This window comes from Amblyomma maculatum, chromosome 1 (genome assembly GCF_055883805.1).
Source record: "Amblyomma maculatum isolate TAMU_Amacu chromosome 1, ASM5588380v1, whole genome shotgun sequence".
In the NCBI taxonomy this organism is placed as follows: domain Eukaryota; kingdom Metazoa; phylum Arthropoda; class Arachnida; order Ixodida; family Ixodidae; genus Amblyomma; species Amblyomma maculatum.
Window position 1 is genome coordinate 349,847,933 of NC_139344.1, and position 144,179 is coordinate 349,992,111.

The window sequence follows — 144,179 nt, forward strand, 5'->3', positions numbered from 1 at the left end:
CTTTTGCGGCTTCCTGCGAAGCCAAATTTCATATCGGTGAATAGGTTAACAGCGGAGGGAAGTGGTAAATCACTGCACAGTGCTTGTTTTCAACTTTGATTTCAACTGCTATCCATGCTTGGGCCATGCTTGGGCTATGCTTGGGCCATGCTTGGAGACGAACGAAAATAAGTGCGGCCTACGTGGATGGTCTAAACGAAAAAAAAAAAAAATGCGTGTGCAGCTAAATGTTTGGTTACGGACTACACCGAATGAAAGTCGGGAGTGTTTCGCCACTGCAAACAATGACACCAATTAGCGCCGGAGAAATTCTCTCAAGCAGCTGAAGCTTTAATAAGTATACACATAACCTCAGTCATTCCTCAGCAATCTACGCACGTTCTTGTCGTTGGACTGTTGCGATCCACGGGTACTAAATTTAAGTCGCTTTCTCTGGACGTCCTGCAAGGCGTGGAAGAATGCCGCTGTCCGCCGAAATGCCTTCGTACTCCGCTGTGAAAGAGAATGAAACAACGTCGGGTACGCAACGGAAAAACCAGTTTCACGGGCGGCTCACTCAATGCAAACTTGAGGTAACACGCGAAGCGCTCGAACCGCGGAAGCCATGGTACCGTGAAATGTACAGGTCCCGGACGCGTTCATTCATGGAGGCACGGCGGAAGATGAAGCCATGCCGATGGAGAAAGTGGTTAATATTCGAAATGGCATGCGCGCGCCTGTTCGACCACACTACCCACTGCACGAATTCAGAGCTCGGTGGTCGCTTATATGGTCGGTGCGTTGCATCATACCAGACGCCGTACTTTAAGTAAATTACTTTCTGACTAAAACCTTCCTTGAAGGCTGGCAGTGTTGCCGAAATAAATAATCAATAAATTAATCATATCAGATCTGTGCGCGTCGGCAGGATTTTGTCTTGGAAGGGGGTGGGGAGGGTTGAACCCGGTGGAGGGAAAGTGCTGGTATGGCTAGGTGTGTGTGTGTGTGGGGGGGGGGGGGGGGGGGGGGGGGTTACCAGCCCCCTTTTCATCTCCTTGCCGACGCCTATGGATCCTTATACTACACAGTACTGCTGATTTAAAAAAAAAATGCTTGGTTTATATTGCTAACGTCCATTTTTTTCCAGGACGAAGCTCTGTTTAATAGAACTTTGAGGATCTTAATGTCTCAAAATTTCCTTTCCCATCTTAAGTTTGCCCCATTTTACATCTTACTTCCTTTCACTGAGGCGGGTTCGCTCCGTGCTCAGAAATTCAAGAAACAAAACCAAGCTTGTTTGTCGAGTAAAGAAAGGAGCACAATGAACGCACAGTTCGTCGTTGTATGGTCACTGCGTGTGCTACATAAGACAATCACAAATGGGAAGCTAAAGATTAAAAAAAAAGAGTATAAGTAGCGTTAATGATAAAGGGATTGATAACAGTTGATGCTGTACGATCCGGTCTCTGAGCAGGGGTTTCCTATCCTCAGGAAATGAAACTAGCGGAGGGGGGTGTATGGTTTTAAAGGCGGGGTAGAAGAGGGGGGGGGGGGGGGGGGGTCTTGTGTGGCAGAGGAGATGCGGTAACATTGTCAAAACTTTATTTCTGCCATTGATGTGCCGAGTAAGACTAGCAACGTATTTGAATCCGACATTCATGAGGAAGATTGCGAAGGATTACTGAACTCTATGCAAGGACAAAGGTCGTATTTTGAAAGAATAAATGAAAGATCAAGGACTACATAAAATGCAGTGGTGTAGTCAGAAATATTTTTCAAGGGCCGTTATACGCCGCCTGTCGAACTAAAAATTGCAAAAAAAAAAGAAAGGCCGGAATGAGGAGTATGCAGCACTCAAAACAGAACCCCCCCCCCCCCCCCCCCCCCCCCCTTCCCCTTCCCCTGGCTACGCCCTTGATGAAATATGTCGAGAAACTACGCGGCGCACATCCTATGAAAAGAAAAATAAACTTGCTCTTCATAACTACTCGCCTAACGCTAGCATGGAAAACGCTGTAAAATAGGTGCACCTTTGCATATGATATTCTGTCATAACAGATCAACACAAAATTTTTTGAGAGCACTGCAGAACCTGTACGGGAGGAATGCGCAAGGCTGAGCATTGCTGCAGCTGTTGTGACACAAATATTCTTTGCATTACATTTTCATCGTTTATGTTTATTTCTTATTCGTACTCTTATATTTTTATCGTAGTTTATTTTTTGTAATGAGAGACGACATTATCAATTACTAGTTACGACATTCTAATTACAAAAAATCATAAGATCAACAATCCTTGTTTTTTTTTTTTATTCATGAGGCTATGTCATAGGAATGGTCACCTTATCAATACTAGCACGGCATACAAGCTACTTAAACTTTCAAAATGAGCAAGCCTTTCTTTATTAACTTAATCAATTCTTCATCCTTCATCATATACCCCTCTGATTCCCTGAGGCGATAAATATCGCCAAGAAAAAAAAGTACGCACCTTGTTAACTTCATGCCTGTCCACGATCTTAAAGCGTTTGCGTTAATAACTGAACTAAGAATGTGAAACCATGTTCAACACTTCACGCACACAGGGAAAGTGTTCATCGGAGCTTTCGGATCAACTACGGCGATTTGCACGACACTGATATATCTAGATGTGAATTTACGGCTACACTCAAGAATTGGTTGAATATGTGCAAGCACAGACACTTTGCACGTCCCGACAATTCACTCAGCAAACAAACTAGTAAAAGAAATCTAAACCAAGACGTGGCCATCCGTGTACTTCCTGCTGATAAAAAAAAAAAGAAAAAAAAAAGCTTAATCCACAGGTATAAATGTGCGCATTCACAACATCATTCCTTGCAGTTTCTGGCTGAGTTGCTGCAATATTCCACCACTTCAGCGATCGATAAAATCCATAAAAACACATCGCTCATTGTCAGTGGTATCTCAGGCGTGTGGCAGTTCCGGGCTTTTAATGGTGATCCAGTGGTGAAGCCAGAGCAGCCGTCGTGTTGGCCTTCTTTTTTCTTTCATGTAGTAAGTCGTTAGATTCACCTGCCTATCCACATTTTGTAATTGTATAACTGCCATATTTAACTAATATTATGTTTATTTTGTATATAATGTTTATACGTGTATCCAACTGCTACTGCAATTAGCCATCAGAATTACCAAAACACGTTTTTTATGAGCCACAAATCAGTGAAGTCATGTGGAAAGTTGGGCGTGTTGGTACATAGTTCTCAGAAAAGCAGCGCAAAAAAAAAAAAAAAAAAAAAAAAAAAAACCGGATAAGGCCGAGATGACAAGAACGGGCGCTGAAGGCCCGTCCTTGTCATCTCGTCCTTGTCCGCGACTTTTTTGCGCTGCTTTTCTGAGAAGTGAAGTCATACTCCAAGGCGAACGTCCTTGATTATGCGCTCAAAAATCTACGTAACAAAGATGAAATAACTGCATTTGAAGGTGTTGTAAATACATTCTGGACACAAAACTTCGCTGACGAAACTGAAACCGAAACCGAAAATGAACGCAGCTGGTTAGCAGGGGGCGCTACAGTTTACCTGTGCGATCAACATCAGCTCGCGTTTCGCCAATGGCGGCGCCCTGCTTTCTACAACAACGGTTGTGATGGCCAAGGAAAACCAAGCGACGGTCAAGAATTCGAAATTCAAGAGCAAGCCCAAGAAGCCGAATAGGGATAAAGAACCATCATCCTCCGCATCATCAAATGAAAACAAGGTACGAGTATCCGCAACCCACTGGCCTGTTTTATTGCGTCAGTAACGTTCACACAGCGTTGATGCATCGTGTTTTGTGTACGGTTTCACAGCGTTAAGCTACTAGAACGCCATGAATATTGCATGCTGGCATCTGCAAGGTTACTCATTTCCACTCTAGTGTCAGGAAGGCAACACAAATGTTTATTTAAAGACTGAAGCTGAAGTGTGTGGGCATTGAACTGACGTTTGCCGTGACAGTCATGCGTTAGCAGCGTCGAATAACATGATAGTGGCGATCTATTACTAGCTACAACCATGTGTGGCGGCACTGCGCAGCTGTATTACTTTGTTACCGGTTTGGTTTGATTTGGTTTAGCTTGTGGGGTAGTTGGTACCGAAAGTACTCGCGAAGAGAACAGCACAGAGATAAAAGAAAAAATGAAATTGTTGATTTGGACAAATTCCTGTCCGCGCCAAACGCCTCATGTGTCTGCGTTTACTGCGTTCGCCCGTGTGTTCTGTGTTATATGAGTATGCAATGCTTCTCAAACTCCTAATGTTATTACAGATTAGTTAAGCTCCTGTCAGCCTGACAAAAAGATGCTTGCCACAATTAATGAAACATGCAACAAGTGGAATTTTTCAGGTAAACCAGTACTCTAACCCTATATAATGTCAGCTGGTTTGCATGTTATTTGTAGCCAATTAAATGGTGGAATTAGCATTTTTATTGAATGTCTGTTTTATGCATTTCGTCTGCAGCAAGTGGAAAAAACAACAATGGCAACTTGGTGACTAATGAAGGCAAGCATTAGAGCCCGTTTTATACACGTATAGTACACTGTTATGGGAGCTGGCTACATTTGATTTTCTTCTATGTGTTACTTTGGCATGATGGTTGCTCTTGCTTCCCTGCAGTGACTACACCCACACGTGGAAGCAGAGAATTGGGCATAATGTGGAGGAGGAAAAGCTACTGGGCTTGGGAAAATGTGGAGGGATTGCTTCAATGAGATTCAGTTGTTTCTGAGTGACATTTAGATTTCACTCCTATTCTTTTAATTTTGTGTGCAGTGGTGCATTGTTCACTTTCTACCATTGACCGTCTATACAGAATCACTTCAGCGTCTCTCATAGCTTGAGTCATATTGGGACGTTAAAACCCCATAAACCACTCAAAATCGCTTCTAAGTAAAAGCCCCGTTGCGGTGGGGCAGTGGCTAGGGCGCTGGACTGCTATGCTCAAGGATGAGAGATTGAATCCAGGCTGCTTTTCGATGGAGAAGAAAAGCGAGGTGCCCGTATGCTGTGCAATGTCAGCACATATTTGAGAAACTCCAGGCGGTCAAAATTTCCAGAGCCCTCCACTACAGCGTCTCATATAGCTTGATTTGCTTTGGGAAGATGTTAAACACCATAAACCAAACCAAACTATTAGGCAAAAATACATGGCATAACTTCAAGCGTTGATTTCAAGCCTTTACATTGCGTATTTAGTTCACGTGACGCTTGGAAAACAGCTGTGTTTGAATTCGTGGGGTAGACTGGATGCTTTCATTTTGATTCACAAAATTTAGCATGTCTCTTCCCCTGCCACATTAGGTGCATCCAGTGCGAACAGCTTCGGTTACTGCAGCTTCTCAGTACTGGTCTTGTCTACTAATGTGGAGAAAGTTGAAGTGGCTGTGTTGAAGACAAAGGCCTTTACATGTAATCTTATCTTAAATTGGCCCTAATCTGCAGTTGCAGCGGCACCTCGTTTTAGGGATATCTTAATCCAGGGGTCCGAAACGGGGCCCACGGGCGGCACCTGGCCCGCGGAGCTGTGTGATGCAGCCTGCTGGCTCCAAACAGTTCCAGCCATTGTTCCGAAGGCACGAGCCAGCTTCACAAGTCAGCCTCGCAACTGTACTCATTTTTCAACGAAAATCAGCTAATTGGCTTCACCCCCAAATAGCTTGCATTCCTTGTAAATATAAAAACAGACAGTGGCCTCTTAATCTACGTGAACTTCCTATGAATGTCAGCTGCATGATAGAGCGATTCAGCATACCGGAGACTGGCTTAGATGTATACAGGCTTTCCAGACGCGGGCTGCGCACACAAGGTGGCTATGCCTTTCTATACCTTTGCCAGCATGCGTGCACAGGAGGGGTCCAGTAGCCAGAGTCCATCTGACTAGTATGTCTACGCAATGCTGAAAGTCTCTATTAGTGCAGTGTCGGACAACCCTTCTTGCCTTTCATGTGCAAATGTGCAATTTTTCTTTTGAAGATAAGCGCCTGTGGCATTAACTGTTGGGCTCTTTCAGTAGCTTTCTCAGATCCATCCTGAAGCGGCCACTGTCTGATGTTTAAGTAGAAGGGAGCACACACCGCTGTCTTTGTTTTGTTCAAAGTTTTATTTTGTTATTTTGCTATTGTTATATTAATTCAATGTCTCTCACCTTATTTTTTATTAATTTCCGGCTCTTGGACTGCGAGGGATGATATGTACTTTGTGCGGCCTGTATTGCAGTATGACTTTGAGATTCGTGTCCTAATGCGTCCTGCCACCCGACTGTCTGCTACCTTTGCCTGCATTTTCTTTCTGTTAGAATTCACTTTGCTAGCCCAGTGACTCAATTGCTCACCTTTCCGGCACATTCAATCTCACACTAATTTTGATACCGTCTTTATTTCATAGCTGGGACATCATTAACTGAAGTTTGCTTCCTGATGCGGTCTGCCGTCGTCTTTCTGTGCATTGCCCATATTGTCTTCCTTTATGTAGCTCCCTGCACTATAACAGTGAACTAGAACAGACAGTGCTCCTTGTAATGCCTGTGGTGTCACCTGTAGCTGCCCGTTTTCAAGTGTTTTCGATCTCAGTGCCACCAAAAATATGTGCCGATAATGGCATTCGAGCATTTGCGAACAGTTGTATTTTCTCGCCTGAATCACTACTGACCCACTGGTTGTATAACCCAGGTTAAGTGTTTCGTTCGCCACGATTTTGTATGCTGAGTGGTTAGGATGCTCGATTGATGAGCTCGAGGACGCGGGTTTAATTCCAGCCATGGTCGTCTTTTTTTAGTCGAAATGAAATATGAGGTGCTGATATGCTGTGAGATGGTGGTGCACGTTAAAGATCCCCAGGGGGTCAAAATTATCTTTGAGCTGTTCTCTACAATACAGTTCGCAGCCCAGGTTGCTTTGGGGCATTAAACTTCGTACGCCACACCATACTGAAATATCTCATTGTTTATGCACGAGGCACATAGTAAAATGCAAATTGACAATTCTGTTTCAAAAGGTCGGAAAGGGGCTGACTACGGCACTGTCACTTGGTTCTCCAGGTTGAGCGCCCATAGTGCATAATCGTGAATGCTTGCGGCACTGGCTCTCTTAGTGCACTGTACTGCTATTTAATTTAGAGGCTTTCTTTAGCCCTCATTAGGCTGATTAGTGCTCAGTAAAAGAAAAAAGGAAGTTTAATTCACTGCTTCTCCTGGTTGCTTATCTCATAGGGGAGCAGTGGCAGCAAGGTATATTCAGAAGAGAGTACTCTGGATGCATGAGCAGCAGATGTAGGGGCTGGAGAAAGCTGCTCATCTGGAAAAACTCTTGTCTGATTTCTCATACTTGTGCAAGAAACAAAGATTGCTTGGGCACAAACTCATTTTAATGCACTTCTTCATGAGGTCTAACTGGCCCACTGTTCCCTGCGTTGCCAACTCCTGCCACGTGCTAATTATTTGCCAACTTAGTCTTTGCCATAGAAATGTAAGCGTGAGATCAGATTTCAGCCTTCCAGGACTCAGATATTAAGTCTGACACAGTGCCCCTAGGCCATGCGGGCATGTTTGTACAGCTTCGTTAAGGGGGGCTTATATCTGCATTGCTCCTGGCAACTTGGGCAGCATAGACCACAAGCGGGCCTTGGTCAAGTGATAGCTTGAAAATGATTTGGTCAGGCACTAATATATAGGCGCTTTCGTGGACATCACCTGTCTTCAAGTTACTTGTCTTAGCGTTTGCTTGCATTGAACATGTGCGACGTCAGCAGTGATATATGTGTCACATGGTTTAACTGTATAAACTCTTGTGATGAGCTGGGTGAATTCAGTCTGCTTTTAAACGAATAGCGAGGTTGTTCCTTTTTAGCAGTTGTAGGATGCTGGGATATGCTGCACCGAGCAGCGTGAATAATAGCAGGCGAGAAGACAGCAGCATCATCCATGTTTACCGTCTGCTAGAGAAAGCTACGCCAAACTAGTGCTTTCGCACGTTATACTGAGTTTAGCATCATTGAACCTCGACAACTTTTTATCATTGTTTCTGTCCTTGCTGTAAGAATCAATGTTGTTGAAATGTTCTACTCTGAGCAGTGACTCTTCTGATTATTTTGTGCGCTGAATAAGAATGAAACTAATTCACTTCAAGCCATAGGAGCCCCTACCCTCACTGTAGTTTTTGCCATATCTGTAGCAGCTAACAACAGCATATGTTCTTTGTGCAGTGTGTTTTTGGATGCTTTATGCTTGGGCAGTATGAACATTGTCTTGACCTCCTGGCAAGGAGTGCCGGGTGATGGTTTCTCATGCACTGCATGCAATTGATGCACTATTTAGCATCAAATGAAACAATTTTCAAATGGGAACAAATGAAGCAAGAATTTAGCTGGGGCATACTAAGCACTAGCACACTTGATTTTCACACTTTGATGGTATGAAGACTGTTGCATGGAAGTGGTAATCGACTATGCTTGTAGCTCCTCTCCAGCAACTATTATTAGTATTATGTTGTGCTTTTATTCTTGCATTTCAGTAATCAGGCTAGTGTGTCATTTGACGTTTATGGTGAACCTCACGGCCATTTTGCCTGTGCAATGTTTCATAATGGTTTGCAGGTATTGTGAAAAAATGCACGAGGATAGTCTAACTTCCTTGCTGTGAAAGAAAAGCTATCCTTAAGCTTCCAGAGGGCATTTTAAGTGGCTTAGTCTTGGGCAGGTTGGGCTGCAAAACATAGCCTCCTCTAGTGCAACCACATAGCAGCCTCTAGAAGGTTCAAGGTTGATAATAAAAAGTACCTTATGCAAACAACATTTGTTTATTATCATATAGCACTGATATACCAACTGCGCTTTTATATGGCAAATATTGCTCGTCTCAAATTATGTTAAATTCTCTAGTTTCACTGAGGTGTTAAGAGGATTGTTTATGGGATTGTAACGTCCCAAAGCGACTCAGGTTATGAGAGATACCAAATTGCAGTTTGCCGATAACAACTGATAACAGCATTCTAAAGAAACACTACTTTGACTGAATACAGAGCTTTTATAAGCTTGTAAATACCGAAAAAGAAAGTATAGGTTTCATTGTGAGAGGTCATTTTCTGAAGGAAACTTTGTTATATGAGCCTGTGTCAATAGCCATTCACTTTCAGGTAGTGATCAAAGAGCCTACAACTCTCTCAGCATCATCACTTTCAAAGTAATAATTAAGGGGAGGGAAAAATATTCCACTTGTAACTTCAAAGCTCTCACTAGTAATTTTTTTTTACCTATGAATGGATACTCAAAGAATGAAATCTTGCTAGAAAGAATTTTCTTTGAGCAGTCCTGAGTGTCACTTTAATTACTGCTAGCTTCGCAGCTTCTTTGTGAGTAGAGCTAGTTTTGTTGGTAATACGGCTTATCTCATTGTCATCTGGGCTATATTTTGTCTTGTTATATGTTATGGCTTCTCATGATGTGCACCGCCACATGCGAATGTACAACTGCATATTGCACTGATGCGTATAGATGTTCTCTTGCTTTAGTAGTTGCAGCCAAGTAAAATAGCAGGATGGTATTATTGAAGTTGTGTTGAGGGGTTGGTTGATGGTATTTTGTGTACATATCAAACTTGAGAAGTGTAACCATTTCTGTAGTTTCATCAGTACTGCTGTTTGTGCTCTACAACTGTGCTATTGACATTGGTTGGCTTCATCAAAAGCTTGAGATGTTACGTGGGTCTTCATGGGTACAGTATCTGGTTTCCCATTTTTCACTGTTCGAGAAGCATGGCAGACTGTAATGAGCGTGCTTGTGTTCTGACATTATTGCTGTAGTAATTTTACATCATATCTTGTGTGCACTTTGTCAGTCGACTGAGTAAGATGAACAAAGAAGGGCTTTAATTTTTTTTAAATGATTAGGTTTTGTATGGCACACCTCGAAGTTGCTTGTACAGTTAGCACATATTCAGATGTGTTGTAAATTTATAAATGATTATAAAGTTGCAATCAGAACGAAAAGCCTGTGTTAGTCTGAAAAAGTGGGTTCTCAAATATGTGACTGTCTTGAGAAGGGCATACAATTATTTAACATTTAATAATGTGAAAGGTTGTACAGGTTTGATGCCTGAAATATTACACATAAAACAGTAAAGAAATAAAATATGTGAACTTGACCTTAAACTTGGTGAAAACAAGTCTGTCTAATCGCATCCTTATTGACAATTTGATCAGTTATTGTGGCCTCTCAGAACAGACTTAACATGGCTTAATTAGGACTGTTTGCACCAGCGTTATTAGTTTTTTGTTTGTTTTTAGGCAGCTGTGTTGTGAAGCCATATGGTACTTTCAGCATATGATGCCTTGCACTTTGTTATAGATGAAAGTTGTTAACTTTGGTCAGCAGCAATTTTAATTTTTCGATTCCGTTCGTACTGTCTGGGAAAGGCACGAATAATCTTAATTTCTGCTCGCAGAGCTTCAGTAAGTTGAGCTGCACCACCCTGATAAAAATTGGGAAAGCTGCGGCAAACTCGTTCAAATTGGCTGCTTTCGAATTGGTCGCTGCCGAGCGCTAACGTTCATCCGCGACGGCAATTTCAGTTGTCGCCATTTCAAAGAGTAGATGTGTAATAAAACCTATTTTACTGTGATCGTGTCCGTGACGTGGCATTTGTTTCTCTTGTCGTAACGTTTTCATTGAATAGTGTATTGAAAACGAACTTCATAAAGCGGAGTTTTATGCCACATGGGCGAGCCACAGCGGGTATACGACGAGGCTTTGGCACGCGCTTTCGAGTCGCTGCTTTTCTCCCCCGGTTAGGTAACAGGACGAGTAGCAATTTTGTATTGAGCTGCGAGTGCTGGTAGGTGGCCTCATGCCTGCGTGTATTTAGAATCAACCTAGGCATGAATTCGACAGGGAGGCTGTTTGGGCCTCTTTCGCAGGACTTTGGCTGCTGTATTCGTGGTAAGCGAACAGGAGCATGAAGCTATGACCGCGCGCTTTATTCGAGCTGGACCGTCGCTGAGGCGCATGACAGCAATGTTGCGGCGACTGGCCGTACTGCATAGCATAGCGCTATAGCCAGGCTATCGAAGACTGCGTTCATTTAGGATGCAGGTGTCATTTGATCGCAGAATTGGGGTGTGCAGATATCTGCGTATGCAGCCCATCGCACCTGCCGAGGTATTGTCTCGGCTGAACGGTGACGGGCGATAGCCTGCAGGAAATATTGAAACGATGCTGCGTACGGGTACGGTTGCGACGTGCATACACGCCCGGTAATCTGACTATATATAGTGCAACCAAATATTTGTACTGAATAAGTGATAGGGTCTCCATGTGAAAAATCTCAGACAGCATAGCGGACGACGGAAATTTCTGACTACGGAAATAAAAATTTAGGGTGCGGGAGCGGAGTTTATAAGGACCCGAGCTTTGTCAAGAGTTGGAGAGCCACATATCGGTACATTTGACCTGCTATAGTTGCACGTAGTGTATGCAAATCATGTGCTCTTTGAGTCAGCTCTGTGTGACATGTTTCGCTAAATTTTCTGTTCATTTATACAGCATAATATTTAGTCGCCACAGGTCTTCAATTCTGCGCTATTAACGGCACTCAGCGCAGTGGCACAAATTTATCACGTTGAAACCTTTCCAGCACCATCTGTCGGTAGAAACATAAAGGTACAGAGCGCTTCGAAATAAACGTTTCATTGTTCTCAAGTGCTCCATAATGTAAACTTTAATCCTCCAGACTGCTCCGAAATAGACGTTTTTCTGCTGCAGAGTGCTGCAAATCGGAAGTTTGAGTGATGGAAAAATGGCTCCAAATTTCAATTTCATAGTAGCTTTACTGCATAAAGGCAAAACAGCGTAAAATTTATGTGGTTGTAATGATGCAGTGCAGGATCATATGCCCGGGCAGTTTTGAATTGTGTTCTTTATTTGGTGTATGCGCCTGCATGTTCGCGCGTAGCTTTAGTCTTGCGGTATTCAGAAGTCATCAATGCTAGCGAAATATAAAGGTTGCCGTATTCCTCTTGCTGAATCCCCTCGTTTGTTGCATTTGTACGGTGCGGTAACCGTTGTGGTGAAATCCTGCAAGTTCGCGCCTTTTACGCGTCAGTTTCATTTCCTGGGAATTAGAGTCAGCGCAAATTTATAGCAGGTTAGAATTCTAGCTCTTCGATTATTAAAGTGGCTGTATACTTTTTTTTTTCCACTTTTTCAGCCGAAGATGACGACTTCAGCCTCCTAGCTATTTCGCGATTGTGAATTCCGCGCGAGGTTGCCCTTCTCCTTAAATTTATTTGCTAAGAATTGAACAAAAATGCCAAGCGAAACATTACAGTTCAGCCTTGCAGATGAGTTTTAAACGCTTCTCGCGTATATCATAATATACGCTCGTGGAAATACGGTCTCTGTGCGCTAACGGCTCACTCATTTCACCTAGCTCAGTCGAGTGCTGACCCGTCAGCAGTCGGACGGGCCTTGAGTTAGTTAAGCCCTCCTTTGATGGGGCCTCGCGAGGAAGAGGCAAGAAAAAAAAGAGTGTAAAAGGCGGGGCGCTGTCACTCCTAGAAGCGAAAGAACGCAGGGAATGGGTGCGATACTTGCGAATGCAAATGTGATACGGGGATGTAAGTATCGGGCAATCAGGCCGAGACGTTACGCACATTTCTTCGTGGGCTGGAGGATGTGCACTTTTTGCCTTTTCAAGCGCAGAGCTGCAGGTTCGGCACCGTCGGCAAGCGATGTAGAGAGCAGCTAAGTAAGAATAAGGACCGGCGGAGCTTTGCTGAGAGGAATAAGGAGACTCAAAAGGGAGCCGGCACTATCATCCTGGATCGGAGGAGTAAGAAACAAAAAAAAAAAAAAAAGGAGCCTGAGAGAGAAAGCGAATGCGTATATACTCGGGATGTCATACGCACCGCATACCACCTTCCCGTATCCATGCACCTTCCTTTTTTGCGTTGCTCTTAGTGCTTCGTGCTCGTCAGCTTTCGTCGGGGACACGTGCAGCGTGCTCTCTCCCATTGCGGCGTGCATGCGTGAATTTGTAATAAGGGTGAGGGCGGCGCATCAATTAATCCTCTTCCTTCTCCGCGACGGCGGAGGGGGAAGGCAAGAAGCACGGTGCTGCTGAAGAAACAAAAGGGAAAACAACAGAGAGTGCCCTGGCGCGCTGCGTTTCCTTTTGCCGGCGCCTTCTTTCTCTCTCTCTCCCCCCCCCCCCCCGCCTTACTCCCCGCTTTGTTTTACATGGGATATGTCGCGTTTACATAGGTGTGCTTCTGGCTTCTTGACTTCTGGACTTGCGAGCTTTCCAGTGTATATAAAGCTGTAGTACTTTGTCGAGAGAAGACTAAAATAATGAGGCTGCGTTTCCGAAGTTTCTCCTGGAAACGAGTCGCACGTACAGATATTCCGTAACGTGGCAAGAAATTTGTAATAAACCTTTGTTTAGTAACGCGTCAGCCAAATTTAACCGATGGTCACGCAGCGAACAGTGGAAAGGAAAACGGTACAGGCCTGAGTTAGAATGTGGGTGTTGCGAGATTTATGTTTGCAAGCACTGTGCGACCAAAAATCCACCGCGCACAGTGTCGTCCGGCGATGCAAGTCTCCTCCGCCTCTACTTTTCGTTCCTTCTTGCTTAAATTTCCTCATTCGCTCTTCCGGTGATTACCGCGAAGTCATACTTTATGGCCCCGCCGGGGTGGCGCACTGGTTGCGGCGCTCGACTCTGTGCCCAGTTAAGGATGCGGTATCGAATCCCTGCCTCGGCGGCCGCTGTGTCATGTCAGTGCACGGTAAAGAACCCCAGGTGGTCGAAATTTCCGGAGTCTTCCACTACGGCGTCTCTCATAGCTTGAGTCGCTTTGGCACGTTAAACCCCACAAACCAAACCAAACCATACTTTGTCACATACACGTATTACCTGGCAAAAAAAAAAAAAAAAGGCCGCTAAGAATAACGAATTGTTCGGTTGCACTCAGCCAAGAGATGGATCCAAGCGGCGTGAAATTAGGCGTTGACATCTCGCGCAGATAAGAGAACAATAAAATCGAAACTAAACACCGCGCTCTAAATGTTTCAAAAGCCCGCCTCCGTTGCCCGCTATAAGCACAACTCCGGTATCCGCAGCAGTCGCGCACGCCATCTTCGTTATAGTTTTCCACGTCTGTCGCGCTTGCGTCTTCATTTTGCCTTGGCGTTCATCGTGGCACCGCGTGTGCCCCGGAGGCGCGGTGAAAGAAAGCGGCGATGGAACGAGGCGGAGGGGGTCGCGACCGAGGAGGGGATCGCTTCCGAAGTGTGGCAGGTCCGACTCCTGCTCCGGTGGCCTGCCTTCGTCCGGCGGCAACGGCAAACGCCGGCGGCGTCTGGGCCAAGCGATCTGCGGGCCGTCTCTCTGTCGGAATGTTCTTTCATGTGTAATTTGTCGCGATGCATCATTGATGAGCATCGATTGCCTTCCCATCGCTCTGCCACCGCCCTGCCTGACGTGGGTGCTGCTCTCTGCTCTGCGCGCTGTCCGTGCGTTTTTTCTCGCATTTGGGACTGTAACCGGGGTGTTTTCGTTTGCAGGGCTTTATTTCAGCTACTTCTGTTCTCCCGCTCACTGGTGCCATTTGAGCTTTTACTTCAAGAATTACTTCATACGGTCACGTCTTGTCTTTGCCGTGTCCGGTACCCCGCTGTACGGTTCCGCTCATTTTTGTCCGGTTTGTCAGTCCGCACAAGCGTGCCTATAATGCATGTTCAGTCTACTCCTGCTATGAACCTGCGTGGAGCGAAACGTCGTGAAACGAGCAAAATCTCGCGATACAGCTGGCGTTATTGAGGGATGCTCCAGTGGGAGCCGATACAGCTGTAAGCTCGCTTGGAGCGCTTGTGTATTTATAGAAGCGTAGACGACTGTCCGGAAGCGTATGTGGTCCTCTGCTCTGCCGCCTACCTTGGTGAGGTGCTCCATGAGTAGGGTTAGCCGGCAAGCATTTACAAATTGTGGCCAGCACACATGCGGTCTTCAGATCTCGAGGTTGCAATCTTATTGAAACTCTGAAGTGCTCATAAAGGAATTATGCACTGTGAATTTTGGATGGAAGTATAGAGGTAGACGCGGGCCACTGAACCAACCAACTCCGCACCCGTAGACGGCTGGTCTACCACTGCGCCACAGCGCCGGTGCCTTCGCGCCAGTTCGTCGGACGTGCAGTGTTTTAAGATATACAGCCCAAAGGGTTTGCTTCTAAGCTCTGTAACTGAGCTCGTTGCGCATCTCCAGCGTTTGCAATCTCGCAAGTGACGAGGAAAATTGTCACTACCCTTCCAAAGCTGAGGTATTCAAGGAGTGCTACCAGGAGCCTCGCTACAGGGCTTAAAAGCAAACTCCTTGACCTGCAGTTTTTTCTGACAAAGACTACGTAGTCTTGCGTGGTCGTTACGAGGTCGATGAGGTGCTGCAATTGCACTCTGTACCGATCATGATTTGCAAGTGGTAGTCACGTTTCTTGAGTGTGAGCCTGTGGGCTCGTATAGGCGTGGTTGATGTGAATTGGAGTAATTCACCAACAGCCAGTGTTCACGGGTAATGAATTCCACCACAAATTATGTTTATACTTCCAGCTTGCTTGGAAAACACTTTCAGTTGTGGGGCTACTGTGGAATATTGTAAGGCAATGCTATGAATATGTTGAAGGCAACCTTACGATTCGTAATTTTTGTTTTAATTATAGTGGCATAGAAGACCAGCGCGGTTCGTTTTTTACAACAGCAGGTAACTAGAAGTGTACAGAGGAAGGGCCTGCGAGTATATTGATTGTTGTGCTGCAAACATACAGAACGCTAAGAGAATTGCTTTCGTAAGAAACGGTTTGTCGAAGAAGTGGTCTTACCCGAAATTGCTCGGCATAATGTGATGTTGAGCGCTTTCCAAGCACACGCGGTACGTCTTTAACGTCGGCACTCACGACTTGCTTGAACTGTCAATGCTGTCAACACACTGTCAACAATAATTATTTGTTACTTCAGGAGGCCACCAAGACAAAAATGTTGCTTGCATGCAGGCAGCGCTTTTCTCCAGTTATGAACGGGAAATTCGCCTGAAGTTCAGAAACTTTCTTCTTGTAGAAGCATCAACTCATGATTCCTCTTGAGGTTCGATGACAAAGAAGGGGATGTATGGTTCCTGGGTGCGATTGAATGTCCACTCTTCATACTGTTTATATCTACACAGAAGTGAGCATCTACGCTTAGTGGCATCTCCTGGTATCTCTGATGTGATGGAAGAAGATCAGGTATGTCCTCCACGTGAGGTATGGCGCCTGGTATGGTACAGAGGCAGACCTTTATGAACGGTCGACCGCATAATGCGAATGGGACTTCAGCGCTGTTATAACTGTCCATCCACTCGCTGTGTCTTAACGCGGTTTTCTGGCTTCGGCGAACAACCTGATCGCTCCGGTGTGTTCTGTAGAGGCGCTGTTGCAGATTCGAGCTGGAATCAGCAAGCAGAACGACGAGGAGGAAGACGAGGTTTTGGACGGAGAGCGCGCGGGAGAGATTGAGCGCCGTGTTGGCATATCGGTAGCCGGGACAGCCGGGAATTAAACGCAGTGTAGAGGCGTCCTCGTGTCTGCCCTCTTTCTTCTATTAGCGCCTCACCAATCCTACCTGGGACCTGCCTATTTTATGTCGCTTTCGCCTATGCTGCACATTTTCTTCTGTTTATATCAGAACAGCGCATTTGTATGTTGTACGTGCAAAAGAAAGTGCGATATTTACTACATATGGCGAATGATTTCGCTGCGCAGAGCGGGGACCAATGAAACAGGTGACAGGTTTTCAAAGAGACATTGGTGTGCCTGAGGTTCACTCGGCAGAAATACGTGTGAAGGCGTGATTTTTTCCTAGTGTTGCCCAATGCCCATACACGTTTAGCTACCGCTTTATTGGATTGCTTCATTGCAGCACGAGCGCGCTGTGCGGTGAAGGCGACTTGCGGCATTACGCTGTCGCCGTGTTGAAATGCATCTATGCATAGATGATGATAAAGATGGAAGTGTCATGTAGGATGCATCGCTCCGTTCAAACCCTGTGGGAGTGATTCTATTGCCTCCGTCAATCGTGACGGTTATTTGGAAAATGTCCTTTTTTGTTGTGAAAATTTTGTTAAAACACTTGCTGACTGTTTGCGGGGATACGGATGTGTCGGCTGGCGTCAGGGATTGGGCCTTTTGCTGCTAAAAGGTGTGGTGGAGTCAATATTAAAAACGCATAGCTGAAATTTAATGACTATGGTTTCCAAAGCATTACACTTCAATTCCATCTTGCCGTGCTAGTTCTGTGGTTGGGGTCTTCGACAGCGTTTCGATGTAGGCGGAACGCAAGGCGCCCGTGTCCTGTGCGATGCCAGTGCATATGAAAGAACCGGAGGTGGTCGAAATTTCTTGATTCCGCCATTACGGATTCCCTCATGGTTGGTGTCGCTTCGAAACTCTAAACCCTATAAAGCTAAACAAAGCCAAATATTTTTTTTTGCATTTCTTCGGTTAAACGAGGTTCGCTGGTTGCCAGCTTGTGCGAATGACAACGTTTGACGTAATTACCATGCTTCGTGGTGCACTCTTTTGTCGCTTTGCGTGTTTGCTATAGTTTAACTCGTGCGTTGAGTTGGTTACTTTCTGATATCACGCTTCGGGCAGCGTGCTTTCGTGGCTCTATACGCACGCCCAAACTTGGCTCCGGTTCTGCTTCTCTCTTCCGTCACGTCAGATCCGACGGCGGGAATGAGATTGGCTTCGCTTCTCCTCCCAGCGAACGGAAAGAACAGCGTCGCAAGTTTGGCGGTGGAAGCAGCTTTCGGGGGTCGGGAGATTTGGGAAGAGAGAGAAAGGAGGGAGTTATGGAAGCTGCACACACACACGTGGCGCGGGGAGATGGATTTTTCGAGATGGAAGGAAAGACGCAGAAAGTGCGGTCTAGCGCGTGGTTGCAGGGATAGCGAGGAGGAAAAGAAACGGGAAAGAGGGAGGTGGTGCCCCTGCGTCCCCTCGGGGCAGATCACTGATTTCTTTCGGGGCCACGGCTTTCTCTCGCCTGTCGGAGGCAATCCGGAATCATCCGCCTGATCCTGATCCTCTGTCGCGACTCCTTTTTCTCTTCGGCGTCGCGTCCTCTCGCTTCTCTTGCTCCGGCTTCTCGGCAGCTCTTCTCTCTGGTTCATCCCTGGCGACGACGTCATCGTCGTTTTGAGGTCTCACTTCTTTCCTCCCTCGTGCGGCTGCCCGCGACGCTGCCCCTGGTGGTTCTCCTGGCGGCAGCGGAGGCTCCATGATACCGCTGTGTACCGCACCGGCTGATCAGGTATAAAGTGAAGAGGGGAAAGAAAAACGAAAAGCAGGGCGAAGTTCCTCTTCCCCCTGTCCTCCTTTTCTTATCATCTGTGGGCATGCTTATTTCGAGGTGCGACAGGCTGGGCTGCTGAGCTGCCCAGCCGCTGTGGCCGCGTTTCGATGGAGGCGGAACGCGAACGATGCCTGTACGGTGCGCGATAAAAGCGCACGTTAATGAACCACAGGTGATCGAAGTACCACAAAACTCACCACCACGGCAGCTCTTTCTGTATTCCTTCTTTCGCTTCTCTCACGACACTGTTGAAGCGCGCACTGAGGCTGGTGACACTTAACGAGCCCTTTCTCGAAAATCAATTTTGAGACAGTGACAGCCGTCAATGTGAAGGTGAAACACCTTCACTCTAATGACTTAAACCCTCATGTACAGCCCCGACCAAACGAATCGCTTCGGGAAGAAGATGCTTCGATTGCAGTGTAGGTCTGAAGGTTTGTCGTCATCATAGAGTGCTTCCGTTTGCAGAATGATGTGTTGACCCAATGTTTATGCGGTTTTTGGCGCGTGGTTATCAGGCTGTCGCATTTGTTTGGCTCTGGATCGGATAGCAACAACGCCCTGAACTGATTTTTCGGTCTAAAGAGGTTCTTGGGATAACCCCCTGTGTGGCTGTTGGAGCTGGTGGTACACTGTTCTGAGACGAAAGGCCGCAGCGATTTGGTTAATACCGCAAAAAGGACCCGCAGACGGGAGCTTGTAAGGCCATCGCGGCATATCCTTAAAGGCGGAGCTTACGTTTTGTCTCACCTGTCCTCCAGATTTTTTTTTTTTTTATTTATTCTGTGGAAGTGAAAAAGTACCTGTAGCTAAACGTTTAGTCTTCTTCATCAACGAGCATATCTCATGAGATGACCGAGTAAAATAGTACAACTTCAACGGCCGTCGACTGGCGTTTATGCATATTGTGTCGTGTCGAAAACGCCCCGAAAAAGAAAAGAAAAGGTGTTAAAATACTCTTTGGAAGTCCATTTGGTCTCATAAGCTATTATTTCGTCCTAACTTACCACATGTAGAGAAGCTCGCTTTCGTCTTGCCCAAGTCTTGTGGCGATTCGTTTCGCATTTCCGATTGCGCCTTGCTTTCAAAACGATTGACGCGTGTATATATGTTTTCGTTCGTATACGATCAGCATACACCGTCATAGTCGCGGTACCATTTTGCATCGTGCATCGTGCAAGTTTACATTTTCAGACACATCCGAAACGACGGAGGCCGTGACGCAAGGCATGGCGGGGAGTAAATTACAGTACTGGAGTTCGTCCGACTTGACACGAACGATTCCTTATCCTTATTGGAAGTAGCTCGTGCTTGACGCGAAAAAAGTGGGACACGCACGAAAAACATGTCGCATCAACCTGCCTAGGTTATAAAGTTATTGGAAGCCATTATCGTATACTGGTATACAATAGTAAGCACTGCGAGTTGGACGTCATTAGTGGAAGAAACAGGTCTGGCGGCAAGCATACTGATACCTCATGTGGTATGTCCTCGTGCCGACTAGCTGTAGCACTATGAATGTGCAAATACCAGGCGCAAGCGGATCGCATAAACGCAAGACACGATCGAGAGCTTTTGTACTCGGGGGCAGGGAGACTGCACCGAAGCACACAGTCGGTAATGTGCCAAACTAGACCAACAAATACCGTTGCCAGTGCACCGGCCGCTCACTCCGCTCACTTCTTTGTAAGATGGACAGCACAGAACGAAGGCAGTGAGAAGCTTACAGACAGACATGTTTTTCATCTTGTCCCGGAATTCAGTGGCGATGGAGCAGTTTAATGTATTCATGTTAAACCTGTTGCCATAACCTTCAAATCGCTTGTCATCACAGGGCACGACGGTTCTCCGCGTTGCGCAGCTGGCACTTGTCTTTACTCTTTTCTTAACTTGCGTCGTTCTCGTTCTCTGTCTTTATTTTTGCCTAAAAAAAAAAAAAAAGAATATGCGAAATCAATTTTGACGTCTACTTTGCATCACCCCGTTCATTCTTTCTGCTTTCATTCCCCTTTCCGAGAGTTGAGCAGTGGGCCTGCATGCGAGCCGGAGACCTGGTGAAGCGGTTTTGACGTAGTTGCGAGTGTCAGCCACGGGCAGGATTTCTCTCTTATCCTCTTGCTTTTTTGCTCACCTTTTCCTTAATATTTGCTCTTCCTCTTTTATCGCCGTCTTCTCACTGCTGTTATCTCTCTCCGGGCGCCCCCTTGCCACTGCGTAAGTGGTTGTGCGCGAACGTATAAGCCTTGCCTGCGGCATGTGGCGCCGATCTCGTTACGGGCAGCTATTGGATAGTACCTAAGAAGAAGAATAGGGAAGGGTTTTGTCTCGAAGGCGCGGGGGTATACGGTCATGCGTCGGACCCCCTTTGCTGCTGCTGCCGCCACAGCCTCTGCTTCATGGGATCAGAGTGCGCGTTTAGACGGCGGCGGTGGCCTCATATTTTCACACTACTCTCGGCTTCTCCCAAGCATCGTACTTTTTTTTTTTTCCCGCAATTTGTTTGTTATCGCTTCACCTTTTCGTTACGCAACTTCAGTAAGCTGTCATACTTCGCTGCGTTGCGCCCTCCTTTAGCCGTGGATTGCACCGGACGTTAAGAAATTGGGATGAATTTCGCCACGTATCGGCGTTGAAGCTCGGCCGTCCTGACGTCGTGCCGAAAGGTTGAAAATCTACCTAAGTGAGTGCAAGGTATGCAAAGAGTGAATTGGCGGTCTCGGCATTGAAAGGAGAGAGATAGGGGGGGGGGGGGGGGGGGGAGGGGTAATAAGCTAAGTGCAAGCATAGTCTCTGCTTACGTCAACGTAGATCGTCATGGAACCGATGTACGGGGATTTAGTGCTATGGAAGAACAAGTTTTGGAGCTTATAATATTGATCTACAGTCTTCACTGGATACTTGGAGCATATTAAAACGCTTCATTCACGTTACTAACGATCACCCAATTTGATAAGTATTAATTTTTAACCTTGCAATATGGCGTGCTCCGAGTCCAATATTATCTTGGTACGTAAAAACACGTTTAACATAGTTAAGCGTGCCCAGGAACTAAAGGGAATCTTGCCGATTGGCAGGACAGGTAAGGTATCTTTATGTTCGAGGGACCGCGAACCTCCAGGCCGCTTTCGGACGGTATTCGAGTGAAAGGGTGGTGAGTGTTTGTGCTAAGTACGCTAGTCGCAGTGCTTACCCGGGCATCAGCTCCGAATGTCTTGCTCTTGGTTGCTATGTCTTCTTGCTGATTGCCGATGTCTGTTTGAGAAACATCCTTTTAAGTTCGCCTCGCCGCGGTGGTGCAGTGGTTAGGGCGCTCGACTACTTTGGAAGCGGGATCCGGCCAATCTCGGCCGCGGCGGCCGCTTTTAGATGTAGGCGAAAAGCAAGGCGCCGATGCACTGTGCGATGTCAGTGCACGTTAAATAACCCCATGTGGTCGAAATTTTCGGATCCCTCCGCTAGCGCGTCTCTCATAACTTCAGTCGCTTTAGGACGTTAAACTTCACGAACCAAACAAAATCTGATATAGTTAGGCCTTCCATAGGAAGGATTGAGGCACATCGAAGTTTGCCTGTAAAGTGTATTCATACAGTATCGCAATGACGGAGAAGCTACTTTCGCTGAAAGCAGGTGTGTTATAGTGGATAAAAGCGAAAAGAAAAAGTTATTCAGCTGTCGCTGCCCCCAGCCCTCTTCAAAACAGTGGCTATACCAACCGTACTGTTGGTAGAGTACCCTACACGAAATTCGTATGTATTGTGTGCAGATCCCACGAGAGCAGCATGGGGTCATTTTTCTTCTCTCTATGCAGTTACCTTTTTTTGCATAATTGCACAATTAATTTATTATGAACGCTACAAACTAAAAAAAAAATCTTGTGTTATTATGAACGCTACAAACTAAAAAAAAAATCTTGTGCTCGTCTTGGTTTCACCCACTTTTGGCTTCCTTCATTTGTGTATGTAACGAGTCGCCGTCTCCTTACACTTGTCTGCTTTAAAGTTGTATGCAGCATCGTCCCTTTAAACAGGCATGAACAACTTTGGCGATAGTCCGCCTGGTTGTATTTGGAACATTGCCGCTTCTGATTTCGGTCGCGCCTGCTGACCGCAGCGCGCGACCCATTTAGTTGCTCCTAAATAAGGGACTGAGTTTTCCCTGAAACATTGCTATTGTGGGTCCAAGCATCGGTTTTCCTCGGGGTCTCTTTCACTTTGAATTTTAAAGGAGTGTGATGCTATTGTTCCATAACGGTATGTGTTATTATAGTGCATTAACGTTTACTAAGTACATTTCACTAGAAAGTGGCACGCAACAAGAGCTGCAAAGTGTAAAACTTTGGTACGCTGTGTATTGGAGTATGAAAACTTAAGTAAGCGCGTCGGATCGTTTCTGACTGTACCATTGGAAGCCTAAGGGTGTTTAGCATTATGTATTCTGAAATGATGTCTAGCTGGGCAAATAACGTCATTTATTGTTTCATATATTAGTTGTGTGAAGGCATTTCTCTGTGATAAACAGTGTCGCTGTCGTAGTGTGTTGCAGCCGAAAACCAAAAATGAGTCCGCCTGCTGTCCAAGGTTTGTTTTACTTTGTTGAGCGTGAGCCCCATGGCGCGTACCCCGGGCAGTTTTTTCTCCTTAATCACGTGATGTGATTGAGGAGTCCGAGGACGCTTGCAAGGCATCGATGTGCACTCGGGGTAGTGCGGAAAAGTCTCGGGGAACTTTCGTGCTTGGCAGTATAGTCTGCTTTTGCGCAGTGAACTTTAGCCTTGCTGTGCCGTTCAGCCACGAGCACGAACTTATCTCCTTGGTGAGGCCTCCTACACGGGCTCCGCTTGGGCTCAGGTGCTTGCAAAGCACCTACCCCTCCCCCTCTCAGTCTCCCTCTTTCATACCACACAGTCAAAAATCTTAAGCACATCGCCTTTCCCTTGCAGCAACTTTTGTTTAAGTTGGAGAGGACTAGCATTGGCAGTTGCCTATGTGTAGTTGTTACTGCGTCAGATCGCACTCAACACAAAATCGAGATAAATCATGCAGACAGCTTTCTCTTTGTCCGCAGGCACCCGCCGACTCCGGATCGTCCAAGTCGGCGGCCTCTTCGAGCGGCTCCGGTAGCGGTGCGTCTTCCGTGGCATCGTCGTCCGCGTCTCCGTCCGATCATTCCTGGGTGCTGGACGAAATCCTGGGCATGATGTGAGTGAACCGACCGCAAGGCGCGGCTGCCGTAGCTACGCGCGAGTCGCTTGATATGACACATTGCTGATTACGGTAATCGGTAGCCTCGTCTCACAAGCGCTTTCACAAGTGCTATTTAGTCTGGCGTTTCGATAATAGCTCTTAGTTTCGATAGTAGGTCGTTCCCAGAAGCTGCGGATCCTGTAGGCATATACACGGTTGCAGTGTTGAGGGGCTCGCGACTACGAAACGAAAAATAACTTCCTCATGCGGCCCTATGTTGGTACTCTTTTTGTACTATCCATAAGACACCTTGGAGCAGCGTCCCTAACGCTCCGACAAGCTTGTCCCCAATCGGCTGACATCTTACGTTTCATCTGGTCTGGTAATAATTGCGTCTTAATTTTCGAATATGGGAAACGTATACGAGCCCCTGATGTCAGCCTGCTTAATAAATAAGCGAATGGCTGAGTGCGCTGCGTTATCCTTGAATCCAGGGAAAAAAATTACGAGGGACTTTAACGACTAAAGTAGTGAAAGGCAAAAGTCTGAGTGCCGCATTCTGAAAAGCAACTGGCACTAATTAGTAATTGATTAATTAATTAGCCATTAAGCATTTAATTGAATAATATCAAATTAATAAGTAAATAATGAATTGCTAATTAGCCGATAATTTGTCAGTAATAAGTGATTGATCATTGACTGGCACATGGCCATATAAGGCACGCATTCGCCCATACTGTGGTAGTGCTCTGTGATTGGTCGAGGCCTTCATGACGTCATCCTGCCTCAGCCAATTAGAGCCGCCGCAAAAGCGCCACACATTTTGTCCACGACAGCTTGAGCCATTAAAGGCTTTCGCCTTAATACTGTAGAAGCTGTGGTTTTGTTAGACATGGTCTCTGAGAACACTTCTGAAGGATTTCTCTGTGTCTTCGTTTGTGGCGGCACTGGGGTGCCAAGTCGCGTCACATGCTCCTTGTAGACCGGCACAATTTGCGGCGTGAATTACACTGCTTCTAGCTGGAGAGACAAAAAGTTGTACCGCAGGCGTCTACTCGTAGTCTGCTGCTGCCTTCCGTTCATGCGGCAATATTTACCTAGGTGTCCATCTGTAGAACCGGCGATCTGGTTTGCACTCCTAGTTGCCACTCTAGTGGCTTTGGTGGCTACAGGGTAGGGCTATAGTTTAGTATATTATAGTGTAGTGTAGTATATTAGACTATTAGTATTAGTATATCCCACTGCAGTGGTTATGGCGCTCGACTGCTGTGCTCAAGGATGCGGGATCGAAAGCCGTCTGCGGCGGCCGCTTTTCGATGCGCCTGTAGGCTGTGCAACGTCAGAACAGGTTGAATAGCCCCAGGTGGTCGAGATTTTCGGAGCCATCTATTACGTTGTCTCTCATAGCCTGAGTCGCTTTGGGACGTTAAACCCCATAAAACCGTGCCCATTATCCAAACCAAGCCATTAGTGTTAGTATAGTGCTTTGCGCGCTGAGATTTAACGGTAAGTCGTTTCGGGGGCTTATGCATTTTGGAAAAAAAAAACAAACAAAAAGGCCAACCACAATGTTGCTTATGTGACAGCGTAACCAAGTTTGGTGTTTCAATCAAGTGATTATGATTGCTAATCACATAGTTTGCAAGATGCTTCATTACACTTCCATCCTGCATTAAGCTTAAGCGCTCATACTCGCGATGACCGTCCGTCGGTTACATCGAAATGCTAGAAGAAGAAGTCGTGGGAGGCGGTAGCTGGCAGCTGACATGGCCGAGCACTGAATAGACGTAGGGCTTCCTGACATTACGTTTGGCAGGAGCTGTCAACTCGGGCCTCTCCTCTCATATAGTAGGGTGATGTCAGGATCAGCCTGCCAAGACACTTGCATTCACGTTATCCCTAGGCCACGCAGGCACGTTCATACGGCTTAGTTAAAGCGGGGCTCTATATTTTGGCTGGTATAGCTCACGATATCGCGTCATCGAAAAGGTGGGAGTGAAAACAGAGAGAAAGAGGTGCCGTAGTGAAGGGCTTCGGAGCACCGAGCGATAGAGGCTTTCGCCTCATCGCAGTTTAGCTTCACTTCACTTCACTTTATTAACTTAAAGACCCCACATTGGGGGTATTACATAAGGGGTGGGAGTACAAACATTGATTGAATATGATTGCCTACATGATATTTATGAAGTGCATATTTAAACTGTTAACAAAACTTGAAAAGTGATCCAAAGTGCCTCCTAGAATTCTTTTTTTCTTTTAGGTCTGGTTATAGCGAGCGCAACTAACAACCGAAACTTTTCATTTTTTTTTTTGCGTCCGTAATCAATTTTTGCTGCGTAGAGTAAAGTTTTAGGTATTTCTAAGTTTTATTTCTTTCTTTTTCTTTCGTTTTTTTTTTTTTTTGCTGTGATCATGTCGCCACTGAGTAATCATTGGCAGTGAGAAATGTAGTTGCCTGCTTTAGCAGCGTTTTGATCTGTCATCGCAGCTTTGAAAGCTACGGAGAAGCGAGCCTGTTTTGTTTCCATTTCCTTCCCCTTCAAGGACGCACGAAGTTCGTGCGTGTTCGTTCCTTACTGCGCAAGCCCCATCAGATATAACCATGCCGCGTGCCGTGCATGCATTGTTCCAGCCGGCGCGCGCGAATGATGGCCTGGCCGAAAGTTTGCGATCTCTCAGAAAAAAAGAAAAAAAAAAGGGGGAAAAAAAAAACAAGACAGAGAGAAGAGTTTGCCGAACTTCTACCGACCGCCGGAGAGAGGTGAACCGGCGTGTCTTTCATCATGCTTCCTCATGGTTTTGCGCTTGCTGATATCGCCGTCCTCTCGACCGCTCATTCACTCTCTTTGTGACGGCGCGGGGTCCCCTACACCCGCGGCTAGGTGTGTAGGAATCCGACCGCTCAGCGCGTCGCGGGCAATATGGCCTCCGCGCGGCGGTCAATAAAGCCCACCGTGCTGACTAGGGGGGCACCTGATGAAAAACCCTTCGCGCCGAGCTCTACCCCGCGCCGCCTTTCCCGCAACTTCGCGTTTCTTTTCCTTTTGTTTTTCGTTTTATTCGTGGTAGAGCTGGGTTCCCGACATTCCTTGCTGCGGCGGCCAAGTTTTGCTGCTCATCATACACACACCGGCACGGCGCTTTTTAATCCTTTCTCCTCTGGCCCCCCGTGGCGGTGTGACCCCGACTCCTTCATTCTGTGCCTGCCTCTCCTTCTCGAGGCCGGTAGCGGGGAATGTGTGCATGCGGCTCAGTGCTTACGTTTTGCGCGTTTTGGTGTTTTTTTTTTCCTTCTTTTTCTGTCTACATATGCGTGCTCGAATTCTACTACCGATTTCTCCAGGCGCCGTCTTCGCACGCTTATAAATATATACGAATGCCTTATCCAGTGTTTTCCTGACGCAGCTTTATATTGGGTTAACGAGGTGGAGAACGGGGAGCATTAAAGCAGGTATGGTTAGGTACGTAGTTTCTATTTACTTCGGACATGCAGCACACCTTTGTCTTACCGTTGTGAAAAGTGGACCTGTATGTGTGTCAGAACTGCTGAGAGAGGATATACTTCCTTTCTCCTATGGAATGTGACACGTCTTAGTGACTAGTCTGATTCGAAATTATTCGTCATTGTGGGCTTCTGACGGATTCCTCGACCTACCTCCCGATCGTAGTTCAGTGTGATCAGTGTTGCTGCCGGGTTTCGCTCCCCTGGTTTCTGCGGCGGTGGTACCGAAATTTCCTCCCAGGTCTCTCGGTATTTATGTAGACGTGCCTACGCGACCGCGTTGGCTCTCACTTGCTCGAGCAGCCTGAATAGTCACCCGATTCCGCCGCAGCACGGCTGAGTGCGGCAATGGGTCACCCACCGTAGAAGTGACCAACATGGGAGTAGTAACCCGCAGGTGTCGGGGCCGTGGCAGTCCTTGGAGTGGATCTTTCCGCCGGTGACTTCTATGTCGCGTTGCATACGCTGGGAGCGTTCCTCAACTTCACGAGTAGCTTCATCACGCGGCTATGGGGGATTTTGTTTCCACGCATTCAACATTCACGATTGGCCTGGGCAGGCGCAAAGGCGTATAATTCACTTACGGGTCCAGTTGGACCCCAATGGGTGGATCAAGCATGCGGCTCATGCCACGGCACTGGATTTCGGTTTTCCCACGTGCTCCCCTCCTTAAGTGCCAGGTTTTTTTTTTTTTCTTGTCTTTTTTTCTTTTTAAGGGACTAGAAGATCGGTAATGGAGACACAGGTACTGAGGCCCAGGCAGTGCATGTACGTGTCTTCAGAGCTGTGATAGCCCTGATGTTTTGCCCCCTGCCTGGCACAGTTGGACTCGCATGCCGTCGTCGCCGCTGTGGGCAGTGCGGAATATGGCTCGCGGAGTTCATAGTTTCTTTTGGTGTACATGTGGCAAGAAGTTGATGTCGGAACGGGAAGACATTCTTTGTCCGTTTGCGTGGCGAAGCTGTGACCGTGGTGTGCGATCCCTTCTCCCCATCTACTAAATAGCCCCGGCTATTGTAAAGGGGGCACCTGTGCGACCCTTCAAAGAACGCTCGCATCACTCGCTGAATACCGCTGTTTCCGACGCAGTTTTCGCGCCAGTAGGATATGTTTAAAGCAAAAAACGCCTCCAAAAAGAATACCGGCACGTGCATTCATGGTTTAGGCGTCTACTCCGTTCGAAGCGGCGAGATGCTTGAGATGCAGTTCTTTTTTTTGTGTTGAATAACGTATGCAGATGTAACCGAGTCATGTCATTGGCTGAAAATAGCTGGGGGGGGGGGGGGGGGGGGAGGAAGAAAGAGAAGTATATTAATTCCAATAACGTCAAGTGTTTTCTGTAAATTCCACCATTAAATTCACTGATGATGCACTCCTTCAGCCCCATGGCTCAAGTCTCCTCAACTTATCACGCCAGACGCTCAATTCGTCCCGCAAAAAAATGCTCCTGCAATATTGCTGAACATTGCTGCTTTTGCAATGAAACGCAAATGGAAATTTGTCACTTGCCATTAGAATGCTCAGCACAGCGGCTGTGTCACAGTGTGTGTTTGATTGCAGTATCCACAGCCTGCTGAAAAAAACTGCTCTGCGAGACGCGTCCGGCCGTATGGCGAGCACGCTCAGAGTATGGCGGGACCACCATCGTTGCGATTCCTGCGGTATTCTTTTGGAACAGTCATGTATCGAATTCAGTTTAGTTTGTGCAATAGCTGTGAAAGGAGCACATGAACGGAACTACTAGCGCGTGACCTACACATCAGGATTTAGCCATCACAATTGCATGGACCCAGATAGAATGACGCAGAACACGGGGACATGGTCTAATCCTGTGATACCACTCCGCCAGTCACGTAACATTCCACGCATGTGGTCCCTCTCGGAAGGGGAAAAGAAATGTAACACTCCTTTCTTCCATCACCACGTGCCCGCCTTTGGTGGAATTCCTACAGCGCGCCTGGCCTGCTGACATACTCGTGTTCCACTGCGGCGTTTTTTTATTCATTGTAGTGACTTCGATATATCGAGAGGGATGTGCCAGTCATATCGTACGTATACTACTATTATTACTGATGTTATGGTTCTGGCCGAAATAGAGTGTACCTAGGGATACTCCAGCACCGTTTTTTGTATGCCGTTTGGATAGCCAACACGTCGTAGATGTTTGCCTACCCGCCATCTCCTTCTCCTTATTCTTTGCATATTGTACTAGTATTGTTCAGTGCGTATCGAGTTGGCTTGCGCCTTTCGCTTCTCCGTCCACTCATATTTCGAGATACTGTCATTGTCAAAAATGTAAATCCCAGGGAGTCAGGTTTTGAGCCACTTCACGCGTCTTGTAACGCAGTTCCAGTGTTCCGAATCTCTTGATGGTTAGGAGGTTCCTTTGTCCTATCCTCTAGAATGCAAAGGACCTCCGCTAATGCTAAATCAGCGCCACTACGCGGCTCAGAAGCACGCTCCCTGGGCTTTACACTTCTGACGAAGTCTGTACGTTGTTGACGAGATGGTAGCACATCAGTAATGACACGTGCTTCCCTCTGTACAAAATGAGGTACTTACTCCACTCAGAATTATCCTTTGCGTTTGTTGGACAGTGCGGCCGTAATCTCTTTCCGGTGGTCGGTGAGTTTTTTTTTTTTTTTTTTTTTTTTTCTTGTGGCAACATAGTGATAAGAGAGAAAAATGAGGTCTGATGCAACGCACAAATATCGCTCAGAAATGCACGCGCTGTCCTGAACGTTTTGCGCCTACGTGCTTGCCGCGTCTCCAAGCTCGAAGCGCTCCGTGCGAATCGGCTATCGGCGGCGCGTTGCTCGCAGCTGGCGACGGCTTAAGAGTCGCCGCCTGACGCCGCGATATATTCCCCGAGTCGTGACGCGCCACCGCCACCCAAAGCTGTGCCCCTTCTAGGCAGAGGGAGCGCCCGGGATAGATTCGCCAGGCGTGGCCCTGCTCTTATGGCGCTTTATGCGAGCCCTGCGCCAGCGGTCATCCGTCACCGCAGCCGAGCGGGGAGCGCCGGGAAAAGCCCCGGCATCCTACTGCGTGCTTTCATTTCGTTGCCTTATTATTTCTCTTTCAGTTCGAGCCATGCTGTTTTTTCATTATTGCTCATCCACCTCATTCGCTGTTGTTGTGCGACTTTAGTACGAATGATAGGTTTCACTTTTCTTTGTCGTCTTCATATCTTTTTTTCTCAAAAGGGGGAGGAGACCAGAGTTGAGGAGCCGCTTGGTCGTTTTTGTCGTGTCGAGAGGGGGGTCGCTGCGGCAAGTTTCGGCGACTACCGTGTAAATTCGGCTGATTGTTAGATGTTGCTGTTCGGGTGGCAAGTACGTCCGAAAGTTTTCGTCAACTGCTGCGTAGTTCGCTCTCATGCGGCACCTTCTTTACAGAGCGATTGCTCTAATTATTTCTGCTCGTGCTCACTGGCGCTGCTGTTGATGGGCCAAGAATATGTTGTGAAATGCTGAACGTTGCTGAAGAAGGTACCTAATAAGCGTCGTTGGGCGCCAGCAGCAATAATGATACAGCTATTCTTTCATAAGTGGACAGAAGTCGTTGTTAGTTTGGGGAGAAATTGCCGAAGTGAACACAACCGTGCTCAGCGAGCTCCAGGCCTACAGATTACGGGCGGAAGAGCGTGCCTTTCTGTCCATTACGCCTGAGTGTCAGGGCTTTCGAGGAAAGAACGTTCACTGACGAAGATGTCTCCGGCGGCACGCATGGTATTTCAGGCCGCATTCTGCAATAAACGAACAAAATGGGAAGTTGCTGCATGCGTTTTGGATTTTGAGTTTACAAAGTTTCAATGCATTCATGCTGTTAAAGCGGTCGTTGGAGGCAAAGTTCACTTTTATTTTTTTTTCCCAAATTCACCGTAATGACAGCAGTCAGACCATTGCGAGTCAGGAGGAGGTAGGACCTCATTGTAGCAGCATCGGCTTCTGACAAATAGGTTGCGGTGATGTAAGACAACTTCGAAAGGTCCATGACTGCGAGACCATAAGGCAACGCCCTCATCAGCAAAATATGCGTCGTGTCGTGCCACTGTGAATTTACGAAGGGCACTGACGTTCCTTCATATTGTTGTGACAATAGCGCGCCTTGGGCCGTGTTGTCGACTTGTAATTCTCGTCAGGAGCCACCTGGCAAGCCTGATTTGTTTTGTGCCCTCATTTTGTTAGCGCTCTTGAAAATTTCGCTTAAAAATGTGCCCTCTTTTATTTCTGCGTATGCCTGTTGTAACCACCGGAATCGCTGTACCCCCCCCCCCTCCCCCTCGCGCCCATGGGGAATGTCGGCAAGTAGGTTGTGCAGAAATAGCGTAGTTACTTGCTTAATGTAAGCGGGTACCCTTCTCTGAAAATTGCAGTGAGTTCTGGCCCATGCACGTCGAGTTCTGAAAGCGATGCAACATGTTCATTTTGGGAAAAGGGAAGTGTTGTTTTGCAGCGTAATCCAGTAGAACTAAATCTTGGCTAGCACAAAGCGGAGGAGACCGTGTGAGCTTGTCTGCAGTGCTGTAATAAAGGGTTGTAATAAAAAAAAAATGTTTTCTTATTGAGAGCAATAAGTGTTCGGCGTTCCTAGGTCGGCACAGTCGCTGTATGGTGTACTAGAAGCGATATATTTCCGCCACAAACTGCTCTTAGTGTGGTTACTGGATGCGCAGTGATCGTGTGCCTGCTTGTCTCACTGTATCATTGTTAGTGAAAATCGAAAACGCGTATTAAAACGGCACTTCAGGTTCCAGGTTTTTTTATTGTCAGTACTTAATAATCGTACTTCGAGCTATTGTCAAACTTTTCTTCCTGCTTAAAAGTTGAATATATGGCTCTTGCTGTGTATGGGGTGTTTGTTCGACAGGAAAATTTATTCTTTAGTGAATTGGCTTTTCATTATTTTCCCTCCACTTGATTGAAATTCGTGACGTGTACACCGAAGAGCACTCCGTGATCGCAGTTTATAAGTAAATGCCCTGTATTATTCTCTCTGGGTTCCGCGGCTTGGAACTGCCAACTGCACTGTGAGTTTACTTTCGCAATAAATAGGCCGAGGATTTCGGAACCTGCATTTCGCTTTTTAGCCATTTCTGTCTTACGAATGCTCTGTTTTCAGTAAAAACGGGGGCCTTTGCGGTTAGAGTGAAATAATCGATTAGTATAGGACATTTTTAGGTTTGCTTTGAAACGTTCTAGTTAATCATGTCCTCTGTCGATTCTTCCATGTCCCCAAGCTGTAAAGCGTTTTGCGCCTGCCATCTCCCAATTAATGAGCAGCCACTTATAAATGCCCCCCCCCCCCCCTCCCCCCTTCATCGTTTAATGAGTAAGTGCAGTTCCTAACGCTGGTTCAAAGAAGCAGGATGACAGTACAGTACACGGAATATTAATGAGCGATGCTTTTTATACGTTCGGTTTTTTTTTTTTTCTTTTTGTTAAACAGCTGTGGTTAACGTAGTAATAGGAATTGGCAGTTGGAATGCGCAGCAAGCAGGCGCTGTCTGCCCCCCCCCCCCCCCCCTCTCTCTCAGGCACAATTTGCTGAAACTCTGCTCGCCTAGTGTAAATGTTTCCCCTTTATCTCCTTTATCCCCTTTTATAAATGAGCAATAATGATTATACAAATTCGTTAATGCTCTGAGCAGTTGACTGAACTTTAGAACGCGTACCTCGAAAGGTGAAATGCCGGAACCGCGACTTGTGGATTTTTACTTCAACCATATTCACCGCATACGTAGTTAAATGTCCTATGAAAGTGCCATTGCTTATTCAAAATATCTCGTAATCATAGTCACTCCGTGTGGTGACAATTATTCGTAATTATTTTATACTCTGTTCTTTACCCCGCCGGGGTGGTGCAGTGGTAAGACGCCCGACTACTGTGCCGGAGTACCCGGGTTCGAACCCGACCTCGGTGGCTGCGTTTCGATGGAGGCGAAACGGAGTGGCGTCCGTGTGCTGTGCGATGTCAGTGCACGTTAAAGAACCCCAGGTGGTCGAAATTTCCGGAGTCCTCCACTACGGCGTCTCTCATAGCCTTAGTCGCTTTGGGACGTTAAACCCCACAAACCAACCAACCATACTCTGTTCTTTTTCTCTTGATTTTGTAGCGATCGTTGCACGAGAGGAAGAAATAGCTGGCGAATCAACTGGCGATGTGCTGTCTTTACGGTATTTTCTGCACAAACGAGAATCAACTATTCTACGCAACTTCTACGTAAACGAGCGGAGCACTAGTTGTGAACGAGTTCACTAAATATGTGCTGTTTGTGTGTTTATCTTAGTCTGATGCTGTTTGTACCTTACCGCGCTAACCTGACCTTGCATTTTTGTTGTTCGGCTTCACCTCACTTATGCCCTCTATGCGGCAGAGCACCCTTTACAGGGAAACATGAATTTTGGTGCGCTGCACACACGAATGCTGGCCTGATTATCATCTCTGAGTGGCGAAGCGTAGCTTTCCCTCTTTGACTATATTTATTTGCTAGTTTATTTGTTTATTTCAACACCCAAAGCTCTAACATAACATCGCAAGTGGGAAGGGATGGGAGATGGGCATGGTGATAAAACAAGCAAGACACTTAAATATTGCTTCATTCATGCAAAAACGCTTAAAACAAGTGGTCACTTTTCTGTGTGGCGCTTGACATTAAAATATACCTCAGCAGCTGACCGTCAGAAGTAAGCAATAATTCAAAACGAACCGTGGCTTATATGCCATAGCTACTGCAAAAGAAGCTAAATTGAATCGGGAGAACGTCGCCTTCCCGTTGTTATATAGCAAATGATGCGTATATTACAGCGTAAGGAAAAAAAAAATATCATCACTATCAGTGATGGCGGATATATTGTGGCACGTGCTTTGATTTATAAACTATCGTTGGCTGGATTGCGTTTGCTTACAAGTGAGTTTACTAGCTGTTATCAACTGTTACCGACTTGCCCAGCCACACATCCTTCTTCAGTTTTAGGCCCTGTGTTTCCTTGAAGGCTGCCGCCCTGGCGAGAACTGTTCCGTCTATATTACGGGCTCAAATAAGTGTTGTAGCTTTGCAAGGCGTCTGCTGTCGCAATTTGAATGTACTGCCGGTGTGCACTAATCGTGGTAGTGGCCGTGCTAACGTGGCTTTTGAAAGCAATGACTGACTTAGCTGCAGCTGTGTGCGTTGGGCGTCACACGCCCAACGCTGTTCCTCACGCCCAAGGGAAGTGAGGAACAGCCTTCATGAGAAGGCTGTTCCTCATAATACTTTATGCTTGGCACACAAATAATACGCTGTCGTAAAAACTAGCTCAGGAAGGAACAACATATTTTTTGCTTTCTTACAATGTCGCCAAATTATCCGTTGCTGTCTCTGGCGACCCTCATCCGACCGTTTGTGGGCGCTGTGTCGGTACTTGTTTATAATCTCCCCCCCCCCCCCCCCCCCTCCGCTCCTTTCCCGTTCTCGCTTATCGTCATTAAAACTGCGCCGTCCGCACGATCGGGGTCTTCGGCGTGGAGCTTTGCTCCCTGCCGTGGGCAACGGGTGGGACAACGGGTGGCAGTGCATGACCCGGGGACCGGAGGTTGAGTCATCTCATCGCTGAGTCTGCAATGGAGAGAGAGGAAGGGATAGAAGGCGGCGGCGGTTGCCTCGCCGGCACAGCGGAGCCCGCTATATACAGTATTACGACGCGGAGGTTACACTCTCCGCACTGTGTCTGCGGCGTCGGTGGCTGGCTCGGCCGCCTGCACCGCCGGAGCTGGGCCGAGGGAGCAGCGCGCCGGATGGGAGGAGGTCGTCGCCAGTCAAGCGGCTCGCGACCGCCTGGGCCCGCGCTGATAACAGGCCGCGGCGGAGGCCTTGTGGTTTGAAACCGCCAACGGGCGTCTCTCTCCAGCGCGCCGCCTCTTCCGCGGACGCCTGCGCTCTACGAAAGCATGGTAACTTGCGAGAGGAGAGAGCGAAGAGTGCAAGAACGGAAGAGGTTTTTCTGCCTGTTCTAGCTGCTTGATCCGGCATTTCGCATTTTCTTTTCATAGTCTTTTGAACAGGTTGAAGTGTCTAACCTCCCGCTCTCTGAAAGGGAAGACGCGATGTGGAGGAGCGTGCCAGAAAAAAAAAAAAAAAAAAAAAAAGAAAAGCTGGCGTGCTTAGTCAGGCTCGCCCTGATCTAAGATTTTTTTTTTCTTTTTTCTTTTCCCCCCAAGATTTGAAGCGTTGCTGCTGTGGTGTGGTTTTTCTGGGCCGATGCCGTGGAGCAGGAGGAGCTTAGTTGTTCCTTAGCTTGAATGCTTGAAGTGTGTACGTAGTTGGCGTGTGGGATATCCGTTGGGCGAGGGGGTAGTGAGGGAAGAGAGCGCCTATGCCTCGCATCAATCCTTCCTACCGCAGCTCCGTAAGAAGAATGAGAAACAAGAGTTTTTTTTTTTTTGCGCAGCATTCTCGTTCTTTTCTACTTGCTTGTTTCCAGGCGCCGAGAGAAAAAGAAACGGTGCGGAGAAGAGGTGGGCGGGAAGAAAAGAGGTAAACGAAAATAACAGAAATAAACAAAGGGCCGGGGAAAAGTCCCGCTCGGCAGCGCCTCGGGTTTCGTTGAGCTCGCGCGGCGTCGTCGCCGCTCGTACGCGTGCGTACACCGCTTCTTCCGCTGGTGGGGAAGGAAGACGCGGCGGACGTCAAAAATCCTTTATATCCTTCGGAGGGGAAATGGCCAGGGATAGAAGAGGCGAAGAAGAAAAGTAAGAAAAAGGGCACGCGCGCACCAACGCGTTTCTTTTTCTTCGTTGTTGTCCTGGCAGGAAGGAGATGGCGGGAAGCCGCCGTCGCCGCCGCAGCGCGCTGGCCGCTGACACCGCTCAGTGCCCTTGCCGGCTGCATCGTCGTCATTCTACTAATGCGCCTTGTCGGTGTTTGCCCCGCGGTCCTTTATAGATCCCCCGCCATCCCGGCCGGCGTTGAGCGCGCATCTTCCCCTTTTTATTTCTTCCCTAAAGTCGGCCTCCGGTTTACGCGCTTGCTTCGCCCTCGCGCCCTGACCCCCCCCCCCCCCCCCCCCCCTACACGCACAGACATACTCCCAATTTTTTTTTTTTTTTTTATTGCTAGCATCAAGGAGAAGGGGCCTTTGTGATACGGCCTCCTGACCCTTGTCTTTTTTTTTTTTTTCCCCTTCTGTCCCGCCTTTTCTTTTTCTTTTTGTCTTCAGGCCTGTGCGGTGTCACTTTTGGGATGCTTTGCCTTTGATCTTCGTGGCGAAGATGCCTCTTAGCTCTTTGATTTTCCAGCATTTTTTCTTTCTTTCTTTCTTTATTATTATTATTATTTTTTTTTTTTTTTGCCTGCTCAACTTTGACGTTGCCTCGGGAAGGAAGTCATGTCGTCCGCGCATCCTGGCCCTGCTGCTGGCTTTCGGGGATTCCTGCGTTGGGCTTTTCTCCCCCCTCCCTCTCCCATTCGCTCCCTCAGCTGCATCTTCAGCACGTCTGTTTTCCGGTCGCCGCTGTTTTGTACTTTGTTATATTGTGGTGACACTTTGTCGTCCGAGCGACAGGCGAATCGTAGCCTGGCTTTGTAGGGAAGAACGTAACGCGCGAGAAAGTTGGGCCGCTTGGGGAACGTTGTCGGCTTGGTCGCGACTAATCACCGGGCGCTTTTTCTAGCAAATAACATACGTACGTGCCCGGCGCGCGGAGACCACTGAGCACAGCGTTTAGATACGGAGCGTGGATTCAAATGACGAGGAGTCTTATAGGCCTGGCAATTTGAGATGGGAAAGTGCGCTTTTCTGTGGTCCTCATTGACAGAAAACTGAGGTTCCACCTATATCCGGTGGTCCGTCGGTGAGGATTGGCGCTTTCTCGGCAAGTCTTGGAGTTCCACGGAGGTTGGCGCTCAGGATAACGTGCGTAGTGAAAAACTCGTCTTTTATGAAGACTTCGTTTCAGTTGAAATGTGCGCATAGAACAGCTGCGTGCATTCGCTCATGCGCTCAGTGCAGTTTTCCTCTTTCCACTGTAGTGTAGCACGCATGTTTTCCACACAAACGAATGACCCAGTGACTCGTTTGCGACTTGTGAGATAGTAAGCTCAAGTTTCTCCTCGCAGTTGAAAAGGAATCCTAAATAGAGTGTTCCGTGACATTTAGACATTTACCTTCAGAGCCAGTGGGCTGGAGCTTGCTTTTGGGTAGTTATTAAGGGCATTTAGTATGGTTCGAATGAAGCCGAGATTTATAGTAGGGAGAAGAGAGTATCTCATTTCCTTGTTGTGCTTTCTGGCGCTATTTTTTCCCGCTAACTGCCTGGTATTCCTTTTTGTCGCCTATTTACGGTTGAGTGTACTGCTGTTGACAAAATGTCTTAGCGGCGAAATATACCGTGTAGATTATTGTTGGCCACTGTTGTTTTCGTGAAATCTCGTAACCATCGTTTCAATGTATTACACATACGGCCGTAATTTGTAGTCTTTGTTTGTTTATTGCTTGTCCGCGCGGCGCGGTTAAAGTTGGTGCGGTTACAACCCGGACTGCTGCGCTACTTGGCCGGCCCGCAGAAAACGCGCAGCAGCCGTCGAGTGCTCGCTGCGCCACAGTCACGGCTGCAGCCCGCAGGGACATGGCGAGCGTGAGTTAGCGCTCGTAAACGCGTTAACGACTTTGGTCGCGTAAAAACTGACCGTGTGGCCTACGCCGCGAGAAGCTGGCCCGCCGAAAACCTCACGAGGCCCTAAGGTCGAGTTTGGGGTTTTGGCCCGGCGTGCTGTCCGAGAGCGAGCGAAGAGAAAAACAATATAACAACGAGCTGACGGAACGACTCAGGCTTTTACGTGTGTTTTCCTCCCCGTCTACTATGGCCACAGTGATGCCAGTGCTGTGCTTACTGCAGTGTGTTGGTCTGCCCCCCCCCCCCCCCCCCCCCGCTTTTTTTTTTTTCCTGAGACAGTCTGGTGCTGTACTCAATGGTGACTAACGTTTTTGATTTTTCGAACGAATATATCGGGCCACAGTGGAATTATTCAGAAGCACCCATAACATTTTTCTTTTACTCGATCAACAGTCTTCGGACGAAACTCGCGAGGCCTGCGAGTTGCGGTAGCATAGCGCGTAATTTAGGGCTCCCGGGAGTAAGCACAACAGAACGCAGTTAATTGTGCGCTTATGGCGATTCAATGCTGCGCTATTCGTATTTTGCCGTGTGAGTAGAACAGAGGCCGAGCCTTGCTGTGGGAGAGCGAGAGATTAAATGAGATTTCGAAAAGAAAGTTGATTGGAGCACGTAACTGTTCAGTATAAGTTGAGTAATATTGTTACAGCGTTGGTGAATGGGGCTAGCTGAATAGAGCCGGAACAGCGCGTAATCCGCGGTCGCAGTTTAAAATACGTCCTGCGAGTGGGGAGCCAATCCACCGCAACGTCTTTCACTCCGAGCGCCCCTTGGCAATGTAACCTTAACTTGGGCATCATGCACTGATAAGCTGCATTGCACTTCTGTTGTGGTCTGTGGTCTAGTATAGATAAGGAGGTCGGCTCTCATGCCTATTAGCGTGAAACTCCATTCACCAGTGTTTCAACGAGATAATCACTTGGAGTGCAGTTCACAGCGCCCTTCCTCTTTCTCGCCTTTGCCGTACGTTTGAGAGAGAAACAGAGGGGAAAAAAAAAAAACACGAAACTTCACGGAGGCGCATAATTCATGAGTGCGTCGCGCGACACCCACTCTCTAAAATCTAAATCGAACTGGTGTGAACCGTCACGTGTGTCGCGGGTGCGCTGCTCAGAGGCGTCCGCATCTCGCCAACGTGTACAACTCCGTCGTTACCAGAGGCCGGAAATTGGGAGCTGCTGGTGGGACCCGGAGTCGGAAGGAAGTGAGGCGCGCACATCCGAAACCTTGGTTTTTCAACTCTGCTCCTCCTTCTCCCTTACCCGAGACTTCTTCCTCATATTACTGATTTGTTTTTGTTCCATTTTGCACTTCTTTCAACTTCTCTGCAGAAGGTCGCGGAACGTTCGTTCTTTCTTCGATTTTATTTGACCCAGAGGCCGGTGGGTGTACTTTGTGCACCCTATCGTCTTGTGTTTTCGTTTGCTTCCTTTTCTCGCAAATCCCAAAGCGGAGCGGAGCGTCTTTCGGTTTCGTTATATATATATATATATATATGTGTGTTTTTCGGTTCCTGCTCCCTTCGGCGTTCCGTGCCGTTCGGGACTGACCGGCGCGGCTCGGCGTACACGCGTAGATTCTTTATAAGGCAATTAATACTTGAACAGCGTCCGGTATGTTTCCAGTCCTGCCGACTCAATCTAAAGGGGATACCGACGTCTAGGGTGAATATAGCTCGAAGCAAGGGAGCAGAAAGGAATGAAACTGGGGAAATATAAGGAATCGGGATGTAGAAAGGGAATTGCTAGTAGGTTCGAAATGGGACTCGGTAGTTTCATAGGGAGCGAAATGGGAAAAAGGGAAAAACTTAGAGGAGCAGAAAAATTTGTGAGGAAAAGACATGAGTTCGAATAGATTGCGTCTTAATTGGAAGCCTCTCTGGTCTCGATTTCCGCTCTCTCGTCCTTGGTTTGCGATTGCGTCTGACTTTTGCTGCTCGGCATGACTGCCTCCTCTCGTTTCTCGTTGCTACTTCTTCGTGGAGAGTGGGGGAGGGAGTGAAAAGGAAATGACAGATTGGACGCTGCCCTGCTTGATTCGCTGCGAGTGTGCACGAGAAATTTGTATTTTTCCGGAACTGACCTGCAAAGAGAGGAGGAGAAGGGACCGGACGGTCTTACGATAATGCCCGTTTCTCATTACGCATTTCCTGTACTCTAGGCGATGGGAGAGATTGGGTTTAGGCGCGAGCAATTTTTGGAACATTTCTACATGTATAGGCATCTTAGCGAGGATGTCATTCTAGTATACTATGCATGATTGGACTCTGCTCCATTTACGAAAGCCAATATGTCAGGCGCCGCGGCCTAGCTAGCCTCATGTCAGCCGAGGTGCCCGGCCGTGTGTTCGGTTTACGTTTTCAGACTTCGGGTTTTGGGCAGCCGCCTTTGGGCACGCTGGTTTTTTTTTTTTTTGTTTGTTTGTTTTTTTGTCAGTTGCTATAGACTGCACATGCCCACATGCTTTGCCCCCCTCCCTAAAAAGCCCTAACTGCTTACAAGAGACGTTGGTCGACCTGTTTCACGTTCGCCGTCGGCATACATGCACACCAGCGTGGCAGGGGTGAAGTGAGCTTTCAGCCTGACCCGTGGCTCAAGCGATCATGGTATCTAGCGCCGCGCAGTGCTGTGTACATCCCGCTATATAATACTCCCATTTCTGCCGTGACCACTCAGTGGATCACAGTAAAGTCCGTGAGCGTGTCGTCGCACGTTCGCTCGTTACTGTGCCAAAGAAAGTGTGTGACCAGAAGTGTGCTTCAGGTATCTCTGTCTCTCGCAGCAACTACGACGGTCGTTTGTCTTTTTTTTTTTTTTACTTACAAAGCGGCGCTGCCGCATGGTCGAAATGGTCTCAGGAGTGGAAGCTAGATTTGGCCCTGTTTGCTTGTTTCTGCGCGTTTTCAAGGAGGACAAAAATATAATCGAAGATAAACCCTGATGGTTCGCCGTGCCCTATACGGCTTCTCTCAAGCTATGACTGTTTTATAAAGACGAAGCTTTCTCTTCCGAATCGCTGTCGCAGTTTGAAAACCTGCGTAGATGTTGAGCCGTTGTTGGTACTTGGGTCTTATCAGGCCTGTACTTTCTTCAGATTTCCGTAAAGTAAGCATTCGTACGAAGCATGCAGCCGGCGTCTCCGCCTGCGAGCCAGACCACCGTTTCAGTGTACTCGCGCGCTGTGCGAATCATCCATGCCCGTCATTGCCCAGTGTGCCGTACGTTACAACCAGGCGCCTGTCCGGCGCCGGTGGTGTGGGCTTCTCTTTGGCGTCCATCAGATGCACGACAGGCGAGTTCGCTATTGACGACGTATAAGTTTCGGACAGCGCTCATGAATCGGGCGCAGAGACGTGTCTCTGCAGTTGTAAGCTACGTCTGGTCAGCCTTTTCTTCCTGTCTCGTTTAAAGACAACCTTCGTTTTACGACGCGAGCAGCGACATGCAGCTTCGTCGCAAATGTCACCTCGGATCACGGTGTCCATCACAGTTTTAAATCTCGTCGCGTCTCAGTCGCTCGCTCGACCGTGTGCCGTCCGACCGGGCGCTCGACACCGGGCTGCATGCGCCGAGGAATCGCGTCATTTGGCTCCGGCTTATCCGATTTTGATCGCAATTCGCTTTAGAGTCGAGGCAGTCGCGGATACGTCGCGGCGCTCGTCGGTAATCCGGGCTTTTGTCTCGCAATCGCGCGCCCGGATCTTATTACACCTGTTTAAAATTTTACGTTGCTCCCGCCGGACGAGTTCGCTTAGCGAAGCGCGGCGTTTCGGAGCCGGCGCGCACACACACAAAAGAAGAAGATCTTCCGTCACGTGGTGTATGACGTGCAGTACGAAAGACGCTGTTTTGTTACGCGTTCGTGGCTGAGCGAGCCCGCGACATTTGAGCGGCGAATGTGCTTGGAGAGAGTATCTGATAGCACGTCCTTCAGCTCCGATCAAGTGGAGGGCCCCTTTTTATCATTTTTATACTTTCCTACACGTGAGCATTACATGCGTGCATGGTATGCTTTCTCTTTCCGACCGAAAGAAAAATAAAGCTAATGGTGTTTCTTACGGTAGAAAATTAATTATCTGCTAGAGTCGAATGTTCGATGAGATGATTTAGGAAGCAATCGTATTGGGCGCTTTCCGGGCTTTTCGGTCCCCGCTCTCCCGCGAATCCGGCGTCGCCGCTGTGAGCGCAAAATCGCGGGAATGCCTTGGCAGGTGGCACTTGGCAGGTGGCATGTCAGGGCACTAACTGCACGTAGGGTTGCCTGACATTACGTTGCGTTTGGCAGAAGCTGTCAACTCGGTTCGCTCATTTTACAAGGGAGGGCGATATCAGAATTATCCTGCCAGGACCGTTGGTTACGCATACACGTTCCCCCACCGCGATGGCGCAGTGGTTAGGGCGCTCGACTGCTGTGTCTAAGAGTACAGGATGGAATCCCGCGGCTGTGGCGGCCGCTTTTGCACGGTAAAGAAACTCAGGTGGCCGAAATTTCGCTGAGCCCTCCACTACGGCGTTTCATACCGGTAGTAATGGCCGGCATGCACTGGAGTCTGTGCTAACGAGAACGTGGGACATGATTCGCTTTCTTGATTAAAATATTTTGGAGTAATTTTTATCCTGTCGGATATTTGTTTCATGGCAGCCGCAACTAACCTTAGGCCTGCGTTCGCTGATCAAAGAGCCGTCGCAGAAGCGGAGGATGAAAGATCATGCTATCTTTCGATTGCGGGCTTGCTATTCTGACAGTATTGTCGACTCGGCGCGGGGTTCGTCTTGTGGTAAGAATCTCGCCGATTCACTTAAAGTGCACCCGTCACGCGCGGTGCTGTTGAAGAGGGTCAGTGTTTGTATATATTGCCAGACTCAGACGTGCGCTCGAATGATTGGTCCTTCGGCTTCATTCGTCCAATATTCACTGCCATCGCTGTCGGCTTCTTTTGTGAGCGCTGTCCCAGCTTGGTGGACGGGGAAACGGACTTCTTGGACGACAAAAGCCGGCCTATTTCGTTACTGGAGTCGAGCGCAGCGTTAATAGGGTATCGAGAGGGACGCCGACACCGGGAAGAGAAGTAGTCGTCGCGGGGGCCGTCGGGGGCGCTGGGAAGACGGATGGTGCCCAGCATGACTCCCGGATTGGAGAGGAAGAGGAAAACGAAAGGAAAGAGCTAGGAAAACGCCCAGAAAAGAAAAAGGACGTCTCTGGGCAACTGGACGCGCGCGCGCGCGCGGCAGTCAGCAACCTTTTCCCCTTGTGCGTCGGTCGTGCTGGCCGCGTGTGACCGGAGGCTCTCAGGGAACCTTTGTTCTCGACGCGCGGCCAGCTCCCCTTTACCTTTTTTTTCCCCCGTCGCCGAGCTCGGCCACAGCGGCCGCGTGGTGCTTCCGTGTGTGGAGTCGTCCGGCTCGCCGGCGGCCACTTGTCTTTTGGCGGCGGCGGTGGCGACGGGGAAAGGACTTTCCCTTTTTCCTTTACTTGCTTTTTGTTTTGTCTTCACCTTTGGTGTGCCGCTGCTTGGCGCCTCCTTCCTTTCTCTCTTTTTCCGGAAGTCTGCGTAATGAAGGAAGACAATTAACAAGAAGAGGTTGCGCGAGGGGGGGTGTCGGGAAAAAGGGGACTGAAGCGGCGGCAGCAAGAAAGGTGCCGCAGGGGCGGCGGCCGCCGCACGGAAGCAAGCGCCGGCCGTAATTAGTGCGCGCCCCGGGTTGTCTCCCCGGTGACTGGCGCCGCCGCCGAAGAGCACAGCGGACCCGTGCCCTGGGTTGCCGCTGCTGCTGCGGATTTCTTTGTGCACGCTTCGAAGCCGGCGGCATGCGGGAGGAAGCTGGTGCTCCTCACGGTCCGGGATGCGAGCGTTCGGAGTCGCTTCTTCCTGTACCTCTTTTGTTGTTCTCTGCCGCCTTGTGCGAGGTTCCGCGTCGCGTTCGGCACTTAACTGGAACAGGGAAACCGAACTCGAGAAATGAAGATGCCAGCTATTTACGCGGTCGAAAGTCCGTCGTTGAAGCGTCGTTGCTGCGAGAGTGGCCCGCGAGAATAATTCTCCGTTTCTCCTTTCTCTTTAGTGCCTTATCAAAGCTCTGTATCTGATTGTCTATGACAGGTAGTTTGTCGACAATCGCTTGTTGGTTTTGCGTTGTTTTGTATTCTGCGCAGGAATTTTCTTTTTCACTTCGCCTCATCGTCATCGTCGTCATGCGCGGAGAGTTTACTGCGGAAAAATAAAACGGTCGCTCCTATTGATCCCCAATTAGCCCTCTCCCGCTCAAGCCGTGGCCACCTTATTGCTTACAATGAAATTCTTGGCTAGTTTTCCGAAACCTGGTTAAGGCTCAGCGCTCTTAAGAGCGCGACAGTGCAGTCTCGTCGAGTGTTTAATACACTCCGCCTTTTCTCTTCTCATCACTGCGAGCAGTTCGCTTGACCTCTCTTTTTACTTTCTTCGGTCCCCTTTGTTAAAAGTGAAACTATGCTCAGCTCGCCTGAGCGCGGCAGCTAGGCAGCGTGAAATCTAGCGTGCGTTCGTCGAGCCGCTGCTTCTAGTCAAGCGCGTCGAACAGTTAACGCGTGTAAAACGACTTCTTTTTCTTTCCTTCTCGGCACTAGCGAGGCAGGGAAAAATGCCGTCGCTTCGCCGCGTCTCTTTTTGATCGCCTCTGCAGTATCGCTTTTGGGCATCCGTGACGAGCAGATGAACCTCTGTGCGCGTGTTGGTCTTGACGGGCTACGCGTTGCCAGGCTCGGTGCCGTGTCCCGTACGTGGCCTGTCTTAGCGCCGTCAGCTCTCAACGAGAACACGTGGGGATGGCTGTGGGAGAGCGCCGTGTTCGCCTTTTCTCGATATCGCAGAGGCGCGCGTTCGTCAGTTTTCTTACTCTCCCGTAATGTCTTTGTCCTTACTCGTTGGAAAGTTCTTTCACGCACACCTGAATTGAGGAGCAAGAGGAGAAGCCCTGACAACATGGTATGAAAGCATTTAAAGGGGGGAAAATTGGCACGCTCACGCTTAACTTTCTCCAGGAACATTACCCTATGTGCTGTTGATAGGGAAAATGAGGAGGGTGTGAACTTCCCTTGCTTCTTTTCCTTTCGTCTCGCTGCAATTCGCCCTTCGCACGGTACTGGGACGCGTATAATTATCGTGTGTCAGCAATTATCAGCAAAGAACGCTCTGCATAAAAGATTATCCGCTGCACTTCAGAGTTCGCCTGGGTCTCTCGCAGTGTGTTCTCGTTTACGCGCTTCTCAAAAATATTCTTAGTCTATATATAGCGGATGTTTAGCACCGCGCCTACGCGTGACATTCATTTTCTGTTTGTCGCATAATTATTTATTGTGTTATTCATGTTTTTTTTTTTCCTTCAACAGCTCAGTGCGCACAGCAAGCTAAATGTATACCCCCCCCCCCCCCCCCCTCTTCCCCTTCGGCCTTTTCTCTTAGCGCCGTCGCTTGGGTGAAGACAAATATATCAGGCGGCGACCGAATGAAATGGAGCGAAAAAGTGGCGAGGGACGTTCCCTAATATTGGCTAGCTGGTTTTTCGAAATGTCTCATTGACTCTTTCATATCAGAAGTTTGACGCTTCGCGCATTAAGGCGCCTTGTGCAGAATTATTTTGCAAGCACACATTGATCTCAGCCTGGCTGCCTTCGCATGTTTGTTTATTATGCTGCAATTTTCTCTCGCGGCTTCACCATCTTTTCTCGCAGCAAACCTTGCCGTTTTTTGGTCAGCGGTATATGTCACCCATGTTAGCTATCGATAGCTTGCCCGAAGCGCATTTAGCAAGATCCGTTTCAGGACGCAACTTAGCTGCAGTAGTTGCCGGAACGAGGCGTATTAAGGATGCAGCATTAAAAAAAAAAAGAAAACGCAAAAAAAAAAAAACGCATACAGGTTATTAGTTCTCTTTTTCGCCGCGTGCCCGTTCATACTGTCAACCAGAAGATTCTCAGAAGGAATCTGTTGTCTGACTGTAGCTGCTAGCCGTCAGTCACGATGGCAGTGCCCAAGTGCGACCTCATAGACTTGCAAGTTACGCAGACTTGAGCACCATTCTCTTCAAGCTCATCGGTTGCTTCCAAATCTTCTTTACTTTGCTCCTCAGCGCGTTCCGTGCTTTCAAACAAGTCAGACGGGAGCCTACTTTCGGAGCTCACTAGAGCTGCCTCATCTCCTGTCTCGCCTATGTGACACGGCAGCGCATGGATCGGTGATTTTCACCAGCTACAGGGGGTGCCTCAGTGTATCAGATATGACGGCGGTACTAAGGTTTGCTTCTGCAGACGCAGCTTACGAATAGAATCGTGCTTATTTTGAAGATTTCGCGGTAAAGTCTCGTTTGTCAATGAGGATGACCTTTTGTGAGTCAGTCTTTAGTTCCAATCAATGAGATGTGAGAGAGAAGTCGCCCTGTGGCGCTTGAAAACGGCTGGCATACATACGGAGCGATACACAGTGGATGCGCACTTTCGAGGAAATGTAAAAACCGACATTGACTTTAGACAGATGCACAACAAGTAAATTACAGAACTGGAAGCGCACTTTTTTGTGGCGTTTAGCATTACAGGCAGGCAAGACACTGCGACTGTTAAGAACAAGCTGGAAATGTTCTCGCTGTCCCGCGGCTTGTGTCTGCTTACAGGGCCCATTAAGAGCTATTTACTTGAGCTGGAAAAGGCGTAAGGAACCTTCAGTAGCACCGGTGTTGTTCGAAAATGATGCTCCTCCTCTCCCCCTCATCTCAGCCCACACTGGCGCGCAAGAGAGAGAAAAAAAAAGTCGCGACGGTGCCTCACCACGGCTCGTCCCGCACGCGTAACTTGGGAGCGTCCATTGAGTGGGCAATCCAGCAAGCCCTGATGACGTCATAGTGGAAGTTTGCGCGCGGCGCTCCCGGGGATGTGTCGCCCAAATCAGTTGCGAGCGGTCGCCGGGAGTTCCTTTCAAAATTATTCGTTAATTACAGGCTGCAAGCAAAGCTTTCAAATTTGACTCGAATACTCACGAAGACCAATTCTGTGGATTTCTCGTATTACTATTACCGAGAGTATACATTCCAGGGGGCCCTTTAGGCTGCTTTTCTGCTACTGTATAGGTGCGAGTACGGGTTTGTATCACTTGTACAGGTGAAAAGCGAGAACAGTGTGAGGTCGCATTCTCCGCGTGCACTATTTTTCTCGGAACAACAGCGCCTCGCGCTCTGTTTGTAAGCATTGGTTCGGACGCACGTATACTGAATGCGCAGTCTCTGTGACACAGTATTTTCTTCCACGTTCTGTTCGATTCATAGTATCCGCCCGTCTGACTGCATATTTTGAGTCACGGCGTAAGCATGGGACAGAGATAAAGTGCGGATAGTATTACAATTAAATGAAGCTCAAGAGAGTGTTTATATCATCCCTCCCATTTTCTTTGTGGATAACAAGCCACCGTGCGCGTACGCTATAATTAAGGCTTGTCATACAGTCGTATCCATTGGCAAAGGTGAGTAGCTTGCCTGTTTTAATTACATATTCGAGGCTGTTTTGCCTGAAATCTGCATAGCGAGAGGTATATGGTGTGAAGGTTAGTGCTGAATCGGTAAAATTGCGCGAGAAATAATCATCAGTAGATGGAAGGCCGACGTCTTTCAGGAGAATATATCTGTCACTCTGTACAAATGAACATAAACTTCCTTGTCCGCGTCTCCGTTTTGCTAAGAGCCAGTCACTACCTACAAGTGCAGTCTTTTGTTTCCCTGACTTGCACGAGGTGTTTTCTCGTCGGAGCACTCCGCCAGTGGATGAGGAGACGCGCCAACTGAGTAGCTCACGAAATGGCGACGAAGTTAACGTGAGCCGCCGCAACGGAGTTGTCCGTCGCCGGGCGCATCATGGAGTGCGTCTTCGGCGCTCTGGCCTGCGCAGACATCGCTTCTGTTCGGCGCAACCCTGTCCACATTTGGCTCAGTGCGATGTTCCGAGAAGGGTACTATTAGGACATTCGTGGTAGCCGAGCAAGCGCTGTCCCGGCGCCGTGCCCGTGCTGGTTGGTCACCTTGTTCCGGACCTCCATGTAGTTGTGCACGTCGTCGGCGTTCCGCTTGACCCCGCCGGGGTTGGCGGGCGAGTAGGACAGCACGCACGCGTTGCCCAGGATGGAAACGGCCAGCCTGGCAACGATCACGTAAAGACCCGCGCGGTTGTTGAGCATTGCTGGAAGGTTCACCAGCGTCTGCAGTTTGGCGTCCATGCTGCCACACATCGCGATGCTGTCGGGCCAGGGCGTGCTGTCTGGTGACGGAGACTCTGCGTACAAGGGCTGCGCTGGAAGTCACGCGTAGCCCAGGATGGAAACGGCCAGCCTGGCAACGATCACTTAAAGACCCGCGCGGTTGTTGAGCATTGCTGGAAGGTTCACCAGCGTCTGCAGTTTGGCGTCCATGCTGCCACACATCGCGATGCTGTCGGGCCAGGGCGTGCTGTCTGGTGACGGAGACTCTGCGTACAAGGGCTGCGCTGGAAGTCACGCGTAGCCCAGGATGGAAACGGCCAGCCTGGCAACGATCACGTAAAGACCCGCGCGGTTGTTGGGCATTGCTGAAAGGTTCACCAGCGTCTGCGGTTTGGCGTCCATGCTGCCACACGTCGCGATGCTGTCGGGCCAGGGCGTGCTGTCTGGTGACGGGGACGCTGCGTACAAGGGCTGCGCTGGAAGTCTGCAACCGCCATCATGGACGCTTCTTCTTAATTCGTTTCCTTCTTCTTGGTTTACCTTGGACCCTGTCGGGGACAGATAACGGACACGTTGGGTTTAGCATGACGGTGCTCTGTCGCAGTCCAAATTTAAAGGGTAGAAACCTGAAGATAAAAAAGTGGTAGCAGTTGTTTAAAACCGGTTATTATGCGAAAGTACGGGAAACAGTTTTAACCGCGCATGTGGTGCAACTCGACTGCCGCTGCCTCAAATAGCGCAAGTTTAACCGTGCCATCTGCGATCAGTTCGGTGCAATGGCAGGCTTGATGACGAGGAAGAGGAAAACATAATTCAAGTTTCCTCGTCTTCCGAGGAGCCCTCAGTCTCGGCCACTGAACCCTCGGCTCGGACGTGACCGGTTTGATTCTGCTGTGGTTTTTTTTTTTTAGTGAAAGCACTGCAAGAAGCCATGGTCAGTCATAGGCTATGGCTCCATCACTTTCTCTGTTGGCTGGTCAACTTAAAAGACCTGCCGGGGAGACTGGCTCGATGGAGCTGCTGTGCCGGACTTAGATTAAATTATCCGCCTAAAGCCACGTGGTTGTGACCTCACGAAGCAGCTTAGTCAGTTAGTCAACGACGGCGCAAACAAACAAGAACGGCCGGACAAGATTCCTGGCCGTTAATTAGCGGTGAGCGTTATGAGTGTTTTCGCACTGAAAGGGTAAAACCACTTTCAGTCGAGAGTAGATGCTATCACGATGTGGGTTTACCACTGGCGTAGCACATTCGCGCATTTTCACGAGGAGAACAAGCACGGATATAAACACTGGCTGGTTAACCTGCGCACTGGGGTGAGCCGAAACTGGGAGACGCTGTTGGAAACACGGGTTTCGTGCTGAGCGCAGCTTGCCTGGTTATGGGTTCGTACTGATAGCGGCATCAGAAGCAGTCGCGGACGTGCAGTGCTAAATCCGCTGAGCACGGCAGCGGTGCAGGTACTGACTTACACAGGCGAACCACCCTCATAGGCGTCTCAGTTCCGCTTCGGCATATGTCTCCATTGAAGGCGAGTTTGATGCGTCCACCGAGAAGTGGATGGTTTTTGCCTTTACGCCTTTGCTCTGGAGAGCATCGAAAAGTAAAGACACTTTTGACACACGCGCTGTTCTTTTAATGGTTTGATATATGTCCACCGAGGAGTGACTGTGTGGGACCGTGGCGCCATCCTTGGGGATGGCGCGGAAGCCGTTCCGCACTCATCTTATTAAATCTCGTTGGCTACTCGAATGATCCCGTTTCGCTTCCCGGATGACGGAAAATTGGTGCCCGGATGTTGGCTCCCGGTTTTCGATCTACGTTGCCTCAAGGTCGTCGACGACGGGCGCTAAAAGCATCCCATTCTTAAATCTCCACACGCTTCCGTCACCGGTGTGCGCTCAACAATGGTTGAAAAATAACGCTCCGTATTTTATTTACGTTCGCCCACTCAAATCATATCGTTTAAACCGATCGAGGCTCGACGCCTGGTAAGAATTGGGCTGTCATGGTGCTGCAAGCGCCCGCTGTATAGCGTGCAAACTTTTTCTCCGCTCCCTGTATTGCAGGCCAGATAATTATCGCAGTGACCGCCTCTTTTACATCCCGGCCTCGGCGGCCGCTAAACAAGGAGGCGAAAAGCAAGGCGCCCGTGTGCTGTGCGATGTCAGTACACGTTAAAGAACCCCAGGTGGTCGAAATTTCCGGAGTCCTTCACTTCGGCGTCTCTCATAGCCTGAGTCGCTTTGGGACGTTAAACCCCACAAACCAAACCAAGCCAAGCCTCTTTTACCTCGACAGCATATGGAAGTCTGCGTAACAGCCAGGTGCTAGGCCCCACAACAAAGGCTATAGTACTGCCGCAGCGTGGAGTCGGTTTCGCGAAAGGCGTTAATACATCTAGTAAGCTTGTATATGTTGCGCACTGAAGTGATTGTCACTCGCCGAAATAAAATTATGCGTGAAAACCGCACAGAGGATCCCGATGTGCGAACTCGTGGTGGTGACCGGATGAGCAACTGCGCGCCCACGCTATCAAAGCAGCCGGACGCAAGAGGCAGACGGATCAAGATCGAGCCACTCGGCCGTTTGAACGTCAGTTGGACGCTGATCCGATCGGCTTTGTGTGCTCTTTTCTCGAGAGGCTCTGAAAGATATTGCTAATTTTAGTGGCATATCTGTGCGCTATGGCTCATTCACCAGTATCGTCAATATAGTCAGGAGGTGTTGAAGTGGCAGACTATGGCGCTGAGTTTCTCTGCGTCTTTGGCGGTCACGTGGCAGGTATTTTTTCTAGCTAATTGGGAAGAAAATCGGGCGAAATGAGTGGTTAGTATACTTGTCGTTGAAACGTATACGCTTTTTTTTTGTCCTGAATTGGAACTTTAAGCTGTCTGAAGAACGTTTGCATCGTGGCTCCACCGATGGCTTGCACGTAATACCGCCGACGCCTTTGAAACGAACTCACCAAAACTTCGTTACTCTCGTAACCTGCTAATATCCTTCGGCGCCCTTTTTCCTTATTTTACACCGATAGCGCCTCTGCAGTGGTGTCGCTTGGATTTGCAATCTGTACTGGCGGTCGTTAATTTTCTGCGCAGCTTCGCGCGCGCTTTGCGGCTATGACAGCCTCGTCATCTTTTGCTGTCTCTCAGCGGTGCCTTTGCCACTGGCGTTTTATTTTTCAGTCTTTCTCTTTTAAGTCTTTCTTTATTTACGGCGACAGCGCTGTGCGTTCGTTCGTTGTTTAGCACATGCCCGCCATTCTCTTTGCCGCAGAGGAGCCCTTTGTGGCTTCGCTTGTGTATTTATCGTCCGCCGCGGTAATGCGGCCGTTATAATTACGTGTGGGCGGCTTGATTGCTTTCCAGTTGGCGCTGATACAGCGTAATTCTCACCGACCGACCACAATCCCTCCCGTGAACCCTTCTTTTTTTTTTTCTGTCGCTCATCATATTTAATTATTTCTCATTCATCCGTTATATTTTTATGTTTACACCTTGTATGTATGTTTTTACCCTGTTTTCTCTTCAGCTGGGCCTCAGCCTTGTGGGCACTGCTCTTCGCGAAGCGTGAACCGAATTTTCTGCGGGATGCAGTTTTGTTCACTCCTGCGACGAGGTTTGCAGGCAGTATGTGCTCCTGCTTTTAGCATCGAAATGATAGCAAGAGGCGGCGTTGTGTGCAGCGTTCCTTGTGTGTAATTGAAAAATGTGTCATTTTTCTGTGATATGCGCTTCGTTGTGTCCGTGTCCACTGTATCCGCTACCGCGTTGATCGAAGAATCGCTTTGATCCAGCGACAGTTCGCCATATCTCTGCTTTTGCGGCGGGAGTGCGCTGGGCGCGTGACAGGCTTATCTGTTAGCAGATGTCGGTGATATATATGATTTTGTTGCAACGTTGCATTGTAAGGGCCCATGCTCTACCGCCTGCTCTACAACAACCGTTCGCTGCTGCTGAATGTTGGTGTACTCTTTGGTGAGGGTCCCTTCTACGTTGTGGAACTTCTTCCAATGAAGGTTTGGTTTGGTTTATGGTGTTTAAGCAACCCAGGCTATGAAGGGCGCTGTAGTAGCGGGCTCCGGGTAATTTTAGGCCTTTAGAAACGTATGCGTCAGAAGCTGGCTTATTGTAAGCGAGCGCAGATCGAAATCTAAGTGAGTTTTCGATAATGATGTTCTCTGATAGTGATAACCAAAAAAAATGCTAGTTGTTACCGCCTCGCATTCGTCCTGTTCGCATGGGCTTTTGTGCTTGTGTAGTGTCCTATTCCAAAAAAAAAAAAAAAAAAAAAGGTCAAGAACGGGGCAGATAGAACAGGAATATGTGGAGATTGTTTAAAAAGAACAAAAAGATTATTCCCTTCGCCTGCACCATCATATGTGCTACGGAATGCGTCAACCCCACAGGTAGTGTTACGGGACTTGAAAGCGGAGTTTTATAGGCGTACATGTTTGCCGTGCAGCGGTCTGCGACGTACCGAAAGATCGGAAGTGTTAGATTCGACCCGTCGCGGATGCGGCGTGAATGCAGGGCGTCTGGTCATGGGAGAAGCCGACTGAAAGCGTCAAAGTCTTTTCACAAAATGACAGTCTCGGCCGGCAAGAGAAAACACAGCCGAGGATAATGGTTCTGCTGTGGGACTTGGCGCAACTTTCTCGTGATCGCGTGAACGTGCGCGCGAGCATCCGCTCCTGGCCGCGTCCGGAAGCAGCAAGATTGGTCGGGACCGGTGATGAGGAGGAGGCGGGAGGCGCGAGAGCCGCCGGGTCGGCGGTCCCCTTAAAAGATGGCGGCAAATCGGCGTCACAGCAAAAAGCACTTGGCCCTGGGCCTCGCGGGTGTCATCTATTCTCATTAAGCGGACTCTACCCACACGCACTCGTGCATTCCGTCCGCTCTTCGGTGTCTTGAAAAGGGAAGGAAAGCGTCAAAGGACAGAAAAAAAAGGAAAGGGAGCTCCCTTCGAAGGGAACGAGAAAGGAGAACGTTCCCGCGGCGCGTCCAAAAGGGAAAACGCGACAGGCGTGCGTTCAGTAAGAGAAGGGAAATAACGGGAGCATGCGGGGAGAGAGGCAGTCGGAGATCAAGCAGGTGGGTCGCTGTGCCATCGGGCGAGGAGGCTGGCGGTGCTGGCACCAGCAGCGGTGGCACCTTGCTCGCCGCTTATGGTGGCTGAGGCGAAATTGAAGTCGGGGGAATCGCTCGGCGGTGACGGAGCCGCTGAATGCGTGGAACTGGCGTGCGCCGGGGCATACTACCTTGCGGAGACGAGGGTGGCTGTCTTTCCCTCTTCTTTCTTCCCTCTCCATTTCTTTCTTTGGTTTCTTCCTTGTTTCATCCACTTTGTGTGCATTTTCGTCTCGCTGTGGATAAACATAGTGAGCGCATGGTCGAGCCAGCTTGATGCATCCTGATGTCGTTCCGAGTCTTGTGCGAATGCCCGTCTACGTTTTTGTAATATTCGAATGCGTTTCAAGGCCAGCGTGGCTTTGAACAAGGCGGGTGTCGTCGGTTCTGGTTTTCCCCTTTATTTACTTAGTGAGATGATGTGAAGTAACCCTCATCACATCAAAGCCCGTTGTCGCTTTGGAGATCTTTTTACTCGTTCAGTTTTGACTCGAATATTGTGCGGTTCCACGAAGGTTGTGGTACGCGTGGTGAAACTAAGCAAATTAAACTTCTATTGTGTAAGCGTGGATGACGGACATGTCACGGGTGAATGGGCTGGTGTAAAGGTGAAGTGATAGTTACTAAACAATATCTGTTCGAAATGAAGGCAAGTTACTTCAGCTAACACCACAAAGGCATGCCTCTACAAAACTCCTTATAGAAAAATTTCGATGGGCACTCAAGAGTACTTATACGTGCTGCTAAGCGTAAGTACGAATGTTGCACTATCGGTTTCATTTATTTTCTTTATTCTTTATTCATTTTACGACCGTTTTTATTTGTTCTTGTTTTTTCTTTTGTGTATTGAGTATTGAGTACCGCTGCGAGGTTTATTGACCAAGCGACATGCGTATAAACCCTGCTTTTTTCCATGTCGTACAAGCCTGCGTTGCGTAGCCTAGACGTTGCGTGTTTGGCTCAGTCATAACTTCGAATCCCTCTCGTAACCCGAAATTTAGGCTTTAAGCGAAATCATTTATGTATTCAAAATTAGATCATTTGAGACGCCACGCCCTTTGGTTGTCGTTACATGCTAAGTCTTAATACTCACTTTCATCGCACGCGTAACGTGACGTCCAAGGGGCCCTTTCAGATTTTGCGCCGGCTCCTGATTGGTCCCCGCAGTAATGACATCACCGTCCTGCTTGACCAATTTGAAGTTTTCTGGACCTCTTTTCTTTTTTTTTTCTGGCGAACAAGAACGGCAGATGTTTTCGCTGCCGATGGGCCATATAAGGTTTTAGCTTTAAGGGACAGATCTCAGTATGGAATATGATGTGTTCATGAGCAGCAATTATGTCAATGTCTCGGCCCTTAGCTGACTCATCCGGTAGGCAAAGAAACAAGCGCGCACTGCGTCAGACAGGCCAGAATGTGGGGCACGAGTGTAGTGACAACGCAAGCATGAGCAACCCCGCTGCTGCATTCTCGATTGTTGACCTCGAGGACGCGGGTTCGATTCCAGCCACTGCGGCCGCTTTCCGATGAAGGCGAGAAGCGTTATTCGCCTTGTTTTGGAGTCTTTATAACCGGAAGGACCCAGCCGCGCGATATACAACCTGAACCGATATGGTCCCCTGGTCCCGTTCGTTTGCTCGATTTCTCAGCTTTGAATCAAAGCGTCGGGCTTTCTTCTCCCGCCCCGTCGGCCCTTCCGAAAGAGCGCTCGCCTTTGTCCGGCACTGCGACTCTCCCAGAAGGCGTTCCCCTAATGACACCTTTCCGCGGCCGCGCTATACTTTTGTGCCGGCTTCAAGCACGCGACAACCGCTGTGCCGCCGCCGACTCCGTGTCTGTCCTTTTCGCTTCGATCTCTCGATTTACTCTTCTCCTCGCCCCGCACTGCTGTTGAATGGAGTCCGCACATCTATATTCATGAAGCCGCCGGGTCAGCGCGCGGTCCAGCTGACGGCTGGCGCCTCTGCCTCGCTCACTTGCGCTTTCTCGACCTCGAACCCCGAGATTTCTCCGGCTTCGCCGTTTTTCCTTCTCGGCTGTCGCTTTTCTTGCCGCCACTATTTCTGCTTAGTCGTGGGGCCGGGGTCCGTGCCTGCACTGGGTCGCCCTTGTCTGTGGTCTCGTCCGCGTCGCGGTGACCAACCGAGCGGTGGCGGCCAAAGGAATGCCTCGAACGTGTCCGCGCGGCCAAAGAAGCTGCTCTCTGCTGCCCTAAACGCCTCTCCCCGGGTCGTTTTTACGGGGACCTGGACAGCCTTTTCGCATCAGTGGCGCATAGCACCCAGTCCCGTGGGCTCGACGGGGACCACTCTTGGCTGCGGTATCGTTATACCGAGCCTTTCTGCTGTCTCTTTTGCGTGGATCTTATGCGTTGCTTTTGTGTTTGACGCTGAAATTGTTACCTTTTTATTTCTCTTTAACTTTTTTTTCGCCGTCTGGCCCTTACCTGGACCCCCTTCTCTTCCCCTTTCGTCATATTTCTTCTTGTTTTGCTTTGCACTTTTTCTATAGGCCAGATTTTTCTTTTCTTTTTTTGTGTGTGTTTTTGCGTGGAGGTTATCTCCTACTGGCGCGGCCGTGCAAGCGTTTCTGTGTGCATCTGGAAACGGCTGGGACCGTACGTCATTTTTGGTCGTACTGTAGTTGCGGTGGATGTCAGATCCGGCTGAAAGGCTGAAGGGAATCGAGAAGCCATTTTGAGCTTTTTGTACATATCGGACGGCACATACTGGTGCCAGAAATGTGTTCAGATCCCGCCTTGGTTTCGTGCGGCCTGGACATCCTTCGCCGGAGTACACAGTCACAATACCAAAAACCTGCTTGAATGTTTGCTGGTGTTCAAGTTTTGGAAGGTGTGGGTTCGCTATCGAACTGTCTAACGTGAGACATCCGGCCGGTGCATTATTGGCTGAAAGCTTTTCTAGAAGTGATGTGGAGAGACACCTTGAGCATCAGAAATAGCACCTATTACATGCGCCAATTTCGGATTCTGAAAAGAAGTTCCCCGCAAAGCTGTGACATTGCAATATAACCTCAGCTCTGAATTAAAAATAGAGCAGCTTTCAATTGTGATGTGCAAAAGTGAAGTCCTCACTGTATACGTTTATATATCTTTGGTTCTTTTCAGCGGTATCTTCGGGGTTGGAAATTGGGCATGTATGTTAGGGTAACGAGAAAAACATTTACTAGCACACAATGTTGCCCGCAAGTTAGTTAATGGACGTCTTGTTTCCTAATTGGCCAGGAAAATAATAGCAGCGAGGAGGAGCCTAACGCTGCTACAAACGATCAGCGTGAAAAGTTGAAAAATAACGCCAAAAAAAAAAAAAAAGAAACTTGCTCTTTCTTTTTTACTCGGTTCTGTGTTCTGTGTCTGCATCTTCGTCTTCCATTTTTTTCTCCTTCCTTGTTTTGCTCCCCCCCCCCCCCCCTTCAGCCTTTCGCTGTTATGGTGATTTCGCTCTGTGAACAGTTACATGGTCCACTCAAAAGAGAGAGAGAGACAAAAGTTTTTATATAGCTCAAAGAAGAATTTCCAGGAGTTTGGTGGTCGATGTTCCTAACCCAGGGCTCAACCACATTCACTGTCGAGTATCTTCTCCATTCAAACGGCAGCCGCGCCTCGGGCGGCTGCTCCGTTCCGAATTCTGGTGCCTGCCTCCTCGCGGCCATGACCACTACGCTGCTATCCGCAGACCAGCCAGCCGTTGTCAGCCCGTAGGCATGCGTCCGAGGTTTCAGACGCGAGGTCGTATGTCTTCGTTTCTCTCTCCCCCCCCCCCTCCCCCTCTTCCGTCTCCACTACATATCCGCAAGGTCCGGCGTGCCTGCTGGCTTTCTCTTGGCTACGGATGTTGTTAGGCGTAAGGTCAGGACGCGAGAGGGCGCTGAGGGGCGCCACGGACGGAGAGGGAGTGAGACAGAGAGGCGTCCGGCAAAGTTGAACAAACGACCCGCGTGAATTGGCCCGGTCAGTGCGGACACTTGTAAAAGGGAGCCTGGCTGTCGCCGCTACAACCTCGCTCTTGCACCATAGGCCTGGACGTCGGCGCTTCTTCGCTTCGTGCCCATCTTTTGTTTTGTTGTCAGCGTTCTGTGTGCTGTTCTGCCGCCGTGTCTCTGCCTGAGTGGGCGACGTTGGAGCTTCGGCCGAGTCTGTGTGTGTACACTCTCTCGGTTTTTGCGGCGGGGACCACTGTACGGGCGCTTTTATTCGCCGAATACTCGGCGTTGGCGCCTCAGTAAACACTCGTATACGCAAACCGCGGGAACCTGGGGAGCCACGAAAGAGTGTGTTGGGTTCGGCGAGTTCATTTGGCGACGCCGGCTGGTTGCTTATTTACGCGTCTGCAGTCGTCCGTTTTTCTTTGCGTTGTCTTTCTTTTTCTGACTCTTGCCCCGCCGCCCTCGAAAACGGACGCTGTCTGCGCATGCGTGCTTCGCCGTGGACAGCATGCTAATGGGAGTTCTATTGACCTTGAATGCTTTTCTTGTTTGTTGTCGTTCGCAACCTTTTTTTTTTCTTGTTACGAATTTGTGACAGTACGCCCGGGTGCTTAAGTTCAAATTTTATTTGAACACATCGTCCTTGGGCGCATTTAAGCCCTATGCCGCTTGCACTCTGTTGCCAGGTTGTTGGCACTCTCGGGGACTTTTCTTAAATCTAAACGACACCTCGCCTCGTAGTGTGAAGGTTGGCAATATTGTTTCCAGTGCTTTGCGACTCATTTGCTGTAGTTCTTCCAGCCACCATGGTACGAATATTCTTGTAAACGGGAGTGACTGTTTCGTAGCTCGCCCGCATTGATACCACTGCGAGAACGGCTAGCGATATGGTCTCGCACTGTAAAAGAAAAATCACTTTTAAGTAGTGAAAAAGATCAAGGAGATCTGCTGTGCTCACGGCCGCACCTATAGCGTGCAGATGTCCTTATGGGCTCGGCTTCCTAACTGCATTTAGGACCAAAACCATCCTCACCTCCCACCACGTGCTGCAGGAGTCCGCTCATCGTTGGGCGTAACTCCCCCGCATAACGCCATTTGCCGAAGAGCTGGGTACGCGTTTCGGATGTTTTTTTTCTTCTTTTGTCTCTTTTCGCGCAGTGCCTAAGATGTCCGCAGCCTCGTCTAAAACGAAGGCTGTAAACAAAATAGCTCCCCCCGAAGGACGTATACAAAAGCTGCCTCGAGCTGCGGCGTTCCACTCGCACCGTTTCCTCCTCTCTTTTCCTCAACCTCCCTTTCAAACGCGGCGCAACTTTTACGCCCTCCCTGGAGAAACCGCCCGCCTCCGTATAACGGGTAAATGTCTGCGGGGATTTGGGGTCCCAGCGCCGCGCCGCCGAAGCCACGGCGACCGCCGCTCTCCGTCCGGCGGCCAGGGGATCACTTTGGGACCCGCGGCTCCGTCGTCCTCCCGATGCATCCCTACGGTCCCTAGCCTCCCGCGCGACCGCCGCCTCCCGCCATCCCTCCCGAAAATTTTCGGCTCCGTCGCCACTGCCGCCGTCGCCGCAGTTCCGAGAAGTGAAAGAGAGCGACGGCGGCTGTGTCGGGCTGAGCGCGCCAGTCCCCAGGCGTGCCGGCGCGGTCTTCTTCGTTTCGACGGAGGAAGACGAAGAAGACGGATCACTCGGCGGCGAGAAGGGGGAAGGATGGGCGGTGACTTTATTCCATCGCCCCCTTCTCCCAACAAACACTTCCCTTCACCGATTTCTCTCCTCGCTGCTTAACGCTGTGCGTGCGCTCCGGGCGTCTTGATGCGGGCTTGGCGCTGTTTTCGTCGTGGCCTTTGCTCTTGCTTCGAGTGTGGCACGCAGTTTATTTTTGTCTCTGGTAGGGTACGGAGTTCGTTTATTTGTTTTTTTTTTCTCTTTTTAGTGTGCCTTTTCTTTTCTCACTCCACTTTGATGTCTCGATGCCTTTCGCCTCCCTCCCGCGGGATTCTGGCGGCTGGCGTGTGTCGGTAATCGGAGGGAAGATGCAGAGGGCGCAACTAACGGGCTTCTGGGCGGAGAGCGATCGGGCTGTTTGTGTGTGTTCGTGTGACGGGGTTGTTGTTTTGACGGGGTCTCGAAGCGTAGGGCGGAGAATTGGCTTGAACCGTTAACCTCTACGCTTTCGCTTTCTCTTCCTTATATATTTTGTCGCCGCGGTGTTTCGGGGGTCCAAATCACTCGGCCGTGTTTTCTTTTTCTTCGCTTTTGCTCGCAGGACATACGCACTCGAGCTCGGCGCGATTAAACTGGCTATGTATTTTACCGCAGTTAAGTTGTAGCAGTGCGATATATCGCTGGCCGTGCTTTTTAATAGCAAACGCAGAGTTTAACGACTAAATACATGACGAGCATGAGTTTATGGGTTCTATCCTTTGTCCCGTGTGCCGTGTTTCGGCGGAGATGGAATGTGTGAGCCCCTTCTCCGAGATATCTGTTCTCACTGCCGTATTTGAACCGGACGTTATCACTCCAGGGCGTTAACCACCGCGGCCTTACTCGTGGTACATCCTCATTCTTCTTTTTTTCCTATACTTCTCATCCTCCTCCCCTTATTTTTCCTCTTACGCTCGTCCTGTGGTTCCTGAGCCACGGTATGAAAAGGTGGCTACAGATGCGCCGTGGTGTTGAGCTTGGACCACACTTGGTCACGTGGTCAAGGTGAGGCTGGAAACATAATTAATGCACCCATGGTCGGGCGCGGTATCACTGTGGCTACCACGTGGCCGCGCGAAGGAAGGGAGAAAAGTCGGGGAGTTCATTGTAAAGTTTTTGCGAGGTTCTTGCGAGCTAACTACGAGGCTTGTATTAGATTCCTGCTAAAAGCCGCCTGAAAGGGTGAATATGAACTACAAGACTGCACTTAAGTCTCCTTACGCGCGAAAATGCGAAAGCATTGCGAGTTCTTTCACGACGACTCCGAATTGCCCGACACTCGCGGATCTCGTTCCCACTCGCTCAGCTGGCATACGTGTATATAGTATTTACTTAGTTTAAATCAAGCATTGGCGCAGGTCGAACTTGATGAAGACGACGATGTTCACAGCACAGTGCGAGAGTGTTTTGTAGTTTTACACGAATCGGCTGGCATGATTCCATTCTCTCAACGGTAGGGTCCTCTGAGCAGTTTCACCTTTCGACAAACAGCAGAAATATTGCTAAAACAAAGAAGAGTGCAGTTAAAGCCCGCCAGTCCCGTTGATTCTCTGGCCCAATGGATTAAAGCTGCATTTTTCAACGCCGACACGTCAGTTGGAATCCTCTTCGCAGCACATTTTTTTTCTATGCTTCTTTTTTTTTTTAATTTATTACAGTCAAATAGATTACGTATTTCCTAGGGCATGTTGCATTATATGGTGTTTTAGTGAATAGAGCCGGGAGGCGACGTCAAATCTTTGGGCATGGCAATGCTCACACTATGCAATTACCTTCACCGTAATCATTTTTCGCCTTCAGTGGGTGGGTGCTATCTTTAGGTTGCGTTCAGAGACACGTCTAGCCGTCGCTGGCAGACAACCAGTAAGGAGAGAAAAGTTGCGGGACTCTACCGTTGAGGGACTGGAATTACGCGATCGGCTGCGGGGGCAGTATACGATAGTATAGTAATACCAAAAAAATGAGAAGGGTTCAACGCTGCTGAACCAAATTTGGAGCGAAAGCATTAGCTCTGGGTGACTGAGCGTTATTCTTCTTGTTCTTGTTCTTCTACTCCTCCTTCTGCCACGGTCACACGCCGGCTTGAAAACCTAGCGCAGTGTAGCTTTTGCTACAAAACTGAGGAGAAAGGAAAACTTCAATTTCTTCTGCAATCTTGTTGTTGTTGTACTGCTGCAAATTGACCTGGCGAATGCATTTAATAGGGTGTCCATTCGTTCCTCCCCCCCCCCCTCCCCCTTCCTTGATCGTGCAAATATTGGTTCAGTTGTTTGTACTGAGATGCACCTTTGTTACATTGTTCTGAACGCTTGATTGTATGGCTGTCTCTCAAAAGCAATCCTCATCCAGTCCTCTGTAAAACAAGCGTGCCCACACTCGCTGCTCATTTTGTAAACGGCAGAACACAGTCAGTGGTTTTCGTGCTGTGGGTCACGAAGGTACCATCTTAATTACGCAAATGACTTAGTGTAATTGTCTGCTCTGACAAGCCAATCATCGATGAGGTGCTGTCTGCTAAAAAAAAAAAAAGAAAAAGAACCGTTCTTCAGAAAGTCCGGAGTCGGTGTTGTCGTTGTGAGCTACAAATCAGGAGCATGCCTCGGGCAGGAGATATGGCAGGGTGCTGATTGGTCGGCGGGTAGTGTGACGTCAGGGGATCGCATGTCATGTCCGAGTTGGCCAACTTGCGCAGCTCCTTTGAGATCGGAGGGTGAGTTGCGAATCGAACCCACCAGGACCCTCGGATCCCGATTCAGTTACGCAGGCAGGCTCGCACGGCTTGGTTAAAGTGCGGCTGTATATACGTGCCGGGTGGTCTTGCAGGTTACTCGGCAACTTGCGACTGTATGCTAATGAGTGTGTGGTAGATAATCGGGGCACAAATTAAGGGATTATTTTAGTAATACGGAAAGTCGAGCTGTTCGGTAGGACGTTATTATGTAAACAGCGAAAAAAAAAAAAAACGTACAAGCAAGACGCTATACAGTCCCATCTTCTTGCTTGCCCGCTTTGTTTCGCTCTGTTTCCACAATAAGGGATTGGTGATTAAGTGCGTGCACGAGAACGAGTATCCGGCAGGAAGGCGCAGACGGGATACGAGCCAATAATAACGCCGCTTCGTCATACCCTAAAGTCCAAGTTTAACTGTATCCCATTTTTTTTTTATTACGTCTTTATTTCTGCTTACGGTAGGCGTTTACCTTGCGGCAGAACTAAGTTGCTTCATGGATGTAGGGGTGGGGGAGCGGTTAAGGGTGGGGGTGAGGGTTTGGGTGGGGGTGGGGGTGAAGGTTGGGATAGATATGAGGGACCGCGGTGTCCACTTCTTCCTCGAGGTAGGGTCGTCCCGAGGTCGGCTCCGCGAAGTAATGGCCTGGTCCTTCTTCCTTGAAGTAAGAAAGAAAAGTTCGCCAGAGCCGGGTTGCGTCTGATAGCCCGATGTGCGATGGGGGATCGACCCATGCCTGTAGGGTTGCAGGTCGAAGCCCGCCCAGGGACTTGAGTGCTCTCTCCCGTACTGCGTCAAAAGTAGGGCAGCTCCACAGGAGATGTTCGGCCGTGCCTCTGGCCGGGCATGTCGGGCACTGAGGAGAAGGGTATACCTGCGGGTTTATGAGGTGCAGCTTCGCGGGTGACAGAAGCTGACCAGTTTGGGCTCGGCGAAGGAGTACTGCCTCCACTCTCCGGAATGAGCTATCGGGGCGGCGATATAGTTGCTCAGGGTTGGCCAAGTGCTGGAGTATGCTTTGACGATAGCGTTGTGCTCGATGCCATGTCTCCGCCCTATCCATATGAGGCGACGACGGATGCGTAACGTCCTCAGGGGGCCACGAAGCGGAAACGAATGTGGATCCAGGCAAAGGTGCGGAAAGAGCTGCTGCGCGCGCTGCCTGGTGTGCCTTCTCGTTCCTAGTGATTCCTTCGTGTGCAGGAATCCATTTGATAATTAAAGTGTAGCCCTCCTCTCTCAGGCGACGGGCTTGTGTACGAATAGTGTTCAGAATGGCATAGTCTGCTCCCCCTGCGCGGCATGCAGTGTACGCTGCTTGTGAATCTGTGTAAACATGGTAGGTGCACGGAGCCCGATCCTGTCTTGCTACTATTCGAGTAATGGCAAGTCGTATGGCAATAAGTTCGAGATTGGTAACAGTGTGTTCCTCGGAAAGCCGTTGAACTACCGAGGTATCTGACACAGAGTCGTGACAAGCTATAGCTGCGCAGTGTTGAAACTGAGCGGCGTCTGTGTATAGTTGGATAGCTCCTTCCTGGGCTAGCTTGTGTGACATCTTCCTATGACGTTTGGCGGCATCTTTGCGCCTTTGAGGATTAGCCGAACTCATATTCTTTGGTAATGGTATACCATCTACTAAGTCAATCAACTCCCATGGTGGGGCGGCGGACGAAAATGGCTCTAAATTGTCAACGTTGTAGCCTAATGCCTGCAGGATCTGTCGGCCAAATTATTATTTTCGTGTTGAACACTTGGGCCTTGTCAGGCAACTTTTGAACCACTTCGTTTCCGGGAATTAGTACTTCGGTATGGCAACAGTAGGAGGTAGGGTTTCCTTTCATTCTCGCGCCGGTGCAGACAGAAGTAAACGGAGCACGCTTTTTTCTTGCAAAATTTTTCACTCTTTGTATAATTGCAATTGGATGTCATGGTATGTGCCAACCGATAGGAGACGTCAGTGCCCTTTCACTTAGAAAAATATTGCTTTCTTATCTCCGGTACAGAAGGCATGATTTTAATCTGAACGAAAAGCGTGCTCCGTTTACTTATCTCTGCACCTGTACATGTTTGATGTTACTCTCACGGCCAACAGGCGTTGTGGGTACGATTCGTCAGTGAAAATATCAGTGTGTGCAGCAGCGTAGAATGAAAACGCACAATTAAGTATGTTGCGCCTACACATAAAACACTATCTATGCGAGTATCGAACATCCATGTTCAGTTGAGCTTAGGTGGCTCGCTCAAGAAGAAAGCGCGAATTAAAAGTGAATGGGAGCAGAGAGACCTTTTTGTTTGTGGCTTAACAGGCATTGTCGCTCCACCGTCCTTGAGGCCTTTAGGTGTGCGTAGGCCTTTATGCCACCCGATATGTCGTTGCGGTCACGGCTGCGCTTTGTGGAAGCGAATCGAAATCTCCGATCATTTCGGGAATCGCATCGAAGCACTGTCGATTGAAATGTCGGGTCGATGATCGGAAAGGTTGTTGTAAGAGGTGGTGTCGAATCTAAGGCATGCAGGATGCAATCCCTTTGTGTGCCTTGGAGAGCGTAGGGGGCTGTCTAAAGGTAGCCGGATGCGGATGCAACCAATTATTCAAAGCGTATCAAGGTACTGCCTTGCTACGCCTTGGCTAACCAGCTCGTAGTCTCGAAAGTGTAGCTGTCGTATTTTAGAATGACGGCCTGTGGGGAGAGTTGGTTCGTGACTTGAAAACACTATCACGCAAAGACGACAACACAAGAAAGAATACGACACTACATGCGCATGCAGCTAAGTTGGTGGTGTCGTATTCTTTCGTGTTCTGACGTCATATTGCGCCGTAGTGTTTTTTCTGTTGTATTTTCCTTCCGATGCCCTGCTTTTATGTTGCCTTAGTTACGTGACTTGCTTCGTCTTCCTATGTTTCCCTGAATTTTGGGACTGTTGTCCTCTGCACCGCGAAAGCCGGGTGCTTTTCTTTTCTTTCGTCATATTACTCTTGGTGCAAGGGAACCGACAGACAGAGCAGCAGATAACCCGTCTCTGTCTCCCTCTGTCTCACGCGCGCACTACGAGAAAGAAGAAAACGTAATGTCGACAGGACTAACAATCCCAGTAGAACTCAACTCTGAGTCAACATTCCACCCTCTCTTCCGGCGCCTTTTCCCCGATGGTTTCCCGCGGTTGTTTTATTCCCTTTCATGACTCCTCTTCGCACATATATGACGTCGCAGAGAGAGCAGCGCGTTTACTCATTGGCGTTGCTTCGTGGAGCTTACAGCGGCGACGCGTCTCTCGTGTGAACATTTGTCAGGAACGCGTCGGCTCGGCTTTTATGCATATTTCGCGAGAAGCTGGGCCCATGGTGTGCACGTGCGCTGATTTCAACGTGCGGCAGTTTTGTTTCTGGAGTTATCCGTTCATGTTTTCTTTTCCTGTTCCAGCGAGGAATAGGGAGAAAAAAAAAAAAAAAGAACAGGGAGCCGGGAGTAACGGTTGCCTCTAAAAACGAAACGGAGGTGCTCGCTGTTGCTGCTGCGGCGGCAGCGAAAACGAAGCAGCCGAGTGGAACCGAGAATCAAGTAGGCGTCCCCCACCGCCGGCGTTTTTCTTTTCGCCTACGCGTACTCCCCGACGTGTGCGCGCGCGTGGTATTCTTGCTGTTCCACGATTCGAGCTCAAAACTGTTTACGCCTGTCCTGCACGCTTTTACGACTCTCTTGGGAGAGCGAACGGACTGCGGCAGCGCGTGTATAGAACGGGGCAAGTTTGCCCGCTCATCGGGGGTGAGGACTGTGGAGACGCCGTAACCCATAGAAGAGTACGCGAACGAGAAACAAGCAGCCAGTGAAGGGAACGGGCGTAAAGATGGCAAAAAGAACACCGCACGCCGGGCCAGATTGGGATGGCGCGGATGCGGAAGAAGCAAGGCGCGCAGACGGGTTGACCGAACCGTTGGGGAGTTAGTTGCCCTTCGTCGAATCATTTTTCTCAGTTTGGTGAGGGCAGCGTTTGTCGGAGAACTATAGGTGCGCCTGGGACCTTTTCTGAGGAGCGGAGAGTGCAGCATGATGCGGGAAATCAGCGCTGAATAGTTTACGAATTTTTTTTTTTATTTTCGGTTTACGAACGCACACAGCTCACATGAGTGCGCAAAGGGAGGTAAGAAAAACACATTGAGACTGCTAAAGACGAAAGATGGCCGCTTGATTGGTGCAGCACCATGACGTGGGGATGCCACCGAATGAGTCAGCTCTTTTTGTGTGCCTTCTCATATTGAGAAACTCAGGTGACAAAGACACGCCTCCTTGCATCAGTGCATATCTCTAATTCGTTATGCGGCTTTTTGTCTGGAGTGGAATGCAGCTCAAGACGTCGACAGCGTTTGTCATGACGGCGTATTTATAATCCTGTAGCGTGGCGTCTACGTTGGGTGACTGATGCCTCCGTGAAGTGGGTTGAATCGCGACGTCGTGACAATCGGTGGATGTCATTGGCTGAGGTATCTTTGACCGGCTGCGCTGTATTCGACCGTCGGCGCTTACTTCCCATACTGTCCTTTCCTTTTTGGAGAACCGTACGCCAGCAAGACAAGGCGCGCATATTATTGTCGGCGCTAAACGATTACTATGGCATGAGCTGACGGAACAAAATACTGCAACGTGCCACGCAAGCATGCACATCACGTTGCAGTGCCGGCTAGGTTCGGGATGCTCAACGTCCACTTGCGAAAAATAAAGATACGGAACACGTGGATCTTGGACGAGCCTTGGATTGACACGCATTTCCTGTCATTGTGATTATTTGCGCGTTGTTTGTACGGGGGCCAGCGTAATGCAGCTTTAATTAATAGTTGTGGGTTAGTTTCAGGCACGCAATCGGCAGGGATAGTGACGTGCTGCAGCGAACGAGGTATTGTACCGTAATGCACGCCATGTCTCTGCTTCAGGGGTGAGCTGTGCTTAGGGATTGAGAGCGCGCTCGGCATGTTTGCGATTGCATGCGATGGTCTTTTTTTTTTTTTTTTTTTTTTTTTTTTTTTTTTTTTCATCTACGGAACCCGACGCGGTAGCGTGTGGCAGCGTTTTGCATCAGCGGCGAATGCCGCACGCATACTGCTCCGCACTGCTTTCGCTCGTTGTTTTGGCGGGGATCAAAAGCTCGATCCGTGCAACAGCTTACGCGTTTTTCCGCAGCGTGCGCCTATAGCTTGCGTACGTATGCACGGCTGGCCTATTCTCTCCCCGGGATTCGCGTATACCTCAGTGCAAAGAAGAATGCTTCCGCCGCTTCCCCCTCTCGGCGCCGTATGGGCTCTCTCTCGCCCCCTCGCCTTTGTTTACCGCTCGTTTACGGGCAGTCGCAAAGCGAATTCCCGTGTATGCAGATCATTTGGCGGCGGCATCCTGCGCCCCTGTTGGCCTGCTGCTGTTGCTCCTGCTGTTTCCCTGCGAGCGGCTCTTTTCCCTCTCGGCTGCCTTTTGCGAGTGCTGCGCGATCAAACGTACCTCTTCCCCAGCTCCCAGTTGTATACCCCTTTTCTGCTCTCTCCCTGGCGCTGCTTCGAGCTGCTCTCATCTTTTTTTCGTGGAGCTCTCTCTGAGCTGTCCTCGCCGTCTCCTCTCCTCGCCTCTTGTCTCGTCCTCTGAGGTTTGTTTGGCGAGCTTTGGTGCCGCAGTCGGTTTCGCGCAGTGTGCGGTGCTGCTCGCGCGCGCGTTTACTGTACCACCGTCCCTGTCCTCTTCCCCGACCGTTCCTGCCGCTGCTTTTGCTAGTTTCATCGCTTCCCGTTGGCTTTCGTTCGCAGAATCCCTCCTCAGTTTCTCTCTGCGTCTCTTTCTCTAGCGCCTCTCTGCGACTGTCTACTGCACACGTGGGCGCTGTTTGTTCCAAAGCCGAGCTTCATTCCGCACGACGGCTGCTGCTCTGTATTGTGTGTAGTAGTGACGCAGCTTCCTGACTGCTCGCCATCTCTGCTTCTGCGTGTATTATCGCTCGCGCCGCCGCGTGCTGGTGTTCTCGTGGGGGCGAGCAGCTATAGGAAGGATTCAACGCGAGGGCACCTTTCGTTCCCGCGAAACGCTGTGGCGTGCGCTGGGTTCGTTCGAGTTCGCGCGTTTTTAACGCGCGCGCAGGTGGTTGTTTGCACAGGATCCATCGGCTATGACTCTTTGTTAGATTCCCGCTTTTCTTTTTCTCGACACTCCGCATGCGCATGATGACATCGACGGTGGGTCGACCGATGGTCGAAATGCGGGGGAAAGTTACGGCTGCGTTTCCGGCGAAATACGCTTCGCTTTTTTGCGGTACTAAGTTAGCGATGAGGCGCCCTTTTTTTTAGTTGGCGACCTACGAGTGACGACGCGTCGGGAATTCGTCTTTGTTTCGTGGGGTCTGTAACGAAGTGGTGTGCTCGCCGTGCTTGGCATTGTTATGGTGAACTAGTATTGTCTTCCGCTGGTGAGCATCTCCTATGCGCTTTTCTCTTTACTGTCGAAGTCGCGCATTCGGGCGCGAGCTGGTGTATGACGGTGGGTGCCCCTTTCCAAACGTCAGCGATCGTGCGTCCTTTGTTGATGTCGCTGCCTATACGCCCGTACGGAGTTTTCGTAATCCGAGCAGAAGAGTTTTCGCGATCAGGCCGGGCCTGACTCGGGATTTTCTGGGAAGAAAGAAACCCTTGTTTACGGGCTTCGGGAAAATAACGACGCTGAAGACTCTGTTGCCGCGCGTGCACGCCGAGTACCCCCTTTGATTCCCATCGTGTATACCTATATAGGCTTTCGAGCGGAGAACGCTGTTGGGCGGCTTTTTATTCGCGATCGGGGTTGCCGTGCGCGCTCGCGTTTTGAGCCGCGTGGCGGGCTTTCTCTCATATAGCTGGGCGAGCTGCCGAACTTTGTTCGCGTCAGACAAGACGTGCTCGTTACCGGTCGTGTTCTGGGGCTTGAAAAGAGGTTCTGACGAGCCGAACTCCGGGGATCGCATACGAAATGAGAATCCTAGTCCTTTCACTGCGTGCGCAGTGCGCGACGGATCTCGGTTTGATTGCGAAAAAACAACGGTGGCCTTTCCGATCTCTGCGTGCTTTGCAACGCGAGATATGTCAGACACCGACTCAGAACGCAAGCCATGCTTAAAGCGAGGCTTGCGCTGTGCAGTTACCAAACTCGAATCGCGCTCATTGCATCTTTCATCTTTTAAAGTTTGAAACCTGTTTGAAGAGACGCTTGGTGTATACCGGTTGCCTGACTGAGAGTCGACACTCTAACGTCCTATTGCCGTACCTCATAGAACTTGGCACTTAACGCAAAGGAAGTTTATTAAAAAAAGAAAAGAAAAAAAAATGAAGAAAGCGAAGAAACGCGTAAGGCAACCGTGGTCGCGAGGCTACTCTGACTGGGCTGCTGTTCAAGTCACACGACTCGCACCATTTGACTCAGCATGAAATGCGAAAGACGCAGTATACGGTCTCAGGCCAAATTGAAAAGGCTTTCTGTCTCCCGTCACTCGCCGGATATAAAGCCGATAGCGGCACGTGTGTTGCTCCTGGACGATAGTGGCTATCTCACGGTCATTAATGAAGCCACTGCTTTTGATGCCCGGCTTTCAGATTAACTTCGCAGCTTTCTGCGTTTGCTTATTTTCCGGGCTCCTCTGTATAGAACATTCGATGCCCCGTGCGCGCAGTATCGGGGCCGAAGTTAGTGTCTTACTGGATTATTATTATTATTATTATTATTATTATTATTATTATTATTATTATTATTATTATTATTATTATTATTATTATTATTATTATTATTATTATTATTATTATTATTATTATTATTATTTATTGGGTTTTGTCAAACAGGACTGACCTCACGCTTTTCCGACTATGACGCTTGCGAACGCCTTAGCCAGTCGGGGACCTAGGTGCGTGTAGCGATCGGCTTCATCTATGGGCGCGCGCGCTGGCCGCTCGTTCGTATTTCTTCCGAGGCCGTGTTCCTGTACGAACTTGCTAAATTTTCCGCTCTCGAGAAAGCATTTAAGCTTTCGTTCACGATCCTTGTTTCAGATCTCTGGTCCCACCGCACACAACGGACATCACGGAGACGGTCTATTTACATTTCTTCTTCAAATTTTTATTTCCTTGCTTCGCCAGCTAGCGATGCTAGCCGGCCGTATTTCCTTCCTTCCACTGTTCTTCTCCGGGCTCTGCTGGATGAGGCTCTTCGTTTTCTTCTCATCGCGTCGGCGGAGCGCTGAGTTATTGTCATTCATTATGCATACGCCGTTTCGATGTATGCGCGTAGATTATGCGTGTACTCGTGGATACCTATGCGGCGAATGGGCCGAGGAGAAAGGTGCTCCGAGCAGCAGGAGGAGGAGGCGGCTAGGCGCTGTTTCGCACTTTCCGTTGCTAGTTTCTTTTTTCTTTCCACATCACTTCCTTCGGGGCATCAGCTGCGGACGAACTGCTTTTCTTTTGCACGCTATCGACGCTCCCCAGTCTCACAAGCACAAGCTTATGCGCGCGCACACAGACACCTCCGGGGTTTTCTGTCTTTCGATTCTTTATATTCCCCCCCCCCCCCTCTTTTTTTTTATTTCACAGATGCGCTTACTTTTTTTTTTTTTTGTAGTTTCTGTTACTATGCTTGGTTTTGTTTCTGACATTTTTCTTTTTTTTGTCCCTGTTATATGTGTACGGAATTGCGTCAGCCTAAGAGAGTGTGCCTGTCTCATATCTTCATCTTTGCGCGCCGTCCGGGCGACGCGTTTGACACTGTTATCTCTTAGTGTCTCAATGGTTAGAGCGCCAGACTGCTGAGCATGAGTACGCGGATTCGAGCGTGGCCGCGGCTGCCGCTTTTCAATAGATTCGAAAAGCAGGGCGCTCGTGTTCTGTGCGATGTCATTGCATGTCAAGAAACCTCAGATGGTCGAAATTTCCGGAGCCCCCGATTACGGCTTTCCTCATAGCCTGAGTCGCTTTGAGAAATTAAACCCTCTAAACCAAACCAAAGCACTCCACTCCAATGAACTGCTCTCCACTGCACTGCGTGCACACCACTCCACTCCACTCCACTTCAGGTGACTCAACTCTACTCTGTTCTGCTGTGCTCTGCTCTGTTCTGCCCTATTCTACCCTAATCTGCTCTACCCTACCCTACTGTTAGTACCCCGCTGCGGTGGGGCAGTGGTTAGGGTGTCTACTGCTGCGGCCAAAGGCGAGGAATTGAATCCCGGCCGCCACTTTTCGATGGAGGCAGCAAGCCAAGCGCCCGTGTGCCGTGCGTTGTCAGTGCACGTTAAAGAACCCCATGTAGTCGAAATTTCCGGAGTCCTCCACTGCGGCGTCTTTCATGGCCGGAGTTGCTTGAGGACGTTAAACCCCATAAACCAAACCTAACCATTTATTTTTAGGTTCGGTGTTAGTATAATTCTTTTGACGCTTTATTAATTGTGGCGCGCTGCCCGCAAACGTCACCCTGATTTGTAATAAAATTTTTGTCTTAGTGGGCACAACTCGGTAAGTGAATTTCTGAAAGGTGAATGGGCTTCGTTTTTTTTTTTTTTTTTTTTTTTTTGTAGAATTTAGCGACTGAAAACGCACGCATTCATTATCGGGCTTGGTAGGATGACATCGGGGTGGGTCTGAAAGGCAAAGCTCTTGTGTAAATAAGCTACTGAAACTCGTCGGTTATAGCCTCCTGTAAAGTGAATGCTCTTTTCACATCAGTTCTCCAATTTCTCTGAGTCATTCGTGAACAAGGACGTGACCAAAAACAATTAAGAAAGTTAAGCGTTCGCGTGTTTCCGCTAAGTATGGTCTGCCATGTATGTGCACCGCCTGAGGTCATGCGACGGAGCTGAAGTTGGGCGATGTGAGTATTTAGCTTTGTTACAGATGGCGCGAGGACGGGGGAAGGGTGTAATTCGCGCCGCATCTCCTTCGCGCTTTTCTTAAATACCATATATTTAAGGCGATAGCCTTTAATGGCTCACACTTGCGGCCACGATCGTGTTCGTTCGTTCGTAACGCTTTCGTTGCGTGGGCTGGCAGCTAACATAGCCGAGCATTAACTGGACGTAGGGCTTCCTGACATTACGCTTGGCAGGAGCTGCCAACTCGGGTCTCTGCTTTCATATGGGAGGGTGATGTCAGAATCAGCATGCCAAGACCCTTGCATTCAGACTGATTTTAGGAAGGGAAAGGCGCGGTAACTGTCTCACTTGTTTTCTGTGGACACCTCAACCGCGCCGTAAGGGAAGGGAGGAAGGTGGGAGTGAAAGTGGAGAGAGAGAGAGAAAGAGGAGCCGTAGTGGAAGGCTAATTTCGACCACCTGGGGATCTTTAACGTGCGCTGACATCGCACAGCACACGGACGCCTCTTCGTTTCGCCTCCATCGAGACCCTTGCATTCACGTTATCCCTAGGCCACGCAGGCACATTCATGCGGCTTGGTTAAAGCGGGGCTTTGTATGTTGGCTGGTAGCTTACGCTATCGCGTCATGCAGATCCAAGCATCCGTGCGGCGCCTTTCATTTGGCACTCCCTCGAACTCCGCACCACACAGCTTATAGAAGCAGACGCTGTACAGCAGGCATCAGCGGCGTTTCAAATTAGTTTACAGGAACAAAAAGGCGCAGTGTCTGTCACAATTCTCCGCGGAAGAAGAAGTGGTTCTTAATTCTCCGCGGACACCTTAACCGAGCATTAAAGAAAAGGAGGAAGGTGGGAGTGAAAAAAGAGAGAAAGAAGTGTCGGGTATGTGGAGGGCTTCGGACCACCACGCAATAGCGGCTTTCGCCTCATCGCAGTTTATTGGTCCAAAGTGTCCCCTAGATTTTTTTTTTTTTTTGTCTTGTATGGACCTTTGCATTTTTGGCTCCCTAGGCGCTGCCATATTCTTCACTGGACTGCCGTAAGCACGCCGCGCTAGCACTGTGGAAGATGCAGCGAAACCGGGTTTTGACTGTCCAGAAAGGAGGAATTTCGAGAACTCTCTCGCCCGATTTCCGGTGATTTTCGGCTTCGATATGTGCGCAGTTTTGTTAGTGATGCTGAGAAGTTTGACTACGTTGCATTCGATTAGAATTATTTTCTTGGACGGTTTTCGTCAATTGATTTCTGTAGCGGGCATGCATGTGCACTCACGCATTGGTGTTATGCAAAGCTATTGCACACGCGCCTTTTTAATCTTGGCCTACATAATAAAACGGCTCTTAGGTTTTTATGGCTTTAGCCGGTGACAGATGCCGGAAAGAATAAGAATGGCGTGGAATTGGAATAAAATAACATCATTACCCTGCATTGTTTGTAAGTTCTCCTCTATCTCTAGTTCGCACTGTTCTTCTTTGGCCACTGAAGTGGGAGACCGTGAATGGCATGTCGAGTGAATAGCGTGACGGGTTTGTTTTGTCGTGTGCGTAGGCATGGCTTCGGCGACAGCCGTTACCCGATGCTGGAATCAGCAAAGTTGATTGAAGACATCGTGACGCAACAGATGAAGCTATTGGTAAGTTTGGAAACAAAATTTTCGCCTCTTGCTTTGCAGTATCCATGTGGAGGGGACGCCTACACTTTACGTGTACGGCAGGGCTACATTTTGCTTTAGTAATGTGGGATACGCAGGCTATGCTGCTGACGGGGGCTGGAGTAGGGAAGTGGGATTGCTGTGGGCGTTGCGTGGCGGACGGTGTCAAGCGAGAGGGTGAGGAGTTAGTTTTGAATAGCTTCCAATGCCACGACAACTTTCGAAAGGGGCTAAGGGTGAACAACGCTTTCAGTATGCACTACACTAACTACACTAACACTACACTACTACAATACACTACACTAATTGTATGCACTAGCGCTTTCTGCACTAATGAGCGCTACGCTCAAATCTCTTGACTATGCCGAAATCACACTTTTTAATTGGTGGCGTGAACAAGTTTGTGTTGGCTTGCGTAGAGGCGCGCTGGTTATGAACCAATTGGAAGGAGTTTTGATGGGACCGAGTACGACGTCACCAATCGGTTCGCTGATGTTACATCTGAAACTAATTAGTCAAATGTACGTTGTTTTTGCATTTCGTGCACCAGGCCCCTAACAGCCTCCACAAAAGAGGCTAGCAGTATGTAGTAAGTAGACAAGAAGTATACAAATAAATGCGATCAGTAGTGTTTGGAATTGAGGAAATTTAGAGGGCACTGAGCGCCGGTGCTGTTCGTACCATGGTTTCGTTGAATTTAACAGTTTTCGCAATGATATGGCGCAACTATGCGTAATTTTACGGCACTACATGCGACAGTTTTAGTGCGAAGCCACTACCCTGATCAAAATCGTGTCTTGCTTGCTTGTGGAGGTGTTTCGTATAGAGCAGCACTGTTATACCATGTTAGCCAAGCATAGTCATGACACCACCATGACTTGACCATTGAACTGGAACTTTGTCCTTGACCTTCACAGTCCGAGCGAAATCGCCTCCTGTTGCTAGCGTCGACGCCGTGGCAACAGCAAGCCTGCTGCAATTGCGCAGCCAGTCAATAAAAGATTCCACTGGTGACAAATGGGCGTATAATTTGAACGAACTATACGGAAACCTGAGCGACAGAGGAGCAAAAACCTGTGCAGCCACGCTTTCACTCACAAAATACTGATGAATATTAGCCAAAAATTATCTGCATTTTTCTTTCTCGCTCACGAGTCACAAAACTGTTTACTTGCATCAGCTCTCCTTCCCCTCCTACTGGCACTTCTTTTTGTTGAGTCACTTCGTAGCAGACCCCGAGAGGCTAAAATCTTGAGCTTCGTGTTTCATAGAAATGCGTTGAAATGTGACGGACTCGCGAAATGAGAGGAGAGAGGCAGGCTTGCATCCTTTTGATTTTTGCCAGTCGCAGTGCGACTCTTGCTACCGCTTTCGCTCCTCTCCCCCTCTGTGTTTCTGCAGAGGTCGCTCCCCAAGCGACTCCCGTTACAGGCGAGGCGCATATTATACCTCACTTGCATCTCCGCCGCTGTTTTTTTTTGCAGATATATGCTCAACAACGCGCGCGCGCGATTGTGTTTGGGAGGCGCGGGTATTTGAGATTTTGCGTTGCTAACGTCGCAGCGACGGTGCGACATCAGCGAGAATGCGAAGCCTGCATCTTCGCGCGTATTCGAACCCGTTCATCTTCGCGGTGTTCTGTTACTGTAAAAAAAATTGCGACTCGCAGATTGGAAGCCGGCGTGCCTGATCATCTTATTCGCGTCCCTGCTCGTGAAATCAAAAACAAGCAGTGCCCAACGGAAAGCTGTATTTGCCTGTACGGCGGATGAAGGACATTGGATTCCTTTATGAGTAATGTGCCGCTTGGAAGCCGGTGATTGTTGTCTTTACATGTTTACTACTTTTCCCGACCTTTCCTGATGCATATATTTTTTTTTCTTTATTTAGTTCTCGCGTAGCTGTCGCTGTACGTCATTTGTCTTCTCATATTTCGCATGAAGTTCGGATGGGATTGAAGTGACAGGTTTGACTTCGCCGTAGAAGACAGACTCGGCGGCGCCGGCCATACACGTGGGTGGGAAGGTGCGTTAGAACGTCTTTGCTGATATAGTAGAGTTTCTGCATAGCGAAATCTCTGGAAGGTATCTATGCATGCGCAGCTGTGTTCCAATCAGGGTAAAAGAACGTGGTTCTCGCTATGCTGAAATGGACGATAGTATGGCGTATTTGTGTAGCAGGCTTCTATTAGGATGGTTTTATTGATTCAGCTTCTATAGCGGTGCTTTAATTTCAACACCCACTCAATGATCGCTGTACACCCCATCCTTATCGAGTTATCACGCGACCTCTTTCCACGCACGGATGCGAGGAGTCGCAGTGGAAACGTGCAGCATGCGAGCGTCTCGCATCTTTTAGCTTTGCCTCCAGTCTTCACGGATCTGTTGCAGGCACCGTTTTTTGCTGTACACACGCATCGTCGTTCGCGAAGCTTTTACACCGCAGTCCCAGCATAGTCCCAGTCAGCGCGGGCGCATTAACACAAATTTAAAAATAAGGGGAAGGAGGGTGCTTATGAAACTTTAAGCAAAAACAAAACAGGAAAGAAGAAAACAGGATGGAGAGTTAGATGCGCCCCTCCTGCGCTCGAAACAACACCGCCGGAGTAAAATGGCTCCCTCACTCTCTCTGTGTAATTTTTTTTTTTCCTTCTAGTCGCTGGTTGTTTGTCATGCCTCTCTCATGTGTACCTGCACTGAAACAGCGCACGTGAAGGAGCCCGGTTCTCTGGGCGCGCGCATCGCTGATGGGATGCCGACACTTAACGGTTCAGTATATGAGCGCGCTCTCAGCGCCTGATATGCGTTATGTGGAGAAAGTCAGGCAGTCAGACGTAAGAAACGACGCCGTCTCGTGCAGTACCCGTAGTCTTTTAATCGGGCAAAATACCGGTTGAAAAAATCACCCGCAACCTTGCAGCTATGGATGAGTTTGTTAACGGCCCGTTTGTGACGAGTGTTAATTGGTCTGGGTTTGATTCCCGCTCACGGGTATTTTTTCCCCCATTGACCTGCTTTACCTTCCCTTGTCGGAAATTGCGTCAGTGTACCCTCAAGACCGAAGAAGTCACGTAACTTCGACTTGATTGCAAACTGGTCTGCATGGACACCAACAGTCGAGATGGAGACGCGTGTAACGCTTGCCCGCATTCATATAGGAAATAAGATAAGGTTTGTTAGGGAAGAGAGCCACATTCGCTGACGTCTGCATGGATGCCCCACTTTGCATGTGGAACGGCCGCGTCTCGCCTGACAGCCGCAGCGGGAGGATTGGCATGGTATAACTCGTGAAAGTTTGATGATCCTGCACGCTGCCGCCTGCCGCTTAGGCGCTCTATCCCGCCTCGGGGAGACGGGGCAAGCGCCGGCGCTTTTGCCAGTGTTCAAGATTTCGCTCCACTTCGCCGCCGAGCTTAAAGATCGCAGACACTCCAAGAAGAAATCGCGTGCGACGGGCGCAAGTGGAGTAAGAAGTAGTAAGCAAGTGGCTGAGTAACGCCCCCTCATCTTCTTCCACGGGCGCCTGCGGGATAGTAGTGGCTGCGTCTCTTTTCCTTCTGCGGCGTGAGCCGTACTTCTCTCAGCCTGGCTCTCTGCCTGGGTCTCCCTTCTGAAGACAGAGTTTGGCCACGTGGGGTCTCTTTCGGTTACTCTCTCCTTTTTCTCGCCCGCTTCCCGGTTATGCCTTCTTCTTGGTTGCGTTCGCCTTTCTTAATCTTCCTCGGCCGTATAGCTTTCGACGGGCGCGCGCCACCGAACGAGTTTCCCCGCTTCTGCATAACCGATACACGCTCCCCGCCGCGCAGCGGCGATATAGGCGCGGAAGAGAGCGGGCAGAAAGGTGAGGAGGGAGGGGAAGCAACGCGCATGCATATTTATACGCGTCGTTCGCCATCAGGCTCCACGCGCCGCGTTTTGGAAGAACTAGGAAAGAAAAAGAAAAATACACATTACTTGCGCGCGCTTTATGTAGATGGCTCTTGCCGACGTCGTCGCTTTTCCTCCTCTTCTGTCCGTATATCGGCGGGTTCTCTTTGAAATTTTCGTCTCAGTGCCCTCCGCGGCCGCGCTCTCCTGATGGACTTGGCGCATTAGTAGAGATGGTATGCCATTTGCTATTTGGCCAGAAGAGAGGCGCGGTGGCGAAGCGACGGCCGCTTGTATTCGCTGCGCCCGAGGAACAGTCCGCTCCGCCCGTGCAGAAGCTCAAAAAAACTGCGCAGGGATAGATGAGTGAGAGGCGACGCAGCGAGCGTGCACAGAAGTGCACGCGTACACGTGTGGGTGGGGTCATCGGGAATGTATGCGGAGCTGTATGCGGCCGCTTCCAGCTGCCATTGGCTTCGACTTCGGAGTCTCGCGGCTCGAGTATTGCCGCTGCTAGAGCCTTACGGAGAGGGAGAGGGGTAGAATAAAGTCAGGGTATAACAAATTCCCGTTCCAGTGACTCCAGGGCTCTACATCGAGGCGCCCTGGGGTACAGAACGATTCCGAGCGCCGTAGTAGAAAGCGGCAGCTCTCTAAGTGCCATGTTGACCTTTTCGTTAAGCGCGATCGACGTCGTCTCATGGAACAGTGCGCCACTAGGGGCCATTTGGCGCGCTTTGAAGTAAAACGAAGTGTTCGCTACTTTCCGCTATGACGTATCACCGTACATAGTACAGCCGGTAGAAAGGAGTTAACGCAAAACCTCTATGCTGACGTCACACAGGGCGGCATTTTAGTGTGCCAGGACCGGACGAAAGTTTACGGGCTTTCCTGGTCTCCTTACTGCTGCTTGCTCAAAAAAATTTCATGTTATGTTATCTTGGCTCCCATGACTATGACGTCAGGATAACGTCGCCCATTGTCGGATGCAGCTCAAGAATGCAGCGACTTGAGGCATTCCAACCACTTCGTCGATCGGTTCGTATGACGTGGCGGTTAATCACCTAACTCACCCAAACTGTGTGAAATTGGAGGTGAATAGCGAATGCGTCCGTGAAGTGGGATTACCCACGACATCATTATAATGGGGTGAGGTCACTGGCTGAAGGGCCCCCTGCTCTAGACCTCCTTGAACGCCATTCTACGTTATTCGCCTGTTTTTCGTATTCCTGAAACTATTGTAGTGGGTTGACTATTGTCAACCCGACCTTTGCAGGTCATTAGTTTGTTCGAAACTTTAAGCCCTCGAAGGAGCACAGCAGTGTTAGCAGAGCCTCTTCCAAATGCACACCCCTGAGAGAGCCGGGCGCCGGGCCGGGGGACGCTTGTACCCATTTTACCGGTGGGTGTCCGGCAGCGGGTTTCGAACTGGCCACCTCCAGCCGTGTTCTTCGTGTAGAGTATGATAGGAGACGAGGTGAAAGCACTATATTCGCCACGAGGCAGTGAGCATAATAAAAAGCGCCTTACCGGCGACTAATTAACCCTGAATCGAGTGAGCAAGCCTCACTCCAGTGGCAACCGCGATGGCAGCGCAGCTGGCCTAGTTGGTGGTCCCTTTTGACTAGCAAACAAATGCAGAAAGGCAGGCAGCAAAATTATGCAGGTGTAATCACGGCCGTTTTAACGGGATGGCTTGGCTGCGCGACTGCAACGTCACATGTTGGATTATCCGCTGCCTCGGCAGCGCGTTGCTGCGCAGCTATTGGCCAATCACGGCTGCTCCACAAGCAAGGCAGGATTTGGCTCGGGCTGGAATGCTCCGGATGGCTTTCGCACGACAATCACGGGGGTGCCTCTGGCAGGCATGCAGTAGTTTTCAAGTGCGAATGCCGGACACTGATGTGTCGGTGGATTGTGTTACGTCACGTGGCCGCGTGCCGTGTGCGAGCTGGCAGGAGCGATCAACCCGGGTATCTTTTTTGAAATGGGAATCGAACTCTCTTGGACTCTTTTATTTCCAGTCAGACACGTTATTTCTTGGCCACTCAGGCGCGTCCTTGTGACTTGATTAATGCGGTTGCTCATTGCTGTGTGTTGATAAGCGTGTGGGAGAACATAGTCACATATTGAGGGAATAGCGATGATTAAACGAGTAGAAAAGTGCATTTACGCCAACGTGGGTAAGCAAGGGGAGCCGGCAAACGGGGGCACCCCTCAGAGTTCTTTTTCCTGGACCATCTGTCTGCAACGCATGCCGCGTGGACCGTGTATGTGCTTTTGAAACTGTGTTTCCCACTATACAGCTAGCAGCAATATAAAAGAGGGAACATGGGAGCGCGTGGCCTCCACGTTTTGCAAAGCGCTGCCGCCTACAAGTGATAATAACAAGCGGTAAAGGCACATGCAAAGTAAGCTTGGTCGGCTGCTCTTTCCGAGCATGTCCCTGGTGCCACCCATTCTCGTCTTCTGTTGGTGGCAGCACTTTGCGAAATGCGAAGGCCATGCGCTTCCGTATTCCCTCTCATATTGCTTCTCGCTGTACTTGTTTGGGTGTACGCGTCTTATTTTCCCTATGGTGCTGTTTTCAGTACAGCCGGGCAGCCGAGGTGGCCACGCTTCGCGGTGCCAAGACCATCGGCATCGAGGACATTCTCTTCCTCATGCGCAAGAACAAGGTGAGCGGGCGATCAGTAGCGGGCATCGACAAAGTGTACCCACTGTCGGGGTGTCTAGTAATTACCGTTTAGAGTACAAAGAGGGGAGCTCAAGCATTTCCCTCTAAGTATTGTGTCACGTTTTGTACAGGGCAGGGTGTGCTAGAGTGAGACCTCTCAAAGAGGTCTCTCCGCACTGCTTATGTATCGCCGAAGTCATGCTCTGTACAGTGCAACATTGTCACGTTAGCGTTCAGCTTAAATTGAGGACAACGCAGCGAGCTATGGAAAGGAAAACGAGGGATGCAACGCTAAGGGAACAAAAAAAAAAAAAAAGAGAGAGAGAGAGAGAGGGGAGAGGTGATTGAGGAACAAACATGAGTTACTGATATTCTAGCCGAAATAGAAGAATTGGGCATGGACAGTGGATGTAATGCGAAGGCGAGGAAACCATTAGTCGCTGAGGGTAACTGAGATTGGATTCCTAGGGCTGGTAAGCACAGCAGGCCTGGTGCGGCAGAATGCTAAGCGGACGGACCATATTCAGGAGGATTACGTAGATGAAGCTGGCACGTACAGGGCGGGGTCGACTGGGGAGATAAGGGGGAGGCACAGTGAGGCTGGTGATGGCTCTGAAAAGCGAGAAGTGTTCGTTTTCTGAGGCAGCCAGTTATGGCGACTTAATTTCCAAAACCTTTGCTTTCCGGATCGTCTCACTGCTGTCTCCTTGTAAAATAAATGGAACTATGACGGACAAAGTGGAGCGAAAAACGGGGTTTTCACATACATCACTAAATACATTAGATCACGCGTTAAGCCTGTTCATCCTTCCGTATTGCGAAACGGAAATGCCGAGCTTACGCGAATCGCTCGCCGCCTTCTGAAGCGGATGCAGTGGATGCTGCTCGCACACTCAACCAGTATTCGCCTGCTCATGACAGATGGTGCGGCAATGCTAAGTGATGCGCGTGAACCCGATATATTCACTGCTAAGGTCACACGTACAGCTAGAAGCAATATGAAAGGGAACACGGGAGCTCGTGGCCTCCACTCTTTCAAATGCGCTGTCACCCACAGGTGATAAGAATCAGTTGTAAAGACGCACCCAAAGTAAGCTTGGTCGGCTGCTCTTCCCGAGCATACCCTTGGTGCAACTCATTCTCGTCTCGCGTTGGTGGCAGCGCTTTGCAAAGCGTGGAGGCTACGCGCTCCCGTGTTCCCTTTCATATTTCTTTTAGCTGTACCATCACCTTCCGTCGGTGCAGGTTCGGGCTACAAGCGAGCCGTTACTCCACTGGTCGCAACCTTTGCACACTTTTCGGACCCATTCGTACTTGCGGATCGCGAAGGGCGTGCTACCGGCTGTCGCTTGCGACCAGGGAGCTGCTCGACTGTGTACCGATCGATGTTCACGATGTTCACGCTTACAAGAGGGTGGCCCTGTGGTGCGAAGCGAGCTTAAAATCAGTTCAACTGCGCCGCTGATCGGTAGCTGTTTGCGACTCGCATTCTAAAAGACTCGCAGTCGCAAAGCTATAGAAGATCGAGCAGTGCGCGACTGACATGCGAGTGCCGCTTTTTGGCCAATATGGTAAATTTTCGACTGTCACTTTTCGACCAAAACGGTTGCTCAGCATCCGCAATTTGCTGACGTGAATGGGCGTTACCACTACCACTGGAGCCGGCCCATGTGTGGACGCCGGTATACTGGGTGCACCTTGATGGCCTGTTAAACGCGGCGTGCGCTCAGAATACTGCGGGCACCTGTCTTCCCCTCTCTCCAAGTGCTTGATTTGTAGATTCGACGCAAGATCGCATAAAGGCGGCCCGCCCCGTTCCTTCAGCTGGGGTCTGTTTTCCGGCGGGGTGTGGGACGCTCGCATCTTGTAGCTTTGCCTCCAGTCTTCAAGGATCTGTTGCAGGCTCCGTCTTTTGCTGTACACACGCATCGTTGTTCGCGAAGCTTTTACACCGCAGTCCCAGCATAGTACCAGTCAGCGCGGGCGCATTAACACAAACTTAAAAACAAGGGGGAGGAGGGTGCTTATGAAACTTGAAGCAAAAACAAAACAGGAAAGAAGAAAACAGGATGGAGAGTTAGATGCGCCCCTCCTGCACTCGAAACAGCAGCGCCAGAGTAAAATGGCTCTCTCACTCTCCCCGTGTAATTTTTTTTTTTTTTTTTTCCCCTTCTTTGCGCTGGTTGTTTTGTCAGAGTGACTTGAGATTGCCTCTCTCAGTCGATGGGGTTGAGCTCTCGCTTATCCCGCGCTACTGCTTTGAGGTCCGAGCGTGTTTCTGCTGGAGACTAAAAACAGTCTCGGCCACGCGTCATCTGCAACGTTAAATGTCTCACGTCGCTCACGTTTTTAATCTCGTTTTCTCTTTTTTTTTCCTTTTGCTGTAGTTTTATGCGCTTGATGTAAGCGTCCCTTGTTTTCCCGGCAACGCGGCGGGGTCGCCCGGCCGTAGTGACGCGATGTTCGAGCTTCCCTTGTTTCTTGCTCTGCATTAATTGTCGCCACTCATTTACGTTCGCGATATCCTGCCTGCGAGCTTTTAGCGAGGCGCGCATGTGACGTATTGCCACTCTGTGCGAGACGCTCGCGTCATTCTGGGCCATTGATCTCTCGCGCCGCCGCGCATTTAGCATATCTCGATGTTGTCTTAATGTTCCGTGATGATGAGTGTTTCCTGCAACTCCTGCCAGTGCAAGTAATGACTGCAAATAAAGATGCGAAAAGAGCCCCCGCCGTCTTCTAGGGTGTTGCCATCCGTTTGATTGTCGCGAGCAGACTGCTTTACGCAGCTCTTCGACGCGTTACTTTATAAGTGCGTGGTAGTAGTAGTGCGTAGTAGAAGGGTTCCGTTGTTGTGACTCTGCATTCATCGTTCCGACAAATAGCTAGACGCTTTCAGCTTTTGTTCCTTTTTTTTTTTTTTTGTAATCTTGTCGCCTCAAGTCTTTTTGTTGCGGGTGTTTTTACCGTTGACAAAATGATGCTACGTGCTTGGTAATGGTCGATCTGTACTCCAGTGCTAAAAGCTACGCCTCTTTACGATCACAACGTTGACGGCCGCACCGAAGGCATCACGTTTTGATGTAAGGCGCGTGCGTCCTGCTGTGAGGGTTAACGGCCGGTGGGCTTCGGCTACCCCTTGAGCGTCGCGGACTTTGTCGCAACATGTGGCGCGTATCGTTCCACGCGGATGTCCACCCCTCGTTGGGCTCGTTGTTTTTTCTGCCGTTAATGTGCGCGGGAATAATTTGTAATTAGGGAATTAACTGTGAGAAATGCCGTTGCGTCGGCCGATACATCTGGACCGGGGGCTGCCATCTTAATGGTTGACATTTTGAACCAGAACTGTTCAACCGCACTTTACGGCTTATAGCAACTGTTTGCGCTGCCGTAGGTAGCCGAAGAGTCGTAGCCGAAGGGAAGAATTCTACATGTAAAATAGCAATCACCCAGTTGTATTTTAACCTGGGATATATTGCCCGTATAGTACCACAACGGCTTTTTACACTGCCCTTAAGAGGAACAGGATTTATGTCCTCGATATTTGTCCTACTGGTTGTTCTGCTGAGCCCCAGAAGCCATACGAGGCTGCAGCAGACTTGAATTGAGCTAAAACCATGCAAACGTGTCACATTTCTTTTTTCGCTCAACAAAGCGGTCGGTTGAGCTAGTTGGCATAACATTCTGCATTTTGAAAGTGCAGGTGAAGGCAGGGTACAGCGGAACTTGGCAGGACAAGCCATTGTTTCATCTCAGCTCTGTCATCTCATGTCTTCGTCTGTGCCACCTTTATTTCAGTATCTTCTCACTCTTTCTGGGCTTGCTTGCTGACAATGCTATCCCGGAGTCTTCCTGTTTTGCTGTATTGTTCGAAGCCTTGCGCGTGCGCCCCTGATCAGTGTTTTGTTGCAGGTAAAGCTGGGGCGCCTGGTTCGCTACCTGGAATTAAAGTCCCTGAAGGGATACCTCTACTCCAAATTTCCCACTGAAGACAGCGAGGAAATATCAGCAGGGGTCGTACTCCCAGATATGGGTAAGAGATACATTGCACATGCAGTTTTCTAGCTATGTGGTTTTAACATACTGGTGGGGTCACGAAGATCTTTTGGAGCAGTTACGAAGCTTTACCTGATAGTCACAAAGTTTAATGCCCACTTCAGTTTCTGTGAAAGGCAACAAATTGATGCTAGATGCTATATTTTTAAAGATTTGTTCTGTGCAGTAAGGTCTGCCTGCTGATTAAACATATGTACAGCTCTTTGAGCTTTGAAAAACCGTGCTGTATATGTATCTTTTAGTTCTAGACATGCTTTTACCGGTCTAGACAACCCTTACAGAAGAGATAGCCAATTGCAGTGTGAGTGAGACAAAATAAATAACCAGAAACTGATTATAACTAGGCTATGTTTCTGGTATTTATTTCCGAGAAAATTTGGTGGATCTTTTCTGGCGTTTATTTCTTTTCCAGAAATTGGTGTTTTTTAGCTACTTGCACGGTTGAAATGCTAAAAGCGGTGATAATTGGCAAAAAAATTCTCGGTGCTTGTGGGAAAGGTAATAGAAAAAAGACCACTAGTGGTTTTATGTCGTTGGCACTCATGCTGTGCAAAGTTGAGGGTAGTAGCCGGCTTTTTACCTTGTTAATTTGGTTGTGTTAGCATGCTTGTCTCGACAGCACGAACATCAAAAATCCGTTTTCAGTATCACTATTTAATTTTTCAAGACAGTCTCAACAATATAGGCTAGTTGCACGCAGTTAGTTAGCAGAGCTACGGAGTGATGGCAGCAAGACTGAAACTCTAGTTAACATTTTTTCCCGACTTAAATCTGGCTGCACCGTGAGTCTTTTTTTGGAGTGCTCCGTACCTCTCATCCATTTGGGGATGCCGTTCGGGATGCTAATAAGCATCTTGTTTGTTCTTACAGAATGCTGTAGAAATCCTACGAGCTACATTTTTAGACCCTCATTGCCCATGGTCATTAGGCTGCCCACAATTCAATGGCCTTGTGCTGGTTCCTGATTCAGCTTCTTATCTAGCAGGAGAAATTTCACGCCAGGGAGAGAACATGTTGTGTTTAGGAAATCCCGCTCCAAGTGAAGTTTGCTCATAACTGAAGAAAGGAGTTAGGTGGCTCGTCTTGAAAGATCATCTTCAGAAGCTTTTTGCAAATTTTCTAGTGTCTACACAAGTGCTTTCAGCTTTTGTCTCCTCTCTGTTACTGTGTCAGTGCTTTTGAGACGAGGCAGAATTTGGCAGAAATGCCAAGTAACTAAAAACCTGAAAACAATGCCATCATCGAGGGCTCATTGTTAACAGTCTTTCTTGTTTGAGACCTAATATGTGACAGTGTTGAACTTGCACCGCAGTTCCTCATAGCTCTTCATGAAAGTCGTGCAGTACTCTCCATCAAAACTGCTAATTTTTTTTTTTGTCCATGAGCCTGGCTGAATTCGAGGTTTTTGCACCACAAATAAGAATGGTTCCACACATCAACCGGTTAAAACTCTCTACTAATGTTGTACACAAACATTCCTAAAATCGAGTCATCTGCCAGTGCCTACAGGTAATCACAGCAATATTTGAACGAGAAGGTGAAGCCATGGGGTGATATTTTTGTCGCCATGAGCTTAAGATATTGCCTGTATATTTGTGAGTGCCTTCTCGGTGTTTGAAAGGGAAAGGAGCGGGAAGTTTTGTTTGTGAAAACGGTCACCTCCTAACCTCAACATATGCCTAGAAACACGTGATTTTCCATTTTAACTGATTTCTATCTTTTTTACCGGTGGATGTTTATCGATACTTTTCAATTAAAGCTGGAAAGTAGGTGGCCTAGTTATAACCTAGGTACAGAGAAGTGGCAAAACTTTTCATATGTATTTATAGTTTTTGACCCCTATTACGGTGCTGTGTTGCAATCATGGGGAAGCGGATTTGAGGAGGAAGCTGAAAAGAAAGAAAGAATGCCATTGAAGGCAGCAATTCTGCTGCTTATTTACTGCTCAATGCATGCACTAATAAATTTCATGGTCTGGCCATAGTCACCTTAACACAGTGCAGATCCTGCTGGCTTGCTTGAAAGGTCGAGTACTGGGCTGAAGAACTGGATGACACAATGGGCACTTCTTTTATTATTAATTTTTTAAAAACCTAATCCAGAATTGATAGCAGTCGTTATTTGTTTCTACCATAGCAACTTATTGTGGTTGATGTGAGTTAAAAGGGGGCTTAAATGCTAATGAAAGTAAAATTTTCGCATGCCAAGGGGGCATTGTCACTTTCTGTCGTTTTTGGGCCCATTTTAATACCTGGCATAGTGGATTTCTTCAGGCTCTTTTAGGCAGTTTTTAATGCTAATCTCTCAGGACAGGCACTGCAGGCTTGGTATAGAAAGAATCTCACTCTTTCAGAGGAGATGCAGTTATTTATGAGTATATTAGTTTTATTTAGTGGTTCCCTTAATGCAGTATGTCAAGCATGCATTGCCCTTCTAACTCTTTTGTTACCATGCCTATTCAAATCGATCATCGGTGAGCGATGGTTTAAATCGCCAATTTCAACATGCTGGAATTGTTTCTCGTGCACTTAGTACCATCCAGGGGTTAGTCTAGGCACTGCACTTGTAGAACCAGTTTAACTTTTCCCGCTCTCGCAACTTTCTGATTTTTGAGGGACCTTTTTGAGAACTCATGTGCATGTATGCTGTTGAGAAAGGGGGTGTGGCAACGGTGCTTGAAAAAAATAAACCTGCCACTCGTGGTAATGCAGCATTAACATCAAATTTTTGTGGTGAAAAGACTTCCAGCAAGTCAAATATTGAATCATATTTCCGGCTTTGTTGTCTGATGGTGTTGAGTGGGGATAATTACCTGAAATTGGCGCCGGCTAATAAATAGTGAGCTTTGACTCTGAGTCCGGGCGATTTTTTTCAACGAAAACGCATTCGTGAAGGTTTGCTGCATATCGAACATGCATACCCGGCCTTTAGAGCCAATTTACAGTAGCTTTGGTTTGGTCCCTCACAAAAATCAGAAACTGCTTCACCGCATGGCACGAGAAATGAGGCTCTTTGCGCCCGTAGTTTTTTTTATGTAGCTGAAGAATGGTGCTGTACAGATAGTTTATTTTTTCCCAAAGTGTTCCTGGGTCATTGAACTTCAATATGTATATTCTAAATCTGCTCTGTTTATAATGCGTCTGTAGGTATTGTGCCTTTCTATCTTATATTTATCAACTTGCTGCAAAAATGGCATTTTTTTTATATTTTGTAAGTTCCATAAAAATGTTTTGTTTTATAACTTATGTTTCTAGAAAGAGCATTCCATTATGTGCAATTTTTTTATGCTGCAACATGTGCTGCAGTATTATTTGTAGTGGCAAAAAATGTCTTTCGAGAATTACAAAGAACGGAAATTTTCACGCGTTATCAAAAGAGTTAAAGTTCACAAAATATTCCTCTGAGATTGCAAATGCTGTTGTTCTAACTTCGTTGCCAGCATTGTTACAGGTTGCATTCTTGCTAAGGAGCTATGACAGATTTCTTTGGGAGTTTTCAAGCTAGCATTTATGCTTAGCTGCACTCCAGACCAGTTGTCATCGGGTGACTTTTTATTCTTTTGGGCTGTGAATAGGGCTTCAACTGACGCATTTGGGTCGTTGAACATGCTCATCAGGATCTTGAGATGACACCTCACATATTATTCATGTCCATATGAAGTACAGCAGTCATACTTTATTTGAATGAATGATGAGGGACAGACATACCTTTATGAAGTAATAACAAAGTAATCAGGGCTTTAGAATTTTCTGGTTCGTCAAATTCTTTTGCAATGGAGGAGCAAGAGATGTTTGTTTTGCCACTATGTTAAATAAAAGAAAGAAAAATTTACATGCATATTGAAACACTGCTAATAAGAGAGAGAGAGAAAGAAAAAAAAGAAAAGGAGCACTCAGCTAACCTCGTAACCACTTTCATTTTTTTTTTTTCCCCCACTGCCACAGACGAAACGCTGCAAAGTGGGCCTCAGTTCAAGCGTGCAAGGATTTGCAATGACTTCATTTCTTTCATTGACCAGACGGGAGAGCTGGCTGACGTGTTTACCAGCGGCTTGCAAGATGACGTCACTGTTAGGAGACAAATGGTAATTACTTGCCATTTCATCACAGCTTGCAGTTTCCTTTACCTTGCTATGGGCATGTTCGGTTATATAAAAAGATGTTCTCATGATTAAGGAAACTGAGAAGTCTAAGCAGTTAGGTGCAGGGCACCACAGCGGGGCACTGTCTGTATCTGTGGCCATGAAAAACCTACTTTTGTGTTAATCGACATGAGTACCTTATTGACTCGGATAATGAATGGACTGGCACAATAAATGTGTTTTGCGCATTAATAATTAAAATTGAGCAAAATTTTAATTCGCCATTATGTGAATTCTATTCTCTGTAATTAATGTATGTTCCTATTAGCATCATTTTGTATGTGCTAATAATATTTATGTGCAAAGCGGTTCCTTTGTTTGGTGAAATGCTCTTTCTCTCTGTGTATGATGTGCAGAGAGCAGATTCGCTTACAAAAGCCATGGACCGAGCCCATTACATGGAGTACAGCAATGCGAGGGCATCATCTTTCTGTGAGTGCTGGACGCATGCCACACAGCTGACCCTTTATGCATCAGTGTTTTTAACCTGATACTGAATATTGACGCAAAAAAGTCCAGTGGCCCCGATGGCATTCATAACAAATTTCTAGTTCGATTTTCGCTATGGATATCTCTATACCTTCATGTTAAATCAACAAATCTCTTACTTCCAGTATCGTGCCAAAATCATGGAAACTGGCCAAAGTCATTCCTTTATTCAAGTCTGGTAATAGGCCACACCTAAACAGTTGCAGCCCGATCTCATTGACATCGTCATCTTGTAAAATGCTGGAGCGTATCAATCATGCACATATTATCAATTTTTTTGAGTCAGATAGCATCTTATCTAATGTTCAGCATGGCTTTAGGCAGGAATTTAACACAATTGCCCGAATATTTGCACGATATTGCCTATAATCTGGACTGTGAATATCAGATTGATGCACTTTTCATTTATTTTTCTAAATCTTTCGGCACCATAATTCATTCTTAACTAATGTTCAAAGTAAACCTCATTTTAAGAAACCCAACTCTAGCTGCCTGGATTTCAAGTTTTCTAAATGCACATTCACAGTTCATTAGCTACAGCTCTGCTCAGTCATCTGTTGCCCCGGGTATCTTCTGAGGTACCACAGGGCTCGGTTTTAGGACCTTTGCTATTTGTATTGTAGATCAATGACCTCCCATATAACAGCACTTCGAAAATCCACATGTATGCTGAAGGTTGCATACTCTATGACATCATTAACACTTCAGCTGATCACTCTCGCTCAGTAGAACCTTTTTCTGGCATTTAAAGTTGGCAGATGAATATTAATTTTTTCAAAACAGGCGTAATGACAATTCCTAACAGCTACTCCCCTTCCATTTTTCCTTTCTGTTCTAATGATTTACATCTTCAAAGGGTATCTGAATATAATACCAAACAATTACTTTCACAGAAAATTTATCATGCTCCAAAGATATTGATTTCATATGTAATAAAGCGCTCAGAAAATTAGGATATTTTAGATAAACATTAACTCAGGCTCCAAAAGAAACCAAGTTATTAATTTACAAATAATTAACCTGTCCTATCCTTGACTATGCTTTCTTTGTGTGGAATTTCTACAAAGTAACCAATATAAATAAGATTGAAACCATCCAAAAGAAATCAGTTCATTTCATATGTCGTAAATGTCTGCGCGACTTTTCAACCACTTCTGTCCTTGGATCATTGCAACTAACTACACTCGCCACCAGCAGGCATACTGAATCAATGAAATTTGTGCACTCCATTGTCCACTCGCATTATCGTCTCTCAAGTGACTGCTGCATCACGAGCACCAAACTAGTGTTAACAAGTTAACAAGAAGCTATCAAGGCCTTAATCTCGTACCTTACTTTGCTCACACCAACACCTTTAAAAATAGTTTCTTTTCGGTGTCCCATTGAACATTGGAATCCATTGCCTGGCTCAGTTCGTTTATTATCAGTAGATAAATTTATGCTTGCTTCTGACAACATTTCTTCACTGTTTTTGCATTCTCTGACATAATTTCGATTTATATGCTTAAACATGTACTGCTATGCCTTGTATTTTGTGTTTGTATTTTCATTTTCTTTATGTACCACTCGTGCAAAATCCTATTCATAGGGCTGCAGTATGTATGTATAAATAAATAAATAAAACAAAATCACACATTCTCATTTCTGTGCTAATTTGTAATACAACGGAAAAGAATGCTGAAAGAGCAAGAATGACAGAGAATGTTTACAACATTTCTATACAGTGTCAAATCACATATAGTTTTCCTTTTTACTGATGTTTTGATCGATAATCCTATTAGTCTGTTTTTCTGTCATCTGTTGCAAGTGATCTTTGGTCATGTGATTGATGACATCAATTTTTCTAGTTATGATATAGTAGACCACTTCTGCAAGTCGACTTTGATTGTACATTATTTTCTAGTTACAACATGCTACACCATTTTTGCTAGTCATCTTGATCACATAACTTAGATGACAGCATCAGTTTCTGGTTATAACACAACTACGCCTATTTGCAAGTCGTATTGATTGCATTATGACTAGCAGTTTACCGGCATCGCTCAAGAGGAAAGTATACAACAGTTGCATCTTACATGTACTCATCTGTGGGGCTGAAACGTGGAGGCTAACGAAGAGGATTCTACTTAAGTTGAGGGCAACGCAAAGAGCTGTGGAATGCAAAATGGTTAAGAGATAGGAAGCATGCAGAGTGGGCCAGAGAAATAACTCGAGTTAATGACATTCTACTGGAAATCAAAAAGAAGAAATGGGCATGGGCAGAGCATGTAGTGCGAAGAGAGGATAACTGATGGTCGAAAAGGGTTACAAATTGGATACCAAGGGAAGGTAAGCATAGCACGGGGCGGCAGAAAGTTAGGTGGGTGGATGAGGTTAAGAAGTTCGCAGAAGTCAAGTGGATGAAGCTAGTACAGGACCGGGTTAGTTGGAAGAATATGGAAGAGGCTTTCATCCTGCAATGGTTATAGTTCAACCGATGATGATGATTGATTATGTTACCTGACATTTTCAATTGCTAGTTAAGCATACTACACCATTTTGCAAATAATACCTAGTTATACAACATTATCAATTTCTAGTTAAGGCATACTACACCACTTGCAAGTCATGTTGGTGCTGCATTAAGTTATATGACTTAATGACGTCATCAATTTCTAGTTACAACACTGTCACGTTCGACGGCAGATGTACACGTTGGAAACACCTTTATTCTGACACCTGACTCTTTCCCGTCTCACCCCCGAGTCCCTTCTTCCCCGCACACACACACTGTGACTTAGGAATACAGCCAGGGTGGGCTCTAATTTCAATGAGTGAGGAAATTGGAGGGTAAGTGAAAAAAGACAACAGATACAGGAATAAATAAATTGGTGGTTAATCCAAACAAATTAGCATACAGGAGTTAATGGGCAGGTGACAGTTATCACGATTTGAAAAAAATCTGCAATCATTCCTTTGTCATTTTAATTCACTACTACGCTAAAGCCAGCCTGCTTCAAGAACAGGAATCAACTAGTTAAGAAGCAGTGCGATTACATCACAGTTTTTATTCCTCATGTAACCTATACTTAAATTTGATACTGTAGTCATTGCTGGCTTAGCTGTTGAAACTAAACAGGTGGGAAAAAAATTGAATTATAAATTAATTCACGGTTTTAGGGAAATACCACATGATGACCTACATACGGTAATACCTTGCATATCATTTACGAGAAGAAAAATGCAACCAAATTTTAGTGTACATAAACAGATTTGCCACATAAGAAGGGCATTGAAATCAAGTTGAGCGACACTTACATGCGACTAAGCCCAAGTAAATGATTTGTAGATATGTGCTGTTCTTGTTTCTCGGAATTAATAAATTGCTTTTAGCTCATAGCAATGGTCATAATGCAGCTATCTTTCCAGTTACTGATTTAACTGAAGTACTATTCTCAACCTTTCACTTCGCCAGTACTTTACCTCCTGGTCTGCCTGCAGAAGAGGTGGATTTTGAACTCTGTGCTTGTGAGCTTTGTGTTTTGGCAACTATGGACAAATTTGGGTTGACAGGATCCATTCCCTGCTCGTGTCAGTGACTGGCTGACTGTGCTGCTTCGACCTTTTCAGGTCGGAAAAACAAGACTGGGCGATTTCGAGAGTGGCTACTGAAGGACATTGACAGCGATATGAAACTGTTACCATCTCTCTTGGATGTCTTCAGCTACATGGCTTATGAAACTGTGGCTGAGGTGACTCTACTTCTGTATATTATTTTTTCTCTATACATGAACAGTACATTTTTTTTTTTTCAGCTAATGAAAAGGGCAGCTTGTTATTCAACAAGGAAGCTGGGATGGCTAACATAATTTATACAAAGAAGTATACATTGTGTTGATGGCTTTTGCATAATCTTTAATGCAAACATTAAGCAAAGCATGCTTGAATGTAGTTATTATTAGCCAGAAAATCCTACAAGGCTAATAAAGAGCTAAGTTCTGCAGTCACTGAAGTACTTTTAATTTAAGTGCATAATTTTAACTTAGTTTGCTGCCCTTAGTTCAATATGTAAAACTGTGTTATTGTGGACTATAGAAACTTGTGTGCTACATATACGAAGCATGCATTATGAACTACTGTTCAACTGTTGAATTTCACTTGTGGTTGTGAAAACGTAAGAAAGCTCGTTTCTTTAGCCTTCTTTGTGCGCTTCAGCTACTTCACCGTGTAAGTTTCCTTGAACCAAATTCCACTCTCGTGTCCTTTTACCATCTGCAGACCTTGATGTTCTTGCTAAGTTAAGTGGACATTGATACCAGCTTCGCTGCCATGTAATCAATAATTCAGATCACAGGCATACGTGGCACATAAGCCGAACTTGCCCCCTTTCTTCGATAGCACTAAACATGACAATTTTGAAGTGTATGGTTTCAAAAACAGCTCAAAGCACTGTCACAGGCTTCTAGCATGGCATTTCACTCTGAATCCTCAATAGTTGGGAAACACTGAAACACTGGTTCGCAGTGCTTTTAATGTGTCGGCTGGCGACGAAAAAAAACAAAAACAAACTGAGGCCACTGCAAAAGGCTGAACCCACAAGGAGCTGCGTGACAAGCATATGGTGAATTCGAATAGGAGAGCAGGCGCACTCGAGAGCACTTTGAAAGTGCTCTCAGACAAGCGGGCGCCCTCCAGTGGGAAAGCAGGAGTAGAATTACTGGCTTCCAATGTTAGAGAAGGAGGGCTTTTCCTCCCCTGAGAGCACCCGAGTGCACTCCCAGCTGCTCCCTCGGCGCCATCTTTTTTTTCTCTTGAGTCGGCGATGGTCAAAATGGTGGCTGCAAAGTGTCGGTGCTCAGTGAGTGGAAAGCATTGCTCAGATGCTGTATGCATGGTGCTGTATGCATGTTTGAGAGTCGCTGCTGGCATCGAAAGGATCAAAGGAGGCAGATCGCCGCGCTGTGAGAACAGAGGCATACAAAACAAGCGGTTCTACATGTAGCGTCAGCCTCTCCTCGGGTTGCAACTGCCGCCACTGCGGGCAGGCGGAAAACACTGGGGAGAGAAGTGCGGTCATATGGTGGTGGCGTGTTGCTCTCGACACGCAGAGAGCGTTCCCGTGGGAGGACAGTTATTCCCTCGCTCGGTGTGCTCCTGTATTGCTCTGTAATGCTCGGTGCCTCTGCTCTCGTCCCCCCAACCGAATGCGCCAATAGTAACAGAGATGCAACATGACCAATAGTACAGCAGGTTTTTGGAGACAGTACTCGAGTTTTAGACATGAGTTGGCGGTCCCTGGTGTTGACAATAAAAGTTACCACCATGTTGCGGCTGGTGGTGGTGATCCCTATTGTGATGCATATTTCCCTCTTGGGACGGTGCAGTATGAACCACCAGCAATGGTGTGGTTTCAGTAGAACTTCATATTTGTCTCCAATAAACTTTGTTTTGGCATAAAATTTTAGGCAAGATATTACATTTTCCAGAATATTTGGAAAAGTTTGAAGGTATGCACCTGTAACCTTTATGCTTTGTGCGAAAATGCTACTAGAGGTTTTTCAGGCATTGCAGATGAATTGATTGCTACCTTAATGCTTTCAGAACTCAGTTAGTCAGTATTTCTTAATGCGGAGGAGACATAAGGCATATAGTCCTTACATGGTGCGTCATCGGCTGAACACATTTTGCTTGAACCTTTTGAGTGCTTCATTCACATGGAGCAATGACTCTGCAGTGTCATAACCATTACTATAAACAAGTATCATTATTTTGGCTGCGATTCTTTTGAATTACACCTGTCATCTGCTCTGGGTTATCATTACTTAATAGTAAGCAGGCATCAGGGCAAAGTTTCACATCTTTCCCATATTGCTCAGTGCCATTGCAATGAATGCAGGGCTTTAGCGAACGAGTTGCCCGTTAAAACGACTTGTTGACCGCAATAATTCTGGGCCACGAAATGCTTCATCTAGCGTTCTCGAGTCCGGCAAATGCACTGCATATTGTTATAAACGTTACCAGCAAGTCTCCTGCCTTTAGTAACATCGTATTTTGTGGCAGTAAAATGTACAGTAGGTGAAAACTGACTGCGAGATTGCCGAACGAAAATAGCCGACTAGTACTTAGATGCTTCTTCGAAAACTGGTCTCATCCATATTGAAGCACAGGACACAGAGTGCCATTAGCAGCTTCAATTGTTTCATTCTCTGACTTCGTGACATCCATACTTTTAAGCCCGATGATACATTAGTAATCAGAGAGCTTGACTGCTGAGCCGGAGAACACAGGTTTAGTACTGGCTATGACTGCCAAGAAATAATGCAAAAGGTGCTCATATGCTATGAAGAATCCCATGTGAATCCATCGCTTCTTGCAAAGTCCATTAATACCCATATGTCGCTTCGGGACTTAAACAGCAAAATTTGTATTTTTTTGTTCAACTGCGGCACATATAACTGTGTTGAGGACAACGAAGCTTATTAATTGCACTTGAGGAGGTGCTTCCAAGTTTCATGGTGAAAGAAGGGCATGTTCCTTGATAAATTGACGCAAATGATGTAGACCAGCCCCTGTGCAAAGGTTCATTTTTAGGATTCGATGATGGATTGGAGTCTTTTTGTGTTTCAATCATCCCCGAGGACAGTACGACAGTGGCGGGTGCAGGCCGCTTGCTTGGCTGCTTGGCACACATGTCTGCTGACTTGTTTTCTAGGAGACTTTTTTTTTTTAACTTGTCTATTTAGTGAGATATTTCAGACACCCGGAAAAATTATTCGGCTCAGCATTCACTGACAGCAGTGGTTTTTTTCTTAGGTGCATTTAAAAGCACATTTCCATTGAACTCTGTGTGTAACGATTTCGGTATCATATGCTCAGGAAAATGCTTTGCGCAGACATGGTAGCTCGGTCGCAGTATTTTATCTGTTCTAGGCGACCAGTGTCTGACGGAGCTTTATAAAGGAGCACTTGATTCGGATAACTCAGGTTGCCCAATCTGCAGTTGGGTACAACATACTTCTTACCCGTAATATCGTCTGGTCGGCTTCTGGACCTGGCTGGACTTGTAAGGTGTGCCACAGCAACACCCAACACATTCCAGCCACCAAATACATAGGTCTCAATGGCTGTCCGTGGCATCGGCATACTCCAGCTTGTGAGCTTGTGGACTGGTCACTACAGCTGGTCCTAAACTGCGGCATAAAAAGCTAGTTGTGGCAGTCTTTGTTTGTGCACAGTTCCTGGCACAGTGCGAAAACTCAAAACCCAATGTACACACCTTGTGGTGCACTCTGGTGGCGTAAAACACTGACAAGCACAGCCTGAAATGGCACCGAAAGCCGGCCACGTCGCTTAGCCGCACGCGCCACTCCGCAAGTGAATGGACACTGTGACGCAGCGCCCCCGCGCCTCTGCGTTCAGCGCATGTACTAGAGGACGAATGTGATCTGTGCGTGCTCTTCGTTGAGGTGGGCGGTCAGTGTCAACACCTAAATATTCTTACACTGTGAGCAGGACAGAGCAGGAAAAGCAGTTTGGAGCAGAATACAGCAGCACTTCTATACCTCGATGAGTGACGGCAATTGGGGCGTCATGTTAGGGCCATTTGTGCAATGATGAGTGACTGGATACTTACCACAGGGGAGAAGGTGCTGTAAGTAAAGCTTCTCAATAAACTAAAAGTAGCACCATCTCCTCTCTCCTTCTCCGGCGCCGCCGCTCCTCCTCTTGTATTTCAACCGTGGCTCCACCTACGCGGTGCACGATTAGCGCGCTCTCCGGAGCAGGCGCCGGTTACACGCGCGCGCGCCGCGTTGTTTTGCACCAGTGGAAAGTGCAAGCAAACATGTGATGGCGCTCGGCCAATGAGAGGGTCGAACGCCGAAGGAGAGCGCCGGAAAGGAGGCGGGCGGCAATCTTCACAAATTGGCGCTACTTTTACTTTATTGAGGGGCTTTAGCTGTAAGTGCTGCAGAGAACTAGGTGGAATAATGATGATGAGAAGTCTAAAGCACAGGTGCAAGTGTATGATGCCGTATATGTATTCGAGCATCACTGAAGGTCTTTTGCCATGCAGTGGGCACAAACTTGACTGCTGTTTTTGATGGCAGATAGGTTCTTTTTGTGCCTATTCATTTTCTAAGAATTTTCAGCTTGGAAGTGATAGTGAAAAAGTGCAGTTCTACACATTAAAAAAAAAAAAAAAGGAACAAAACATTAAATTGTTTCTTCGTTCTTGTTTGTCACTTCATTTTGCACTAATACTTTGTTGCCTCTTTTCTTTCTTCCATCCATGTATTGTTGCACTGTCATGTCAGGCCAGCTTGTTCACAGTCCGTGTTACCAAACTTGGACATGTTTTCTTGGTCAAATTTTAGGTGCCATTCCAGGGTTGGGCGTCGGTGGGGAGGATGCGCAACCGGTGGAACGAATGATATGCAAAGTGGAGAAGTAACAAGATAGCAAAGACAGCATGAGGAGAAAGGTGAAGGAGGGAGGGTAGGGAGGCAGCCAAGATAGAGCAGTTTATGGAAGCAAAGGAGTAGAGTGTGATGAGAGCGGTAGAATGTGGGAGGTGACTGCAAAATTCCTTGCCTGCCACCGAATCTAAAGCCAAGTTGCTGTTTGGCACTGTGTGTTCCACATGCGATTGCATATGGCTCAAGTACTCAACAGCTGGGCTCAAAACTTGTACTGCCATGTTTTTTAACCCTTACATGCTGAAGCTTCGGTAATTTGTAAATGTTTTTATTCATTGATAGAAGGTGTTGATTTCACTTCAGAGTTAGTCATTCATTTAATGATGAAAATATTTTTTTCTCGACACTGACTTTTGAGCTGTCCTATGACAAAGGATACTAGGCAAATGTGCTGCCTGTTGCATGTGGCAAAGCTCCAAATGCCTGACATCCACTTTAACATCATTCTTCTCATTGCACAGTTTTTCTCATCGCAGTGTGCACAAATTATTTGCGTTTCTTGAAAAATCACAACATAATCTGACACCTAATCTAAAAAAATGGAATCTAAGAAGCAGTGAAAAACATCTGCGTCCGTCTTTTCTTCCTCTGTTTCGTCTTGTTCCCAGCGCTGTTCTTTAGGCACTGGAAAAGGTTAGAGTTTCTTTAACCTTTGCTGCTTGGGGCAGGCTTTTACTCAATAATCTTTATTATATTTACAGCAGTAAAATGTGGTGTCTTGCACACAGGATGCTAGGCACATTCAGCACAATGATGCGATCATTTTTTTCTTTCTTTTTTCCTAATGCCCTGTGAACCTGCTGCCTGAAGTTGCAAAGAGAGCAGATAGGATCCACTTTGTCTTCCCCCTGAAATTTTCTGAGCATGAGAAACTTAAAAGTGATATTATAATGCCTTCCAAATAGCATTCCTCTGAACATTACCACCTGTGGCTGACCATGTAGAAATGGAACTTTCCCACTGTTCCTCACCTTTCCCAACGAGTTGTGTTCACTGTGGCACTTGTCCAAAAACAGATATTGATGACAAGTGGATGTTGGCCTATATCGGCTGGGTACCAAAATATAGTCTGAAAGAGCCCTCTCTCACCGAATGAGGAGGTTTAAAATACCAAATACCGAAAACCAAAATACATGCATCACCATATCTGATTGATTTCACAAGTAAATTATGTGCATCCACACTGATGGTGGCAATCCGTCTTTTTCCTGTGATGTCACTACCAGTTTGGATAAGTTGCAGGAAGATTTTTATTTCATTACATTTTTTTTTAATTACAATTTTCTCGCCGGTGTTGAAGAAAAAGCCGGGCAATCAATTTTTGATGAACATGATAATTGGATGGAGTTGTCCTCGGTGTCTGTTTGGTTATTTCATGCTCCCAACTGTTCCCGGTGATTATCTACGGTGCTGTTGCGATTATGAGGCTGTTGCAATTATGTACAGTGAGGCTGTTGCTATGTCCTCTAAACACCGCTTGTTCTGACCTTGCGTGCCGTGCTCTTTTTTCAGATTGTAGACTTGGCATTGCTTGTGAAGAAGGAGGCCAAACATGATCCAAAGGACCCGCTCTCGTACTGTATGCCTACCCTGGTTTTCAACCCTGAGTACCCCTCTTGCCGACTGTTTGGCATCGAGAAAAACCCGTTTTCAAGTACGGAGGAGTCATCTCCCTCAACCTCTAAGGTCAGTTAGACCATGGCTGATCTGAGAAGGCTGAGTAAAAAGTGGTTACACAGTCAAACCCACTTATAAAAATATCAAAGTGCCGTGAAAATACCGTTGTTATAACCAGGTCAAGCCGAGAAAACAAAGAAAAAATTACAAACAAGAAAGTTTAATGAGGGGAAAGTGGCTCACATTTTTTACTCATTCCCAGGCTGAAACACATAATCATTCAGCTTTAACTGCCTCATGGCAACTTTAAATCACTCTGCAAGGCGTTCAACCGTTGTAAGCATCCGAGTGAAAGATCTTAGCATGAATGAAGTCCCAGTATGGTATTGCGTCCTGATGTGGTGTGGCCAGCGCGGTTGCAGTACAGTAAAACTTCTTCAATTCGAAGTCGTTGAAACCGGGAAGAATGTTCGAATTAACAGGGTTTTCAAAATAACCGAATCACCACAAAAAAATCTGGCCTAGGCAAAATATTTTATTGCAAGAACGCATCATCCTTCCATTCACAAGCACATGGTCAGCCGCGATCATGACGGCACCTTGTCAGAATCGTCGCTCAAGAAGGCGTTTGCTGCTTTCACGCATTCCAATGATTTTGTGGCAGTGGACGTACCCGCCCCAGTCGTGGCGTGATTTTTTGATTTGATTCGATTTATTTCTTTCTCAGAAAGAAATAGGAGCAAGAGCAAAAGGCAGAATAATGCCTGACAAGGGCTCTTGCCCCATACACAGTTTGGCATGACAATCATTGCACATAGACACAGGTAACAATATTTTTCACATTACCAGCTTCCAGAAAAGCGTTTTTAAGTGGGTTGAACACAGCACTCAAGAACAGACACTAGCACGAAAGACACATCAGCTCTACAAAAAAATGCAGTCAGAACATAATTATCAAATTGTATGAGAGAAGCAAGAACAATATAACAGCACTGTGTAATGAAATTATACCGAAGAGATAATAAAGACCCACAATACACAGAGACACAAGCATGAACACACTAATGTAATGCTATGTTATTTTCAATGAAAATGGCTTTAAGAGGTTTTTTGGAGATATTGACACTGAAGTCGATTAAGTTTTGTACTTGATTTAATAGGGTAGGTATCTGATATTCAGTATGTTGTCCATAATTTGTTCTTGTTTTTGGTGGTCGGAGGTATTCTTTACGGAATGTGTAGGGAGTATTCACACTTGAGGTATGTGCGTTGCCGTAAAGTTTTTCTTTCCTAATATGCTGTAGCAATTTGAAATAATAAACTTGATTGGCTTTTAATATTTGATGTTTCAAGACCAGTGGCTTTGTACGAAGTGATTCTGGTGGCCCGTGATAGCACTCAAATATTCTAAGCACTTTTTTCTGCAAAATTATCAGTTTATTATAGTTTTGACTGAAGGTAGTGCCCCAGACTAAGACACATATATTATGGTGACGCTACCCAAAAGTAATAGAAAATAATATGCCTCTGCCCGTGCCACTAGAGACTAAGACACAGTAACAAAGCTTCGAATAGAACAGAGAGTAGTAAAGGGCAATTCGCAACCACGGAGGAACTAGAGGACATATCCTAAAAAGGCAGCCAACTGTTTTGCTGAGGTCAGCAACAAGGCAATTTACATGAGTATTCCAGGACAAGTTTTCTTCGAACCACATGCCCAAAACATTTTTGTGCGTTGGTTTTAGCTATTATTTTGCCATCGAACAAAATCTCTATGCCAATATTTCTAGGCTTATTTATTGGCATGAACAGTATATATTTTGTTTCGTCAGCATTCAACTGCAGCTTGTTTATGTTTAACCAGACAGACAGGTGGGACAAATAACTATTGACAGCATGTTCAATTTCTGGGAGTGAATGACTGGAGAAAAAGAGGTTAGAGTCATCTGCATACATCATTATGTTTGGGGTATCAGGAATACAGCACAAATCATTTACGTATGTTATGAACAGCAAAGGTCCAAAAATGGATCCTTGAGGCACTCCATTTTTTATTGGAAGAAGTGGAGATGTATATTCATCCATACTAACATATTGGTAACGCTCGGATAGATAGCTTTTTATTAAAGCTAAAGGCATGCCGCAGATTTGGGACCTGTTTAATTTGTCTAGGAGTACATCGTGCCATACAGAATCGAAAGCTTTTCTCAGGTCAAGAAATAGTCCAAGCGTGTGGAGCCTTTGTTCGAAATTTCTTATTATCTCATTCTTTATGCTAAGCAAGGCTGGTTCTGTAGATTTACTTCTGGAACCCGTACTGGGGGGGCTTATCGCTGATTACATTATATTTATCAAAGAACTTCTGTATTCTGACACTGATGGCTGGTGATGAAGCGGACGTACTGAAAATCAACAGACTTGTGTAACCGGACGAGCAGAGCAAGGCGCTGCTGGCCCTCAACCAAGTCCGCCCTCTCTCCCTTATTCATGTGCCCACCGCAGGAGCTAACACCAAAAGATAAACACACTCTGATGTCATTGCCGAGCAGCATCTTGGTGCCCTGCCAAGAAATGCACTGCAAACCGCAGCTGTGGCGGTGGTAAATAGAAAAACGTGCCATGCCAATGATTTTGTAGCGAAAGCTACACTGCGGTAGGTTTTCAAGACCTCAGGTGACCGCAGCTATGTCGTGAAGAGGTGTAGCTACGGTCTCCTCAGCCTGCCATGACACTTGAATTCACGTTACCCCTATGCCACGGACAGGAGCTGCCAACCTGGGTCACTCCTTTCAAATGGGAGGGTGATATCAGAATCAGCCTGCCAGAACCATTTGCATTCTCATTACCCCTATGACATGCAGGTACGCCCATACTTCTTGGTTGAAGCGTGACTTTATATGTGGGCTGGTAACTTACGCTCTCACGTCATACCCTTAAAGGATGAGCTTAAGTGTCCCCAATAATGTAGCACCTTACACTGACAGGGTGTGATAGGGGAATAATGTAGCAGGCAAAAGAAGCTTCCACCGCTATCGCAATCCAACTAGGGTTAACCAAAACTAAACCACAACTAATTTTTTTTTTCTCCAGGTTTTCAATGGCGTAAGTGCGGCTAAATTTACGCAAAAATTACGGGACTGAAGAAATTCTTTGAATTATCTGGGATTTCGAATTTAGCAAGTTCGAATTATCGAGGTTTTACTGTATATTCGTGAATCCTTTTTTCTGTTAGGGTTGGCGCTCAATGACCTGATTTAATGGTTATAACCGATAATAGACCATGTGAGCATTGCTATATACGGTTTATTTTACCATAGAATACATGATAAAGCTGACGGTGCTGCGGTTGTTCATTGTTATATCCGATATAGTGTTCAAAGCGGTATTGTTATAAATGAGTTTGACTGTAGTCAAATGCATTTAGCATATTCAGTGAAGCGCTGCCCACATTCATGGCTGCTTTGTTTCTATTAAGAACCTTTCTTGCTAGCCTGACAAAAAGTCAGTCACAATGTGAAGTCACGCATGCAAGAATTATGATGACATTGACTTGTTTAAAAAAGCGAAACATCAAAATTCAGATTTCCTTTACTATAACTGGTTCATATAAATATACCGCATCGTGCATGCTGTGGCGTGCCATACCAGTTGTTGCCATCTTTTTTTGTCATTTTTTTTTTACCCTTCAAGCTACCCTTCAAGTAACACTGGTTGTTTTACTAAAAATCAGAGTGAAGAGTCACATCTTGCATTATAATCAGAGACAGTAGTATTTTATTATGTTTATCATGTTTTAGTATGCTTTAGTAAAAGGCAGAAAAACAAGCGTATTATGATGGAAAGCATACACTCCTAACTGTATAATTTTGAAGAATGTAATTGCTAAACGAAATACAAAGGAATTTATTGACCATTTCACTTCATGAGAATGTTTTTTACTCCTTCTTCACACAAGGTGTCTTGCAGTGCTGGCAGAATTTAGTTGGCATTTATATCATTCTTGGCGAGGAAGAAGCTTTGTGGCACATTCGTTCTGTCAACGTCAGTGGTGAAAGTAGCAAGCGCAGCTTTCAAAACCTAACCACCAAACATGGTTCAACTTGATGCTGTAGAAATTTTTAAGAAGAATGATGTTGCTGCCCTTTAAGCTTGCCCACTAGCAACCTTGTAGTGTCCTGTGCTAGCCATGAAAAAAATAAAACATGAACATTTTATCCACTATGTCATGATTGCCATTTGGCAATAACTGAGCGCTACTGCAGTCCTGCCACAGCTTGACAAATTTTATTAACTTTATTTTTTGTGTTTGTCCGATCGTTAACAAAAATAATCCAGAAAATTGTGGGTTCATAAGCTTATGCACGTGGGAGCCTCGAGAAAGAAACGACGCACACTCGATGGGTTTCGCTTTGAGACTATACATTTACATATTTTCAACGGTTTGCACAGCACTGGAAACGAGAGAACACATACGTATAAATAGAAAAAAGGTGAAGAGAAACAGGGAGCGCCTATCGAGAGGTTCTCGGCGAACAAGAGAGAGAGGCCACCAAGGAGAAGGAGGAGGGAATGGTGGGAGTCAGTTGTCATGGCGATGCTGTACATAGTGATGCAGGCTGAGGCCACATTGTTTAGTCCTTTTTAAAGCCTCTTTATTGTTTCTGTTATGTCAGAATGCTGAGATTAACTCCATTTAGCGAAGGCACCTGTGCTTTACGAACTGGCCACCAAGGTACACTGGTTCAAACCCGGACATGGCAGCTGTGTTTCGATAAAGGTGGAATACAGAAGCTGCTCATGTGCTGTGTGATGCTTGCGCATGTTAAAGATTGCTAGGTGCCCGAAATCAATCCAGAGCCCCGGCAGCATCCATCATAGCCTTACTTGCTTCGAGACCTCATACTCTAAACTATACCACCACATACAACTGCATATGCCAGCTCCGTATGGTGCTACGCCAGTGAGTTAAATATGACACCATGATAAATGGTTGATGCTGTTGCTGGAGGATCTTCCCTGAGGGTTATTTCGTGCTGCATTTCAGTTCAGATTTTAAATGACAACATTTAGTCATGTCAACATTGGAGAGCCTCTGAGATATGAAACGGGCATACATTGTTTAGTCATTCCATTATTTTTCTCTGAAATACTAAAATTTATACAGGGCACGGCCACACGATGTCACTAGTCTCATTTAGGTGCCACCTGTTTTTGTGCTTCAGGTGGTAAAATTCGCCACAAATGGTGCAGCTGCAGGAGAATTTGCATGCCCATGACTGCAAACTAATGACTAATTTTTTTGCAAACTTAATAGCACCTCATAAAGTGTTTTTTAGCATTTAGCCAAGCACATTTGCTGCATTTTAAGAAGGTCAGTACTTTTAACCCGCCTTCTCCATCTTAACGAGGCCATTCCTGGAAATGATGGCAAGGTACACAAAGCCTGTGGAAACCACCATCATAGGTATGGTGGTCTCCTTATCGAGTACTTTGAATTGAACCCACCCAAAGCAAAATGACTGGTCATTTGACAACTTGGATGAATACATAACCCTTGCTAAACGGCAATGCTCTTGAACGTTTTGGCGTGAAAGAATTTGCATTGACATTCTGAATTGCTCTGTACTCCTTTTATGCTGGTTCATGAGAAGCTTGGATTAGCCCATGGTCAGTGGCCCCTGTTTATTGTAATTCCTTGCCTTTGTCCAGGCTGATGCAAAGCCTTTGCTTCCGTCTGATTGCATCAGGCCGGAGGAGATCAAGGAGGCTATGCGTAGGTTTACAGTGCACACAGGACCCATGGCCTGGTTCTCGGTATGTATGCGGTACCTTTTTATCATATACTACTATCTGCAGCTCTGCATTGTTAAAGCCTTTACTTGGTCTTATCAGTGACAAACAAACAGACAAGAGAAGGCCTTTAGGCAATAGTAGGATTCACACAAATTGGTTGAACGCTAGAGAATAGAGCTTGGAGTGCTCAGGAACAAATGATGCAGAGCAAGCAGCATATGCAGCAATAAGGGGTGACACATTTTGTTTTTAATAGGAAATTCCTGAGTCGCTACTGCAGAGCTTAAATAATTTGGAGCATAACAACAGACTAATTCCACCAGAAATTGCTGTGAAAGAAATATGTGACATTGCTCGTGCTTTTTTCTGCCTGTGCATATATTGTTCTGGATGCAATGGAAATTCATTTACATCATGTGAAACCTTATACCAGCTGTTCCAGTAAAGGTGACACAGAATTTTTAGAGAAAGACTTTTTGAAATATCGAGATGACTTGTTCGGCAATAGCAATACCAGTGTTGGTTGACATCAGAAAATAGTGGAATCATGCTCAGGTTACTAGTTAGCGTGATTAAATATGGCAAGTAAATAGTATGGTACACTGTCGTACCATATTTACTTGCATAACGGATGCACTTGTGTTATGAGTGCAGCTGCTATTCTGGTTTCAAGGTAGTAATTTATTTTCTGTCGTGTTATAAACGTAGCCCTTCCTTTGCCCTACGAGCATTTGTGATAATAATCTGTTTTCTGGAGGCTGTTTGGTTCTGAACCAAGACTTTTGCCTGGGCTAGTTGGTTCGGAACAGCGCAAAGAAACGAGAATGAAGGAATACTTGTCCTGCGTTTGCGTGTATTCCTTCGTCCTCATTTTTCCGCTGTGTCTTTTTGTCACTTGTCACTTTTTGGCTCTGTGACCTCACAGCATGTTAGGCAGCAACAAGAAGATCAAAACCTGAAGCTTTGGACGGTGCTCTGGAAGTGTGCCTGTCCTGACATGTTGGAGACATTTTTGTGACACACAGTGTGACTGTGCTCACTGCAATCCAGACTCAGTGTCAAGCTGCTTTATTTGTGCACGAGGAAGTCACATTAAAAAGGGCGAAACTGTGTTATCACAGAGCTTGCCTGCTGTGGGAAACAAAGAATTGGTTGTACTGACAACTAGTAGCATGCTCCCTATGGTGATCTGCTTTCTGCCAACATGCATCACAGTGCGGCACAATCCAGCCCATTATTGGATAGTGTTTGGAGTGCACTGGTCCTATGTAAGGCTGGGTGTTACCAATGTGGTGCCAATATTGGGCCACAGTTTGTGCTGCTTCGGAATTATAGCATGCGTCACATCGAAGCCACACTGGAACATGCTCCGAAACTGACGACTGCTCGCGATAAGAAGACTGACCTTGTTACCACTTCTGACCAGGTAGAAAAACATGGCCTTCGAGATGGGTATATATCAGGAGGAGGAAAAAGTACCGCTGATCTTCTTGTGCCTCAGCAGAAAAGGAGGCAGTAAAGGAGGGCAGAACACTCTCCCCTAGGGCATGTCAGAACTCATTGTCAGTGTTCAGACATTGAACCTCACTCCCATACTGTGTCAGATCAGCATTGGTTGCAGGGATTTATGCCTAATCGGTAGTAAGGATATTAAGGGAAATGTTTGTGGGAGGATCACTTGGTGCTGTTCACAACGTCCCTGTCGCAGTATGCAGACATGTTTCATACTTATATAAGCCTTAGGCATAAGCTAGTACATGCTTTTAAGAATAATACTCAAGAGCAGTGAAAACTGAAGCTGTTCCTGTTATTTTAACTTACAAAATAAGCTATTCTAATATCGCAGCATGTTTTTTATTTTTTCATTTCCTGGCAGCAGTGTCTGGCAGTAGCAGTTGAGACAAGCGTGTCACTGACAAGGACATATTTACAATCTGGTTCAGAATGCACATCGCTGGCACATTAAATTAATTCAGAATCGAGGCATGAATATGTGACATGATTTTTTTCCCCTCAGTGCTCAGGCTACCTATACAAAGTCGGCTTTTCAATGACGTTCAAGTTGCACGGCAGGCATGAGTCAGGAATGGCAGTAACTTCACGTGTTAATGCTTCAGAAGCTTTGCTGCAGTTGATGCTGTTTCCACATTCTAAAGTGTTGCCTCTCAAGTGATATATAGATGTATCCGTCGCTTCTATATTTTTGCTTACCTTTTCCATTTTTTTCCCCGAGACCTCAGTTGTAATTCACCTAAAAATGTAGAGATTGCGTTTTAATCATGATGTTTATTTTTTAATTTTCATGAGGCGTGAAACTCCCCTTCTGCGTCATATTCATGGTCATGTTTTATATATAATATGGGCATTATACCACCAACAATTATGTAAGACATCTGGTCACGGGAACAAGGCCAGGAAATGAATAGTTACCTTCAGTGAAAGTTGCCCGTAGCCAGGCATCATTGCCTGCGTGATTTGGAATTTAGGACATATCAGTGCCGAAAACCTCGTTTTCTAACTGTTCTGAAGTGTGTTTTACCGTAGGAACTGGGAAACTAGCTGATTACAGCACTGGATTGCAACTGCGGGAGATAAATTAAATCATTTAAGCAGTATAGCACCGCAGATGTGCGCATTTACCTTTTTAGTGGTTTTGTAATATGGAACTGCTTTCCTTTGTCGGTTGCTGTAATTTTATGCTTTGTCAAAATATGCTGCTGAGTCAGTTACAGGACTGTTATGGCTCAGTCCAAAGATAGAGATTTCTTTTATGGTGGTTTCGTTTTGCTCGCAGAAACCCCAGATACAAGGCCCTTGCAAAAGCCTTCTCTGTTGCTGAAGATCTGCCATGCAGTTAGATGTAAGTAGTCTCTTTCTGTTCGAAGGTTCTGTCACAAAATTCTGATCACTTTCAATGCATTTATACATAGCCTTTGTGGACATGAAATGATATGCTCCCTTTTAAGATGTCTTTCCATATTGGCCATGTTGAGCATGAAACCCTTCTTGTTTAACCGGACAGCAAGTATGCCACTAAAGATAAAGATATCCCCTACCATTATCCTGCATTTTCCCCTTCCCTTCATTATCAGCGTGGCACTGCGGTCTTAAAGGACACTTTATATACGCCATCATTCCAGGTTCTGTATCTTCCCCTTCCCATGTGGCGAGTCAGCTATCAATATGAAGACTGTAGTGTTCAAAAACCTGGATCTTGACTAATCGGATGTCAACTTCCTCTGCCTTCCGATTCTGGCTGCAATCAATGTGCCACCTGTGGCCTTTAGGGACTCACCACATCTGGTACCATGGTTCTTTATCTTACCCTTCTGTCCACATTGAACATGGCACCTGTTGTTTTAAGCAATGCACTGAGTCTGATGAAATTTTTTGCATAACATTTTCCTGTGCAACGTATAGAGGAGATAACCTAGGCCAGGGGGCGCTGCGCTGCTCTGTGTGTTAGCACCTTCCATGGAGACCTCGGCAAAACTTCCGTGCAGCGAGGCCGCGTCGTCTGCTCCACGCTGCATTGAAACACATGTTGTCGTCTGCTCTGTGCTGCATTCCAGCGCGTGTTTACGCGCGTGTGCAATCATTGCTCTCCTCCTCCGGCCGAGTTCTAGCCACCGTCACATTCTAACAAATGGGGCAAAAAACAAAAGAAAAAAAGAACTGGGATGAAAAAATGACGGCACGCTTTTTCGCAAATTTTGTGTGGTCAATGGTAATGGTGTGGTTGTCGGCCTTTCTGTTCTTTTTTTTTAATGTACCTCGTACCGCTGTTTATCCCTGGCGGTGCCACAATGGCCATCGCAAAACCAATTCGGCCTCAAACAACATATGTGTCAATCCTTCTATCCTCATATGCGATCCTGCTTTGGGAGCTCAAGACTGCGTACTCGCTAGAGGAGATAACTGAAGTAGGAATTGCACAGAGTAGCTGTAGAACCAAGAAGACAAAGGTTTTCATGGAGAGATGTCCCTGTCTGTATGAAATGTCGTCGAGCATTTCTTGCTGTTCGTCTTGTGGGGAGAAAGAAAACTGCCGCAGGAATGGCATATGCCTTGGATTCTGGTGTATGACCCAGGTCGTTAGGAACCAGTGATTGTTAAAGGTAGGTAGGTCATTGATTTCGGACAACAGCATCGCAGTAGCGAACTTCGCCTGGCTGTTGGCAAAAACCAAAGGGTTGTTTTTGTGTTGTGTCGTGTTCCATTGTAAGGAAAGCATCAAAAACGAGCCAAAGATAGGCACCACGGCGCCAGTAGCATCCTGTGTAGTCGTTACCCTGCTGAAGCGAATGGATCATCGTAGATGGCAACGTTTAGTTTCGTTGACTTTTTGGGGGGGTTGATTAAAACATCTGTCCCTAAAGAGTTGAATGGGCCCCTTTCAGGTGAGCAGTCACAAAGAGAAAGGAAGCTCCTGAACTGGCACCCGGAGCACTCGTCGCTGTGTACGCGCTTATTAATGATTCAAATTTCTCCAACCATCCCCCTTTTTTTTTTTTACAAAACCCGATGTTTCGGAGCCGGCTCAGCTCCTTCTTTGAAACCCGCTCTGAAACGTTGGGTTTTGTAAAATAAAAGAAAAAAGGTAGTGGTTGGAGAAATTTCAAGTTTCACTTAGTTATCAACCCAACCAGACAGGCAAATCTGTCGAATTGTTTAGCTTTCAATTAATGATTCTTCAAGAGAAGGCTGGACCCTTCATTCTCTGAATAGCATTATTCTTATGCATTGCGGCTTCCACATTACTCTTTACTCTCTCACACCTTAACAACACAAGAGGTGCCGCCTCGGGTCCCTCAGAATGCCTGTCGCTTGCCTCTCGCTTTTGAGTCTCGAATCCATGTTCATGTTTTTTTTTTGTCTCAGAGCCTGCCAACGAGTGCTTTTTGAAACTGGTCTTCGCAGCGATCATTTTTCAGGACCTGAAGTGGTGCGCAGTGACGACAGTCTATCAGTTAATCAATTTCTCGCTATGCAAAGCACTAGTAAAAAACATGTTTTCAACCAGCCTCTTTGTCAGCCAGGGGACCGAAAAAAGCAAGAATAAGAAACCCCACTGGCGAACTGCGCCGGTTTTGCGTGAATCTGTTCCCCCTCCTCCTCGTTCTCCTTCTCCTGTTCCGCGTGCACGCGCTCCCGCATTAGCGGACTGCGCAGACTTCACAGACAGCTGTGCGCTGTGCGGCCGCGGCTGTGTGTAGGTTTTGTAGTTCCTCTCCGCTATGCCAGAAACTGAGTGCTGGTGTCACGGAGCAAACTGCAGCTTGGGCTCCCTATTGTTACAGCTGGGGTCTCTGAGGTTGCATTCTACGGTGAGGAGCTCTTTCTTCAGATGACCAGGTTCAATACGGACCTGTTGTCTTTATCAGTACATCGTGCTCCTACGTAGGTTGCATATTATTCCTTTCTGGACTTGCTCGTGCCTTTCTTTTTAAAGGACTGGGAAATTCTAACTGCAAAATTTTTGTATCTTCGCATTCTGTCAGTGGAGGAGATCACTTACAACGCTGCATGTGGTGGATATACTTTAATTATGAATTTGACTGAGTGCAGTATATATGGCTATAGTAGTTGCCAGAAGGGATCCAAATTGCATTTATTTTGTGTCTTGTAACTAGTTGAAATTTTTCACTTAGTTTAGCCTTCTTTTCTTATGACCTCCTGACATATTTGGAAAGGCAGAGCTGCTATACTACCTTAATAATATGGTTGTTGGTGTCTGTGATACTAATGCTCTTATCTTGTTGACTGTGTATGTGGAAAAATATCTTTGTGCTCTCAGTTACAGAAGCTATGAAACCTGTGCATCTTGGTTTATGTCTGTCTCACTAATTAATGCCACTGCATAAAGCATAATGCATAAAAGCGCAACAGCAGTTTTTGTGTCCGTGATTCCAGGGTTCACACACGCCAACTGCCACAAGAAAGTGACAGTCCTGTATTGAAAAATGGCGTTTGAAATTGCTCTACCATGTTTCTTGCAGACACAGTTGGGCATTAATTTATCTGAGCGATGAGCTTTCGATTGGTGCAATAAAGCATCCAGTTGATAAAAGTCAGTAGACTGTACTATGATGTAGTGATGGCATAAATCTCTGTATAGTGTGTGTTTCTTACAGGGCAGTTGAAATGCATCTTGCATTTCTGAAAGCAGTGTTTTGATTGGTCTTGCCATAAAGAGTCAGTCAATCTTCTATGAGCTGAAAGCTTTTTATTCATGTTTTATGCCACAAGGTTGTCTTGCAGAGTGTGGCATACCTTCAATAGTTGTCGATTTGTAGTTATTGTGAGATGTAAGACACACATATAGATTGTTTTTCTTGCTTGAACAGGTTTTGAAACTGTTAGTCTTAGAATGCTTGGAATTTTTGTTTTGGTTTTGCTCTGACGTTATTATATATTTAATATATTTGTGCTGTTTGAAAGGAGGTTTTGCTTTGCTCTGTGTTCATAAATTGCAGCCTAGTAAAAGAATTGTTCAATATAAAACTTAAGCTGAGACATCTGTCTTGCCTATACCTAAAAAAAAAAAAAAAATGTTTTGAATCTAAATAATTTTTTTTTGTTCCAGTACTACTTACCTACTTATTTACTGCCTAGAGTGACCATTAAAACAGATAATTTGAAAGCTGCAGTCTTAGTTGTCTGAAATGTACTTAAGAGGTGAAACTAGAAGGCGGTATTGTTCACAGTTGTGTTTTCACTGGCATTAAAAGGACTAGATTTAAAACTCATTTAACGTGCAGAACTCCAGTCTTCCCAGAGCAGAAAATTGTTGGGCACCACCTTTGTTGCTGCCAACTTTGTGTCTTCGAATAGTTTTCCTTTAAGTGCCAGTGTTTCGTTCAAGCCAATGTCCATTTCCTCCTTGCTTTCAGTGCCACGAACCTTCTCATTTGGTATTGCCTTTTCACGCTCGCTGCTGTTGTTAGATTGCAGGGCTTGCATTTCGAGGATGCTGCTCAAGCTGTTGCCCCTCCTGTTTGACCCGATGATGGAGGTGTCGGACATGCGGCGAGCCTTATTGACGTTCGGGCCAAGTGGTGATACCACCTCTGTTGGGTCGCTTTTGCTGGACAAGGACTCGTTCAAAAGGAAACCGTTAGTTTCCATTGACCTCAGTCTAAGCCTACTTTGGTGAGAGTCCATGGAGAGCCGGCGAGCTGCCCTTGGTCTCTTGGCACTGCTTTTGATAAGCGGGCCGCTGAGGTCGATGTCTCGCAGCCGTGCCAGCAGCCGTTCCTTCTTCTCCTGATCCATGCCCTGCAAATAGCGAGTGCCTTCTTCATCGAAAATGCATAGGCCTTTTGAACATGATGAGTGCTATTGCCAAGGCATGTTTCAGACTCTCATTAAACTCTTCCAGTAATGTTTAAAGAGGTCTGCTTGCTTCTTCCACAGACTGTATTTGTGTATGATTGTCCTGTAATAAATTGTTTGTACATAAAAGCTGGCATCAGTGGGGTTGCATCTTTTAGGCTAGCAACTGCAGTGAACACTTGGTCTACGAACTGATCAGAAGGAATTTTGATGTAACCTTCCTAAATAGTATGCATTAAGCTTGATTCATTGACAGTGTTGCACTTTGAAGGTGTGGGCACAAATCATTTGATAATATAAAATTACTTGACGAATGGGAGGACACCATCCTTGCATCTGAACTAAACTGGTTTATTGTTGGAGGCTTTTCTTCTAATTTTTGCACTTGTGGAATATTTTAAATTCAAATTTGGCTGTTTCTATGGGATATCCTAGCCACATGTTTTTGGTGATGACAGTCTTAATAAGAAGCTTACTGTCATGATAGTCTTCATGGACAATCACCGTGTGTGCAAAGAAGCTTGCAGTTTTTGTGAAATAGCATGTAAATAACAGGGCCATGAGTAAAAGGTGATGAGGTATTTGAGACCTCATTGGAATGAAAAAAAAAAAACAATTGTTACATCTATAACGCAATCTCACTTTATTTAAAGCAACTACAGGCTAAGAAAGAAAAATGAAAGAGATGGTACAGAAAGGTACTGAAGCAACACATACATCAATATTACTTGAAAGGCAACATTTTGGAAGTATGTGCAGCATAATGGGGCGCAGGAAATTTCATGCTCGGTAACGCTTGCGGCAGTAGTGGTCACCACCATCACCACCATGCCACCTCTGCTTTATGTTTCTTATTTGCCAAATCCTGTGGTTGTTAGCCTTTATTTCTTTTCTGTACACCTTTTCTTTTTTTCATTCCTGTGTCCTAGTCAATGATTCACGCCACTTTCTTCCCACGTTTGGAGGCAACCTCTCCTTTATCCACTCGTGCAGTGCGGTCTCAAGGCCATCAAGAAGCTGTCTTCTTATAGTGGCTTGTCAGTATGGCAGGAAAGCTAGCAGTAGGCATTTTGAGGAGCAGTAAGAAAAAAAAATCATCTTATATTCCTACCTAAGTTTTTATTATAAAGCGAGTTCAAAACGGATGAACAAAGGGAGTTAAAATTTTCATTATTGTCATGTAAATATGGCATTGCAGTTTTTGCCATCTGCCTAAGAATCTTGAGAAACTGCTGGCGAGCTGCCAAACATTGTGTTTGTAGGGTGCCTGTACATTATGTGAAGTTGTTTGCCAAGCTGTTAATGCACTTTTTACAGGAAGCAGTAATGTGTGAAAAGTTATGGAAAAACATAACATCTATTATAGTCAAGAAGTAATAAATCTTTTGAAGCAATGCTTTTAACAGTGGGGAGCATTCCAAAAACTCTGATGGTAACTATAGCATTTTAACAAAATGTGTTTTGCTTGACTTCTAACTATAAGTTAGAAGTACACTTGTGACAGTATTTAATTGGGGGACTTGATTCATTATTTGTGGCTCTAATGAGGCAGGTAGAATATGTATACCATAAATGTATTCAAACACAGAAGATTTGTATTAGTGTAGAGTGGTACAAGTACAGCTTTTAATCACAAGTGCTGAGTGCAATGTCATTTATGATTGTATGATTTTTCAGTATGGGCAAGCAAGCAGTTCCAAAATACTATTCTTCCAGAGAGAGATGAACACAATGTGATATGTAATTCAAGCAGGATAAGAACCATGACATCTCTGTGTCTATAAAAACACTGACGTGGAACCTTTCGACTCTACCTGTTGGCATATGATTGAGGCAAATGCAGGTTTTCAGGCCCAGCACTGCGGTGGGAGGAATGCGACATCACACAGGAAGCTGGCATTGATGAAACTAAAATTATGGTATAAAAGAAAATGGCTTCCACCTTTTGATTGGTCGCGCTGCACTCTAGATTTTAGTTAGTTTTCATGATTACTGCACTCATGTTAGTAGTCTCTTATGGCAAAAAAAGAAAAAGAAATACTGACAGATGTGTCTGCATCATCCTTGCACAGTTTAGTATTGTATACAAGTCAAATACTGGAAATGGTACTGTGAATGGTATGTAATCTCTCTCGTTTAATTGCTTTGTCAGTACTAAACCCCATGACTGTCCTTTGCTTCTTGCTTAAAACTTACATTAAAAATGGACTTTGGATCATTGGCCACTCCACCTTGATTGAAGAAATCTTTTCGGCTCAGGAAGAAAGACTGCGTGGATGAATCCTAGAAAATGGAAAGAGGCAGCATTTTTGGTCTGGTAAAAGCGCTTAAAAGCTGCCTCATTGGCTTGATACAATGCTGTGAAAGCTTAAGGAACATCTGAAGGACTTGGATATTGTGCACTCCTTCTTTTCTCTGCTTGCATTCTGAACTAAACTCTGATCAGCTTTGTGCAAGCGGATTGTGGTTACGGGCTGATGTTGTCAGGTTTTTTAGTGAATCAATTAATTTTAAATATATTTTCTCTTTCCTTGCTTCTTTGTCTTTTACATAAACCTCGTTTTTAAATTGGTCTTCGAGTAACACTACTTGCTAGTATTGGCAAGACATTTTGTTGCTGAACAAGTCACTGGGAGACGAAATTGAGAAATTTAATCACTCAAAAAGCTACCTGCTCAAGCATAGTCATTCATAGCTCATCCTTTTTGTTGATATACTCACTAAACTGGCCTTGTGAATAGTACATCTACATTTGGACAAGGAATGTAGTATAATTATATACAAATCTGGTGGCATGGATACTTTAATAAAAACAAAGAACATATCTGGTGTCTATCTTCAGTTCAGTCCTGCTATTACAGTCACCACCCCGCTGCACAAACACGCTTGGTGCATAGTATGCAACCGGCACAGAGTACCAAACATGCTGCCAAAAGAAAAAAAAATAGCAGATTGAAGATTTTTCTTTTTTACTAACTTACCCTGATTTTTCTTTGGAGAAGTTCATTGTCAGCTCTTAAGGCCTGCAGTTGTTTTTGGAAGCTTTTGTTCTGGGCCTTCTCCTTCACCATTTCTTTCTTGTATGATATTTGAACGGCATCCAACTTGCGCCGAAGTTCCTGGAACATAAGTAGAGGAAGTTGTACACCACTAAATGTTTGCAGGTATAAATACTTCACGGCAGCTTTCTGATAGCAGACAAACAAAAGTATATAATGCTAAAATATGTACTATGCAAATTTGCATTATTTACATCATATGGAGATGGTGCACTGGGCTGGTGTTCCACAAAGTGCTATCAGTAACGGAATGAAAATGATAGCTCAGAATAGCGGCGTGTGCATTAGAGCGGACATGCAGCGGATGGTGTTGTCTAATGAGTATGCATGAGGTGAAATCCTAACAATGCTACCTACCCGCCGTGGTGGTGCAGTGGTTACGGTGCTCGGCTACTGTGCCCAAAGATGCGGTATCAAATCCTGGCCTCGACGGCCGCTTTTCGGTGGGGCAAAAAGTAAGGTGCCCGTACATCATGATGTCAGTGCACGTTGAACCTCAGGCGGTCGAAATTTCCGGAGCCCTCCACTAGGGCGTCTCTCATAGCCCGAGTCACTTTGGGGCATTAGACACCATAAACTAAACTGAACTATTTAATGATGCTACCCTGTGGCTTTGGAATTTAAGTATCCTCAGCAATGTAACGCTACCTTAGCCTTTTGCGGAGACAGAATGAGGGGGGCATGTAGATATACAAAATCATAAGTACGCCTCTAGTAGTTGGTAATTTGCACGTGACATGGGGCAGGGCACTGACAGGCAGGCGGGTTGCGTGACGTCACGAGCCAATGTGTCATGGCGGAGGAGCTGCCATCTTTGATAGATGAGATGGGAGGTTGAGATGGAAATCGAAGATGATGAGAACCTTGGATTGAGAGTCAGACATGGTACTCCTAGACCGCGTGTAAGCACATTCATTCATGTGGCTTTGTCAGTGTCTGGCAACATTTAAGATCCCTTGACGCTATTACAACTGCACACATCATCATACGGCTCCAATACGACCTGAAATGGGTCCCCACGATCCTCCTACGCAAGGCCACAGTGTATATTCTTGCAAAGTGCGCAAAACATATCCAGGCTGCCTTATCCACAACTTGTCTCTAGCAAGTGCGCTGACTTTTTTAAAAAGATTTTTTCGGGTATTCGTGGAACACTGCGTCAACTGCGATTTCTTTGGGAGCAGCCACTATAGAAAGTCTGAGCGTTGTGTGCTGAAGCGTGGGGCGGCTTTCACCAGACCCCCTTGGGGCGTTTTCCCCTCACGTGCACGTCGGTGTCCCTCTCGTGAAGCTCCCGCTCGAGCTGCTGGAGCCTGGCTTGCGACTCGGCCTCTTTCTCGAGCACCGCCTGCTTCTCGTCCAGCTGGCGCTGCAGGTCGGCCAAGGCCTGCCTCAGCTTCTGCAGCTCGCAGTTGCGAACATGCAGCTTCTTCTCATATTCCCTGGGCACACGCACGTGTACTTTGCACTCACACCCTTTGGACCTTGCTACATTGTCATATGCGAATAAAATCACAAAATCTTTTGGGCTCACACACTCGTAGATTCGACTCTGAAAAGACATGGAAACGCCATTAAATTTTTCTTTCTAAAATTTGCTTTTATAGTTCTTAATGGTGCTGCTGACGTTCGTTTCATAGAAAATGACATAAATTTGGAGATAATGCGGATAATATTTTTTCTCTGCCAGTCTGTTCAAATTCGCGACCTTAGGTCACGTACATTATGGATTCGGTAATCCGTGAAAAAAAAAAACAAAAAAAACATTGAATGGCAGGTAGCCTGTCCGCGAATGCTAGTGTCGGATTAATGTACTGACGTCATAATTTGGTTGTGTGTGTGTATGTGAGAGAGAGAGGGAAAGAGCTTTCGGCTGCGGTGATACTCTTATTGCAATTTTTTTAGACTTTCCCGTAACCTCAGAAAAAATTTCCGTAGAACTAATCTGTGTTATTAAAACTTGTTAAGCTAAAATACCGGCTAACTTAATTTTGTCTGCTAATGGAAACCAGCCGCGGGAACTAATTATTTGAGGCACTCGAGTGCTGAACGAAGGACGCGGGATAAAATCCCGGCCGCGGTGGCCGCTTTTCTACGGAGGCAAAAAGCAAGACGCCTGTGCACTGTGCGATATCAGTGTACGTTAAAAACCTTAGGTGGTCGAAATTTCCGGAGTGTTCCACTACGGCGTCCCTCATAACCTGTGTCGCTTTGGGGACCTATAAACCAAACCAAGCTTATTACGGAAGTGCTGTGCCGCAGTGACTCAGTGTTTAATGTGCTTCCTGGATGAGCTCGAGGATATCATAGTCACTGATCCTCAAGCGCGCCTTTGAGGTCGCCAACAGGCTTGACCTGCTGGCCATCTATTAGGGCAATGTAACTCGGCCCTATATAACTATCCGGCTAAATAAAGGTTTCTTCTTTCTCTCTCTCCACTCCGGATATTACAGCTGAAGGAAAAAAAAATTAAATTATGGGGTTTAATGTTCCGAAGTAACACATGGGGCAGTGAGGAACGCCGTAGTATAGTGCTCCGGATTAATATATACCTTGTGCAGTTTTATAGTCCTTAGTAGGGGGAGTTACGTTTCGATCTTGATAGCTATCAGCAACCCAATGGCAAAGCCGCTGAGCCATAGCGGTGGATATAATTCGAACGAAAAAGTCGCCGCATCCTGTTAGACCAACATTTTACTGTAACTGATTCTCGGCTGCCGCCACTAGCGCCCAGTCGCGGAGCTGCGGTCACTGAGAGCCTTTCTCTGGAGCTGATGATTTTCGAGCTGTTGTGTGCTTCAAGCGATTAGGTGAAGCTTGTCGGTTATCAAAACCAAGAATACGATTATGCTAACTTGCGTGGTTCGTTGGTTTTCGGCGGCATCAGACGACAGTAGTATTTTATATCATGTGTTTTGGAATGGCTTCTCTTCTTGGCAAGTTCAAAGTTGTATATTTTTCCGCAGCGTCAGACGATAGTGGCGTCTGGTAACGTATTCTAGACAGTCGCCTTCATATCCTGTCTGACTTAACTATGGTGATTGTACTTGTAACCTTCACCACAATGTTAGTATTAGTGCGGGGATGTATCCTGTACAGGGGTAAACAATTGTAAGTTTCGCCGCTGTGTTAGTACTAAACCCGGTGGTGCATCCTGTACAAAGGCAAAATTACAGTTGTAAGCTTCTCCGCAATAATGGTGTTGATGCGGTGGAGAATCCTTTAAAGGGGTAAAATATGGTGCCTCTACCAAGGCAAAATTACAATTGTAAGCTTCGCCGCATTAATGGTGTTGATGCGGTGGAGCATCCTTTAAAGGGGTAAAATAGAACTGCCACAAGTAAAAATTAGCCGATTTTGATGGGAAATTAAGAAAAAAAAAAAAAAAAACGATCACCTGAGGCGGTCCCTGCCTTCGGCTAGCAGTGCGCGCAGTGCCCGTACTTCTTCGGCGTGTGCCCGTGCCGCGTCGGGTCCTTCGGTGTGTCGGGCCGACTCGGCCTTGAGCAGCTCTCGTTCCTGGCGCGCCTGCACCCGCTTCAGCGCTTTGTTCTCGCGCTCAGACTCCTGCGAGTTCAGGAAAAGGCGTTCGCGGTGACGACGCCGTAAGGGCGATAAAATAAAACTGGTTGAAGTCAATATAAGCTTGCGCTTGCTGATTACCTTTCGTATCTGTCACTTCTCTTTAGGAACTGCTTTTTTACACCAGCCCACCAAATATAAGCTGGCGCTCACTAAATACCTTTCGTATCTGTTACTTGTCTTTAGAAACTGCTTTTTTTTCTTTACTTTAACGTATTCAATGTAGGAAATGTCAGATAGCAACATTCATTGCCCGAAGCTGAACTGCATACATAGAACACGGTCATCTCTCGCTCTTTGCGAGCGAATTTCTGCGGGTATAAGGTGAGACAAGAAAATGCACATATATATCAGGCACTTCCGCCAGTAGCAGCATCGTCGTCATCTTCATCTACTCCAATATAGTATCTTCACTTACGTTCGGAATACACAACACGTTTGAAGAACTGGGAGAAACCGCCATCACAGTGGCTATTATCTACACTCAAGCCACCATCATTGTGAGCGACTGTAAGCATGCTGTATACAACTATATCAAAGGAAGAATTCCTAGCATCGCTCGGAACATACTTATTAACCATGTCCCAACTGAACAACTAAGAAAAATCTATCTGACTTGGGTGCCAGCGCAAGCGGGAAACCCAGGCAACGAGTCAGCCTACACATACGCTCGAGTAAAAACCGGCCGAGTTGTCGCCTTGGACTTAAAGCCCTTCGGAGAGCCCTTCACCTCATACCACGACTGCAACACACACTACAGACTCGGGAGAAGAGCATATATCCGCCACCGTACCTGTTGCTCCAGGCAGCAACATTACCTTTAGTGGAGAAAACTTCAAAATGATACATTCCCTAACCCATACATTGTTTCAAAATCTCTTAATTCAGAAATTAGCCCAACCTGTCGTTTCTGTACGGTGAAATATCATTAAACCATTTAATCCGAGACCATTGGCCCCATCTGCCTGCCAGAGAACTCATGCCTGATCCCTCTCTTGACGCGTGAACTGAAGTAAACGCCAGCGACGACCCGGACATCCAATCCCGAGCCGTGGCATGGGCCTGTGTTGCCCGGGACCTTCATGGTCTCGGAGGCATGGCCTTTCCACAATAAAGTTGTGCCTCACTTCATTTTCATTCCTATAATCACTCACGGAAATCTTCAGGTCTGCTAATCTCGTTTTTTCTCAAGCTTGTGTTGTGTCCCAACAATCGGTTTGCACGCTTCCCCAGTTTTACGTCTCTCCATTCGAGCCAGATTTACCTCGTCAGCCACTGCTCATATGCATAGTTCCTGCGGCAGCCACATTGTTTGTGATTTTTTAATAGCTCAGCGCTGCGCTTAGGTTTATTGAAACATTTAGATGAGTGACATGTTTAGCCGAGCGCATTCTATTTGGCGCTTCTACTTGCATATTTCTTTTAAGGAATTGGACAGCATAACTCGTGCTTATTGATTTAATTTCAGAAATAAATTATCACGCGTTGACTTTTCGCAACCCAAAAGACCACGAAAGGTATTTCATGCAGTAATGGCTGCGGTCTATATTAAGATTGCTGTTAAAACCACATTGCACAATATTATCACTTGCCACCTGACCACAGATTTTATCATCTCGCATTTCAGCCACCGTCCTTATTCGGCTCCCTTCTAGAAATGCAGCTACCGACATTTTCGGCTTCACGTTTAAACCCGCAATGAGGTTTCTCTATTATCGCTAAGGGATAACATCACAAACTTATCGCGCAAAAAACCTCACTGCTTCAATTTAAGCTGAAGTAATTGCGGTACAAACTGCTGGAGCTATGCATGCGCTTCGCTGCAGGCAGATACGACAGAACATGTTTCTTTCTTGGATTATGTCTTATGGAGCGCCGTTACCTTCAGTCTTCGTTCAAGATCCTTGATTTCATTATGAAGGTCATCGATCTTGAAATCTCGTGACATGGAGTTCTTCGCCGTCGATCGTTGTGTGCGAGTCAAAGCGTTCGACATAGTGTCTTCCTGGCCAAATATCGATGCCTCTGAAAAGTGAAACCAACACAGTCAACGCCTCAAACAGTACCTAACTACAACTCATGCGTACATGTTTTATGGCTAGCGAAACAGGTCTTTAAAATTTCATGTGCTTGCGTCCGGAGTCCTTCCGTTGATACAAAAAAAAAATTGTTTGCCCTCCCGACATTGGAGCAGAATTTCGTCAACTGGCACGAAATGTGATTTGACCGACGTGCATCTATTCTATGGCCAGTGGCAGTACCTTTCAATGACGAAGATAGTGGCGTTAGTCCGCTCTCATCGGAGTCGGTCGCAGCGGTAACGGCACGGCCCGCCCGCCGACTCTGGGTTCCGGCTCTCCAACCTCTCCTGGCCGCCGCCGGTCGCGTTCCCGCGCCAGTGCGGTCCGGTTCCCTGGACTCTGTTGCTATTGAGTTTCCGGTTCCAGTCATCGTTTCTGCTTCGACAGGGGGTGGAGTCGTACACTCTGACCACGTGCCTTGTCCCTTCAGCCTGCAATGTCCGGCTATCAAATGTTCTGCATATACTGTAAAAATGTCAATCGGTTTCACTTCGTGCTCTCAAAAGTGTACCAATCATCAGTGTATTGCACAAAATTTATTTCCTATAGGCCTCTCCCACTGGGGAACTGCTCCCCTGTGGGCCCACAGCTCCACCCCCTGGTTCTCAAAAGCATTGGCTCGTCAGTTTGGCGTTCGCTTTACGACGACCCAATTCTGGTCACCTGGGATCAGCTCGCACACTCCGCCTACGCAAGAAGTGTTTTACTACCCGAAAACGCGATCCGCGACCAAATAGTGCTTGGCCAGTTGTGCTCAGTGTCAGCGCCACAAGCGCCAATACGACCGCTTCAGCTGGTTTTCTGCACCCTGCGACGCTTACCGGCGCTTAATCGCTGAATTGTTGCCTGTGCCGATTACCCCGCTCGTTACTGCGAACACCTCCCTCCCATCGGCTCCTCTTCGTCGAGTGTCGCTGCTTCTACTCCGCCCTGTCACCTTACGTCATAGACTGCCGTGAGTTATACTATGTGGTCAGGACCATCAGTTCACGCGGATGTCATGGAGACGCTCCTGTATCTCTGCGCACGCCGACTTTCCGCCCACACAGCTTGACTGGAAGCATGGAGGCATGCTCTTTTAACAATTATGTTTGCCTTCTTCACTGCTATATTCCAAATGTTCCTTTTGTTTGTGATTTCGTTTATTTTTGCTCCCCCCTTATGTAATGACCCGCCTAGGGGTCCTTAAGGGAAAATAAATTATGATGATGATGATGATGATGATGATGATGATGATGGACGAAACTGCAACCAACATGCTTTCTATACATGTGGCCTTCGAACGTGAGGACTGGAACACCATACTGCCTTCTATCATCTTACCCACGATTCGATGTGGTACGGCCCTTTCTCCTGTTAACCACTGCTGTGCACTACGAACACCGCCTTGACTTTTGACGCTGAAGCGTTGTCTCGTTCCGCGGAAAACCCCGCTTTGTCGGCGTCGCCGTAACACGAAAATCCGGATTGGCTTAGTGGGTCGTGACGTCACGCTTGGAGATGCATCAGCAGTAATTTTCATTGCAAGGTGATGACACGACTCGAATATCATTGTAATTATGCAAAGTAAACTGGGTTGTCAAGCACTAAAATCAAACCCCTGACACTTGGGTCGCGAGTCAGCTAAGCCACTGCCACTGAGGCATATTTGTTTGAGCGGACTTAATGAAAACCACTGTGTGCTTTTTATGAGCCTTGTGCCATGACGAAAAAGCTACACTCGAAACAGATTTTGCAGTGGGATTTGCTACTTTTATATTGCTTAAAACTACCTTCGAGAGTTGTTCTTTGATGTAAAGCGCATCCAGAATGCCATTTTCGCACGTCTCGGCCGGGTCTGGCAATTTTTTCAAAGAGCCGCTCTCATTAAGTCTCCTAGGCCAGGTCTTGCGGAAACATATGTTGTTTTCCGGAGGCTCTTGACAAGAAAACAGCTCATTCTTTCCTTGTTTCAAAATAATTGTTGTCATTAGCATTTTGCTAAGTCCTTCGAAGAAGGTTTTGTGGAAACGAAAATATGTTCTATACACTCGAGACGGGAATTCGTTGGGGGCGAGGCTTATTATTTTCTTTAGCTCTCTGGTAATGGCCATTTTATATCCCTTCATCCCTTTTCCCCCAGTACAGGGTTCCAAACTGGTTTATTTTGCCGTTTGACCTCTTTCTTGTTTTCTCCTCTCTTACTTCGCTAACGCTCACCGTGACCATGTTATGGCTATGGATTAGATTGGATTCCTTCAAATACACTAAATTCTCGCTTTCGGACATGCGATTGTCTTATATATATTGTAATCTTTTTAAAACTTATAACGGAAAACTATGCATAATCAAGCAATAAATCAATAAGGGCAACGCTGCTGCTAGGAGTAACGAAAAGAGACGGGGCTTCGAAATACTACAATCTCTAGATCTATTTACATGTAGGGGAAACAAGGACATGTAGTGGGATGAATCAAACTTTGCGCAGTCGTTAGCTACCTCGGCTGTGAGCTCGATGACAATGTCCAGAAACAAGGTCAATAATGAGATCGTCGCAAAGAGTAACCAAAATTAAGAGCGGCAAGCGTGCTTGTGACGGGAAAAAAAAGTTCGCTTCGGTAGCAAATGCGAGCGACAGTTCCTGGAACGTTTTAGGCTGCTGAAATCGGCTTATCAGTTATGTATTGATCATGAATTTGCCTTTGTCATTTTGACATTTATCACCATTTTGTCTGTTATACACGATTTGTTTAGTTGCGAGCAAAATTAACTTTGGAAACAAACGAAGAAAACTGATTTTATTTGATTATGAGTTTCGAACTCCCAAACCGAAACAAGCTGTAATAGAAGGTCCCGGATAATAATTTCGACCAGCTGGGGCTCTGTAACATGCTCTGACGTCATGCACTACACGTTTGCTTCGGTTTTCGCCTCCATCGAGTATCAGGGCCAAGGCTGGGTTCGGACCCGCATCCCCCGGCTCAATAGTCGAATGCCCTGACTGCCAAGCCACCGCGGCGGGACCTGTCTCATGTTTACTGAGCATTTGCTCAAATGAACTATGTTTTCCAGAAATGCGGGCTGCAGGAAGGAAAACTAACCTTAGGCGAAAATCATGCGACTGCAAACCTGTGCTAATGGCGATGACTATAAACAGTGTACTTTCCACTGCATTAGTCTTTTTTTTTTTTTTTTTTTGCCAAAATGAAGATGTACGAAAGGCGCATACGCAGTTATTTTCAGTGATGCGGTCCTGCACCCAATGTTAAGACAGGACATTAGAAAGGTCTGGAGTAGAAAACACTTTAAGCATTGAAATGGCGCGCATTTAAACTGCTGTCCAATGGCGATTGCGCATATAAATATTATTTGTGGTTTAACTCTGGTTAACCCTAGCTGAATTGCGAAAGCAACGGCGGAAGCTTCTTTTGCCTGCTACATTATTCCCCTATCACGACCTATCAGTGTAAGGTACTACATTATTGTGAACACTTAAGCTCATCCTTTAAAGGTATGACGCGAGAGCGTAAGCTACAAGTCCACATATAAAAAGTCACGCTTCAAACAAGCCACATGGACGTGTCTGCGTGTCGTAGGGGTAACGAGAATGCAAACGGCTCTCGCAGGCTAATTGTGATATCACCCTCCCATATGAAAGGAGCGACCCAAGTTGGCAGCTATCCTGTCCGTGGAATAGGGGTAACGTGAATTCAAATGTCATGGCAGGCTGATTTTTTTATGAGGAGACCGTAGCTACGCCTCTTCACGGCGTAGCTGCCTCTTTATGGCGTAGCTGCGGTCACTCGAGGTCTAGCTTTGACTGCCGTAGTATTGCTTTCGGAATAAAACGGAAACTCATGCGGAGTGCTCATGTGTCCTCGCTTTGTCTAACTGAGCCGCACGGATTCTTTTTGATATCGATGGCAACGGCAGCCATGCTTTTCATGGGATCCTTCACATTAACAGCTAGCGCCATATCACACCCGTATAATGTGTGGTATAAACTTTCCACTTTGTTTACACAAGACAGCAATGAGGCCCAAGCCTGTGTGCACGTGGATGCGAACACTGATGGTATTGCACGCTGAATGCGCAAGAGAGTCGATTGCCATCAGTCAACAGCCGCAAATTACCGAAGCAGTTCCCAGCCGACCGTTTTAGCATCTTGCCAATGCCAGACAGTTGACAGCCTGCAACGTGAGCGCGCGACCCACTCACTCCCTTGAGTGACATACGCGCGGGACCCTCTACGACGCCGACCGGGCCAGCCTTGAAACAGTCGCCTACTTGGCCGAAAGCAGACCGGACGTGATCGGCCGTCGGCGCGGTCGAAGGAGGGGACGTGTCGAGATAAGGACCAGCTATTGACTCTGTGCCGTTTGCGCGGCGGTCGAGTAGTCTTGTGTGTGGATGCGAAATCGATGTCCCCCGTCGTCCCCCTTGTACGCGCTGTACCTGTGCTCGGGTTGAGATTTGGCAGCTAGCTGGGCGAGCGATTCGCGTACAGGTGCGTCCGACCTCCTTCGACGACCCATTTTCATTATTATAGCCCAGGCGGTTCGAAGAAGCGGGTGAATTCGAAGAACAATTAGGACAGTATGTTTTGCTTGGAGCCCGCAACGCTGGCGCCATTCAGATTGCGTGAGCCGTTGAGTTTGTTCGAGTGAAATATTGAAGCTTTCAGTTATTACTGGTTGGTGTTCGTCACTTTAGCATGTTTGTCGTTTTCACATGCATTGTAATTCTGAACCTGCTCGCCAGCGATAAAGCTAGCCAGATGGACGTGGTCACGTGACTCACGTGGGCTTAGAAGAGGATCTTCTGATGGGGTGTAGAACGGAGCGAAATCCGGAAGAAAACGCTGCGTGAATATTTGAGGCACTCTTTTCTGATGGTAGGTAAGATCGCCTAGTGTAGTAGTAATATAGTAAACAAGGGAACGGGAGACGGGAGGAGTAATAAAAGAAACATGAACCAGGAGATGGTATTTGAGTAAAATACCGGAGAAGTGTAGGAAACGTTTAGGTGTCTTCTCGGGGACTGTAAGCTGTATACTATAAAATGTTGAATAGAAGAGCACCTGGTCAACTTCCCGAAAGCGCAGGATTTTAGGAGCAAAATAACAAATCAGAAGTAGAGACGGACGGGTAAGAGAATGTTGGGCTGCCGGGGACGTAAAATCAGGACGAAAGGAAGTGCTCGAAACTTCACAGAAATGAAGAACGAAACGGAATAGGATTGAAGGTAAACAAACGTGAAAAACAAAAATGGCGGACGATTGCGACACTCGGTAATCCAAAATTGGTGCTCAGCTATAATATAGTTTTGCGGCATGCTGAGGTAAAGAATATGAGATTCTTCTCGGTATGCGAAGTTTGAGTCTATACCGTCCTTTATAACCATTCTTAAACTGGCACTCAATCCTTTCCCAGTTCTTGATTGTCATAAAGCAGGCGTTTTGATGATGCTGCTGGCGCCGCCACCGTGTCTCGACAAACTCGCCTTGCAACAGTGCGTGCCGAGATGGGGCGCGCTCCTCTTCTGCGCAAACGTATTTCACCCCGAATAACTTTAGAATTCCTTAAGCTTTGCCTTTAAGGATATGATGCGACCGATTTAGTGGCTCGCATCCGCGATGCCTTTCCGATTTACGTCCTCGTTCATGTACTTTGCTTCTCACCAAATCATGTTATATCATATGTCATCTCAAACATACATAGAATACTGTCGTAAGCTGCCAAATTATGCGAATAACGACCCGAGGGAGATATAAAACCCCGTTTTAAACAAGCCGTCTGAACCTCCCTACGTAGCCTAAGGTTTGCATGTCTCAGTGAACATCCACGGGTCCCGAGTTCTAATCGTACCTTCCCGTCTTAGAACTGTGGAGTTGGCAGAATGGACACTCGTGTAGTAAGTACTATTTATCACCTCCATGCCTGCAATCCATGTGATCTGCCAACTTCAACATGACAGAGGCAGCTCACAACTCTCACCGCCACCTCCTAACCTCCTCCTCCGCTTACCACATTCACTTCTTCAGCCGCTGCATACCTCAGCTCCAGGCGCTACAGCAGTGCTGTGCATGCAATAGTTTTAAATACCTGCAGTATCCAGGGTACACTTCGCCTTCAATCAGAGCATGACGCGACAAATTTAAGGGGTGATCAAAATTCCAACGCTGCCAATTACCTGACTGTCCGAGACGTCTGTGTTTCGGATGGTAATGGCGGGTTGCGGGAGGCCGAGTGAGATCTTGCGCTGCAGGTTGGCCAGTGCCAGCAGTGATAGGGTGGCCTGCTGCCCACCGGTTACGCCGCGAAACGGCCGCAAAGGGCCAGTTGGTTGTGATAGTGAAACCCTTTCAAACTCGCGACGAAAAATAAAGACAATAACCACATACTACTGGCATCTATTTCATTGAAAAAAAAAAAAAAAAAAAAGAATCTAAAGAGCCCGAAATATCGTTAGTCGATATGTAGGCGTTTTTATAAAGTGGATGAGGGTTTTTCGATAAAGTTTAAAATATTACTCAAGTTTGAATTATCGAAGTCCAAAAAATCGCCCAGATAATGTATTTCGTCAGTTTTAAGAGGCATTTCGAGCTAAAATAACTGCTAAGGTGACGCCCGCTATCCTTCCAACCACTTAATACTCCGTGGACAAGTGAAGCGAACCACGAATAATCGCAGAAACGCCAGAGTCCGAGAGTTAATCTTGTGTCTTTCTTTTAGGCTATTGCGGTAACGGGTACTTGATTAGCCCGTCGATTAATGGCCGCATCAAATGGTTCGTGCTCAGGAAAATATTCGATTCGCGTATTAAACATTTAATGACCGCCTCCACCCACCACGACTCCGGCGATAGCCTGACGTGATGCGCACTCGACAAGGCGCGTCGTTAATGTCTGTGGGTCCATGGGATCCGTTGGGCAAGCAGTGCTGCCAAGGTGAGTGCCATTGGCGGCCGTCTCTATATTTGACCACCGCTTGTCACCGTGGTCATCGATCGCTCTCGCTAGGAAGGGTTGAGGCGCACGAATTGCGTCCCTGGCACGAGCGCCCACATCCTAGCCGCAGCTACTCGGTGGCAGCAGCCAAGCTGTGCGTGATTAATGCTGGGCGTTTGCGACCTACTTGAAACGAACCGCTAGAAAGTCAAGGTCATGATTTTTCTATTTTTTAGCGCCGATTCATTATTAGTGGAACCGACAGCATTAAAGCGAACGCCTACCGGAATAGGAGCATCACTGATGATGATCATCATCGACAATGTTGGACTCAGTGGGCTGCCTTAGCTAGCTGCTGTCACGTTATCCTAGCAATTTTGTAATTTTTATCTCCCCTTCTGAGTCTGTTCTGTGTTTAGTTGCGTTTTCGTTCTCTCAAAATATTATCCGATGCCCTCAAGAACCGTTTCCTCCGGATGTCCTCCGGAATAAATGTGCCGCCATTGTCAATTTCCTACTCTTGGCTTCCGCTTGGATATCATCACTTCCTTAAACCACTGTGCTATCTGCCTGTTTTTAAATTTTATCTCTGTTGTTTTCCTTTCTAAAACTGGCTAGATGGCCTCCATTTTAAATTACAATTTAAGGCCTTTCTTTAGTAAACAACCTCTAGTTCTGTTAGTGTATTAATGCTGGTTGATTAGATTGATTAGATGCTGCTGATTAGACTGCTGCTTGTTTGGGGCGCATGCGTCCTGGTCCTTGAAAAAAATGTATAAATATCACCTCCGATTTTGTATTAAGGGCTTTCACTTCCACTTTCAGGGATGATCAACCGGATCTGTTCTTATTTTTCGCACTACGCTTATATTTTCCGATCGCTACTCGTACTTCGCCTTGATGGATGTACTTTCTTGCTGCTAATTGCAATACCTCATTGCTGTCGCAAATAGCTTTCTTTTTTCCTTAGCAGAGTGCTTGACATTTCTTCACATTCCTTCATATGAATTTTTATATCCGTCACTGTGGTCTGCATGTTTAAGTCTTCGGTCATGCGCTCCGGTGCTTCTTTAGCACAATGTACCGCTGTATATGCACTGAAAAAAGAAAAAAAAAAGTTATAGCCAAAGTCGTAGCGTTAGCCAGTGGAGTGGTAAGCATCCGATACACCATTGATGTGAATACTTTGAAAAATTTTCAGCATTCTGAACCCTCTATATCTACACGCGTTCACCTAGCTGTGCGGAGGTTCAGTGCTGCTTCATTTTTTCACTAACCTCTGGATAACGGAGGGTAAAGTTTTGATGAATTTCAACATTTTTGACCCTTAAGAGACTTCTAGCATAATGTTCCCAAGTGATACAGGGATGTTACCACGTTCTTACACACGATGGGCGAAGATTAAAAAGGCGCGTCCTTAATAGTGCCATACGGTCAAAGGGATACTGAAGATTAATTATGACTCTGTGAAATCGCTGGTATTACGCGCTGAATATGTGATTATCTATGATTGCATTCTCTATTTGACGCATTTTTTTTTTTTTTTTTTTACTGATGGCGTTATTTTCTATGTTCTGTGCTCTCGACAGTTGCTGCGCGCGTAGTTAGGAGGCACGCATGACGTCACACGCCTCACAGCTTCCTGCTTCTTTGTTGCGTTCGAGCATAAGATTGTAGCCTTCCTCGCACATATCTGTGTCCGTAATTCTCACTTCGAGTGCACATTTTTAGAGCGCAGCTCTTAGGCGCCCGTTCGGGAGTTGGGCGATCAAGGCCTCAGCTGTCTCGCCAGCGTAATCGGCAGAGTCAACGAGGAGCACAGCGGAGGATGAAAAAAAGCGAACACAGAGTACAGAGCTAGGAGGGTGAAAGTACGGCGATAGCGAAGGTAGCGCAAGCAGAAAAGCAAAAAAGGAGCGTATAGTGGTAGTATAAGGAGGAGGGTATGACAAAAGCGTGAGGAGAAAAGCGGAATATGGGTCATGACGGAGGCAGGCGATAGAGCAAGGAGTTAAGTGAAGGAGGAGGCTAGAGCGAGATTGGCGGAATCTATCATATTCCATCTGCGGAGCGGGGGGTGTTGTTTCAGTGGGAACTTGGGAAGGAGGAAGAAATGAAGAGACGGAGGTGGCAGCGAAGGCAACACGAGAATGTGGGGTTTAAAGAAAAACCAAGCAAAAATTGCAGGGAATTTTGGTTACATTATAATATCTGCCAAAGCAGTGTTGAGCAGGCTTTGCTTATCTGTCGCTTAGCTTTATATTGTTACCTAGAATGAGACCAATAAAACACACAATTATCATGAATCCAATATTCTTTTATTGATTGGCTGCGCGACTGCAGCGCCAAACTGAGGGACTTACCAAATTGCCTCGGCAACGCGTTGCTACGCATCTGTTATGCAGTTGCTATGCATAGCAAAGTGTTCCTATGCAGCTTATTGCTATGCAGCTGTCATAAGTCTGCAACATGAGAGCGCTCATTCACGTTCACTCACACTCACGCCCACTCACATCCGCTCACGAAACATTCACTCAATCTCACTCACACTCGCATCCACACACTTGCACTCAGAACCGCGTCTGCTCACGCTCACATCACACTCACACAATCACAAATTGTGAGTGTGAGTGGATATAAGTGCACTCATATCCACTCAATCCCGGGAAACAAATTTATAGCGGTCAGCCACATGTCACAGTGTTTCTCTGAATTAACGGTTGGCGGCGGAGCTGGCTGCTCCGGGCCCTCCAGGGCTAGGAACCTAGGGGCCTTCGCTATTTGCGGCGGATACTTCTTACCGCAATAGTATCCGTTCTGAATTGCAACGCCCGTCTCTTTATTTTCCTTTCTTTCTTTCTTTTCTCTCATCTCTTTCAATTCTCACCTGTCCGCACGAGGCAGCGGTGGAGGTTCAGCTAGAATCAGTTTGCAGTACCGGGCATATTCGTTTCCTCCTTCCTTCAGTCGCAACAACGACAGTTTACGGTTGATCTGCGTTCATTTAACTGCGAGCTTGTTGGTTATACTTATTTCCTCCGGGTTTGTCTCGGTCCCCAAACTACAGTGGCGACGAGCGGGCGATAGGTCTACGTTCCTTCCAGGTGATGCTTCCAGTCTAGTCGTTGCTGCAGGACCCAAATCGTTGCAAATAATTTAGAACATGTCTTCTTGACAAAAATAATCGCTATGTCGCACCGAGAGTCGTCGACTTGGTCACTCAACTGAGGGAGTTTCCTGCATTTCTACGTCCGTTGGACCGGTGCTTCCAGACCGACAGCTCAGGCGACGCTGTGAATATATGTTGTAATCCAAGTGAACCCTCTGGAATAGCCTGTGGAAAAGCTTCAAACTTCGCGTAACTAATATGAAATAATCAACTGAGAAGCTATCACGTAGTAGTGCAAAGACCAAGGGGAAAGTAAGTCTTCAACTCGGCCTGCAAGAATGGTCTCCGCCTCCGGCGTCTGCCTATGAGCAATATGGCGTCCATCATCGTTCTGGCTTCTCCGATCGGGCAGGAGCTCATGGCGGTTTGAGTCAAGGCCAAACTGAATCCAATCCAATGCACCCTAAAAATCTCCGAAGTTTTTAAGAGGCGTTGCCCAAGCCAGCGGAAACTGTATGCAGCCGATAAATTCATCGTTCATCGCCAAATATATCAAAATAGCTGAAAAATGACGCCTGAATCACGCATAATGGTCAATAGCCGTTTACCTTCGCCGTTTCTTCCGAGGCCGAATAAGCTTTAGCTTCAGTGGCTACAGAAGTTGGAAACTATGCTGACGCTACAAAGTGGTTCAGTCCTGTCAGTAGAACACAAGACAGCACTTCTCCTATACCACATAGGATAAGAAGGCAACCATGTTTTAACATTTCAGAAACAAAACGCAGCCAGCTGCAATCAGATCGACGAACGCCGACGAGTGCAACAGTCAAAAGCGCCAGGGTGAATACGTGACAGCCTTAGCTATTATGAACCAAGCGTTTTCAACAATGCCTAATTATATGATGAAGCATGAAAGATTTCATCAGAGAAAACAGGAGCTGCAGGACCGCCTTGCAAGAACTGGCACACGTGTGAACGACACCGAAGATATGATATGTGATCGGTTCTCAGCTGGAGCTGCGTCACGACAAGTCCACGAGACTGATGTTAGAAGGAAACGCGCTGGCTGTGACGTTGAGAAACCGCAGCTCCGATGGTTTCGAGGTGAAAGATGTTTAGAGCTAAGGCTTTCAAAGCTGCTATCCTTGGCACTTCTCAACGTAAAGGGGGGTCCCTCGATCTGTCATAGTTAACATCTTTTATTTTACAGTTCCTATAGGACACATAATATTTCACATAATTCTTTGTATAGTCAGTCGTCTTCAAAACTGCGCAGCGATACAATTTTCCATCTTCAGAGAAGAGAAATTTACCTTCAGAGACGCCAACGTGCGCCTTGTTACATTCAGGGTCTTTCTGTGGAAGCGGTGTAGAGCAGAACACGGCCACTTTGGCTACACCTTTAACCTATTTTCAAGTGTACGTGCGTGCGCGTTCTGCCTATGTGCATACCGGTATGATTGATATACTGTGCTGCGTTTCTGTACGGAGTTTTTGTACTGTATTGTTTTTTTCTTTATTTGCTTTTCCGCTAAGGGTTGGAATATTCTGTACGTATAGTATTTTAGTTACCGTCTCGGTTTCATGAATTGGATTGTGACTGTGTCAAGTGACTGATTGCTCTCTATATAGGCATTTCTCGCAATAAATGGTAAATTGTTCTTCGTTCAAATTTATTTAAGAGCCTTGGCTACGTTTCTCCGGGGGCCATCCGGGGCTACACTTTACAGCATTCGTGTTCAGGTTGTGGTCTAATTAACGAATAATAAGCAATAAACCTTGTGCCGTAAAAATAACATTTATGTCGTAAAAGATAGTTTACGAAACGCGGAAGTTATCGCATTGATACGCAAATTCAATTATAATTGCTAGTGTGTCTCCTATGTACTTAGATTTAGTTCTACATATGTGACGAACCTAGCTCGTAGGTAGATGAAAGCGGAGGATTTTGACGACGAAAGCACAAGAAAACTTTATCAGCATAAGTGCTAAGCATCATCCCTCAAATTTCGCACCACTAAAAAATGTTATTACTTTCGTGATCAGCTTTCTGTGACGCTACAACATAGTCCTAGGCAGGAAAGGGGAGATGATGGGCGTATGCCCACAGGGTATGGGGAACGGGTTGTTCGGGCTTAAGATGCGGAGCGGGTTGTTCGGGCTTGGGATGCGGAGAGGTGGTGGAGTCAGTGCGGTCGAGTGCAACTGAAGTCTGCGGTAACCGCCACGCACAATTCCTCCGTTACAGAAAATAGTCCGCTGCTAACGCTTTACTTGTTGCCTAAATAATAATAATAAAAAAAACTAACCATCAGACTGGCTTAAACTCTGGTTGTTCGAAAGTGTCAGATCTGAAAAACTGACGGATCATGTTTACTCTTCAGCGGAGTAATATGCATGCCGCGTACCCGGCCCGTTGCTAGCAAATGTTGTTTTTTAAGTTTTGTACCCATATGGAGTCCCACTTCTGTCTAGCTCCTGCTGCAATGCGACAGCAAATTACCTGCGATGGTCGCAATAGAATCCTTAATGTTGTTTTGAACGTTAGTTGAAGCGGTTTCCTCGCATGACTGGAACCAATGGAAGCGTTAGATTTAGGCGTTCTAGTTCACGATTCCTCAAAACGAAAAGCTCTGAAAAAGATGCAGATGGTCGCGTGGAACAAACAAACTTCTATTATATGTAAATGGATAACTTACACACTTGTACACGGCGTTTCAAACATCTGGAAGTCATGGTTGAGGACTGACTGATCTATGCATACCGTTGCTGAGTAGCAGCAGGACGGCTTTCCAATGGCTGGTGTGTGCTGTACAGGCCCGTAGACTGGTCTTTTACAGCACCAACTTTGTCAGAGTTCAACGCTCTGCTCTGTTTGCTTATGCCTTTTCCTTTCTTTTGTTATGTTTGTCGCGTAAAAACTGTAGCTCAACGCTTAGTTTGTCACCATGAGCATGACACAAGAGGATACCGTTTTAATAAATCGCATGCAGCTCCGGTGTGCGGACACACGCCGCACATCAGAAGGCAAGCGTAATTCCAGACAAAACTATATAGCAGGGAAGACACGGGCGGAGCGAGCACAATAGACGGAACAGAGCGCTGTGTGAGACCATACTAGTCCAACGAAGCATGCCACTAGGAGAGTACTGCTCACCCAGGTATTTGTTTCAGGCCAGCATTCACTCGCTGCTGAACGCGTCCCACTGCAAGGCCCTCCGTCGGACGGCGTGCCCAGCTTCACCGCGGACGCCGCGCGACTGGAGCTGCCATCCGCGTTGGCGCCGCATCGTCCCCGTTGTACCATTGATCCGGCTTGCTTGAGCGCCGCCTTCAAGAGCGCGCTCGAAAAAGAAGTCTGCCGTGAGTGGGGCCGATCGGAACCGAGCCTCACGGCACTTGTCGCGCTTATGCTCGTCGTCGAGGCCTCGGTCTCTGCATCACTCCCGACCAAGGAAACGAGCCGTGGTGAGCACCACGGAAATATATAGCGAAATAGATAAAATGGATTAACGGACAAATGTGGGAGATGTCAGACTTCTGAAATATTCGAAAAACTTTTTCTAATGTGTTATCCCCGTGTCCATATAGAATTCAGCTGTGAGAACTGAGTGGGCTAAAATTTGCAGGAATATACTCTGCCTGTTATTGATTTTACTGGTTCGTTAATCAAATAACGATTAGACGTGACGATTTGAAGTGAGGCTGTCATCGGTGGGAATTCGTTGCATAGAACGATCAAATAGTCTCATCTTGATTTTTTCGTGAGACGTTCGCTGGTCCCTGGCCTGAGTAACACTTCACATCTGAAGAAACAACGGCTGTGGCTCTCTATCATAAATGAATCTGGAACTGCTCCGGCGCGCAGCTGCACTATTTTGTCAATGCCAGGCCGGTCGCGTGTGCAGAACGTGACATGAAATCTTAAGAACCCGATTTCACGCATCATCCTGATGTCGCACTGAAGAAGTTCGTAGGCTAATTCAAGTTCGGGCCCGCATAATTTAAATTGAAATTCAAATATTCTTTCCGCCGTTCTTTCCTTCGATGACCACCTGAAAGCCTATGCAGAAGATTTAATGCTATGTACATTAAGCATCTCTTGGAGACGAAAAGAAGGCGTCCATGTGCCGCGCGATGTCAGTGCGCGTTAAAGAATCCCAGGTGGTAGAATTCACTGGAGCCCTTCACTACGGCGTCCCTCACAGCCTGAGCCGCTTGGTACGTTAAACCCCATAAACCAAACCATGTTTTCAGTTTTGTTTGCTGTGGACAATAGACAGAAATTTTAGACTCCGAAACTATGCCCTAGCTGCCATCTAAACTACTCAGCACGACTTACGGCTGAACAATAAATGAGTCCACCTGTGTATCCTGCTCCTTTAAGGCGTTTTTGGTTGGCTTGAATCTGTAAAAGAAATGCCTATTCCGTATACTCAATTAGGGTGTCCCTATAAAGTAAGCATCGACGGTGCATTCTACCGCTGTGACGTTTTTCCCCAGTAGAAATGGCGCAGTATTGTAGCTCGCTTGTCCATATCACGCTTTTACCTCTTTTCTTGTTCATTGGCGTGTTCAAGGCAGAGAGAAGAAGCGGAAGAAGAAAGTTCACGCGCTATTCACGCGGCGCCACGCACACGTAGTAAAAAAAGCGGTCGCTTGAGAGAAGCTCGGCCTGAGTAGATCAAATCTGCTAGATAAGCGGCATGTCTCAGCCCCGTCGAGAGTCGCCTCAGTCATCCTCATCATCTGAAGACGGCACCTATTCAGATCCTGGTTACGGCGTCGCTCAGAAGACTGGACCGCGACTTAACCCCTACCAAGGCTACCAGTGGAACGGCGAGAACTTGCACGGATTGAACTTTCCAAGATTCAAAGATGGAAGGCTATTGCGAGTGCAGCCGTACTGGGCAACAGAGCAGCGCCACGTCAAGACGCCGGGTATAGAGTCTGTACGATCTGGGAAGGCAACGCTCTCGGTGGCGAGCCCCGTCGACGTGTCTAGAGGTACGTCGTGCGCAGCGTCGCACAGCCACACCTTTACTGAGAGCGACGGCGGAACAGATTTGACAACAAGCAGCGCGTACCTGATTGGCGGCGATTCCAGCGGGTCCAGTACAGCTCAACTGATTCCGCGCAAAAGCCACCAAGACTCTAGATCCGGCGAGGCTGGTCGTGGCCGCGTTCCCTGGACTTCCTGCGCACCCGCCATTGGCGTCTTGGCCCTGGCCGTGATTCTCCTGATGTCGGCCGTCTCCACTATGGCGGGAACGAAGCGGCTGCTTTTATCTTTCCCGATCAATCGGGTCCGCGAGCTGCCGCCGCTGGAAGAGTTTACTGCAGAATCCGGCTTGAAAGCCAACGCGTCGACGAAGACCGGGGCGTACCCGGATGAGCGTTGGAGCAAATTCTTCGCAGGTGCCCACCGCCATAAAATAACTACTACTCCTGTGTTTGAAATTTTGGAGACCGACGCAACGACGGTCACGACGGCTATTAGTCGGACAAGAGAGGCAAAAATTCACAGGAAGCGAAGAACGTCGAGAGGAAGACGTACCACCAGTGCGCATCCAACTGACAATTTCGTGGAGGTCGATATCGAAACGGCCGACAAGGACTTTATGTCCTTTCCATCCAGCCATCCGGTGAGTATTAACATTTTGAGTTTTTAGGCTAATTTGGCGAAGTGCATGCTGTAATGCATGCTAAGCGTTTATTGAAAAAAAAAAATAGGGAGTGGGGGGGGGGGGGGGGGGGGTCAAGAACTGCTTCAACCCAGTTGTAAGAGTGAAAGCTCTTAACTTAAGCCCGATCGCGTTCCCTTTGCTAGGCCAAATGCAGTTTCTCGACAGGCTGTATCAGCTGGATGATCAGATGGAGCTTGACGTTTTCGTCTCTCTCTACTATAGAGAGAAGCTGAGGCAACGCTCCATCCTCATCCATGGCCGTACGAGTGGTGTGAGTTCGAGCGCGTTGCGAGCTCCGTAATTTAGCACGGGACGTGAGGTAGTGACATGACATGGGATTCCACCAGGGACGTCACGAATGGCGTCATCATGCCTGCCGAAATGACGTCACTAGTGATGTCAAACCTACAAAGGGAACAGTGATTACGTGATTGCTAGGGTCATACCGCACAAGATATAGCATGTCTAGACACGCGGAATGCAAAGTCCCACAGTGATCTTAGATGGTTCCTCAAGGTCATTACTCACCCAAGAAATCCAAAATTGTACCACTAATTGTAGAACTTGCGCTCTAATATCATCAACAGAGTGTCGTTCCAGTTAACCCTTTAAAGTTGAGCGCTCCTTGGTGCAACAACTACACCACGAAAAGTGTTTAGACATCATATATAGTCTGTAGCCATATTCCGCTGTTATATACGTACATATTTATCCGATAAGAATCGTACGCTATAAATACTTTGACAAAACTCCCGTTTCGAGCGCATGGTAAAACTGCAGATTCCGTTAAACCATTTATCTGTTGTGATGTTTGAAGCCTTTTGACACGATTAAAAAAAAAGAACGACATTTATGGTTGCGATGACTTTTACCTTAAACGCCAGCGCAGCTTTACTGAAGGCTCAGCTTTGCACCCCACTGCAGCATCCCTCTAGCCCCGCACCTTGCACGTCTACCACAGCTGGCGAAATGCGGCGAACCACTGCTGCACTTTGATCTCGCCGACGAATGTCGCTTCTTGAATATTCTTGCACGCAGAAGCGGCCTATGTGCGGCGCGGTGTTCTACACGTACTGCAGCCGCAGCCCGTGGCTCCAGTTCCACTTCCGGCGCGCCGCCAACGCCTGTGTCTTAGCGGAGGCTGACACCTTGCACTTGTGCAACCGGGGCGCCAACAGGTTCGCCTCTGCGCGCCACTGCCGCCAGAGCTGCGTCTCCGCCAAACGCCCGGACCGCGCCTGCTACGACGAGCCGCTCTTCACAAGTTGCGCCAGGTACGCACCCGAAGTCATCGAACTACAGGTGGCCGGGAATCACAGGCCGCAATTAGTAACCAGGAAGCAGAAAACCAAGTGTAAAAATCAGCCACTCGGGATATCGGTACTTGCAACGTCGTCACACTGGCCGGTGTGCTGATGAGTCGGGATTGTAGGGAAAATCCCTCCGCCGTGGAAACCTGATGGAAGCCATTCCACAGCGCCATGACGCGCCTGATTTTACTTCAAAGCCATCTGACGTATAACAGCCGGCATCCAATGCGCCTCTCTGCCGAAGGCACACACTTAATGGTGGTTCTCGGAATTTGTTCCGCACAAGCGCCGACGATCTGATCTTCATTTCGTCATGCCGTCGTGCAATACTCTTGCCATATAATTAGCCCTACTGAAGGCAGATGCCTTTGTCACAGATATTCAAATAGCTTTCTTGTGCGCCAAATCCGTGTTCGTGGGCACCATGTGCCGGCGTTGTTCACACCAGCAAATTACCCCACCTGACTCGCATCCGCTGCGCTTTTGTTTCTTATGCTGTTACGCGTTTTGTGTATTTTCTACGACGCATAAATTTCACACCGCTTTCTGTTTCGTATGGACAATCCTAAGTAATGTAACTTCTGTTGGATCAGCGTATCTTGTAACCGGGTTAAATCGACTGAGGATGGCTTTATTGAGGTCGTGCGGTTTATACCAGGCTGCACCTAAGCAGCCAAAAATTTCAGGGATGTAAAGTCTTCTTACGTGTGGAAATGTGAAAGTATTACGAATTGAATTCCTATATAGTTCCTTTACGAGCTCGTTCTGCGTGTTTTTTGTTTTTCCGACATCTGTAACATTTCAGTTCAGTTCAGGCGTTCAGTCGTGTCCGACTCTTCGTGACCCTATGGACCATGTCACGCCACGCTTTCCGGTCTCTCACTATCTTCTTAACATCACATAGCTTCATCTGCAATGCCTCGAGAATGCCATTTAACCATCGCGTTCGCTGCCTACCCCTTCTCCGGCGACCCTCAACCTTTCCCAACATCAAATCTTTCTCCAGCGACTCCTCTCTTCTCATCAGATGACCAAAGTAGCTGAGCTTTAACTTTAGAATTTGACCCTCCAATGAGCAGTCAGGGTTTATGGTCGACAATATCGACTGATTTGATCGTCTGGCAGTCCAAGGAACTCTTAAGAGTCTTCGCCAGCACCACAATTCAAACGCGTCAATTCTTCGGCGGTCAGCCTTTTTCACAGTCCAACTCTCGCATCCATACATCACAACTGGAAAGACCATAGCACGGGTTATACGGATCTTGGTTGGTAGACTAATGTCTCTGCTCTTTACTAGGCGGTCAAGGCTAACCATTGCTCTCTTTCCCAGAAGCAGGCGTCTCCTAATTTCATGGCTGCAGTCTCCTTCCGAGGTAATCTTGGCGCCCAAGAATAGAAAATCTGTCACAGCTTCCACTTCTTGTCCATTGATGCTCCAGGACTTGATAGGGCAAGACGCCATGATCTTCGTCTTTTTAATGTTCAGTTTAAGCCCAAACTTCTCACTCTCTTCTTGTACGCGCATCAGAAGTCTCTTGAGTTCCACTTCACTTTCTGCCATTAAAGTGGTATCATCCGCATATCTAAGGTTGTTGATACGTTTTCCAGCGATCTTCACTCCAGCTGAAGACTCGTCCAGACCGGCCTTCCTCATGATGCACTCTGCATATAGGTTAAATAGGCAGGGCGACAGTATGCAGCCTTGCCTCACCCCTTTCTCAATCGGAAACCAATCAGTAAGACCATGCCCAGTTCTGACTGTGGCCTCTTGCCCTTCATAAAGGTTCCTGAGGAGACAGATGAGGTGAATTGGAACTCCCATCTCTTGGAGAGCTTGCCACAATCTGCTGTGATCTACGCAGTCAAACGCTTTCGCATAATCAATAAAGCAGAAGTAAATGGGTTTCTGGAACTCTCTTGCTTTTTCCATGATCCAGCGAAGGTTGGCAATTTGGTCTCTAGTTCCTCTGCCCTTGCGAAACCCAGCTTGCACGTCCGGAAGCTCCCGATCCACATACTGCTGCAGCCTACCTTGCAGGATTTTTAACATCACCTTGCTAGCATGCGAAATAAGCGCGATCGTGCGGTAGTTGGAACAATCTTTGGCACTGCCTTTCTTTGGAATGGGGATGTAAACTGACCTCCTCCAATCCTGTGGCCACTGCAGCGTTGTCCAAATCTTTTGACATAATGTATGCAGTGTGTTAACAGCATCGTGGTTGAGGTTTTGAAGCAACTCAGCTGGAATACCATCAATTCCGCTAGCTTTGTTCTTAGCAAGGCTGGCTAAGGCCCATTCAACTTCACTCTTCAGGATGCCCGGCTCGAGATCAGAAATCACAACCGTCCTATCTTGGGTTTGCACATCCGGGTCCTTCTTGTACAGTTCTTCTGTGTATTCCTGCCACCTCTTCTTTATCTCTGAGGCTTCAGTGAGGTCCCTGCCTCGTTTGTCCTTTATCACGCCCAGCTTAGCACAGAAGCTTCCTTTGATATCTTTGATTGTCTTATACAGAGCTCTTGTGTTCCTTAATTGGCTGTTGTCCTCAACTGCTTGACACTGTATGTTCAGGAAGGCATTCTTATCTCTCCTTGCTATTTTCTGAAAATCCGCATTGAGCACCTTGTATCTTTCTCTTTCCCCCATACCTTTTGCCATCCTCCTTTCCTCAGCTATTTGCAAAGCCTCTTCAGATAACCAGTTTGCTTTTTTGCATTTCTTTTGCTTTGGAACTACCTTAGTAGCAACTTCTTGTATTATATCACGAACATCAGTCCACATCTCTTCGGGCTCTTTGTCTTCTAGATCTAATTCTTGAAATCGATTCCTCACTTCCACAGCATATTCTAATGGAATCTGATCCAGATCATACCTGAAAGGCCTTCTAGTTTTCTGCGCTTTCCTCAATCGAAGCTTAATTTTGGCAACAAGAAGCTGATGATCGGTGCCACAATCGGCCCCAGGCCTTGTTTTTACTGCTTGTATAGCGCTTCTCCATCTCTGCCGGCAAATAATATAATCGATCTGATTCCTGTACAGACCGTCCGGTGAAATCCATGTGTACAGGCGCCGCTTGTGCTGTTGAAAATGAGTATTCGCTATGGTCAGGTTGTTTTCTTGACAGAACTCTACTAGCCTCTGCCCAGCATCATTTGGCTCACCAAGACCGAACTTGCCTGTAATTCCGGATATTTCTTCACTCCCGACCTTAGCATTCCAGTCTCCTATGAGAAAAACGACGTCTGATGATGGGGTGTGGTCTAAAAGGCATTGTAGGTCCGCATAAAATCTCTCAACGTCAGCTTCTTCAGCAGCAGTGGTCGGTGCATAGACTTGGATAACTGTTATGTTGAAAGGGTGACCTTGGATCCGAAGTGAAATCATTCGGTCGTTTTTGGGGTTGTACCCTAGCACTGCTTTGCCCATTCTTCTGTTTACTATGAGAGCGACCCCATTCCTTCTCTTGGATTCGTGCCCACAATAAAAGACATAATGGTCGCCGGAGTTAAATTCTCCCATTCCGGTCCACTTGAGCTCGCTGATACCCAAGATATCAATGTTCAATCTGACCATTTCTCGCTTGACGATATCTAGTTTACCTTGCGTCATAGATCTTACATTCCATGTTGCTATGTGATATATCTCCTTGCAACATCGGACTTTCCGGTCCCTTCCCGACACATCCACAACTGAGCGTCCTTTTGGCTTTAGCCCAGCCGCTTCATTCGTCCTGGAGCTACTAGGAATCGCCTTTTTGTTCATCCCCAGTAACATGTGGGACGCCTTCCAACCTGGGGGGCTCATCTTCCGGCGCCATATCGATAATGGTATTGTGACTGGCCATAGGGTTTTCTTGGCAGGAAATACTGGAGTGGGTTGCCATTACCTTCTCCAGTGAATCACATTTTGTCAGAACTCTCTGCCGTGACCTGTCTATCTTGGGTGGCCCTACACAGCAGAGCTCACGACTTCATCGAGTTTCGCAAGCCCCTTTCTTTCTCCTTTTCTTTCTTTTGTATTGTTATGATAGTTTATTACTTTTTCTTTTTCACACGCTCGTTAGCTTCATAGCTCGTTTCTACGAATTATACTCTGTTGTGATCACGTGATATGGAACCATATCCAGGGATCACATTTTACGCAAAACTTCCCGCCTTAGATTTGGCGCCTCATGAGCAGTATCAGGTTTTTACCTTAATATTATGCGGTGTGAACGACAATCTGCGACTTGTGCATTGCAGGCAAGACGTGTTGTCCAGCTGGTGGCACCTCCGAGGGAACAAGTGCGTGCCTTGGAGTTTTCCAGCGGTAGGCTGCCCTGCGAGCGGGAGCGACGTCTTCCGCACAGCCCACGAGTGCGAGAAGCACTGCAAAGGGCCGAGACGGCACCGCCAGTGCCGGCCTCCCGATGTGGTGTCGTGCACGGCGAGCCACCTCAAGTACCCGTTTTTCGCGCATGCGCCCGAGGAGGGCGGTCGCGTCCGTTGCTTGCGGTCCTCCGTGGAAGCGATGCGGGGACACCGGTGCCTTACCGGCGCCAATCAGTTCCACAGCCTGGAGGCATGTTTAGTTTCATGCCGGAACAAACCGCGCGTCTAGGACTTCGCGCGTGCGAAGTCCTTCCTTGGGTTTTGTTCCTCCTGTTACGTGCGCGCTCTATGGGCTTTTGACAGTGCGCAGTTCAGGACCATGGTCTTGCGCGTTGTCGCTGATATTTATGAAAGAAAAAAAAATGTCTATGGACTTGTGGTTTGTTTATCTGAGCAAAGCGCCTTGACAAAGTTCAGTTAAGCTAGTTTGTATGCATTAGCGAACACGATGTGAAAACAGTTTGTCCACACAATCGGGGTGTGTTGTGTCGCCTTCTCTTCTGCCCCATACCAAGGAGCTGCGTTCTCAACGCGTTTTCAAATGATCGTGCACAAGTGGGCATCCTCATGATGTTTCAGCCTAACCTCAGTAGGTTGCTCACAGCTTAAACTAGCCACTTCGTCACCTGCAGCAACGAACAATATTGGACGTTCGTCAATCTCCTGCGCAACTGTAGATTTCAATGATTAGTAAAGAAATGATTCTTAGAGCTACAACTACATAGTAGCGGGAACACTGATACAGCACTGAACAGAGCTTGGCAATTCTATGATGTTTCAACTTGACCTCATGATGCTGCCCACTTCAGTTTGCAAGTACATACGTAAAATTAGCCGCCTGGATATCAATAAATATTATAACAGGTGAGGGAAATGAGGCGAGTCAGCGACGTTGCAGTTGAGTTGTAGAAGATTGGATTGTTTTATGTGGTTTAACGTCCCAAAACGACTCGGGCTATGAGTGACGCCATAGTGAAGTGCTCCAGAAATTTCGACCACCTGGGGTCCTTTAACGTGCACTGACATCGCACAGCACACGGACGCCTCTCTGTTTTGTCTCCATCGAAACGCTGCCGCCGGCGGTCGGGTTCGAATCCGGGTACTCCGGAACAGCCGTCGGGCATCTTAACTACTGCGCCATCGCGGAGGGACCGATATGCAGAAGAAATAGACATATATGCATAGTTCGTAGGTAGGGTAAGCGATGGTCGCTAAGGGTAACTGACTGAATTCCAAGAGAAGGCTAGCATTCTATTGCAGGTTGCAGCAAGCAAGAAGTTAGGTGGGCGGATGAGATAAAGTTCGAAAGGGCAAGGCGGGCACAGGTGGCCCAGGAGCGGGTTGATTTAAGCGATGGTAATTGGAGATTCCTTTTTCGCAGGTAGCACAGTATAGCATTCATTTTAGGTACCTTAATTAAAGATGCCTTCGTCGCAAGGAGCGCGTGGGTGGGTTAATTTAAGAGATCATAATTGGAGATGCCTTTGCTGTGCAGGGAACTTTGTCAGGCTTAAGATATTTGTGCAAAATATTGTGCAATAATATTTGGCACACAAAAGGGTGTGACTTCATGACTTTCTTACTCTTGTCTCTTGACGTCAGCTAAACAGGTGTTATGAGACAGCGTAAGGAGATCGACGGCACGCCAAGTTGACGTGTTGTCGCACCTGCGGAGGAACTTCACAGTCGAGATCGGGGTTCAAACCCGCAGAGAGTTCCATTCCATGAAATTAAGCTTCAGAAAACTATATTATTGCTGCAGGCTCTGTAAACAGTCTGTTGATGTTAAGAAGAGAAGGCGAAGGTATTTAATGAAAGGAAAGGCGGAGAGGTTGGCTGGTGGCAAAGAAGCCCTGTCCTGCTACTCTGCACTGCTCAAGGGGGAAAATGGAAGCTAAGGAGAATTAGGGTACGAATAGAAGGTGACGATGTCATAGTGCAGTGAAGTTCCTTGTCATGATCGACGTTATGGAGGAGACTTCGAACACAGTTGGCGGCACTTTCATATGTCACTGCAAATCTGCACATTTTCAGAAAAGACCTCTTTCTGTTGCAGCATACAAAATACACTGCCACATTCTACATACTAGCCACAGCTAAACTTGTCAGAGAGGACATCTGCCCTTTTGTACGCAGGCACAAACGCCTAGACACGCACATCATTGCACCAAAGAAATTCAAAATGCACGTCCAGATGTTCCAGTGGAGACACTTATGCACAATTGTTGCCTCAGATGGCATGGCACATACGGTTGGGAATTTCTCGCACTAAGACATGAATGTCGTGTTCATAATCTTCCTGCGGTATCAAGTTAAAACTGTCACGTGTTTGTACTGCGCTTTAGTTACTGTCGTTTTCGCCATCTTCCATCAATGAATTGTTGGCGATCGATCTATAAGCAAGCAGTGGAAGGTTGTCATGAGCAATGTTGACTTTGAAGGCCAAAAATGGTTCACAAACAGGGCCGCCAAAGCAGCTTTAATTGACCGAAGGAGCCCAGAAGTACGTACTCCAACTTTAAGGTTCATACCTAATTTGATGAACAAACGCTTTCAATAACCATGGTGGTTCATGCTCATTTTCTCGGCCGAAATGAGCTCTCACATGCCCATGGATTAAATATCGTGGCATATCAGGGCGTGAAAGAAAAAACTACAGATCACACCTCA

At 47.1% G+C, this 144,179-nt stretch overlaps 2 protein-coding genes across 2 annotated transcripts; both read left to right on the plus strand.

The window, feature by feature from the left end:
- Nucleotides 1-3,556: 3,556 nt before the first annotated feature.
- Spt3 (Transcription initiation protein Spt3) lies at nucleotides 3,557-111,535 on the plus strand. Its single transcript, XM_084590125.1, has 12 exons — nucleotides 3,557-3,717; nucleotides 23,442-23,575; nucleotides 72,850-72,934; nucleotides 79,410-79,496; nucleotides 83,408-83,528; nucleotides 87,496-87,635; nucleotides 88,049-88,124; nucleotides 91,791-91,912; nucleotides 98,150-98,323; nucleotides 103,964-104,068; nucleotides 106,842-106,907; nucleotides 110,995-111,535. Exons 1-11 carry the CDS (start codon nucleotides 3,607-3,609, stop codon nucleotides 106,884-106,886), a joined length of 1,200 nt encoding a protein of 399 aa, XP_084446251.1. The 5' UTR covers nucleotides 3,557-3,606; the 3' UTR covers nucleotides 106,887-106,907; nucleotides 110,995-111,535.
- A 25,340-nt stretch (nucleotides 111,536-136,875) lies between these two features.
- LOC146207732 (uncharacterized) lies at nucleotides 136,876-141,738 on the plus strand. The gene is made up of 2 exons (XM_084577432.1): nucleotides 136,876-137,102; nucleotides 141,381-141,738. The coding sequence occupies exons 1-2, from the start codon at nucleotides 136,876-136,878 to the stop codon at nucleotides 141,736-141,738; spliced, it is 585 nt and encodes a 194-aa protein (XP_084433558.1).
- The last annotated feature ends 2,441 nt before the right edge of the window (nucleotides 141,739-144,179 follow it).

Excerpts from the sequence above, each read along its gene's own strand:
- Spt3 (XM_084590125.1), top strand. The coding sequence starts at position 3,607 with ATGGCCAAGGAAAACCAAGCGACGGTCAAGAATTCGAAATTCAAGAGC. Across the intron at positions 3,718-23,441 it reads CATCATCAAATGAAAACAAG|GCACCCGCCGACTCCGGATC; the intron begins GTACGAGTATCC and ends CTTTGTCCGCAG. Across the intron at positions 72,935-79,409 it reads CGCAACAGATGAAGCTATTG|TACAGCCGGGCAGCCGAGGT; the intron begins GTAAGTTTGGAA and ends TGCTGTTTTCAG.
- LOC146207732 (XM_084577432.1), top strand. The coding sequence starts at position 136,876 with ATGTGCGGCGCGGTGTTCTACACGTACTGCAGCCGCAGCCCGTGGCTC. Across the intron at positions 137,103-141,380 it reads CTCTTCACAAGTTGCGCCAG|GCAAGACGTGTTGTCCAGCT; the intron begins GTACGCACCCGA and ends TGTGCATTGCAG.